Genomic DNA, 132,609 nt, shown 5'->3' with positions numbered 1-132,609 from the left:
ATCGCCAAGTTACCATAATCCGAAGATTAACCAAAACTTCTTTTCTTAAAACTAAATGTCGAACCGTGTTAAAAGTTAGTTAAATATTTATTTGTTTAGAGATGAAATATTCATAAAATAATTAATTGATAATGATTATATTATGAATTATTATGCATTAGTCTTGTTATATATATATAAATTTTCTTTTTCCTTCCTAGCTGATGAGCTGTCCAGAGACGAACGACAGAGTTGTAAATGTTCATCAGCTGTCTATGAAGTTGTGCTCGAAATTGCAGCAGCATGCAATCAGTATCGATGATAATTCAAGTCCTTTGGCAGAAACAGATTCTGGCACTTCACAAACAGATTCTGGCTCTCTAGAACTTGGTTCACACCAGCACTCCATAGAACTAAATAATATCACCGAGACACCAAAAAGATTAAAATGCAACAAAAATTTAACACCAAAATCTTTAAAAATAAGGCAGTTAAGTCATAAGCTGGCATATTTAAAACGAAAACATTCAGCAAAAAGGAAAGCAAACAAAGCTGGAGTCGAAAAGGCACTCCAGCTGATTAGCTCATTAGTTAGTTCTGTAGTTTTCACTTTTATAAAATCACAAATAAAAGCATCAAATGTGTCAAAATACGGACGAAGATGGTCACTGATGGATAAAAATTTGTGCCTTCAGATCTATCTTAGTAGTCCAAAATCATATAATACACTGAAGGCTTTTTTGCATTTGCCCAGCAAGCCTACATTATTGAAAGCTGTATCTGGTATAAAAATGGAACCTGGATTTTCAGTTGCTGTGCTCAATGCCATAAAATTAGTTGCTAGCAAACTGAAAATCCATGACAGGTATTGCATCTTATCCTTCGATGAAATCACTTTAAAGCAAAGCTTATCTTATGATAAGAAAAGTGATTACATTGTTGGATTTGAAAATTATGGTTCCTACACTGAACTAAAAATGTTTCCCGAATATGCAACTCATGGTCTTGTTTTTATGGTCCGTGGGCTGTGTAAAAAGTGGAAACAGGTCATTGGCTATTTTTTTTCTTCTCACACTACTCCAGGTTTTATGTTGTGTACTTTGGTCATGGAAGCCCTATCAAAATTATTTGATTGTGGTTTGATACCTGTGGCTGTTGTTTGTGATGGTGGTGCAAACAATGTAGTTTGTTACAAAAAATTTATGAAAGTCACAGAAGAAAGACCATATATTATATGTCAAGACAAAAAGGTATTCACACTTTTTGATGTGTCTCACCTTTTGAAGTGCTTGCGAAATAATTTTAGAAAGTATGATGTTAAATTTCAGGGTGGCAAAATTGCTAGTTGGAACCACATTGTATCTTTGTGGGAATTTGATCGTAAAATGCCTCACAGATGTGTTCCGAAATTAACAGACCGCCATGTAAATGTGGATTGCCTTAGTGCTATGAGTGTAAAATTAGCAGCTCAGGTCTTCAGTCATTCTGTGGCTTCAGGCCTGTGTTACCTTAGTGCACTAAATGGCTTACCCGCATCGGCTAGTCTTACAGCAGATTTCTGTTCAAACATAAATATTTTATTTGACAGTTTGAACAGTAGAACACTTAAGCACTCTAATCCTTTTCTTGCAGGAGTTACCAAGTCATCGATTCACTTAAAAACCTGGAAGGAAAAGATGGATTTCATCAAAGGCATTGAATTTCAAACAGAAAAAAAAATATCTTTCCCAAGTATATTTGGCTGGAAATTAACACTATCAGCAGTTCAGCAGTTAATTCCAGTTCTGTTGGAAGATGTACCATTTGTATTAATGTGTCGTTTCACCCAAGATGCCTTGGAAAATTTTTTCTCTGTTGTTAGACGTAGAGGTGGAAATAATGACCATCCAACTGCATATGATTTTCAACAGAGGATGAGAATACTAATGGCACAGAATATCATAAGCACAAGTAAGCTATCAAACTGTGAACCTGATAACGATACAGTTTTGATACCTACAGAGTTGCTGACAGTTATCGATAACACTGAGCCTGGAAATGGCAGTGATGTAAATGATATGGAAATTGACTTTGATGATCCCTTATTGGTAGCAAATGAAAATTCTGATACTAGTGCTTGTATTGCAAGTACATCATATGATGTATTTTCACAAAATTCAGCAGCTTATGTTGCTGGATATATTGCTGGAAGGGCATTGAAGCAATTTCCTTGCACTTTATGTAAGAATATTCTTCTTGTTGATAAATCTTTGGGTGAACACACTTACTTTTTGTATTTTAAAGAATTTGATGTAGTGAAAAATGGATTGTGTTACCCCTCACAACAGTTTACATTTACTGTTTGTGAGATGGGTGAAAAATTTGTAACTTTGTTTGATAAAATATGTAGCCAAAAAGATGTGAAATCCAAAATTATATCCCAACTGAAACTAATTGATCATGAATGGCTTACATGCCATTATCATGCAGTAAAAATGTGGGAATATATTGTCAGTTCATATGCTCAGCTTATGATATATTATAAGCTGAAAAGTATAAATAACAGCTTGAAAAACAGACGTAGAGGAAAGAAAAAATTATTAAATTACACTAAAAAGTCTTATTTGTATATATTATATGTATTATTTGTAAGAAAAATATATTAATGTAAAGAGTATGTGTGAGAAGTTTTTGATTTTGTATTTTTGCTATATTACTATTTGTTGGATTTTAATGTTTTTGTAATGTAATGTAATTTGTTGAATTTTACAAAAGTTCATGTAATTTAATTCTCTCTCTCTCTGTATATATATGAAATTTCTATTTATGTATATATATGAAATTTGGATTTATGTGTGTATCTTCAAATGTAACTTCAGTATCTAAATTGTCTGTAAGTACAGTGAAACCTCAGTTAACGAATATAGTTTGTTCCTAGAGGTCATCTGAAATCTTTGTAAACCAAACCTAATTCTCCTTTAGGAACTTCTGTAAAATATATTATTGATTCATTCCTTCGCCTCAGATGATTGCAGATTTTAAACTTTTGCATTGGTAACATTTGCACCAGTTTACAATTGAAAAACCAGTGCAAATCATTAAATCTAAACTAGAAAGAAACTAGTTCAGTAGTAGAGAAATATACATGTATTAAAAAGAGTTGGTGATATAATTACAAGATAATGAGAAATGAAAAGGGAAGAAATATTGTTATTAATCTTTAAAATGAAATAGAAATAAATCTTGCTGATAGAAAAAAGGGTTACTTTTCCATTATACTCCCGCAAACTTAACAAATATACTGAATTAATAGAAAATTACGAATTTAAAATAAACAAAAAAATATATATATATATGTAAGAATTGCATTATATATAATTTTTTAACATTATTTTACAAGGTTAATCGTCAGAAAAATTTAAAATATAAACATTTATGTAATTTTTCTGTAGCAGTGAAAATATAAGTACCTACATAATAAGGACGTTTGGCTAAATGAGTAAAAAAACTCAGTAAAATAAGGATTAAAAAAATAATGTGTTTTTGTTGTTAAATTTCAAAGAAAAAAAAAATTTGTGACACTGTTCAAAGCATGTTTTGTCTTTTTGGTACATGCATAGACTCACATTCCATGTTTCACACATGTATCTTCTATGAGGTTTCTTCCTTGTGCTACAAAGTATACACTGCCTGGATCTAAATTTCACTGGTATATGTCCAGTGTTATTTAGTTTCTTTTCATCAGATGACGTTTGTGGTTTTTTATGTTAATGGGGAGGGCTTGGTCTTTTTGGCTTTGGTACGGATCATTCGTTTCCCATTCATACTTATTTTATTCATATTTCATCCCAAAATATTCAGAAAATATTTTTAATTTAAATAAAACTTTAAGCGATTTCAATTTTTATTATAGCAAAGTATACTTACATTAAATTTAAACCACAGGAAATAATTTATAAAATCACAATACTAGCTTGGGGAGCAAGTGTGTTGAGGTCAGAGAAAACTCTCTGGTAAAAGATCAGTAATAAATCGATTTTCATTCAAAAATTTCGGAAAGAAGAAAAAAAAAATTCCAAAATTGGTGGTTTCAGGGCACGACCACCGCGCGTCAAAGGATTTAGGCATTATATAGAAACAGAAAAATCCTTAACTGTCAACTTCTTCAAAATCTCTGGTAATAATTTCTTCTAGATTGAATTCATTGTTTCATTAGTTATGTATTACAAGGCTTTGTCCATGAAAATTGAATAATAGAGAATATTAAAACTGCTCATTTTTGTTAGAAGTGACCTCAAAACATGTAGGAAATTCATTTATTGATAGCTTGTATGTTTGTCTTTCGAGACAGTTCTTTTTTTTGGTTAGGAAATTTGTTCATCGTGAAACATATTTGTAACCTGAGGTTCCACTATGCATTGAGCTGTGTTATGCTAATAAATTTTGACAATAACAATGTTTATTTTTTTTTTTTTAAATTTACATGTGAAAAAAATTTTGAATGCTGTATTTGCTAACATTGCATCCTGCTCTGTATTTTCTTCTCAAGTTTTTTTTTCAACGTATTTAGACATGTAATTTATAGCTATATACAAAGTATAGAGAGATAAAAAAGTGCATTATGTAACTTAAAAGAATACAGTAGACGCTGCTTATTGTGGTCATGGTTAATGTTATTAATTGGATATTGTCATCGATGTGGTGAAGTCTCACTCATTTGTATATGAAAACTTGGAAAATACTTTGTTTATCGTGATCAACAATTCAGTTAATATTGTTTATTGTGATCAACAATTTAGTTAATATGTCCAGATTCATACAGAATGGATTTTTAAAATTTAACATTGCCAAATTAGATTAAAATAGATTTTAAAAAATTGTCAGGTGACACGGAAATGTTGCGAAGTGTGAGATTAGGTTTCCAAACACCTTGATTTCAACTTTAGTCATTTATTTAAAATCAGGTTTAAAAAAACAACAACTTTAGTTTGACGTATCCTATGAGGAACTCTATTGATTTTAAGAACAATCACACATAAGTCCTTTCTTTTTCAGAAGCCACTCCCCCCCCCCCAAAAAAAAAATCCTGAAAACACTGATGGCAAATAATGGTTGCATTTTTGCTTAATTTTACACTGGCAGTCTTCAAACAAAAGATGCATTTTTAATTTTAAGATTACGTGTACAGAAGCAGTAAAATAATATCCAGGAACATTATGAGCAGTTCACAAACACATTTTTGCATTTTCTAATTAAAATGCTGTGGAAATACTTGTGTTCTTGATATTTTTTAATTAAATTAGTTAAATTCCATTTTCATTCTGAAGTGCTTTTTTAAAATTAATGTTATTATTCTGCTAATATTATGAAAATAGATATGAAAAAACATGATCACATTAAGTGGCACCTACTATGCAGTGATTTGAAAGTAATATTTGTATGTCTTCTTTGAAAATGTAGTATTTTAATTATTGTTACACCGCTTCATGTGTTCTTTTAAAACTGCTAAATTAATCACTGAATAAATTATAAATAACCATTTGCTTATTACCTTATAAAGTTAGAATTATCTTAAGCAGTATTTCTCACAAATTCTAAAGCATGATGAACAGGAAAGTCTTTGAACTAATATAAAAATGTGCAGAGGTTTTCAGATAGTTTTTAAGTTACATTTTAGGATTGGTAAACAAAGAATAATCTTATCACATATCTTACTTCTTTTCCTTTCAATATGAAATACTTTGTGAAGTGCATAATAGGAAATTTATTGCTACAGTATCTCATTCTATACAAAAAGATTCCATTATTTGAGATTTTATAATAAAAATTTCCTTCTTTTACTAGTTATGCAAATCATTTGAAAATTATCTTAATACAAAATGCATACCAAGCCATTTTTTATGGATAATATATTAAGATATTGTTTTCCATGTAGATGCTTTTATTTGTGATTTGATGAATGGAAATGCATTATACTGCTCAGACCCCTCAGTTGATGATTTTTCTCATACTCTTACAAATGTGCAGTTTTAAGATTCCTGCATTCAGCACGTTAAAAGATATATTTATTGACATTTTTATGAAAATTTGCAGCATTGCTGTAAGCATTGAATAATGGTGCTTTAACATCATGCATTATTATCATTGGTATAGAATGATTTAGTTTGCTTTTCTTTTTGTAAAATATATTTTCTTTTCAAATTTGCCACCCCCTCCTTTTTTGGGGGGAAAGCAAACAATGAATTTAATATGGAAAATAATCCCAAAATTTTCACATTCTCTCAAAACTGTTTTTAGTAGCCATAAGTGACAAATTCAGATTGTTTCCAAAACAATATTGACTGAATCTAAAATTTTCAGTCAGATATTGAATGTTTCTTAAAGAACTAACATAGATTGTTTGTTATTATATAGAAGTTATTTTTTAACTATTATCTCTTAATCTCTAATATGTGGTCCTAAACATTGGGTATTACAGAGTTTATTATTTTATGAAAATTACTAATTTACAGAAATATGACCTGTGTGAGATCTAAGTATTTAAATTTCAGAATAATTTGATTTCTAAAAGATATATTATTGTTGTAGTTTCTGCCATTAAAGCTATGCTAAGAATGTATGTTAGTATACATTCTTAGCATAGCTTTAATGGTTTCTCTCCTTTTTTTGTCTTTGCTATTTTTTCTGTGTGATAAATCTAAAATTTTATATATCTCTAAAACAAAAATTTATGAATATTTTACCAAATTTTTTGTTTAAATAGTAGAAAAAAGAATTTCTAATAAAACACATAAATTACAATAAAATTTTAAAATGTATTATTCTTAAAAAACATGAAAATAATGTCATCTAATTATTGTTATACTGTGTTAATTGATATATCTTTAAAAGTTAGCTCAGAGAAAACTTATTTGAAACAAAAGAGGGAAAAAGATTTTATCAGCGATTGTATGAAAAATCATACATTTGCTTGTTATATATTATGTCATGGTGATTTGATAATTGTGTATCTTAGTATGAAATTTTGTGTAAATAAATTTTTTAATATCTTAATTTATATGTGTTGTCTTTATTTCTTTCAAGCTGAATAAGCAAAAATCTTTAATAAAATTGTATTGAAGAGTGCATCATTTATTTATTTTAAAATTGCTAACGGTTGATATGTATTTCAGACTATTAAATATATAGCCTTTGTGTGCTTTGCCATATCTCAGTAATTCTGTCATGTGCAATAACAAACGTTACATTTATTAAATTGCGTACATACGTACTACATGGCATTTAAAATTAAATCATATTTTAAAGCCGTAATTAAACGAAGTATTAAACTAATAGTAACCATTTATGAAATATTTAAGTATTAATATGAATAATTATGAAACGAAAAAAGTGGATGTAAAATAAAAAAATCATATACTGCAAAGCAAAATTTTCAAAAAAAAAAAAAAAAAAATAGTAAAAGCTAATTATCAAATAAAAGATTTACGCTTTCTGCTTCACGAGCGTTTAAAGTAAGATCGATTTTCCGCCTCGACTACACCCTGCGTGTTTGCTTCACCGCATACTGACTTGGATTCGAAATTTGCCTGAGGGCGAGCCAACTGGTTTACATTGTGTCTACGAGAGCTTGCCTTCTTTTCCCCTAGAGATTCTTTGGTGTGGTATTCATTCTTGCTCTTGACTGTTGCGGTGTGCGCTTCTAAAGTAAAGCACTTTTGCTCTGCTTATTTTTGTAGCTCTTATTTAATATTTTACAATATTCTTTTAGCTGTTATTTAAAATTTTACACTTTTCTTTTCAGGTTTGACAAGTAATTTTTTTTTTTCAGGTTTTCCTTTCAGATTTTGCAGTGTGCACTTCAAGTAAAGCATTTTTTCTCTGCTTATTTTTGTAGCTCTTATTTAATATTTTACAATATTCTTTTAGCTGTTATTTAAAATTTTACAATATTCTTTTCAGAATTTACGAGTTATTTTTTTCAGGTTTGATAAGTTAATTTTTTTTTCAGATTTTACAAGTTATTATTTTTTTCAAATTTACAAGTTATTTACTATATCTTTTGCTTATCTGTGAGCTAATTTAAGATTTTACAATATTCTTTTCAGGTTTTACAAGTAAATTTTTTCAGGTTTTCCTTTCAGATTTTGCAAGTTAATTTTCTGTTTATTATCCTGCTTAACTTGATTATTATTTCAGAAGTAATAAGGCATATATATTCAGCACTGTTTTTATCCTTAATTAATTACTGGGCGTTATTAAAGCATGATTTTTTACTTTTTGGGTAACAAACATTTCCATTAATTACCTTTTTTTCTATGTAAAAACTCTGGTTTGGGAATACTTACTTCGAGTACCAATTTTTATTTTTCATAGGTACAGAAGAAACTGAAAAGTACTTTTTTTTTTTTTTTTTTTCAAAACTGTTTCTTATGCTTGGTTGATTTTAAATACGGCATTATTGATATATATTTCCGTACAATAATTTTGGTTTTTTGTTATGAATATTATGTGCTAAGTTATACAGCTGCTATTTACAGCATATTTATATATACACACCATGATAATGACTCTGTGTATTGATGCAATTTAAAAATCATCTAAATATTACTGTTTTTTCAAGTGTTCCTATTTAGATTGCCATTTGTATTTTTCTGATAACTACAGAGTTCTTATGTTGTTAAACTAATAACACTAAGAATATTTTATATACTAATATGTCATCGATAAGTTCTAGGTTTTGTTGTGCTTCTTGTGACTGCTCATTTTCTGTTAAAAGTAATTTATATAGACACATAAGAAATTTTCATTCTGAACATAAGTTGGAAACTTATAATGAAAGAGATTGTACTCTGTGTAATGAAAGGTTTACTTCTATGAAAGAGTTGCATGACCACATAGATTCTGTCCATACAGATATAAGGTTAAATTTTCAGGAACTTATTTTTCATTCTAAATCTGAATTCAAAAATTGGAAAGAAGATGTTGAATGGAAAAAAATGAATGGAAATCTGAAAGTGCAATGTCAGAGCTATATGGTGGATGTGACAACACATCTGAACCTAGCTCCAGTAATTTTTGGCAAGTGACCAAAGATATATAACGTTTTGCATTATCATGTTCGAAAACAACAATACAACAATCTTATGATATGCCAATTCTGGCCACTTTTCTTGAATTGCATTATTGAGGTGTTAAATGCAGACATTTCAATTAACTGTTTGGTTTCTTGGTAAAAGTTCAGAGTGCAGAATTCCTTTATAATCCAACTAAACTGACAGCATAATCTTTTTCTGATAAATCTTGGCTTTTCATGCGGTCTGGGCTGGTTTATCCTGCTTATTCCATGACCTTTTTTAAATTAGCATTGTTAGAAACTATCCAATTTTTATCGTCAGTAACCAGCTGCTTCAGAAATGAATGAAATTTGCTGTCTTTCAGAAGCAAATAATAGGTGCTTCCACATATGGCACGTAACTTCTTGTATGTTTGTGATATGCTCTGCTTTTTTAAAAACAACAGAATAAAATATATCTGAAACATACGTTATGTTCTTCTATTTTAAAACTAGAATAAAAACAAAGCTACATAATTAATTGATACAATTTTCTTACCAATTAAAGGTGGAAGTCCAAACAACAAGAAAACAATACAGGTCAAGTGCTTTGAACATGCTGACAAAACAAAAGAATGAGCTAAAACCACCAATCAACAAACTCTACAATAACTAGTTGCCATCCCAATACCTATTGTCGCTTACTGAGATAATCTTAAGTATATAATTGTCACAGGAAGATTCACTAAAAGATGGTGATTTTATTAAAAAACAGTATTGCAATCATTTTTTTCTTCTGAGTATTTGACAACAAAATTTAAAATACATATTTTTCACTCGGAAGTTAATAAATACAGTTTGATATTTAAATTAAAAACATAATTTTCGAAACCACAGAAACAAGGCGCTGTATTTATTATAGTTCGGAATCCCGTCATTAATCACAAAATCTGTAAAAATTATCACATCTTTACACGTACAGAATATGTTAGATTATATCGATCTTACCTGAAGCTTGTATTGTGTCAAAGGATCGTCTACTGACTCAGTCATTGTCTACGTTAATAAATATTAATTAGTGCTTGCAACACACACACACAATAACAGTTCCTAACAAAAACAGCTTATTGAAGCATAGATAGACATCTATCATTTTAAAAAACAAATTCCAATAACATTCTGCTGCGGACAAACAGATAAATTAGACAGATGTATTGTTTTGCACCCAACATGTCTTTTTGCTCGCATGGGAAAAAACCAAGCCCAGTGCGAAAGACATTTGACTTTTTACTCGCCCAGACGGAGCTAGGACAAGGACAAAGTTGGCCTTGGGTAAAATTCATACATTGAACTGCGGTGCTTAACCACCAGGGTGCCTGGGCGCCATAGCCCTACCTAAGGCTCCTATACACCAGGCTGAATCAACTACAATCTCAAATCCCAACCAGATCCTTTTGATCTTTGCCGCCTGGTAAAGTCCACTTGAAACAGCGGGTGTGGAAGGTTGATCGTGGCGAGGGGAAACCGGCAGAGAGTGTGGTATTCATTTTTGCTCTTGACTGTTGCGGTGTGCGCTTCAAAAGTAAAGCACTTTTGCTCTGCTTATTTTTGTAGCTCTTATTTAATATTTTACAATATTCTTTTAGCTGTTATTTAAAATTTTACACTTTTCTTTTCAGAATTTACAAGTTATTTTTTTCAGGTTTGACAAGTTAATTTTTTTTTTTCAGGTTTTCCTTTCAGATTTTGCAGTGTGCACTTCAAGTAAAGCATTTTTTCTCTGCTTATTTTTGTAGCTCTTATTTAATATTTTACAATATTCTTTTAGCTGTTATTTAAAATTTTACAATATTCTTTTCAGAGTTTAAGAGTTATTTTTTTCAGGTTTGACAAGTTAATTTTTTTTTCAGGTTTTCCTTTCAGATTTTACAAGTTATTATTTTTTTTCAAATTTACAAGTTATTTACAATATCTTTTGCTTATCTGTGAGCTAATTTAAGATTTTACAATATTCTTTTCAGGTTTTACGAGTAATTTTTTTCAGGTTTTCCTTTCAGATTTTGCAAGTTAATTTTCTGTTTATTAACGTGCTTAACTTGATTATTATTTCAGAAGTAATAAGGCATATATATTCAGCACTGTTTTTATCCTTAATTAATTACTGGGCGTTATTAAAGTTTGATTTTTTACTTTTTGGGTAACAAACATTTCCATTAATTACCTTTTTTTCTATGTAAAAACTCTGGTTTGGGAATACTTACTTCGAGTACCAATTTTTATTTTTCATAGGTACAGAAGAAACTGAAAAGTACTTTTTTTTTTTTTCAAAACTGTTTCTTATGCTTGGTTGATTTTAAATACAGCATTATTGATATATATTTCCGTACAATAATTTTGGTTTTTTGTTATGAATATTATGCGCTAAGTTATACAGCTGCTATTTACAGCATATTTATATATACACACCATGATAATGACTCTGTGTATTGATGTAATTTAAAAATCATCTAAATATTACTGTTTTTTCAAGTGTTCCTATTTAGATTGCCATTTGTATTTTTCTGATAATTACAGACTTCTTATGTTGTTAAACTAATAACACCAAGAATATTTTATATACTAATATGTCATCGATAAGTTCTAGGTTTTGTTGTGCTTCTTGTGACTGCTCATTTTCTGTTAAAAGTAATTTATATAGACACATAAGAAATTTTCATTCTGAACATAAGTTGGAAACTTAGAATGAAAGAGATTGTACTCTGTGTAATGAAAGGTTTACTTCTATGAAAGAGTTGCATGACCACATAGATTCTGTCCATACAGATATAAGGTTAAATTTTCAGGAACTTATTTTTCATTCTAAATCTGAATTCGAAAATTGGAAAGAAGATGTTGAAAAAAGTAGTCAGTCCTTTTTTGCCAAACGAACGACTAAACGTTTGGCAGATGGGACAATTCGTAGTTATTTCTTATGTAATAGAAGTGGTTCATGTAAAATAAAAACTGACAGAATACGTCACATAAAATGTGGAGGTACAATTAAAATAGGGAAAACATGTCCTGCTGAAATAAAAGTGTCAGAGAAAGAGATCGGGGATATTTTTTAAATTAAAGTTAGTTACCAATCACTGCATGTTGGTCATAGGCATGAAGTTGGGAAATTGCCGCTCTCTTAAACTGAAAAATCTAAATTAGCAGGTATGATGCAGCAAGGTATTCCAAAAGAAAAGATTTTAATGTCCATTCAAAGTAGTTATTCACCAACAAAAAGAATTGGTGTTACTCACTTAAAAGATTTACAAAATATTTCTAGAGGTATTCAGGTAAATAATGAAATTGTTTTTGACACTAATGATGCAGTATCGGTGGACTTAAAAGTCCAGAAAATGAAAGCTGAATCTGGTTGTCCAATTTTGTTGTACAAGAAAGTCGGTGACGAACTGCCAGGTTTTCAAGGTGTATCAAGGGATGATTTCCTTTTAGGGGTTATGAATGGTGCCCAACTTAGGTTGCTGGAATTAAACAGCAGCTGTATTATGATAGACTCTACTCATGGTATGAATCAGTATGGATTTCAATTAACTTCTGTACTTGTCAATGATGATAATCATGAAGGTTTTCCTGTTGCTATTTTGTATTCATCAAAAATAACAGCACAAACTTTTATACCATTTTTTTCAGCTATTAAAGATAGAGTTCCTAATCTTAAACCTAAGGTTTTCATGTCAGACGATGCTCCGGCATTTTATAATGCATGGTGTCAAGTTTTTGGTTAAGTTGATAAGTGTCTTTTGTGTAGCTGGCATGTTCGCAGAGCATGGAATAAAAACTTATCTAAAATAAAAAACGGTGACTTAAGGTTAAAAATTGCAAATGAGTTAGTGCAAATAATGCACGAAATTGACATAGTGTCTTTCAAAAGAATTTCGGATATCTTTGTCACCAGCTGTTTGTCTAATGAAGAAACAAAAGCTTTTGGAGAATATTTCTACAAAAATTATATGTCTCAGCCTGAGAAATTGGCCTATTGCTATCGAATTGGATTAGGGGTTAATACAAATATGAAAGTTGAAAGGTGGCACAAGCAGCTTAAGTATGAACATGGTAACGCAAATGTGATAAAGAGACTAGATTATTCTTTATCTTTGGTGTTAAATGCTATTGCAAGGAAACTGATCAATCGTGCAATATCTTTAGAATGTCATAAATTGACAACTAGGGTCACAGAAATTCGTATGCGACACAGACAGAGTATGAGTATGCCTGAATATCAGATAATTGAAATCGAGCCTAAGAAACAGTGGTCAGTTTCGAAGGCTGTTATTTCAAGAGAAATTACATTTTATGATGTTCGGATTCATGATCCTTGTGCATGTAGCATAAGGTGTGATGACTGTAATATTTGTATTCATGCATTCTCCTGTACTTGTATTGATTATAGTATCCGTTTCAGTATTTGTAAGCATATTCATCACGTATGTCAAAACCAGGTAACTGAAGTTCAGAGATCTGGTGTGACAGAAAATGATGAGATTCATTCATATAATTTGGTAACTGATATGACTGAGAGGGATTCCAGGCATGCCGAAGAACGTTCGGCAATAGTTAATGAAATAACGAGTGAACAAAATGCTGAAAGTTGCAAAAGTATTAGACGGGAAACAATGAAATTGTTTGAGAATTTATCAAAGAATGTTGCAACTATTGAAGGTCTTAGAGCATTAAGGTGTGATGTGTTGTCGTTATATGCTAAATATCAGTCAAATTACTTTATTCCTGTATCCTCTACTAATAATCGAAATATAAACCCACAAAGGAGATTTTAGAAGATATGTGTGTTTTACGTTGAATAACTTCTGTATTTTATGTAATATGTATTACTTTTTCCTAGGTTATGACTATACAAATTTCTTTGTTTGATGTTGTATGTGTTACTTTCTCCTAGGCTATGAGTATATTATTATGGTATTTTTTTCTTGTTTGTAATATATAGAAATATAGCATATTTTCCAGTATAAAATTTCAGTTAACTTTTACTTAATAGTATGGGAAAGCAGATTTGTTTCATGCGTGATTCTTATAATACTTGAAAATGAATGAATTTTAATCTGTAAACATTTTTTTTTTTTTTTTTGTTTTTGTTTTTTCTTGTTAATATTGAAATATAGCTTTGTTTTTCTTTTAGATACACTTTTAGGCACATGTGTGATCATATCAGACGACATGCAGTAGAAAAAAGTATGCATAAATTTTCCCATAATATTATTCCATATTGCTTTATTTGAAGAACTGGGTCATTGTGCTGCTTCAGTGAACATTCATAAATATGCATTTGAAATTTGACTATTCAGTGCAGGAAGTGGAGTTATACTTTAAAAAATCATGTTCCTTAATTTCAAAAAAACTAGTAATTTTCATTGTCATACTACATGTTATATCTCTGTGTAAAGGGTAACGGACAAAATAAGTTATTATGTGTATCTGTTTTTTAAGCATAATAGTTTTGTTCATTTTAGTAGTACATGAATAAAAGATGGTATGTGTTACTTCAATTTATCTAAATTTTTCATTGTTATACTGCATGTTATTTCTCAGTGTAATGCTTGAATGAAAGATGGTATGTGCATTCCTTCATTTTAACAAAACTTCAAAAATAGTATTTTTCACCATGTTTAAAAAATAGTATTTTTCACCATGACATATAGTTTTTCCCCCTTGTTACGTTTTACATTGAGAAATACTGTTTGTTATTTCTCAATGTAAAACGTAACAAGGGGGAAAAACTGGTATGTGCATCTGGTTTTTAAGCATGGTAATTATTTCTTTAGTGATCCACATATAGAAGGTGTTTGGTCAAGTTAAAACAAATCTAATTTTACTAGACCTCTCCCCCCCCCAGGTGTAGAAAAGTTTCAAGTGCCGAAAGTTTTTTTGCAAAATTAATTCACTTCTGATAAACTTATTATCATTAATTTTTACACATTTTACTACTGTGTAATTAAACTGTATTTATGGCAAAAAATGTACTATAATTTTGCATCTGGTGAGTAATATCATATGCTTCTTCTAAGAATATTACTTTAACTTTTGCCATAATTTGTGTATTTAAGGTATACAGAACTGTTATTCTGATATACTTAAAAGTGTTTAACTCGATCAATTAATGGATCGAAGATATTTGTCATGTCGGTTCTAATTATTCTTCTAATAAAAGTATGTTAAAATGTAGTGAATCATAAGACTAAATGATTTTTATTGTTATGATTTGCCCAGGCTGAAGAACGTACTTTCCGCCCGGTGGAAATTGTCAGCAAACTGTCCTGAACAGGCTTTTTGTTGATAATGACTTCCAGGCTTATCAGTACCTCCTTTTGAGTGGAGGGTATGCAATTGTAGTACCCGATTTAAATTACATTGTAATTGTATTATGGTATTAATAAGTTATTGTAATTGCATTGTAATTATATTGTATTTGTGAACTCTAATTTCATTACTTTATGCGATTATGCTGTAAGTGCATAATCTAATTGCAATGATATAATCTAATCACAATTACGAATTAATTATAATTCCAGTTACACCTTAATTTGAGGCCATTTTAATATTTTTAAATTTTTGTGAAAAAAATTCCCATTAAGGTTCATTTGAAGGAAACTATGCACAAATACTAAAAAAGAAATGCTACATTTACATATTTTGTACAGTTACTTCAGCAAACATGTTGAGGCCACAAACAAGTTGGCACATTAATTGTGCCTAATCCGAAAAGCTTACATTTTTTATAACTTTGCATCAAGAAGGAAGCAGCAGTCTGGCTAGGCCAAAGCGTTTAACCTCCCACCACACGCGCTTGACAATTTTACACGAGCACGCGCACGTCGTATTTTTCACGAAAACTGTTACTATACCATTTTTGGCACGAAAAATGACAGAAATGAGTGAATGTTGGTAATAAATTTGTTAAAACATAATATATTAACTTTATTATTGTAAACTACAAATGATGTCACATTTAAATGATAGTAAATTATTTTTAAATGCTTATATTAGTCAGGTGGAAAAGAAATGATGTATTTTATTATAGAAATTTAAAACTTTATTATTTAATAACTATATTTTAAAATCCAAGTTAGTTTTAATGTTCATCTGTCCTGTTGATTTATCATCGAATCGAAGATAACTTGTCAGAAATTAAAATCTCTTGTTGCTCATCACAGCTCTCGTTATTTCAATTCCAGTGCCATCACTTGAGAACACTTCTTTCGCATCTGCATGGTGTCCTTTTTTGGACTTCTGATTGTTTGTATACTTCTGATTTTGCCACTTAGAAGATATATCTTTACTAACATAGAATATATCATCATCCTTCCATTTTTCTATATCATTATTACTATCATCATCTGAAATATAATGTTCAGATTTACTCCTGATATTATTTATCTCGATATTTTCCTCACACAGATCACTATTATTCTGGCATCCAAAGGTTTCCTAGTCTTCTTTTTCTTCATCAAATAATTCTTAAATAATGCGAGCAAAATCAGCTGGTTGCACATATTTTGTTGCCATGAAAAACTGATATAAAAATTATAGAGTCAAATTTATACAAATTTAAATAATACACATCAATTATTAGAACAAAATGACAAAATATTTGAGAAAAAAATACTTTCCGAATTTTGACCTACGACCATGCGCGTGTCGAAACTTTTACGAAGAAGCTGCCACGTAACGCAAAACCCCAGTTAAAAAAAAAAAAAAAAAAAAAAAAAAAAAAAAAACTCATATAACTTCCTGTTGGCACATTACATGATGTGGGGAAGGGTTGAGAGGAGGAATAGAAATGGCATTCAGACGTCTCAGCTGTGATATGCGAGAAGTGTGCATTAAAAACCGAATTTGTCGTAAAATTTGCGCACAGCGCGCGTGTTGGAAGGTTAAAGCAAGTGCGTTATGTTCAGGTTGACATCTTAATTCAAACTGTGTATGACTGAATTAGTTTTGGTTCTCAATGCATTTTGATTGGATAGTTAATACTTCTGTAAAATTATTATCAGCTGCAGAGTTTTAGTTCCATTTACATCACCAGAATTATGTATGTCAAATGACGTATATTTTTCTCGAAATGACGCAGTGCAAATACAGGTTACTATTTTTATAATACAGAAGGGAATTAATTTTTGCTGCTAATTTAATCTTTTACATATTCTTGATTTTTCTTACATACATATACGCTACTAACATTGTAACAAGTACTTTCTTGTCACAATGCTGCTCAAACTGTAGCATTTTCTGATAGAATGCGTGTGTTGCCTAAAACCGAATGTAATCACCATTTTCAGAATAATTTCCTATAACAATAAATTGTAACTTTTAAAGCATTAATCTAATTAGTTGATTTTATTGAAGATAAAATTTGCTGATATTGAAAAGCTAAAATATGTTTTGAATTATAATGAATGCTGCGAGACTTTGGCAGACCTAATAGCTCTAGTAAAATTCAGGATCATGGTTATTTAAAGGAAAGCGATATAGGAATTGAATACCAGTGTGAAAAGAGAATGCTTTCATGATGAAACATGGGATACATGTAGATAAAGTGTTAATAGTATATAGTAGAAAACATTGAGGACTAATTTAAACACATCACACCTATATGTAAAAGTTCTTCACATTATCTGAATCAATATTAATTTAAGTCTAAAAAATAATGTAAAAAAAAAAATTGTTGTCTCAAAACTTATAGCATAATACCTCGATTAAAACGCTACTACTATTAAAAGATTTTAAAATTAGAATATCGAAAATAATTTTAAAAGTTAGAAATCCATAATGTTATTCCACCATTTAAATTAAATAACATCAACTGTGTCCACATCCTAAAATTAAATTTGCATTGCTATTTAGTTATTTTAACACATAAATCAACTCAAAACGAATGATATGTCTACAGTAGACAATTATAAGTAATAAAAAAGAAAAAGAGAGAGATGAGACTAGTCGGAGTAAAAATATTCACGTTGAATTAAAATGGAAAGAGTTTTAAAATAATACAGCAGTTCGGTTTAAATTATTTCATAGCAAGAAGAAATGCCTCATATGAGCATACAAAATGTCAGAATGGTAAAAGCATGCAGTATCATTTTTTTTATTATTTGAACACTTTTAAAGATTTGATTGATGAATTCACATCAGTCAAACACTTTATTACTTACTCACCTTTGTCTATCTATGTTTATACGTGTCTCACCAAAAGATTTAAAAAAAAAAAAAAAAACTGAAAAAAGTTGCTCATGATCCCACCAGAGAAATCAAAAATAGGCTTTACATCTAAAATCATCCTGCACACTTTCAAGAAACGTTTCAATTTTTATTCTGACATTTATTTTTTTACTTTGTTCAATCAATGTCTCGTAAATCATTCCAACATGTCAATATGCGGTTTCTTGGAAGCAGGAAACACAGCAGTGGTTGGGTGGATATGATTGCTGAATAATGAAAGTTTGTTCCCATGCTAACGGGTTGGCTTTCCGCATATGTAACATGAATACGAGCATGTTACTATTAGAAAGTTCTCCACAAGGCCAGTGGCACAGCAATGAGGGCGAGGGTTCTATCATGACCTGTGCATCTCTGGCAGAAGATATGCCAAATGGTCTCCAAGACAAACACGATTTTCTGGAAAATTTCAGTCTTTATTTTGATCGATTTCTAGGAAATATATTAAAAATTAATTTAATATTTCTATTATAATTAATTATTCCTTTCTTTCATCCCTACCTGACAAAATACATTATAAATAATGTTTTCGTAAATCGGTTAAACATCTCCTTTTACAAAACGTTCCTCGTTCTTTCTGAACGCTTTATTTTTCTAAAATAGTGATATGTTTTTATTTTCTAAACGAAATGCACATACAGCTGACACTTATTTTAAAACGATAATAAACAATGCACTATAATCTTTTATTATATTAGAAGCCCTTTGACCTTGAACAGCGGCGTAAATAAGGCTACACAAGGAATGCAGTCGCATAGGGGGCCCATGAATGTCCTGCTGAACTACATTTACATATTAAAACTTAAAACACGAATAAAAATCATGTATTCGATTAGTTTAGTATACCAAAAAGTTTTCTTAAAAGTGTGTGTGTGTATGTGATTATGGGAAAGCCTCTAGGGCTATCTGCCTAAAGGGAGGGATGCCTTCGTGGAAGACATTCTAAGGGAAAGTGGCTCGTATACACCTTACACATGGGGAAAACCACGAAAACGCCCATGCAGCCAGCCCGTTCCCGGGATTTGAACCTCGGACTGAACTACCTGTGTTCAGTGACTTTACCACTCTTTCTTCAAAGAAGGGGGTAAAACTTTACCATACATATTTTCTAAAAAACTTGTATGTTGGATTGGCGCAGATTTTATATAGAAATTCGAAATATACTTGCATGTAAAACCTACTGGATTTTATTTAAAAATCTCTGCAAATTTAAACTTTCTTCCTCCCCCTTTTTTTAAACACAGTAAATTTATTGGGGAGCGGGGGGGCCGGAAATCTTTTTGCACAGGGGACCGAGAGTTCTAGCTACGCCACTGACCTTGAACTATTATTAATTCGGCGGCCAAACTGTAAGGATAGATATTTTTATTATGCATTTTTTAACATCAAAATGGCGATTCAATTATTCGACAAATTGTTAAGAATTGAAGAGATAGACAATATTCAGATTTTATTGCTATACTAGCAAGCTGCGGACGAAACAAAATTTATAATTATGTTTCACATCTGTACCCTTATTCTTTTCAAGCAGCAATCAATTCGTAACTAATTTATTGTTGCCAAACCAGGAAAAAAAACTTTTGACACTTCAACAAGTTAACAAGCACGACGTCATGATTTAAATTTAATGAAATATAACAACTTTTTCTCAGTGTCAATAAAACAACTAATGTGGCAGTCAGTTATCCTAACCTGAAGCAAAAAAGGGCTAAAGTGCAGAATCGTCCACTTATTTGCTTGGCGCAAAATCGCCCACTTATTTGTTTGGCGCTTTTTACAAGAGCAAGAAGAATTGGATTTTTGTCAATTTTCTTTGACTTTTTAAGTGAAAATAGGTCGATGTGTACATGGGTAAAGTCAAGGGAGTACACAATGCCATTTTTCTGCAATTCTGGGACATATTTTTAATTGAAAATAGGTCGATGTGTACATGGATACAAAGTATGTGCAATTCTTAAAAACGCGGCAAGCAGTGGGCGATTCTGCACTTTCACCCAAAAAAGTTGCCAACAGCAGCTCTTTATTTAAAATCTCTTTCATCCGCCTCCCTCACTCCTTTCACCCTTCTCTTTCTCCCCCCACCCGATCTTTATCAGAAGTCGAGTAAAAAGATGTTTCTACATCTTGACACTCGAGAATAAAATACGATCTGTGTGTGTGTGTTTATTTAAAATGCTGACATTCACGAAACATTTTCGACATACAATGACGTCACATGCTATTAATGTGTTTTCTTCACCCACAGAATATGACTTTATATAATATTAATATATTTAATGTTTGGCAATGCTATTTTTAGTTCATATTTTGTAAAACTAACATTTTTTTTTATTATTATTATTAAAAGACTAATATCGAAAGCGAAGATTGGCATCATTTTTCGAAATATAAAATCTACAGCGCGCGAGACTGTTGCCACTCGAAAAAATGAATGCGAAAATTTGAGTTTTCGGAGATTGTAATTAATATTTCGGCTGATGAACGTTGTGCGATGATGAAAATGGTCCAAATGGCTTTCCACGAGTTTTTGGAATACAAGGGAACGAAACTCAACTCTCCGCCGTTCCGGAGGATATGATGTCACAAAAATACAAACAGACAGACGCGCACAAATTTCAATAAAATAGATTGTTTGGAATTTGCAATAAAATAGGTTCTCGGTTTTATATTTTACTTACTGTTGTGTTGTTCAAAGGTAATATCTTAATTAATGCACACAGAACCGATGAAAGCTTGATAAAATTTCTTTTACCAAAAGAAAGACCTTACAGATCTGGATCTTTCCACAAACATACTCGTACAGCTTTTCGCAGTATCATACAGTGCAATCAGTAGTTAAAATTTCAAACTACTAAGAAAGTTAACGCCATGCAAAGCGTATCGAAAAGGCGAAGCTCTGTCAAATGTCTAAATACTCCGAATTCAGCTCTAGACTAAAATCGAGAAAATGACGCTCTCTCTGTTCTCGACAGTTTTACGCCGGGCACTGAGAAATCTCTAGTACCTTCCACTTCTCAAAATTACTGGAAGGCATATAAAAGCTGGATACGGGTGCGTGATGACCACTACACCACAAAAGCATGCTAAGAGGGCGGTCTGTTCCCAGGTATCACTTGAAAGCCCATGTTGTTGTTACTTATGCTCAGTTGCCGTAACATCAACCCAAGCGCACGAAATACCTCGTGGCAAGGAACGGTCCGCCCCAAATTTTATGGAGAGCACACCGGGAGAACGGGTCCGAGGGTTTCCTACCCTCTCTCTTTCCACCAAACTACACGAGAGGACTTTCGGCTTGCCGCATAATTAGACTGCCGCCACGCCGCACCGACACTATACATTTACAAACTGCCATGCCTTCCAATCTCCGGGATTAGAACCCGGGACATTCGGCAGTCAGCGACGCTAACCACTAGACCATTTCTTTCATGTTGTACTTGAAAAATAAATACAGAAAAAAATTAAAATTGGATCCTAATTTATGGTTAAAACTAATCGAACTAAGACCAGACGTAACGAAATTGATCTGTCTCAAACAGGGCCAAATCTCACACTAAATTTTAGAATTAAAGTATTATAACTTAAATTTTGCTAATTAAAATGGCAACCAATTTTTAATCTAATATTTTTTGTGTGCATATTTAATACAAATATCCAATAGGTTGTGCAAATGGCAAATATAGATTAGATTTTTTTTAAATATTTCTATTGAGATATAGAAAAAAAAATCATTTCTTGATAATGCTTATTTTCAAAATATTTTGATTCTTAGAGCAGACGTATGAAAATAATTTAAATACTTCCGCCATAAGAACAGGACCTTAACAGTCTTGATCCGAAAGAAATATTGACCTTGGGTGAATAACTTAAAAGCACGCTAAATTATGTATTGCAAAGGGAAAATTATCATAAGCGACAAAATTATTTAAATCTGAATTAATTAACTCGCGTTATTTTCAGCCCAGATAAATATTTTATACACGTTTTGTAACAATTAAGTTTTGTTTAATCACGTTTTCATTCCCGATTAGTCCGAAAAGTGTAAAATCCCGATTAGCCCACATAATGTGGATTGCCTTGTATGAGTGAAAATACATATAAAGAAGCATCTATAATTATTTCGTAAAATTTATTGTGAAGAAAATTTTCGGTCTTAATTGCATTATTAATTATTGTGTTATTGCGTTATTAATAACAGTGTTTGAGAAAGAAGGTCCTTTCGATACACAGTCTCGCGCTCTGGAAACAAAAAGTTTTTTTTTTCCCTTAAATCCTTCTTAGAGTGTTACCACTGCTAGCTTTTAAATCGTTTAGTTTTTTTAATCAAAAATTCGTTGACGTGTTGCAAAATATGAAATCGATAACAAAACAAATTTCAAATTCAAATTAGGGCTTCCACATGCCCATATTCTACGGAAGATTACGTTATTGAAATTTTTATGGCTCTAGGTACCATTGTTTTATCACAATGCGAGAAACATACGTACCTTTATGCAGATTCTTCATTATTTAATTTCTTTAAATATAATACAGGGAAATAATATGTGGTGGCAACGATTTAAAAAGTGATACAGCCTTTTAAAGTTTTCGACGCAAAATTCCAAAACGAAATTAATAGTCCTTGTGAGCAAATAACTCCTTTGGACTAAAAAAAATAAATAAATAAAAGAACAGGGGCATGAACTTTCATCACAGACAGGAGATCAAATTTTTAAAGTTGTTTTGCAGATTATTTATTTTTTATTTAATTACTCATTTCGTGCTCCGTCGTTAGGTACTTCAAGGCAAGGAGGATTAATGCCCGTGAGGTACATTTTAAAGGAAACTGGCTAGTATCCACGTTACAGATGGGAAAACTACGAAAATAATCCGTAGCCAATACGTTCGAGGTGCTCGAATCTGGAACGAGTTACCAGTTTGCAGCGGTTTTTACAGCTGGGCCGCTCGCTGTATTTTCTCAACTTAAAACATAATTTGCAATGCTTTCTTAACGATTAAAAGCTGTATTTAATATGGTGTATTTAATTATGGCAAAGCACACGAGGGCTATCTGCCTAAGGGGAGGGATGCCTTCGTGGAGGACTTTCTAAGGGAAACTGGCTCGTATACACGTTACGCATGGGGAAAACCACGAAAACGCCCATGCAGCCAGCCCGTTCGCGGCATTTGAACCTCGGACCGAACTACCAGTGTTCAGCGAATTTCCTTTATTTGCATACACACACACACACACACACACAAAAAAAAAAAAAATACCTAATTTCAAATGATCTTTTGAGCAATCGGAAAAGTCACTAAACATTGGTAGTTCGACCCGAGTTTCTAATCCAAGAAATTCCCCCAGCTCTTTCTTTTTTTACACTGATTTACTGTGTAAAAATGCATCGTAAAAGTTTCAATTCATGAAGCAAAAGTATATTTTTAATTTATTCTTTAAAAATATTGGAAAAATTTTCACCTTTACCTTAGCATATCTTTTTACAAATCCCTTTAATAAGAAAAAATAACGAAAGAAATTAACTCATATTCGATGATTGATACCTCGGTCCAAATTTATTGTAACCTTTTCCAAAAGCATATAAGGTATTTCTCCCGCTTTCCTAGCGTGCCTTCGTGGTGTAGTGGTCAGCACACTGAGCCTGTATTTTAGAGCTCCGTGGTTCAATTCCCGGCGAAGGGTTTGCTTCATCTTGCCTGCTTCCAATTAATTCTAATGTCTCTACAGTGGCGCCCGGACTAAAAGGATTCTACACACCCAGGATTTCGCGATTGGGTCCCCTTAAAAACCCCAGTTGCCCTTTAAAAAGGGGAGTATATAAGGTATTTATCCCGCTTTCCTAACGTGCCTTCGTGGTGTAGTGCTCAGCACACTGAGCCGGTATTTCAGAGATCCGTGGTTCGATTCCCGGCAAAGGCGTTGCTTATTTTTCATCTTTCCTGCTTCAAAAAATTCCTAATGTCTCTACAAGCATAGAGTTTATATGGATATCAATAAATTACGGATTATTTCTCCATCTAGTTTTCTTAACATGTTTATTCCAGAATATTCTTTCCACACTGTAGCGCTTAACTTTATGAGTTTTCCATAATCATTCAATTTCTGTAGCTATGGTAACTTTGCATACCTTCTGATAAGGAGTTATATTTTTAACCACTGTATTTTAATTCTTGTTGACCATCAGTATATTATTCACTTGTTTCACAAGTGCAGATATTTATTTTCTACGCAAATCTACGTAAAATAGCAATAAAACTTCAGTTATGCGGTGCTCCTGATCGATTGCTTGTTTCAGACAGAATGAAATTAAGCTTAATGTTACTGTTAATTAGCTTGTTATTAATTTAATTGTACGTTTCTAATTAATTATATGTTCAGATATTTCCAAGTATATTACACAAACTTTTGCATCCCAATTTTTAGTTTTTGGTTAAAAAAATAAGCTTTTATTTACTGAGAGGCCTGATTAATTACATTAGTTTGCAGTACTGTTATCTTAATTCTTTCCTTCTAGATAAATTTTAGAAAAAACTTCTTAGCATAATAATTTAAATTTTTTTACAATTCATACGTCAGTGTTCCAAACGCATAGTAATGTTGTTATAATAGATTTCATGCTAAGCTTTTTTTTAATTTAACTGTTAATTTCTGCAAACATTTAGATGATTACTTTAATTAACCAAAAATATTTCTAGCACACTTTAACACACTTTCATTCGGAATAATCTTTTGCACGGCAGTGAACTATATTCAATTTTCCAGTCTAGTTCAAACATCTTGACTATTATTGATGCAATTTATAAAAAATATAATTGGTATGCTTTATAATTATTTAATTCATAATACTATTATAATACTCTTTGCTCTAATATTGTAGTTAAAGAAATGTTTGTAATGCTGATATGTATTTTACCAATACCTTTAATTTTCTTTGTTAGCTCTTTAATTTATTACTGTTATTCAAGTAATTAGCGTGCTTGTTAGATATTCTTTACTTGTTCTTCTGATTGTAGATATAAATTGTATTCCTTTATTTTTATTTTCCTCTTGGCTACAATTGGCTTTGAAAAGTTAAATTGTAACCCTGTAGGCAAAGGGAGGAAATAAATTTTGATTCGCGCAATTGGACTATAGCAGAACGGGGAGGATTTTCATTCGCCCAGTTGGTGTCCACTCCAAACATTTATGCAGATTCTTCAAAATTTAATTTCTTTAAATATAATACAGGGGATAATATATGGTTGCAATGATTTATAAACGAATTTAAAACGAAAATAAAATGTTAATTTAATTAATTACATTAAAACTAATTAAATCATACTCTTTAATTAATATGAATACATATATAAATAGAGCTTTATAAAAATACGGAAAACAAACAGTGATCCAGAATTGTTTGATAAACTCTGGTCTAATCTTCTGTAAATTCTAATTTTGATATAGAAGTTACTTTTGTGAAAGAAAAGCACAAATATAAAAACAGAACTGTTAAAATGTCAGGCCAAAATTTCATTTTTAAGACTGATTCTTTTATTGTTTCGTCCTATAAATCTTGACATTTTTAAAGCATCAACTTTGCATGCAACTGCAATTACAGCTGCATTAATTGTAATTGTAATAATTAATATTCCATTAATTAATAGTGCAAAATCTGTCTCAAAACAAAATTATTAATCATTGTATAATGAACATTAAAAAATGACCTGCTCCTTGCTGTCTTGATTTTGTGGAAAATCAGTATCTTTTTATCTACAATGGCCCCGCGGAAAAACTTCTGGCGCTCCCGAAAGAGTATTTAGTATATCTTTGAAATATCGGTTCGCAAAATAGTGCTGAAGTGTAATAAATAATTTAATACACATTTGAATACACACGTTGACCAAGCATTCTTTAAAATGCTTAACATTGCATCCCCATGGCAGAGATTGATATCATTTATAACAGTCATTGATGACCCTTTGTGTACAGCAGCGGCAAATTTAGTTAGAGAAATAAAGAAGTCTTTGAAGTCAAGAGCTTTGAAGCTTAATGGCCCATCCATAGTTGTCAGAAAAAGCGTTTTAAACAAAAAGCTTAGAAACTTTTCACAGCCTCCATTTCCGGGTTTCTTGGAAAACGAACAAATAAACAGGTCATGGTGAACATGGCTAATTCTGCGCTCCCTTTTATGGGACAGCAAAATTTCTTGGAACTACAGGTGCAGTTGTTTTCGAAATGTTTCAGTAAATAATTCCTAAGAACAGGAAAAAATAAGAATATACAATGGCACAAAATTTAAATTGTCACATATTTTAAGATTTGTTAAATGGTCTAATGAATATCATAAAAATTTGCTTTTTTGATTCAATGCATTTAAAGAATAAAACTTAATAATAAAATACGCATGTAAAAATCAAGAAGTAAAAAATGTAAGTACTATAAAAAATGATTTCGATGCTTAAACAAGATTCGAAATCTGTTTCATTGATCCAGCTTTGTTTTCAGTTCTCCGACCAAAGTCCATTCGCCTGTTCTTTCTTTTTTTTAAGTCTTTTCGAAGCCAATTGTAGCCAAGAGGAAAATAAAAATAAAGGAATACAATTTATATCTACAATCAGAAGAACAAGTAAAGAATATCTAACAAGCACGCTAATTACTTGAATAACAGTAATAAATTAAAGAGCTAACAAAGAAAATTAAAGGTATTGGTAAAATACATATCAGCATTACAAACATCTTTCATTAACTACGATATTAGAGCAAAGAGTATTATAATAGTATTATGAATTAAATAATTATAAAGCATACCAGTTATATTTTTTATAAATTGCATCAATAATAGTCAAGATGTCTGAACTAGACTGTAAAATTGAATATAGTTCACTGCCGTGCAAAAGATTATTCCGAATGAAAGTGTGTTAAAGTGTGCTAGAAATATTTTTGGTTAATTAAAGTAATCATCTAAATGTTTGCAGAAATTAACAGTTAAATTAAAAAAAAGCTTAGCATGAAATCTATTATAACAACATTACTATGCGTTTGGAACACTGACGTATGAATTGTAAAAAAATTTAAATTATTATGCTAAGAAGTTTTTTCTAAAATTTATCTAGAAGGAAAGAATTAAGATAACAGTACTGCAAACTAATGTAATTAATCAGGCCTCTCAGTAAATAAAAGCTTATTTTTTTAACCAAAAACTAAAAATTGGGATGCAAAAGTTTGTGTAAATACTTGGAAATATCTGAACATATAATTAATTAGAAACGTACAATTAAATTAATAACAAGCTAATTAACAGTAACATTAAGCTTAATTTCATTCTATCTGAAACAAGCAATCGATCAGGAGCACCGCATAACTGAAGTTTTATTGCTATTTTACGTAGATTTGCGTAGAAAATAAATATCTGCACTTGTGAAACAAGTGAATAATATACTGGTGGTCAACAGGAATTAAAATACAGTGGTTAAAAATATAACTCCTTGTCAGAAGGTATGCAAAGTTACCATAGCTACAGAAATTGAATGATTATGGAAAACTCATAAAGTTAAGCGCTACAGTGTGAAAAGAATATTCTGGAATAAACATGTTGAGAAAATTAGATGGAGAAATAATCCTTAATTTATTGATATCCATATAAACTCTATGCTTGTAGAGACATTAGGATTTTTTTGAAGCAGGAAAGATGAAAAATAAGCAACGCCTTTGCCGGGAATCGAACCACGGATCTCTGAAATACCGGCTCAGTGTGCGGAGCACTACACCACGAAGGCACGTTAGGAAAGCGGGATAAATACCTTATATACTCCCCTTTCTAAAGGGCGACTACGGTTTTTAAGGGGACCCAATCGCGAAATCCTGGGTGTGTAGAAACCTTTTAGTTCGGGCGCCACTGTAGAGACATTAGAATTAATTGGAAGCAGGCAAAATGAAGCAAACTCTTCTCCGGGAATCGAACCACGGAGCTCTAAAATACAGGCTCAGTGTGCTGACCACTACACCACGAAGGCACGCTGGGAAAGCGGGAGAAATACCTTATATGTTTTTGGAAAAGTTTACAATAAATTTGGACCGAGGTATCAATCATCGAATACGAGTTAATTTCTTTCGTTATTTTTTCTTATTAAAGGGATTTGTAAAAAGATATGCTAAGGTAAAGGTGAAAATTTTTCCAATATTTTTAAAGCATAAATTAAAAATATATTTTTGCTTCATGAATTGAAACTTTTACGATGCATTTTTACACAGTAAATAAGTATAGAAAAAGAAAGAGCTGGGGGAATTTCTTGAATTAGAAACTCGAGTCGAACTACCAATGTTTAGTGACTTTTCCGATTGATCAAAAGATCATTTGAAATTAGGTATGTTTTTTTTTTTTTTTTTTTTTTTTTTTTTTTTTTTTTTTTTTTGGTATGCAAGTAAAGGAAATGTGCTGAACACTGGTAGTTCGGTCCGAGGTTCAAATCCCGCGAGCGGGCTGGCTGCATGGGCGTTTTCGTGGTTTTCCCCATACGTAACGTGTATACGAGCCAGTTTCCCTTAGAAAGTCCTCCACGAAGGCATCCCTCCCCTTAGGCAGATAGACCTCGTGTGCTTTGCCATAATTAAATACACCTTTTAATCGTTAAGAAAGCATTGCAAATTATGTTTTAAGTTGGGAAAATACAGCGAGCAGCCCAGCTGTAAAAACCGCTGCAAACTGGTAACTCGTTCCAGATTTGAGCACCTCGAACGTATTGGGTACAGATTATTTTCGTAGATTTCCCATCTGTAACGTGGTTACTAGCCAGTTACCTTTAGAATGTACCTCACGGGCATTAATCCTTGCCGTGAAGTACCTAACGATGGAGCACGAAATGAGTAATTAAATAAAAAATAAATAATCTGCAAAACAACTTTAAAAATTTGATCTCCTGTCTGTGATGAAAGTTCATGCCCCTGTTCTTTTATTTATTTATTTTTATTAGTCCAAAGGAGTAATTTGCCCACAAGGACTATTAAATTCGTTTTGGGATTTTGCGTCGAAAATTTTGAAAGGCTGTATCACTTTTTAAATCGTTCCCACCACATATTATTTCACTGTATTATATTTAAAGAAATTAAATAATGAAGAATCTGTATAAAGGTACGTATGTTTCTCGCATTGTGATAAAACAACGGTACCTAGAGCCATAACAATTTCAATAACGTAATCTTCCGTAGAATATGGGCATGTGGACGTCCTAATTTGAATTTGAAATTTGTTTTGTTATTGATTTCATATTTTGCAACACTTCAACGAATTTTTGATTAAAAAAACTAAACGATTTAAAAGCTAGCAATGGTAACACTCTAAGAAGAATTTAAGGGAAAAAAAAAAAAACTTTTTGTTTCCAGAGCGCGAGACCGTGTATCGGAAGGACCTTCTTTCTCAAACACTGTTATTAATAACGTAATAACACAATAATTAATAATGCAATTAAGACCGAAAATTTTCTTCACAATAAATTTTATGAAATAATTATAGATGCTTCTTTATATGTATTTTCACTCATACAAGGCAATCCACATTATCTGGGCTAATCGGGATTTTACACTTTTCGGGCTAATTGGGAATGAAAACGTGATTAAACAAAAGTTAATTGTTATAAAACGTGTATAAAATATTTATCTGGGCAGACAATAACGCGAGTTAATTAATTCAGATTTAAATAATTTTGTCGCTTATGATAATTTCCCCTTTGCAATACATAATTTAGCGTGCTTTTAAGTTATTCACCCAAGGTCAATATTTCTTTTGGATGAAGACTTTTTCGTTCCTGTTCTTGTGGCGGAAGTATTTAAATTATTTTCATACGTCTGCTCTAAGAATCAAAATATTTTGAAAATAAGTACAATGCATAATCAAGAAATGATTTTTTTTCCTATATCTCAATAGAAATATTAAAAAAAAAATCTAATCTATATTTGCCATTTGCACAACCTATTGGATATTTGTATTAAATATGCACACAAAAAATATTAGATTAAAAATTGGTTGCCATTTTAATTAGCAAAATCTAAGTTATAATACTTTATGTGTGTGTGTGTAATTAGGGCAAAGCCTCGAGGGCTATCTGCCTAAGAGGAGGGATGCCTTCGGGGAAGGGAAACTGGCTCGTATACACGTTACACATGGGGAAAACCACGAAAACGCCCATGCAGCCAGCCCGTTCGCGGGATTCGAACCTCGGACCGAACTACCAGTGTTCAGCGACTTTACCGCTTGGTCGCTGGTGGGGCACTATAATACTTTAATTCTAAAATTTAGTGTGAGATTTGGCCCTGTTTGAGATAGATCAATTTCGTTACGTCTGGTCTTAGTTCGATTAGTTTTAACCATAAATTAGGATCCAATTTTAATTTTTTTCTGTATTTATTTTTCAAGTACAACATGGAAGAAATGGTCTAGTGGTTAGCGTCGCTTACTGCCGAATGTCCCGGGTTCTAATCCCAGAGATTGGAAGGCATGGTAGTTTGTAAATGTATAGTGTTGGTGCGGCATGGCAGCAGTCTAATTATGCGGCAAGCCGAAAGTCCTCTCGTGTAGTTTGGTGGAGAGGGAGAGGGTAGGAGACCCTTGGACCCGTTCCCCCGGTGTGCTCTCCATCAAAATTTGGGGCGGACCGTTCCTTGCCACGAGGTATTTCGTGCGCTTGGGTTGATGTTACGGCAACTGAGCATAAGTAATAACAACAGGAGTTAAGCATAAGTAACAACAACAGGAGCTTTCAAGTGATACCTGGGAACAGACCGCCCTCTTAGCATGCTTTTGTGGTGTAGTGGTCATCACGCAATTGTATCCAGCTCTTATATGCTTTCCAGTAATTTCGAGAAGTGGAAGGTACTAGAGATTTCTCAGTGACCGGCGTAAAACTATCGAGAACAGAGAGAGCATCATTTTCTCAATTTTAGTCTAAAGCTGAATTCGGAGTATTTAGACATTTGACAGAGCTTCGCCTTTTGGATACGCTTAGCATGGCGTTAACTTTCTTAGTAGTTTGAAATTTTAACTACTGATTGCGCTGTGTGATACTGAGAAAAGCTGTAGGAGTATGTTTGTGGAAAGTTCCAGAACTGTAAGGTCTTTCTTTTGGTAAAAGAAATTTTATCAAGCTTTCATCGGTTCTGTGCATTAATTAAGATATTACCTCTGAACAACAGAACAGTAAGTAAAATATAAAACCGAGAACCTATTTTATTGCAAATTCCAAACAATCTATTCTATTGAAATTTGTGTGCGTCTGTCTGTTTACAATCTCCGAAAACTCAAATTTTCGCATTCATTTTTTCGAGTGGCAGCAGTCTTGCGCGCTGTAGATTTTATATTTCAAAAAATGATGCCACTCTTCGCTTTCTATATTAGACTCTTTTAATAATAATAATAATAAAAATTGTTAGTTTTACAAAATATGAACTAAAAATAGCATTGCCAAACATTAAATGTATTAATATTATATAAAGTCATATTCTGTGGGTGAAGAAAGCACATTATTGCATGTGACCTGTCATTGTATGTCGAAAATGTTTCGTGAATGTCAGCATTTTAAATAAACACACACACAGATCGTATTTTATTCTCAAGTGTCAAGATGTAGAAACATCTTTTTACTACACTTCTGATAAAGATCGGGTGGGGGAGAAAGAGGAGGGTGAAAGAAGTGAGGGAGGCGGATGAAAGAGATTTTAAATAAAGAGCTGCTGTTGGCAACTTTTCTGGGTGAAAGTGCAGAATCGCCCACTACTTGCCGCGTTTTTAAGAATTGCACATACTTGGTATCCATGTACACATCGACCTATTTTCAATTAAAAATATGTCCCAGAATTGCAGAAAAATGGCATTGTGTACTCCCTTGACTTTACCCATGTACACATCGACCTATTTTCACTTAAAAAGTCAAAGAAAATTGACAAAAATCCAATTCTTCTTGCTCTTGTAAAAAGCGCCAAACAAATAAGTGGGCGATTTTGCGCCAAGCAAATAAGTGGACGATTCTGCACTTTAGCCCTTTTTTGCTTCAGGTTAGGATAACTGACTGCCACATTAGTTGTTTTATTGACACTGAGAAAAAGTTGTTATATTTCATTAAATTTAAATCATGACGTCGTGCTTGTTAACTTGTTGAAGTGTCAAAAGTTTTTTTTCCTGGTTTGGCAACAATAAATTAGTTACGAATTGATTGCTGCTTGAAAAGAATAAGGGTACAGATGTGAAACATAATTATAAATTTTGTTTCGTCCGCAGCTTGCTAGTATAGCAATAAAATCTGAATATTGTCTATCTCTTCAATTCTTAACAATTTGTCGAATAATTGAATCGCCATTTTGATGTTAAAAAATGCATAATAAAAATATCTATCCTTACAGTTTGGCCGCCGAATTAATAATAGTTCAATGTCAGTGGCGTAGCTAGAACTCTCGGTCCCCTGTGCAAAAAGATTTCCTGCCCCCCCCTCCCCAATAAATTTACTGTGTTTAAAAAAAGGGGGAGGAAGAAAGTTTAGATTTGCAGAGATTTTTAAATAAAATCCAGTAGGTTTTACATGCAAGTATATTTAAAATTTCTATATAAAATCTGCGCCAATCCAACATACAATTTTTTTAGAAAATATGTATGGTAAAGTTTTACCCCCCGTCTTTGAAGAAAGAGCGGTAAAGTCGCTGAACACTGGTAGTTCGGTCCGAGGTTCAAATTACGGGAACGGGCTGGCTGCATGGGCGTTTTTGTGGTTTTCCCCATGTGTAACGTGTATACGAGCCACTTTCCCTTAGAAAGTCTTCCACAAAGGCATCCCTCCCTTTAGGCAGATAGCCCTCGAAGCTTTCCCATAATCACATACACACACACACTTTAAGAAAACTTTTTGGTATACTAAACTACTCGAATACATGATTTTTATTCGTGTTTTAAGTTTAAATATGTAAATGTAGTTCAGCAGGACAGTCATGGGTCCCCTATGCGACTGCATTCTTTGCGTACCCTTATTTACGCCACTGTTCAAGGTCAAAGGGCTTCTAATATAATAAAAGACTATAGTGCATTGTTTGTTATCGTTTTAAAATAAGTGTCAGCTGTATGTGCATTTCATTTAGAAAATAAAAACATATCACTATTTTAGAAAAATAAAGCGTTCAGAAAGAACGAGGAACATTTTGTAAACGGAGATGTTTAACCGATTTACGAAAACATTATTTATAATGTATTTTGTCAGGTAGGGATGAAAGAAAGGAATAATTAATTATAATAGAAATATTAAATTAATTTTTAATATATTTCCTAGAAATCGATCAAAATAAAGACTGAAATTTTCCAGAAAATTGTGTTTGTCTTGGAGACCATTTGGCATATCTTCTGCTCGAGATGCACGGGTCATGATAGAACCCTCGCCCTCCTTGCTGTGCCACTGGCCTTGTGGAGAACTTTCTAAGGGTAACATGCTCGTATTCATGTTACATATGCGGAAAGCCAACCCGTTAGCATGGGAACAAACTTCCATTATTCAGCAATCATATTCACCCAACCACTGCTGTTTCCTGCTTGCAAGAAACCGCATATTGACATGTTGGAATGATTTACGAGACATTTGATTGAACAAAATAAAAAGATAAATGTCAGAATAAAAATTGAAACGTTTCTTGTAAGTGTGCAGGATGATTTTAGATGTAAAGCCTATTTTTGATTTCTCTGGTGGGATCATGAGCAACTTTCTTCAGTTTTTTTCTTTTTTTTTTTTTCTTTTGGTGAGATATTTATACGTGTACTTGGCAGTACACATATAAATATAGATAGACAAAGGTGAGTAAGTAATAAAGTATTTGACTGATGTGGATTCATCAATCAAATCTTTAAAAGTGTTCAAATAATAAAAAAAATGATACTGCATGCTTTTACCATTCTGACATTTTGTATGCTCATATGAGGCATTTCTTCTTGCTATGGAATAATTTAAACCGAACTGCTGTATTATTTTTAAACTCTTTCCATTTTAATTCAATGTGAATATTTTTACTCCGACTAGTCTCATCTCTCTCTTTTTCTTTTTTATTACTTATAATTGTCTACTGTAGACATATCATTCGTTTTGAGTTGATTTATGTGTTAAAATAACTAAATAGCAATGCAAATTTAATTTTAGGATGTGGACACAGTTGATGTTATTTAATTTAAATGGTGGAATAACATTATGGTTTTCTAACTTTTAAAATTATTTTCGATATTCTAATTTTAAAATCTTTTAATAGTAGTAGCGTTTTCATCGAGGTATTATGCTATAAGTTTTCAGACAATTTTTTTTTACATTATTTTTTAGACTTAAATTAATATTGATTCAGATAATGTGAAGAACATTACATATAGGTGTGATGTGTTTAAATCAGTCCTCAATGTTTTCTACTATATACTATTAACACTTTATCTACATGTATCCCATGTTTCATCATGAAAGCATTCTCTTTTCACACTGGTATTCAATTCCTATATCGCTTTCCTTTAAATAACCATGATCCTGAATTTTACTAGAGCTATTAGGTCTGCCAAAGTCTCGCAGCATTCATTATAATTCAAAACATATTTTAGCTTTTCAATATCAGCAAATTTTATCTTCAATAAAATCAACTAATTAGATTAATGCTTTAAAAGTTACAATTTATTGTTATAGGAAATTATTCTGAAAATGGTCATTAAATTTGGTTTTAGGCAACACACGCATTCTATCAGAAAATGCTACAGTTTGAGCAGCATTGTGACAAGAAAGTACTTGTTACAATGTTAGTAGCGTATATGTATGTAAGAAAAGTCAAGAATATGTAAAAGATTAAATTAGCAGCAAAAATTAATTCCCTTCTGTATTATAAAAATAGTAACCTGTATTTGCACTGCGTCATTTCGAGAAAAATATACGTCATTTGACATACATAATTCTGGTGATGTAAATGGAACTAAAACTCTGCAGCTGATAATAATTTTAGAGAAGTATTAACTATCCAATCAAAATGCATTGAGAACCAAAACTAATTCAGTCATACACAGTTTGAATTAAGATGTCAACCTGAACATAACACACTTGCTTTAACCTTCCAACACGCGCGCTGTGCGCAAATTTTACGACAAATTCGGTTTTTAATGCACACTCCTCGCATATCACAGCTGAGACGTCTGAATGCCATTTCTATTCCTCCTCTCAACCCTTCCCCACATCATGTAATGTGCCAACAGGAAGTTATATGAGTTTTTTTTTTTTTTTTTTAACTGGGGTTTTGCGTTACGTGGCAGCTTCTTCGTAAAAGTTTCGACACGCGCATGGTCGTAGGTCAAAATTCGGAAAGTATTTTTTTCTCAAATATTTTGTCATTTTGTTCTAATAATTGATGTGTATTATTTAAATTTGTATAAATTTGACTCTATAATTTTTATATCAGTTTTTCATGGCAACAAAATATGTGCAACCAGCTGATTTTGCTCGCATTATTTAAGAATTATTTGATGAAGAAAAAGAAGACTAGGAAACCTTTGGATGCCAGAATAATAGCGATCTGTGTGAGGAAAATATCGAGATAAATAATATCAGGAGTAAATCTGAACATTATATTTCAGATGATGATAGTAATAATGATATAGAAAAATGGAAGGATGATGATATATTCTATGTTAGTAAAGATAAATCTTCTAAGTGGCAAAATCAGAAGTATACAAACTGCTCAAAGACGAATATTGTGAGCATTAACCTGGCTTACAACACCATGCTAAGGATATAAAGGATGAAATAGGAACATTTTTGAAAATAGTTGATATAAATATGCTTGATGAAATTTTGGAATGTCAAATAAATATACAAGTTTACTAAAAGGTAAAATACTCAAGAGATAGAGACTGCACTGAGTGGAAATGATGGCCTACTTTGGATTGTTATATACCATAGGAATAAAAAAAGGACACCATGCAGATGCGAAAGAATTGTTCTCAAGTGATAGCACTGGAATTGAAATAACGAGAGCTGTGATGAGCAACAAGAGATTTTAATTTCTGACAAGTTATCTTCGATTCGATGATAAATCAACAGGACAGATGAACATTAAAACTAACTTGGATTTTAAAATATAGTTATTAAATAATAAAGTTTTAAATTTCTATAATAAAATACATCATTTCTTTTCCACCTGACTAATATAAGCATTTAAAAATAATTTACTATCATTTAAATGTGACATCATTTGTAGTTTACAATAATAAAGTTAATATATTATGTTTTAACAAATTTATTACCAACATTCACTCATTTCTGTCATTTTTCGTGCCAAAAATGGTATAGTAACAGTTTTCGTGAAAAATACGACGTGCGCGTGCTCGTGTAAAATTGTCAAGCGCGCGTGCTGGGAGGTTAAACGCTTTGGCCTAGCCAGACTGCTGCTTCCTTCTTGATGCAAAGTTATAAAAAATGTAAGCTTTTCGGATTAGGCACAATTAATGTGCCAACTTGTTTGTGGCCTCAACATGTTTGCTGAAGTAACTGTACAAAATATGTAAATGTAGCATTTCTTTTTTAGTATTTGTGCATAGTTTCCTTCAAATGAACCTTAATGGGAATTTTTTTCACAAAAATTTAAAAGTATTAAAATGGCCTCTAATTGAGGGGTAACTGGAATTATAATTAATTTGTAATTGTGATTAGATTATATCATTGCAATTAGATTATGCACTTACAGCATAATCGCATAAAGTAATGAAATTAGAGTTCACAAATACAATATAATTACAATGCAATTACAATAACTTATTAATACCATAATACAATTGCATACCCTCCACTCAAAAGGAGATACTGATAAGCCTGGAAGTCATTATCAACAAAAAGCCTGTTCAGGACAGTTTGCTGACAATTTCCACCGGGCGGAAAGTACGTTCTTCAGCCTGGGCAAATCATAACAATAAAAATCAATTAGTCTTATGATTCACTACATTTTAACATACTTTTATTAGAAGAATAATTAGAACCGACATGACAAATATCTTCGAAAAATAACTGTCAAATATCTGTGTCCATTAATTGATCGAGTTAAACACTTTTAAGTATATCAGAATAACAGTTCTGTATACCTTAAATACACAAATTATGGCAAAAGTTAAAGTAATATTCTTAGAAAAAGCATATGATATTACTCACCAGATGCAAAATTATAGTACATTTTTTGCCATAAATACAGGTTAATTACACAGTAGTAAAATGTATAAAAATTAATGATAATAAGTTTATCAGAAGTGAATTAATTTTGCAAAAAAACTTTCGGCACTTGAAACTTTTCTGCACCTGGGGGGGGGGAAGAGGTCTAGTAAAAGAAAAGTCTCTAAGACCTTCAATAGTTGCAACATTCTTTGATAAATTCTCAAACAATTTCATTGTTTCCCGTCTAATACTTTCGCAACTTTCAGCATTTTGTTCACTCGTTATTTCATTAACAATTGCCGAACGTTCTTCGGCATGCCTGGAATCCCTCTCAGTCACATCAGTTACCAAATTATATGAATGAAACTCATCATTTTCTGTCACACCAGATCTCTGAACTTCAGTTACCTGGTTTTGACATACGTGATAAATATGCTTACAAATACTGAAACGGATACTATAATCAATACAAGTACAGGAGAATGCATGAATACAAATATTACAGTCATCACACCTTATGCTACATGCACAAGGATCATGAATCCGAACATCATAAAATGTAATTTCTCTTGAAATAACAGCCTTCGAAACTGACCACTGTTTCTTAGGCTCGATTTCAATTACCTGATATTCAGGCATACTCATACTCTGTCTGTGTCGCTTACGAATTTCTGTGACCCTAGTTGTCAATTTATGACGTTCTAAAGATATTGCATGATTCATCAGTTTCCTTGCAATAGCATTTAACACCAAAGATAAAGAATAATCTAGTCTCTTTATCACCTTTGCGTTACCATGTTCATACTTAAGCTGCTTGTGCCACCTTTCAACTTTCATATTTGTATTAACCCCTAATCCAATTCGATAGCAATAGGCCAATTTCTCAGGCTGAGACATATAATTTTTGTAGAAATATTCTCCAAAAGCTTTTGTTTCTTCATTAGACAAACAAACTTCATTAGACAAATATCTTCGATCCATTAATTGATCGAGTTAAACACTTTTAAGTATATCAGAATAACAGTTCTGTATACCTTAAATACACAAATTATGGCAAAAGTTAAAGTAATATTCTTAGAAGAAGCATATGATATTACTCACCAGATGCAAAATTATAGTACATTTTTTGCCATAAATACAGTTTAATTACACAGTAGTAAAATGTGTAAAAATTAATGATAATAAGTTTATCAGAAGTGAATTAATTTTGCAAAAAAACTTTCGGCACTTGAAACTTTTCTACACCTGGGGGGGGGGAGAGGTCTAGTAAAATTAGATTTGTTTTAACTTGACCAAACACCTTCTATATGTGGATCACTAAAGAAATAATTACCATGCTTAAAAACCAGATGCACATACCAGTTTTTCCCCCTTGTTACGTTTTACATTGAGAAATAACAAACAGTATTTCTCAATGTAAAACGTAACAAGGGGGAAAAACTATATGTCATGGTGAAAAATACTATTTTTTAAACATGGTGAAAAATACTATTTTTGAAGTTTTGTTAAAATGAAGGAATGCACATACCATCTTTCATTCAAGCATTACACTGAGAAATAACATGCAGTATAACAATGAAAAATTTAGATAAATTGAAGTAACACATACCATCTTTTATTCATGTACTACTAAAATGAACAAAACTATTATGCTTAAAAAACAGATACACATAATAACTTATTTTGTCCGTTACCCTTTACACAGAGATATAACATGTAGTATGACAATGAAAATTACTAGTTTTTTTGAAATTAAGGAACATGATTTTTTAAAGTATAACTCCACTTCCTGCACTGAATAGTCAAATTTCAAATGCATATTTATGAATGTTCACTGAAGCAGCACAATGACCCAGTTCTTCAAATAAAGCAATATGGAATAATATTATGGGAAAATTTATGCATACTTTTTTCTACTGCATGTCGTCTGATATGATCACACATGTGCCTAAAAGTGTATCTAAAAGAAAAACAAAGCTATATTTCAATATTAACAAGAAAAAACAAAAACAAAAAAAAAAAAAAAAAAAAAATGTTTACAGATTAAAATTCATTCATTTTCAAGTATTATAAGAATCACGCATGAAACAAATCTGCTTTCCCATACTATTAAGTAAAAGTTAACTGAAATTTTATACTGGAAAATATGCTATATTTCTATATATTACAAACAAGAAAAAAATACCATAATAATATACTCATAGCCTAGGAGAAAGTAACACATACAACATCAAACAAAGAAATTTGTATAGTCATAACCTAGGAAAAAGTAATACATATTACATAAAATACAGAAGTTATTCAACGTAAAACACACATATCTTCTAAAATCTCCTTTGTGGGTTTATATTTCGATTATTAGTAGAGGATACAGGAATAAAGTAATTTGACTGATATTTAGCATATAACGACAACACATCACACCTTAATGCTCTAAGACCTTCAATAGTTGCAACATTCTTTGATAAATTCTCAAACAATTTCATTGTTTCCCGTCTAATACTTTTGCAACTTTCAGCATTTTGTTCACTCGTTATTTCATTAACTATTGCCGAACGTTCTTCGGCATGCCTGGAATCCCTCTCAGTCATATCAGTTACCAAATTATATGAATGAATCTCATCATTTTCTGTCACACCAGATCTCTGAACTTCAGTTACCTGGTTTTGACATACGTGATGAATATGCTTACAAATACTGAAACGGATACTATAATCAATACAAGTACAGGAGAATGCATGAATACAAATATTACAGTCATCACACCTTATGCTACATGCACAAGGATCATGAATCCGAACATCATAAAATGTAATTTCTCTTGAAATAACAGCCTTCGAAACTGACCACTGTTTCTTAGGCTCGATTTCAATTATCTGATATTCAGGCATACTCATACTCTGTCTGTGTCGCATACGAATTTCTGTGACCCTAGTTGTCAATTTATGACATTCTAAAGATATTGCACGATTGATCAGTTTCCTTGCAATAGCATTTAACACCAAAGATAAAGAATAATCTAGTCTCTTTATCACATTTGCGTTACCATGTTCATACTTAAGCTGCTTGTGCCACCTTTCAACTTTCATATTTGTATTAACCCCTAATCCAATTCGATAGCAATAGGCCAATTTCTCAGGCTGAGACATATAATTTTTGTAGAAATATTCTCCAAAAGCTTTTGTTTCTTCATTAGACAAACAGCTGGTGACAAAGATATCCGAAATTCTTTTGAAAGACACTATGTCAATTTCGTGCATTATTTGCACTAACTCATTTGCAATTTTTAACCTTAAGTCACCGTTTTTTATTTTAGATAAGTTTTTATTCCATGCTCTGCGAACATGCCAGCTACACAAAAGACACTTATCAACTTAACCAAAAACTTGACACCATGCATTATAAAATGCCGGAGCATCGTCTGACATGAAAACCTTAGGTTTAAGATTAGGAACTCTATCTTTAATAGCTGAAAAAAATGGTATAAAAGTTTGTGCTGTTATTTTTGATGAATACAAAATAGCAACAGGAAAACCTTCATGATTATCATCATTGACAAGTACAGAAGTTAATTGAAATCCATACTGATTCATACCATGAGTAGAGTCTATCATAATACAGCTGCTGTTTAATTCCAGCAACCTAAGTTGGGCACCATTCATAACCCCTAAAAGGAAATCATCCCTTGATACACCTTGAAAACCTGGCAGTTCGTCACCGACTTTCTTGTACAACAAAATTGGACAACCAGATTCAGCTTTCATTTTCTAGACTTTTAAGTCCACCGATACTGCATCATTAGTGTCAAAAACAATTTCATTATTTACCTGAATACCTCTAGAAATATTTTGTAAATCTTTTAAGTGAGTAACACCAATTCTTTTTGTTGGTGAATAACTACTTTGAATGGACATTAAAATCTTTTCTTTTGGAATACCTTGCTGCATCATACCTGCTAATTTAGATTTTTCAGTTTAAGAGAGCGGCAATTTCCCAACTTCATGCCTATGACCAACATGCAGTGATTGGTAACTAACTTTAATTTAAAAAATATCCCCGATCTCTTTCTCTGACACTTTTATTTCAGCAGGACATGTTTTCCCTATTTTAATTGTACCTCCACATTTTATGTGACGTATTCTGTCAGTTTTTATTTTACATGAACCACTTCTATTACATAAGAAATAACTACGAATTGTCCCATCTGCCAAACGTTTAGTCGTTCGTTTGGCAAAAAAGGACTGACTACTTTTTTCAACATCTTCTTTCCAATTTTCGAATTCAGATTTAGAATGAAAAATAAGTTCCTGAAAATTTAACCTTATATCTGTATGGACAGAATCTATGTGGTCATGCAACTCTTTCATAGAAGTAAACCTTTCATTACACAGAGTACAATCTCTTTCATTATAAGTTTCCAACTTATGTTCAGAATGAAAATTTCTTATGTGTCTATATAAATTACTTTTAACAGAAAATGAGCAGTCACAAGAAGCACAACAAAACCTAGAACTTATCGATGACATATTAGTATATAAAATATTCTTGGTGTTATTAGTTTAACAACATAAGAAGTCTGTAATTATCAGAAAAATACAAATGGCAATCTAAATAGGAACACTTGAAAAAACAGTAATATTTAGATGATTTTTAAATTGCATCAATACACAGAGTCATTATCATGGTGTGTATATATAAATATGCTGTAAATAGCAGCTGTATAACTTAGCACATAATATTCATAACAAAAAACCAAAATTATTGTACGGAAATATATATCAATAATGCCGTATTTAAAATCAACCAAGCATAAGAAACAGTTTTGAAAAAAAAAAAAAAAAAAAAGTACTTTTCAGTTTCTTCTGTACCTATGAAAAATAAAAATTGGTACTCGAAGTAAGTATTCCCAAACCAGAGTTTTTACATAGAAAAAAAGGTAATTAATGGAAATGTTTGTTACCCAAAAAGTAAAAAATCAAGCTTTAATAACGCCCAGTAATTAATTAAGGATAAAAACAGTGCTGAATATATATGCCTTATTACTTCTGAAATAATAATCAAGTTAAGCAGGATAATAAACAGAAAATTAACTTGCAAAATCTGAAAGGAAAACCTGAAAAAATTTACTTGTAAAACCTGAAAAGAATATTGTAAAATCTTAAATTAGCTCACAGATAAGCAAAAGATATAGTAAATAACTTGTAAATTTGAAAAAAATAATAACTTGTAAAATCTGAAAAAAAAATTAACTTATCAAACCTGAAAAAAATAACTCGTAAATTCTGAAAAGAATATTGTAAAATTTTAAATAACAGCTAAAAGAATATTGTAAAATATTAAATAAGAGCTACAAAAATAAGCAGAGCAAAAGTGCTTTACTTTTGAAGCGCACACCGCAACAGTCAAGAGCAAAAATGAATACCACACTCTCTGCCGGTTTCCCCTCGCCACGATCAACTTTCCACACCCGCTGTTTCAAGTGGACTTTACCAGGCGGCAAAGATCAAAAGGATCTGGTTGGGATTTGAGATTGTAGTTGATTCAGCCTGGTGTATAGGAGCCTTAGGTAGGGCTATGGCGCCCAGGCACCCTGGTGGTTAAGCACTGCAGTTCAATGTATGAATTTTACCCAAGGCCAACTTTGTCCTTGTCCTAGCTCCGTCTGGGCGAGTAAAAAGTCAAATGTCTTTCGCACTGGGCTTGGTTTTTTCCCATGCGAGCAAAAAGACATGTTGGGTGCAAAACAATACATCTGTCTAATTTATCTGTTTGTCCGCAGCAGAATGTTATTGGAATTTGTTTTTTAAAATGATAGATGTCTATCTATGCTTCAATAAGCTGTTTTTGTTAGGAACTGTTATTGTGTGTGTGTTGCAAGCACTAATTAATATTTATTAACGTAGACAATGACTGAGTCAGTAGACGATCCTTTGACACAATACAAGCTTCAGGTAAGATCGATATAATCTAACATATTCTGTACGTGTAAAGATGTGATAATTTTTACAGATTTTGTGATTAATGACGGGATTCCGAACTATAATAAATACAGCGCCTTGTTTCTGTGGTTTCGAAAATTATGTTTTTAATTTAAATATCAAACTGTATTTATTAACTTCCGAGTGAAAAATATGTATTTTAAATTTTGTTGTCAAATACTCAGAAGAAAAAAATGATTGCAATACTGTTTTTTAATAAAATCACCATCTTTTAGTGAATCTTCCTGTGACAATTATATACTTAAGATTATCTCAGTAAGCGACAATAGGTATTGGGATGGCAACTAGTTATTGTAGAGTTTGTTGATTGGTGGTTTTAGCTCATTCTTTTGTTTTGTCAGCATGTTCAAAGCACTTGACCTGTATTGTTTTCTTGTTGTTTGGACTTCCACCTTTAATTGGTAAGAAAATTGTATCAATTAATTATGTAGCTTTGTTTTTATTCTAGTTTTAAAATAGAAGAACATAACGTATGTTTCAGATATATTTTATTCTGTTGTTTTTAAAAAAGCAGAGCATATCACAAACATACAAGAAGTTACGTGCCATATGTGGAAGCACCTATTATTTGCTTCTGAAAGACAGCAAATTTCATTCATTTCTGAAGCAGCTGGTTACTGACGATAAAAATTGGATAGTTTCTAACAATGCTAATTTAAAAAAGGTCATGGAATAAGCAGGATAAACCAGCCCAGACCGCATGAAAAGCCAAGATTTATCAGAAAAAGATTATGCTGTCAGTTTAGTTGGATTATAAAGGAATTCTGCACTCTGAACTTTTACCAAGAAACCAAACAGTTAATTGAAATGTCTGCATTTAACACCTCAATAATGCAATTCAAGAAAAGTGGCCAGAATTGGCATATCATAAGATTGTTGTATTGTTGTTTTCGAACATGATAATGCAAAACGTTATATATCTTTGGTCACTTGCCAAAAATTACTGGAGCTAGGTTCAGATGTGTTGTCACATCCACCATATAGCTCTGACATTGCACTTTCAGATTTCCATTCATTTTTTTCCAATCAGAACTCCTTAACCCTCCGAGTGTTACGGGTTTAGCCCTAAAATTTCAAAGTTCCTCAAAATGTCATGAATAAGTGGTATTTTCTTGATTTTAATTGAAAAATGGCTCTCTCATTTTGTACCTTGATTCCTTTTCTTCCAATATGCATCAAAACCAAAATCAGATACATTAAAAACTAGCAGAAATTTTCATATATAATGAATATAGAAGGTATTCTTCTGTGTGGAATTTTTCGGCCGTAATGCTGAGAGGGTTAAAAGGTAAAATTTTATGATGCGAAATCTCGTTTAATTTATTTGCTGATGAAAGTTAGGAGTTTTATGAATATGGAATTTTGATACACTGCCTGGAAGATGGTAAAGGGTTATTGACAACAAAGGACAATATCTAATTTAATAAAGTAAAAGTTTTGAATTTTACTTATTTAAAATCCACAGTCACTTATTTGCCAACATAGTAGTTATCTTAAAGGTGGTTTATTAATTTTGGTGAAATCAGTTTTCTAAAAATTCAAAAATCCAACTTTCTGTATCATTCTGTGACCTATAGAGTTATACAGTCAAAAGTCGTTAATACGGACTCGTCGGGACTTCGGCGATTCCGGATTATAGATCATCAATTTAAATCTAGTAAGATGGCATGCAGAAATTATAAAATTAAAAATATGAAACCGTAATTTATGAAATAAAAGAACAATTATGATCTAAAGGGTATCAAAATTTACAAAAAAAACCTTAACATTTATTTGTTTACTTTATTAAACATTTCTTTCAATGTAAGTTGTTTAAGTTGCTTCGTTTTCGGTGATAATACTTTCTCTTTAATTCTATAAACAGACATAATTTCTTGTTCAGTTACAAAGTTCCGCTGTTCAAGTCCCGTAATTGCTGTGCCGAGAATACCGACTTACTTGTCAATCGAAATGTTTTCGTTTTCAATAACCTCTGGGTCACTTTCGGTTGATCTTTACATTATGGTAACTTGGCGTTTTTTTGGCGAAAATTTGGCGACCAACTCTCCTACAGCAACCCTCTATTTTTTTTCCCGCCGCCATTTTGTCTTCACGAAGTAAAGACATGTTTCTTTTCTTTTTATCTACTGAACACTTCTTCCAACAATCTACTAGCCGAATTACACTTATGCTAGAAATTTTATCTAACAAAACTGCTTAATCATGACAAATATTCACTGCAAAATTGGGAAAAAGTGCACAATACCATACTCCTTACGCGTTTTTCAAAATAACACATACACATAAACTATGTACACACCGACTTATTTTTACTTAAAAAAACATCCCAGAATTGCACAAAAATGGCATTGCGCACACTTTTCACTATATCCATGTACACTGCTTTTTTATCATAAATTACAAAAATTTCACGAAAATACATGACAATTTTCTCAATCTTTAAACCCGGTAAAAAGAACATATATGAAATTACCGGATCACGAAAAAGTATTTACCCTTTCCAAATATGAACATTTCCACATATAAAATAAATAAAATATCCAAAAACTTTTACCTCTGAATCATCTATTACATTATACACGTCACCAACGAATTCATACCGCAACCATTACAAATACTTAGTGTCAGATATTTAAATTATTTCCATGCACGTTTACTTCAACTAAAACGTATACCAAATTCCTACAAACATAAAATTCACAAAATAACTATCATTTAATTAAAATATAATTAAATTCAAAAACACTACTTAAAATATAAATGAGCACATACATTAAATTAATACATACATAAATACCCATTTCGAATTCACTTTAGTTACGGCCATGGGATCCAAAAATTCACGAACACTGTTTCACACAACACAGAATAAAGCCAAATACAAAATTTCCCGATTTTTTCCCTTTTCCGATTAAAGAACCGTAATTCGTCCATTAATATCGCATGACATATCCCATGATCTCTCATTTCCCTCACACAAAATAATGCGTAATCGGAACTGAGTACTGCTCACATTATTACCAAAGTCCCAGGTAACCTTTATCGCCTCTAAAATGTCGCCAAACTACCAGTTACCATATTGTAAAGATCAACCTCACTTTCTTCACTATCGGAAGCGAATTATAATGATGAGGAACTTGATTTAAATCATATCAAAGACGGAGTACATCGAGAAGAAATACTACACTTAGTAAGGAATTATAAGCCAAATAAAATAAAAAATCTGCCCTGAAGATAAGGATAGTGCTGACAGATCAACTTCCAATCCGCGGCGTGAAATTGATAAACAGATTTCGGATTTCAAAACATACTTTGGCTTTGTAGATACAAATTACATATTAGTAAATATATATCGGAAATTCTATTTGACATAATCAAAAGTTCAAGCTTACTTTTATGAAATTGCTCTAACAGTCTGGAAAAAATAATAAGCCGGATCCAATTCGAAGATTAAGGAACAACACAATCTGCAACATTAACTGGATTAGATAATTTTAGCTCAGCTTATACCTCCGTTACACATTAAACGCACATGCGCACAAACATATTAGCAGCCGTAAAGGTCTTACACGCTCTTGTAAATGCCTGTGCGCATGCGTGAACGCGACGCATGCGCAGAAAGTTTGTAGCTTTGAGGTCCGGATTATAGATCATTCCGGATTATGGGTGTCCGAATTAACGACTTTTGACTGTATTTAGTAAAAAACCAGGTTGATCTTTAGATTATGGTAACTTGGCGATTTTTTGGCGAAAATTTGGCGACCAACTCTGCTACAGCAACCCTCTACTTTTTTTTTTTGCCGCCATTTTGTCTTCACGAAGTAAAGACATATTTCTTTTCTTTTTATTTACTCAACACTTTTTCCAACAATCTACTAGCAGAATTACACTTATGCTAGAAATTTTATGTAACTTAATCATGACAGTTTGCGATTCTGCACTTTTTCCAAAAGTGCAGAATCGCAAACTCCTTGCACGTTTTTCAGAATAGCACATACACATAAACCATTTACACGTCGACTTATTTTTACTTAAAAAAAATCCCAGAATTGCACAAAAATGGCATTGCACACACTATTAACTTTATCCATCTACACTGCTATTTTCTCATAAATTACAAAAATTTGCACGAAAATGCAGGAAAATTTTCTTAATCTTTAAACTCGGTAAAAAGCACATATATGAAATTACCTGATCGCGAAAAAGTACATACCCTTTCCAAGGATAAATATTTCCATGTATAAAATAAATAAAATATCAAAAAGCTTTTACCTGTAAATTATCTATTATATTATAAATGTCACCAACGAATTTATACGCAAACATTAAAAATAGTTACAAATACCTAGTGTCAAATATTTAAATTATTTCCATACACGTTTACTTCAACTGAAACGTATACCAAATTCCTACAAACATAAAATTCACAAAACAACTATCATTTAATTAAAATATCACTAAACCATGTACACGTCGACTTATTTTTACTTGAAAAAAATCCCAGAATTGCACAAAAATGGCATTGTGCACACTCTTCACTATATCCATGTACACTGCTTTTTTGTCATAAATTAGAAAAATTTCACGAAAATGCATGAAAATTTTGTGAATCTTTAAATCCGGTAAAAAGAACATATATGAAATTACCTGATCGCGAAAAAGTATATACCCTTTCCAAGAATGAACATTTCCAAGTATCAAATAAATAAAATATCCAAAAACTTTTACCTCTAAATTATCTATTATATTATAAACGTCAGCAATGAATTTATACGCAAACATTAAAAATAGTTACAAATACTTAGTGTCAAATATTTAAATTATTTCCATACACGTTTACTTCAACTGAAACGTATACCAAATTCCTACAAACATAAAATTCACAAAATAACTATCATTTAATTAAAATATCACTAAACCATGTACACGTCGACTTATTTTTACTTAAAAAAACATCCCAGAATTGCACAAAAATGGCATCGCGCACACTCTTCACTGTATCCATGTACACTGCTTTTTTCTCATAAATTAGAAAAATTTCACGAAAATGCATGAAAATACTCAACGTATACTACTCAAACGTATTCCAAAATACTACAAACATATAACTCACAAAATCGAGATCATTAAATTCAAATATAATTAAATTAAAAAACACTACTTCAAATATAAATAAGCACATACATTAAATTAATAAAAATTAGATTACAATCCTAATTACTTTAAACTAAATCATTGATAATAACAATTTTCAAATAATACCATTTTAATTTATTTACTCCTTACATTTAGAACAATGCATAAAAATAATATCCTCAAATGATTAAAAATACTAACTTACCTACTCTTCTTCAGAATCTTCATTACGTGGCACGCACACTTCCTTACAAAAAGAGTTCCAATCGGCTGCAGTACTACTGCTAATTTCTAAATCCGAAATCCAGTAGTCAACTTATTATTAATTATTACGTATTAAAAATTTAGAATTCACTTTACATAGTGCCATGCAATTCGAAAATTAATCAACACTATTTCACACAACACACAATGAAGCTTAATACAAAATAATTTTTACAAATTTACCCCCTTTTCCGATTAAAGAACTGTAATTCGTCCATTAATGTCACATGACATATCTCATGATCTCTCATTTCCCTCACACAAAATAATGCGTAATCAGAACTGAGTACTTCTCACATTATTACCAAAATCCTAGGTAGTAACCTTTATCGCCTCCAAAATGTCGCCAAACTACCTGTTACCATATTCCAAAGATCAGCAAAAAACCATACTCATTATAAAAAATAAAATATGAAAACATTGCTGCATAGGATAAAAAAAAAACTATGATATTTTATTTCAACTTCTTAGATTTCATCCAAATTGTTTGGCTTTCTTTGACAATAGATTAAATATTAAATTAGAATAATACAAGGTTGAATTTTTTCATTTTAATGCTATCCACTGATATTCCTTTGTAATTTAGTAGTGTGCAACATTCTTTATTACAATTTATTCTGTATTAATTCTTTTGTTATGTTTACTATGCTTACTATGCCAAAAACAATTTCATACATGTAATTTGTAAGTTTTAAATACCGTAAATGTATTAATAGTATTCACATGTAGTTTAGGTTAATAATATAAGGTAAAAATATATTTTAGGGTATCCCTTGGTGATTTTATGGCACCATTCCTGTTTATGTCCAACACCCTCCCCAGTGAAATGGTGTCCCAAACATAGTTGAATATATATATATATATATGTAATCTCAATAAACTGCATTTTAAATCAAACAAGGAAATAACATAATGGAAATACGTGTTATCTAATGTAGGCACTAAAAAAAAAATCGACTTATATCATTTTAAAATTTCTGTTTCTTCAGTATGTATGATACACAGAATTCCTTAACAGCATCCAAAAACTATTTAAAATTATCTAAACTAGAATCTATATACTGCCGTCGCCACATAAATTTCCAAAAGTAAAAATGAAAAATATCCTCCAGGCTGTCTGTGGCATTTCTTTCAAAAATCCCTTTTTATTACACCGTACATACCTTCCTTCGTGTTGATCTGAGCTTTGGTTTCCAAATCCTTAAATCTTGCTGTGTAGTTTATCGAGAGGTGAACGAAGCCATTTAAATCTTCATTTACACACTAGTCAATCAATGTTTTCTTTCCCATTTATTAGAAATTGTACAGAAACTTCAGGTTAATCATACCAGCATCATTTTACGATGTAAAGCACAAAATAAGCAACATACTTCCTAACCAACATCCAACCCATAAATAAGCCCTTACAAGTATTTTTCCAACAGTCGAAAATCACCGCAATCATGCATTACAACTAATTATGTCATAATAAGGTTTCCATAACATTCAATTACTAATGTTACCATAAATGAAACAACAAATTGGTGATAAATGAAACAACTTTGCAATAATTCAAGGGGTTCCTTAAAATATAGACTGACCTAATCTAATAATCATTCAAATATCATTGGATTACAATTGTTTTTTATTTTTAATTTATTAAATAATATTAAGGACTGGCTACATGCCAATCTTAAAGGCTGGAATATTGTGTGAGTGGAATTAACAAATTTCAAGTTCCATTGGTCTGAAGCAGTTTGATGCTAATTATTAAATATAGTCACAATGAAGCTTTTTCATGTATGTAATTGCTGAGAGCATGTTACAGTTATAAGCTGTATCATTACTATGAGTTGTATCCTTACTACTTACATTGATATGTTATTGTATCAGTCATTCTGTGTACCAACCTAATTTTTAACTAATAGTTCAAGTGGCAAACAAATCTTTACATATTTTTAAAACACATTTACATTATTATGCTATATAGTTTCACAATACATATAAAACTAATTACTATTAATTAAAGAAATAATAGCTATTTCTAATAAATAAATACAGTAATAATGGGATAATATTAAGAACAATAATGTTGAGAAAATACGAGGTTGAATTATATTTTAAAAGGTACTCTTATCAGGAATGGATTCAGAAATGTATGCATGTATGTGCATATATGTGTGCATAAACATATGTACATACATCCATATTTATACCCATATATACATTCACACATACATATATTTCTGAATACGGTCCTGGTAACAGAAGAGTACCTTTTAAGCTTTACTGATTTTACAGTGTTATTAAGATACAGAGAACAGCACTGTGTATACCCAAATACTACATAAAATATTAAAAATAATATAAAATCAAAGCACATGTGGTTCAGTACACATTTAGTGATTTATACATTCAATAATATGCAAATATTTTAATACAATAGTCCATTATACAAATTACACGTATTTATGGGTCTCTGGCATATTAATTATGCATTGCAGAATTTGTTTACATATTTTACAGTGGTGCTAGGTTGCGTAGTATAACACTAGCACCGCACACACATATTACATTACTGTTAATTACTGTGATGTACATTCGTTCCAATAAACAATCTAGCAGATACATACATCAAATACAGCAATTATACATATCTTAAATATAGCAGTATATATATATATATATATATTATATTGTTTCATAAGAATAAATTGAATTTAATTAAAAAATTAAATTTAAATACATATTTAATTAAATATTCTTTGTACCATTGCTGCAAGGAATGAAATTTAAATTTAAACAAATTTAAATTCTTAACAAATACGTATAAAAGTAAAAAAGCAAATTTAAATTCTAAAAAAAAAAGCCAAAATAATTTAAAATAATTTTTAAAAAAATGTGCAAACATGTAAAAGATTTAATTCTCGAACTAATCTACAATATCATTTAAATTCAGAAGCATAAGCAAATCAAGTGCAATATCTATCCATGAAAATTTTAATTTTTAATTGAATTTTTAAAATTTTTTAATTGAATTTATTTTTATGGATAAATATTGCACTTGATTTGCTTATGCTTCTGAATTTAAATGATATTGTAGATTAGTTCAAGAATTAAATCTTTTACATGTTTGCACATTTTAAATTATTTTGGCTTTTTTTTTTTTAGAATTTAAACTTGCTTTTTTACTTTTATACGTATTTGTTAAGAATTTAAATTTGTTTAAATTTATATATATATTATATATATATATATCTTAAATAAAGCAGGTACAAAAAGAAACATAATAATATGCTAAAAATTAAAAACAAGATTTTATAAATTCATCGTATGCTATAGCTGCAGGATTAAAGTAAAATAAACTTAAAGCATGTAAAGTTAAATTGAAATCAAAGCAAAGCAATTCCTCAACAATATTAATAATTGCAACCTTATATAAAAGGTTTAACACAGTATCTTAGCAAATCAAAACTAAAATAAGAATTCATAGTAGAACAAACTCGAAAAACAAAAATGTGAAATGGAAAATATAAAAATTAATCTCCTTTTACTGAAAGTCCAATTCAGAACTCATCAGGGAAAATGAATTGGCTTCATAAAAGTTGATTAATATGTTTAGAAAACATATTTCGTTCTCCTGGTTCATTTGAGATCAAAAACCAAAAAAAGATTCATTAAATTTTCATTTAAGACATTAAAATTCATATAAAATCGAATCTCAAATGTACCAGAATTTTTCCTACATGCTTTCGAAACACTTGGGAGGGGGGAAAATATAAATAAAACATAACATTGTGCCAAATTGACTACTTTACATTATGCAAATTGACCATTCTTAAAAAAAAAAAAAAAAAAAAAAGGTCTAAAACCATTATATGCAAATCTAGAATTCAAAAGTAGTTACAAATAAAGAGCAAAACAAATAAACTTTAAATCATATTGTCATTTAAACAACACTAAAAAATGGGGTGGTCCCCGATTATGATAAACCATTAATACAAAGAAAAAAAAAAAAAAAACTTTTCATAGAGATTTCTATAAATAATAAAATCTAATTTGAGCCTTAAACAGCTAAAACCTGAGAACCTATTTGAAACAAAAACTCAGACTTACTGATTTCTTAAGATGACCATCTTAACGTAAACTTACTGAATTCTTAAGACGACCAAACTGTGTTCCTTGCAAAAGAAAGTAGAGAAGCAAAAATTTTGTAGTTCTTGGAAAAAGTATGCGATAAGTTTCAAAGTGTGCAATAGCAGAACTAAGTATTTTAGCATGTGTTCAAAATGTCCTATCCTGTTAAACTTTGTTTGCAGGGATGCTCAATATTGGGTGCAGTCTGTAAAAATTATTACCAACGAGGGCAGTGACTGTCAACTCCAAAATGGTGGCATAAGAAAATTCTAAAAGATGCTGTCCTCTGTAAAATCTTAAAATGCAAAAACAGAACTTGCTTAGAGTTGAGGAAAAGGGAAAATATAGGTTATAAAAGTTTTCATGTAATCGGGGTACAATATGTCTTTGAAACTAGAATCCCCATATTTTAATAAAAGCAAGATTTGACAGTTATTAAATTTGCAAAATAGTATAAATAATTAATGAAAAGAAAAAGCAACAAGATATTTGAACATATTTGCATTAATTTCTTATCATAGTCAGCCAACTATTACTTCCGGTTAAGGTTTAAGTAATAATTATCATATCGCTTTAGATGAGAAATTTAAAAAATAGTTAATACCAGCTTTCTTTAAAGATATAGAAATTTTGAATAGAGGTGTTTTATTCTCTAATAAAATTTTAATTTATTAGAATTATTTTAATAGATTTCTTCTTGTAAATGTTCAACATTGCTGCAAATATTTTTGATTCTAAGGGGTTTATGTATGGTATTAAGTATTACTCTTTTGGAGATGTTGGAGTGCCAATGAATGATTTTATAGTAGGGAAATCAAAATTTGTTCTTTTGTCATAAATTTTAATATCTTTAAAATTGATAATTTGCAAATCTAGGTAATTAATATCTCCTTGTTGAAAGTTAGTTGAGTTTCAAACGTAAAGGATAAATGTGATCATATTCTATTTTATTGAAGTTGTTGACTGCAATAATATCATCCATGTATCTGTAAATGTTAGAGTAATATGAATGCTATGCTTGAGATAACTGTGGTTGTAAATTAAATTCCTTGGTAAAAAAGTATAAATTACAAATTGCAGAAATTGTGCTAGTTCCCATCGGGATGCCATTAATTTGTTTAAAAAAAGCATTATTAGATGCAATTTAGTTATTAAAAAGATTTTTAAATATAGCTATCATTCTTCTTTGGAAATATAATAATTTGTGGGAATAAATCTGGTAGAGTTAGAAGACTGTCAAAGACTTCTTGTAAAGGAAGAGCCGTGTATAAATTCTCATAGCAGAATATATTTTAATCTTTAAAGTGCGAAGTACTTCTAGTTTCAGTTCATTATTACTTATTATCCAGTAGAAATTGTGTTTTGCATCTGTACATCTTTAATAAAGTAGAGAACTTTTTGAAGTATTATAGTAAAATGGTAGTCTATTTCTTACAAAAATTTAGGCGATGCATAAAGATTTTCTTTAAATATTATGCAGGGCAATAATATTTGGTGGCAAAAATTTGAAAAGTGATACATTTCATTAAAGTGATTCAATACGAAATGCCGTTCTGAGACTAATAGCCCTTCAGGGCTAATGCCCCTTTGGGCTAATAACATAATAAAATTAATGCAAATACAACTTACCAAATTGAATGATGCAGTTGAGTGAGTGAGTGAGTGAGTACACCGCTATGATGGCATCCGACCACGGACATGAACCAAACGGAATTATATACCATCACGGCGGGGAAGACTCCAGAGTAACAAGGTTGAATATTATATACTAATAACAGTTTTTACATATTGTTAACTGCAAGGCACTAAGCGTTATTCTGGTTATCTGCTTTAAGTTCTGAACTTTTGTAACATTATAATATTATCCACGGTTGTTTCTGCTTAGGCAGTGTCCTGAGATTTTCTATATTTTATCAAGGGCTATTCTGTTTTTGAGCGTGTTAGTCATCCACATTGCCCAGGCACAGTCCGCTGGTTTCTTCAAGTGCCAGGTTCTTATATGTACGCAATGGAAGTAATAATGGTCCGTGTTGCCTTCCTCTCCGCATTCGCAGAAAGGAGTATCCCTAAGTCTGAATCTGTTCAGGTATACTGGGAATGGTCCATGACCTGTCAAGAACTGTGTTAGGCTAGCACAGTGGGTCTTTATTTCCATGTTAACTTTTGGCAGTAAGCGAAATGTCCTTCGTCCTACCTCTGCCTCTGTCCATCTACTTTGCCAATTTTGTAACAGACTTGTCAAAGTTGTTCGCTTAATATGAGACCAAGGAAGTTTAGTTGGTCTTTCTAATATATCCGTGCAGTTGGCTGCCTGCTTTGCCGGTAGGTCAGCGGCTTCATTGCCTTGAATCCCTGTGTGAGTGGGAACCCATTTTAAAGTGGGTCTTTGCGAAATAGGCATTGTCAGAAGCTGTTTCTGAATTCTGTATACCAATGGACTCCGGCTGTTTTGACTTGTGATAGCCGCCAGACTTGATGCCGAATCACTGAGCCATCCCTGACTTTGTCTCTTCTGATTTCCTTTTATTTTGTTCCAATCAGAATTCCTTAAGTGGTAAAGTTTTTAATGACACTTATGATGTAAAATCTAATTTAATTCAATTTTTTGGTAACAAATGTCAGGAGTTTTATGAATGCGGAATTATGATGCACTGGCTGAAAGATAGCAAAAGATCATTGACAAAACTGGACTATACCTAATTTAATAAAATTATATTTTCAAGTATCAATTTTGAATTTTCTTTGTTTTTCAAAATTTGTAATAAATTATTTGCCAACTGAATTTGTCTTAAAGGTGGTTTACTGTATTTTTAAATATTAATCAAAAGAAGTATTCATATTTAACTAGTTTATTAAATGTTAAGCAATGGACGATAACTTGGACCTTCCTAGATACGTAGTGCATATGTCTTTGCCATAATTGCTTGTGAATAAATATTGTTATTTATTTAGAAAATTAAAATATGAGAGATGTGTGGCATTTTTGTGATTCCCATTTCTTTTTCTTACCCTCTTTTTTTTCCTCTTTAATAATTACAGTTAGCTACCGTGGAAGAAAGCCTCAAAACTGCTTCTGATGATAAAAGAGCTGATTTATTGGATCTCAGAGAAAAATTGACTGAAGTTATTATTTTATTACAAGGTAAAAAAAAAAAGTACACTTGGTGCTTCTTATAATGACTGCTTTTTAAGTCACTGTTCTATTGCAGCAGCTGTGGAAAAAGTCTCTAAAGGATGAGCATATTAAAGCCACTTCTGTCATAGTACCTCCTTGTTATAAGATCTTTTTTCTTCAGTATTCCAGTGTCCGCAAATACGTATAATGAGTATCAACTGTATTTGATGCAAATCTTTTATGATAATTTATAGTGTTTAAGATAATATATAGGTTTTAAATTCATATGTTTTATTGTTGTCGGTTGAATTAGTCATATGTTAAAAAAAAACATTTTAAGGTATTTTTATATTTGTTACATATTAATTTAGGTAGCCAAGCAGTTTCAACTGCTACTGAAATTGTAAGTGAAGTAAAACGGTCAGATTTGAAACCAGAAGATGAGGAGTTTCTTAGGTTTCAGGTAAGATTTTACATTTTAGTGCTTTACAGCTTTGTTAACCAGAATTTTTGATAGCTATTAATAAAATATTACCACATATATAATCTGGTATTTAATACCATAATGTGATTATAAAAATTAATAAATAAAAAAATGTGAAGGCTTTCAGATTTTATATTGCACCGAAAAGAGCATTTTTTTAATGTTTTGTGTGTTACCTTTATTTATTAAATATCAGGTTTTTCTTAGTTAAACCATAAAATTCAATTCAACAGCAATATCACAAAATCCTTTAAAAAGAACATATCTTTAAAATTTCCGATACACCGTTTCATGCGCTGAAAATAAAAATGTTTTTTTTTCCGTACAGTGTTCCCATTGTTCGCTTTGAAATTCTTAAGCTTCTGAATCAAAAATTCATTGAAGCGTTACAAAATATGAAATTGCTGATAAGAACTGTGTTAGGCTAGCACAGTGGGTCTTTATTTCCATGTTAACTTTTGGCAGTAAGCGAAATGTCCTTCGTCCTACCTCTGCCTCTGTCCATCTACTTTGCCAATTTTGTAGCAGACTTGTCAAAGTTGTTCGCTTAATATGAGACCAAGGAAGTTTAGTTGGTCTTTCTAATATATCCGTGCAGTTGGCTGCCTGCTTGTCCAGTAGGTCAGCGGCTTCATTCATTCCAAATTAGGGTTTCCACATGCCCACATTCTATGGAAGAGTATGTTATTCAAATTTAGATGGCCTAGGTACCGTCATTTTACACAGTGCGAGAAATATACATACATTCAAGCAGATTCTTCATTATTTAATTTCTTTAAATATAATATGAAGCTCTAATATTGGGTGGCAGCAATTTGAAAAGTGATTTGCCGTTTATGGTTTTCAACGCAAAATGCCAAAACGAAATTAATAGTCCTTCAGGGCAAATTGCTCGTTTGGACTAATAATAAAAATCTGAAAAGTTTCAGATCTTGCATTACGCCTAAAAGGGTATTTTTTTTATGTTTTGTGGGTTACCTTTATTTATTAAATATAATGTTCTTTGCACTTAAACCATAAAATTCAGTTCAACAGCAATATTGCAAAATAATTTTAAAATGAGCATATCTTTAGAATTTTCGAGACACAGTCTCGCACTGTGGAGACTAAGAATCTGGAGACTGAAGTAGCAGGTATATAAAAAATAGATTATTAAATTAGTATAAAAAGTTAGGTGTTTATAGAAAAGAATGAAGATTTTGTTGTATCAAGTACCGGGTGTCCACAAAGTCCCTAAACAACTTTAGAAGCTTCCTTAGAAATGGAACAACTTACACCTTTGGTACTGGTCACCATTTACATGCGAGGTTCAAAGTTTTTGTGGCAAATAACCTGAGTTACACAACCTCGATGTGAGACAAAATGACCTCTGTTTGATGGTCTTTCAGCTATAGGGAAATGTATTTAATCAATGTATCAAGACGAGCTCTGCTTGTTTTTGTTTGTTCATTGGAAAAAAATAGTCCTAAAATTTTGTCATGGAGCATATTATACCAAATGCTCTCTTTGAGACTGTTTCAACTTCCTCGTGATATGAAAATTTTTGGATCCTGTAATCTTTACGTTATGTGCACAGTAAACTAAATTGTTGGGGGGAGGGGAATTTTGATATATGTGGTGTGTAATAACATCACAAAAATTTACAGCACTACCTCTTACAGAACATTCAAAATAACAGGGTAAAGATAGGGACTTTGTGAATACCCTATATTATAGCTTCTAATTAAAGCCAGTTTTTATTAAAATTTTTTGTTAACATAAAAAGAGTTATTTGACTGCAGATATTATTGAAAGAAAAAGGAGTGTATTATCTGGTTAAAATAGTTTAAAAATTGTGTCATTTCCACTCGTCTTGAATTAGGTATGTATAGTGTCATTGTCCTTTTTAGAATTCTGAATGTGTGTATTAACTCATATGTATATTTGAAATCTTCAGAAATTTGAGCATTATGATCAACTGCAAAATTATTTTGTTATAGAAAATTATTTATATATTTTAACTATCTACTCTGATAATAATCTTTAGATGGAAATCAGTGAATTAGAAAAAGGATCTACTTCTAAAGGTGAGAAAACTGAACCAGATGTTGGAGGTGATGTGCACCATGAACTACACAAAGTTTTATCATCCATGGAAGGTAGTAAATGTCGAGCTCCTTTCATTCGCCAATGGGGTGAGAAAGCATATCATAATGCTATCATATTATCAACTGATTTGGAGGAACAGGACTTGGATGATTTGGCCAATGTTCAGGTAGTTGAAATTTCTATTCAGTATAAATGATACAACATTTTTATATTTAATTGTAATATTTGTGATATATAGAAATTTAATTTGAATAAAATAAGTACAGGGTGGCGCAGCGAAACGGGAAATTTTGAAATAACGTCATTTCCACCAATAAATTCATAAAACTAGTAATTTATTAACGAAAGTGCATGTATTCAGCATGCCATTTATGTTTTTACAATCAAAATGTCCAAAAGTGTCTGTTTACTTTTTAAAGATGACATCGGAAAGATGTGCTCCCATTTGGCGTTCGCACTCTAACAGCCTGTTATGAAAACTCTGGAATGTGCGGTGATTTCTTTTTCAATATTCTCCTTCAGTTCATGGATTGTTGCAGGACGTGTACGGTACACCTTGCCTTTAAGATATCCCCACAGGAAGAAGTCGCATACACTTATACTTAAACCACTAAGATCAGGGGATCTCGCAGGCCATTCAATGTCACTGTTACATTAAATAATGCATCTTCCAAATAATTGACGAACTGCTGCCTTCGATTGTCGAGCAGTGTGTGACGTGGCTCTGTCCTGCTGAAGATGCATGCTGTCGAACGGAGTGGTGAGGACTTCTTTCGATTGCAGCTCTAACAGCTTCAATGTTCTCTGGGGTACGTACCGTTGGAATGCCACCTGGAGGTTTCTTTTTCAAGGCAGATCCTATTTCTTCACCCACGTTGTAAACGCATGCGCAGATTGGACTTGTTCATGATGTCCAAGCAGGTAATGGTGTCAAAATATTCTCTGCGCGGCAGTCACACTATCCCCATTTTTATAAAACGCTCTCACAGCTACTGCACGTTATGCACCAGTCCAGTGATCCATGATTACTAAATGGCAATGCGCTCACAACAATTGTGCAAAGTTTTGAACAACTGCCGGCTCTACAGTGCTGCCAACTGTAACGTTCAAAATTTCACGTTTCCCTGCGCCACCCTGTACTTTAAAACGATAAATTATATACATGTTTTAAATAAATTTTTTATTAATATATAAAAATTATATAAATAATACATATTATATATAATTTTTATTTTTACGAAAGTAGCAAGACAACATGAATTAGAGAGACCTTAGTGGTCATGAATTTTGCACATTGAAAATGTATTTTTTAGCATTAGCTTTTAAACATTCCTCTTATAAAATTTTTATTTATACTATATATAATTTTAATTTTTTATTTAATTATAGTATTTAAATAATATATAAAAATTATATACATGAATGTTTTAAACACATGTTTTATTACAGTTTAATTATCAGTTGAAAATAACAACACATCTTTGATAAAAAAGCTTTTTTTTTTTTTTTTTTTTTTTTTTTTTTAAGATGCATATCATTTTGGTTCCTGAAATAAAAAACAGCATTAAATATTACATCATACAAACTTAATTATTGAACACATATAAGATATATTTGCATAGTGTTATAGATACTTTTAGGCTTTTTAAAACCAGAAAATAAGAAAATTTAACTGTGCATTTGCCAGTATGTGAACTACAAATCTTTCATTAGTAGCTGGAGGGGCTAATCACTTGTAGAGCATGTAGAGTCTGTCTATCATAAGAAAAGCTCTTGCCAGTTTGTCTGCAGCTGTTTGTTGGTGTCATAGGGGTGTTTTCAAGATTTATTTTTCAGTTTGCCATATTGGTGCATTTAAAGATGAACTGGTGATATTCACTTTTTGTTCTGGTTTCAAGTAAAAGGCTCATTGACCATTTGTCATCGACCCCCCCCCCCCCCCCCCGACATCCAATTTCCGAAAAGGAAAATTTGGCTGCGCAGATAAAGCTTTTGCAGCCAAAAAGCTATCTTTGGTTTTGCCACATGATATAGTTGCTGAATTTGTCGTACCTCTAGATGTACAATGTGTAAAAATATATCAAAATATGTTGTAGGGAAATAAATTAAAAATCTATGTTTATTTTTGAAGAAAAATTTTAATTCTTACATTTAAAAATCGTGCTAATATTTTGCATTTTTGTTTGTTTGCAAAACCATAGATGACATCTTAGAGGTCTATTTGATTGCCTCATTTCCTGTAATATAGTATATACACACTTCATAAATATAAAATAAATTTTTATAATTCTTCCCTCTAGCTACTTTACTGTGAGCATTCAAAGCAATTTCTTCAGTGTTTGAATGACTTTTTGCAGTGTTTTTATTTTATAGTTTTCTATTAATTTTTGCTTGTCTTTAATAATGACGTTCTGTTAATTTTCTTTATTACATAATTTTCTCTTAATTTATTGCTTTTGCTTTAATAATGACTAAAAATTTCATCATTAAATGGATATGGAATCATCTGAAAGTAAAAGTGTTATTTGTTATTAAACTGAATTTCAACATATAATTACATTGAATTTGCAAAGAGCTTGTTGTGATGTTGCTGTTGAAAATTCTAAGTTTAGAAAAAAGGTTTCACATGCCCTTTTTTCTTTCCGAGGTTCAAAATCTGGGGCGAGCTTAAGAGAGGCAGTACTTGAAGCCTTTTTTTTTTTGTAGAAAAAAATTTTATTTCTCATAATTGTTTTTATGTTGAACATGAAAACAAACTTAGCTACAAAAATTAAGCATATGAATACAAAATCACAGACGATACTATACGAATTACAGCTGACATCAGATAAATGTCTCATTTTTTTTAAACTGACATACTATTACCAATGTTAATAAACAGAAGTGTCTGTTCTTTTTGTTTGTGTGTGTGTGTTTTTTTTTTTTCCTGTTTGGAGGCCATTTTCAACAGTTGCTAAACCAAATAATAATTAGCAAAAAAAAAAAAAAAAAAAAAAAATTGCTGTAGTTTTTAAAGATTTTTTTTATATAAAAATTGCTTATTGTAACAGTAAAGCTGCTGTCCATATCAAAAATGTTTTCACCCTTTTTTTAAGTGATGATAGTGTAAGAAATGGGCTATTATTGTGTTCCAAGCTCATGTGTTTTGTTTTTACATAAATACTTTCAAGAAGTAAATATTATGGAAGTAGTAAAACAGTTTCTCATGTAGTGATATATGCAATTTCATATTTTAATTCTGTGTTAGTGAATCTTTTGGTAAAAGAAGATTTTTTTAAAATTATTACTTTTTATACTTATTTTATTATTTTTAAAAGACTATATTTTTTCCTGTCATTATACACTCACATAAATATGCATGAAAATGAAAGTAAGTGTTGAATACCTTGCTAAGATAAGAGGTAGTTAAATAATTCAGATTATTTTTGTTATTGAGTAAAATCCATGAAGATTATTATGAAATAATAAATTTATTTCAGGTGCATGGTAATTCTGTTTAAATTTTATAAGAGCCCATCACAAGAAAGAATAACAGTTATAAGAAAGGGGCTGTGATGATGAACTCTTTCTTGTGTTAACTAAAAACATACTGTTAAAAATGAATAATACGTTAAAAAAATTTAGTTTAATATTTGTATCTTTATATTTGCTAAAATAATTCTCTTTTTCCTTCATATTAATGATTTAGGTGAAAGTTATGTTTTGTAATCCACTGTGTGATGAAATGAAACCATGTCCTTATTTCTTAGATGGGCATTGCAAATTTGATCAAGAGAAATGCAGGTGAGTACAATTTAAATTTTTTTTCTCTATGTATTAGTTAATAGTATAAGGTATTTCTCCCACCTTCTTAGCATGCCTTTGTGGTGTAGTGGTCAGCATGCTCGGCGTATATTCGAGGGGTCCATGGTTCAAGAGTCGGTGAGGGCACTGCTCATTTTTCATATCTGCTGCTTCAAAATAACCTAACGTCTCTACAATAGAATTGAAGCATATCATAATATTTCTGTTATTCAAGTTAAAAAAAGACATTGTTCATAATTAATTCAAAAGCTTTGTAAGGGAAAAAAAGAACTGTTAACAAATCTGAAATTAAATTTAAAGACTGGACAATAGACTTACCCGAATAATGCATTGAAATTAGCTTAACTAGATTTTTAGACTTTTTAATTACTCCAATTTCTAATTACATAGCTAGAATATGTTTAGATTTTAATAAAAAATAAATAAATAATATTTAAGAAACCATGAATTATTTTGTAAAGCTTAAAATAAATACTTTGTTGGAGAAAGTGACAGAATCTAATATTGTTGATCTTTAAAAGCTTTCATGCTTAATCAAAATTAAATCATAAGTACAGTATTCAGTTCATGTACTGAAATTTTTTTGTGTAAGTATTTTTTAATTTGGCAAACTAATTTTAATACTTGTGTATTAACCAGGACTACCATTTTATCCCCAACAATCTGCTGGTGCCTTTTGATGAAGTATGTTTCAACATCAGGCATGAAACAGTTTTTCCCCCTTCAGTGTATTGTTTGGCATTTGCATTCAAAATTAAAATCAGATTATTATTATCTGGTGCTTGTTTTTGCCTGAATAAGAATTCTGCTAAATAAGAAGGCAAGTAATTCTTGAACTATTTTCCAGTCTTACTTTATTGGCTGTTGTTGACATTACATTTCCAGCATATATCTTCTGTCATGTCAAGTTAATGTGTAAAAAAATACAAAAAAAAAAAAAAAAAAAAAAAAAAAAAAAAAGGCCCTCTCCACCCTCCCTTAACATTCCCACAAAAAATGGGGGAAGGGAAAATTGATAAGAAATCTAATAATGAAATGCAAATATAATCTTTTTAGAAGAATTTAGAACAGCTTTAAGGGTTACTGAATGCTTGTAAGTGTCAATGTGAGGAGTGCTATTTTTGACAACATATCAGCTTTGTTCTACTGTTTCCAGTTTTGATTTTATGAAAAAACTGTGTGATTATAATGGAGCTGTTGTCTTTCTGTTTTTAAAATATGAGCTGGTGCAGTTACAACTTAAATAAGCTGACAGTTTATACGAATATTTTTCGCCTTTAATTCTTTAGTGACTTTTACCAAATTCTAAAAAAAATGTATTCTTGAGAAGATTTTTTTGAATTCTGGAAATAGAACCATAACTCTATCTTTGAATGCTTATTACCACTGCAATATTAAAGAAAATTGGGCTTTAAAGCTAACTTTTCCCCCTCCCTTGCTTTTCTGCATAACTAATATTTTGTGTTACGTGCATTGTAAGTTTAGATTTGTTAAAACATTTTGCATGTACTTTGTATTAATAGATTTTATTTACATTTGATATTTTAATAGAGATAATCATATAGAATTTTGTTAGATTTTGTTTGTTTTGTTTCTGCGACCTCAAGTTACATATGCTGTTACTATATTATTAAAAAATGATATTTTCAGTATCAAAATAATCAGATATAAAGCATGTTTCCTTTTAATGGAGAGATAACTTTTTATCATACTTATTTGTTAAGAGATAAATGTTTACAAATTTTTTTTTTTTTTTTTTTTTTTTTTTTTTTTTTAAACACTGAGCACTTTCAGGTTGTTTTGAAACTTAAAATGCTTTGATTCTTTCTTTGCAGGCCATAGTATAGTATTTGTTTATGGGTTTTATTTTTATTGATATGTCACAGTTTTTGGTATAAGATTCAGTCATAATTTGGCTATTAATTTCTTTACGAAGTAGCATGCCAAAGGACAGTTTCAGACATTAATATGTCACTGATATTAAAGCATTCTTATGATTATAGTAAATAAAAAAATATATTTTTTAATTATTATATACCTATTGCAGATATTCACATGGCTATGGTGTAAAATATTCAGAATTGGAAGAATATGTTTTGCCAGATTACAGGTAATTTTCAGTTGAAATCATCATACATTTAAAGAATTTTCAAGCCTAATTATTTAATCATAATGCTACCGATAGAAAGGAATTTGTGACTGAAATGTATCTATGTACACAGAATATTGCAATGATTCCTTATCTAAAATCCTATTCTGCCATCTCTCACTTAATAATTTAGTTTTGGATTATTATTATTTATTATTATAGGATTAATTGCTTTAAAAATTGTCCTAAAATCATTTTTATGCCTCTGAGGTAGACTGGTTCCTTGAAAAATTTTAAATAGTTTTGTCTTTGTTTATCATGAAATTTCTTTTGAGTAAGTCTATTTTAATATATTTAAGATTGCAAGTAACTTTATATAATAAAAATGTGCTTTTTTAAAATTAAAATATTATGAATTGTTTTTAAAATTAAATTAATTAAATAATCAGAAAATAGGGAAATTCACTTAAAGATTTCATTTGTTTGAGAATTTAAGCTATTAAATTTACAGAAACTTTGTGTGTGGTATGAAACATTTTATATGATTTCCTTGTATAATAGATTAAAAAAAAAGTACAGATAGAAATTGAAAATCTAACCTTTTTAGTCAGGTTATTGCATTATCAAGACAATGTTTCTCTATTTTTATTCTATATGAATGACAGTAATATATGTATATATATATATATATATATATATGTATAACCACCCTGTGTATATATATATATATATATATATATATATATATATATATATATATATATATATATATATATATATATATATATAGACAAAAAGTAAGACAATTAGAACCCAATTTCCTCAAAGACAGGGAAAAAAAAAAAAAGTGATATTCAATACCAATAAATTTTAAAATATCCTATAAATATACAAAATAAGAATTAGAGAAATGTAAAATTAAAACCTAAAAATTATAAATATCTGAAAAAATATTCCAATACATAAAAATAAATAGAGAGGAATTTAATTAAATGTGATGTGATGTTATTTAGAGGAGAATACCTTAGACCCAATTACAATCCCCTATCCACTTGAAGACCCAAGTATTTCTGTATTCAAAGTTAGTTGAACTATTCTAAAGTTTTGTAATTAATTATAACAATTCATCTGAAAATTTTGAAGTCCTTCTCAATGCAAGGAAAATTAAATGTCATATCATGTAAAAGAATAAAATTAGATTTTGTTTTTGTTAAATTCAAAATTGAAATAAAAATATCAAAAATAAACTGAGAACATTTAAAATGTACTTTGTGTTACTCTCTATATATGCACATGTATACAGGGTGGTTATAAGATAAATTTCCCTGTTGAAGGTGCCTGCAGCTAACATTAATGAACAGAGTGAAACCAAAATTCATATACAGACTGTGAAAGGCATGGGGTGAGGAATTCTGGGGAAAGAAATGAGAACCAGATGTTGCTTTGATAGACAAGAGATTTTGATGCCGCTGTCATGGCATTGCTTCTAGAAAATTTGCTAGGAATTTTGACAGCAGTGCCACTCATTCCTTTTAAAAACAGCAAATCCTGAGCTTGCTTTACTTGGCAAGCCATTTTACACTAGAGCAGAGTTTCTTAAACAGTGGGTTGTGGGACTGGCAGTGGGGGTCAACAAAAATTTTAGCAATATTGATATTTCTTTAACTTTAATAATTTTACAATTACCAAATATTTTTACATAATGTGTCTGAAAATAGGTAAAGATAAGGAAATACAGACAAATAAAAAAAATGAAAACATTTTGATACATGTTTTTTAATAGAAATGTCATTTTACTTTAAAAATTAAAGTTAGTGACATAAAACTGCAATATTATATTACCGTACAAGTGAAGAAACTGATAATTTCACTCATGCGTGTGTTGGATTTGCATAATGCTTAAGGGATCCCACAGAATTTTCGTAAATATTATAGGGTACACACGCCAAAAAAGTTGAAGAAACCCTGTATTAGAGAGTCCAATGCTGCAGTGACTCTTAGAGAATCTAGAAGGTTTCATAATGTGTATAAAGATCAAATGTCACCTATTGCACTGATAGCTATGATTAAAAAATTCAAGAAAACTAAACTGCTAGGAGTTTAGCAGAAGACATAAAGCAGTACCAGACAGTGCAGTAACAGAAGTTACCACTACATTGTTTGATGACAGAGGGACTAGCAGTGGTCCAAAGTCCTCGTGCAGGCATGCATTAAACCTATATGATTTATGCTGCTGTTAGGAAAATGCTGTATTTCTATCCATGTAAGATCAGTTGTCTGCAAAAACTAAAAATGGCAGATTCTGATAAGTGCCTGACTTTTGCACTAATGTAAGTTGAGAATTATTACTTAATGTTACCAAATTTGGGTGTCTGAATAGCTCACAGTGATTCATTAAGTGCCTCTGCATTTTGCAAAAGTAACCATGTAGGGTGGATTCATCATTAGAAAACTGAGCTTCTTGAAAGAAAACACAGATGGCTATTGCAAACATCCACACTGACAATTTAGGTGCAGCAGTAAAGGACATTGTACACCAGATGTAATATCTTGTACATAGCTCATTGAAAATGTTGCATATGATCCAGGGGATCCTAATGTTGATTAATAAAAAATAATTTTCTGTAACTTTCGTATTGTATGTCATTAATTTCTATATGTGCATTTTTTATTACTGAAACGTTGGGAGAGGGAATGCACTGAAGAGGGAAACAGTCAGTAATTGGCATTACTAGCTGATTATTGCATAAAACATCAGAGAAATTTTGGTACTTGCCTTCTGAAGTGACCTTGGCGAGAGAAAATGGTATTGCCTTAATTCGGGTTTACAGAAGTCCTAGTCATTGCCAAATGTTATAAATATCCATGAAAATGACACTGACTGAAGTAAATGATAAATCAGCAATTCATTTAACATCTGTATAAGGCAAGTTATTTAATATATGCATATATATATGAAGAATTTGATATCAATTTACAATTATTATAATATTGAATACAATTTTTGCCAGCAACTTATTTAAAAGATCACATAATTCAGTATTCTCTGTCATCATTTATTTAAAAGAACACGTAATTCAGCAGAACTAATTTTATGTATTTATTAATTATCATATTTAATGCATTTATCTAAGCAAAGTATTTAAAATAGCATGCTGGAAAATTTTATTAATTATTAAACGATCCAGGAATTTCTAGTCGTTGTTCTGTTTAACATAATCTTGTTAGCAATTTGTTTAAAAAAAATAGCATATATAAAGATTCTAAAAAATGCATTTTTTACACATTCTTTCTGGTGGCTATGGTTCAGCAGTTGTCGCAAAATAATTCCTCAGGCATCAATTATAGCTTGTTTTTTGATTCATGGAAAACTGAAAAAAGTAATCACAGTGAAAACTTTACAATGTAATACCACTATACTGACTGAATGCAAATCTGGAAAACCAGTCATATTGTTAACCCTTTGATGCAAGCGATATTATTTTTATAATTTTTTTAACTAAAAACTCTAGAAATTGAATATTATGATCCTAGAGACAAATAATATATGAATTTAAAAAAATCTACTATTGCCCATTGTTCTGTGGGTGGTGGTCGCACTGTGAAACCACCGCGCGTCTAGGACTTTGAAACTTACTGATGTAGTAGGGATAAAAAACTTACCATTTTCCGTTTGCGTTTCCAATAAATGACGAAATTTACAGATTTAAAAAAAAAATTATGTAAGAATTGCATTATATATAATTTTTTTACATTATTTTACAAATCGTCAGAAAAAACTAAAAAATAAACATTTATGTAATTTTTCTATAGCAGTGAAAATATAAGTACCTACATAATAAGGACATTTGGATAAATGGATTAAAAAACTCAATAAAATAAGGATACAAAAGAACTCGGTGTTTCTTTTTTTAATTTCAAAATTTTTTTTTTTTTTTGTGACACTGTTCAAAGCATGTTTCGTCTTTTTGGCACATGCATAGACACACACTGCACGTTTCGCACATACATCTTGTTCTATGAGGTTTCTTCCTCGTGCTACAAAATGTACACTGCCTGGATTTAAATTTCACTGGTATATGTCCAGTGTTATTATTAGTTTCTTTTCATCTGGCACATGAAATTTGTGGTTTTTTATGTTAATGGGGGGGGGGCTTGGTCGTTTTGGCTTTGTACGGATTGTTTGTTTCCCATTCATACTTATTTTATTCGTATTTCGTCCCAAAATATTCAGAAAATATTTTTTATTTAAATAAAACTTTTGCGCAATTTCTATTTTTAATTATAGCAAAGTGCCATTTACATTAAATTTAAACCACAGGAAATAATTTATAAAATTACAAGCCTAGCTTGGGGAGCAAGTGTGTTGATGTCAGAGAAAGGTATTTGGAAAAGAAAGACCTTTTTACTGAGCAGGTGCATGTATTGTTTAGTAATAAAATAACTCTGTGGTTTCAAAGCCCTTTATCTATATCCGGGTAAAAATAAAAATTCCTATTTGAAAAGCAAGCGAACGCCATTGAGAAGCAAACGCCAGTGGTTTCAAGGCGCGACCACCGACCCTCTAGAAGATTGTAAGCATTGTGACACAATGCTCTAGTGGCGCAGTAGTCGCGCCCTGAAACCACATGGCAAATGCCATACATATAGAGGTTTTTTTTTATATATGCAGTTTAATTACTGCAATTTTTTATTGCTTATGATAGAAATTATGATGTGCGATGAGTAACTTTTGAAATTTAAAGTTGTTTATATTAATAAAAGGAAGTTAATTTTGTCTCATCGAAAACGAATTTTAAAAGGCATCCGATCTGAAGTATTAATACCTAAAACATATATGATTCTACAGTCATTTTGTGTTATTTAGATGTAAAAGATCAGTAATCAATTCATTTTCATTCAAAAATTTCGGAAAATAGAGGAGGAAAAAAATTCGGAAAATGGTGGTTTCAGGGCGCGACCACCGCGCGTCAAAGGGTTAACCATTTGTTTCTCGCTTACACATAGATCGATAACCATCTGTTTCTCACCAGTGCAGAAGCATGCCAAATTAGCATTCTTGCCAAGGCTGCTACAGAAGACAATCATGTTGTGGAAACTGAATTTTCTAGTAAGTAATTCAGTGTATGCCAGTAAATCAGTGTAATATTCGTAAAAGTGTAGGGTATAATTTTCCCAAAATATTGCTAGAATTTCTAAATTATAATTTTCTTTTTTCTGTCTTCTACTTAATAGTAATGTACAACGAGATTCTAAATGTTTGGCAAAGTATAAGGATGGATTATGGTATACAGCTGTCATAGAAAATTGCTTAACTGATAATAAATATTTTGTGAAGTATGACAATAATGGAAGTACAGATACCCTTGCTGCTTATGACATACTTCCTTTAGGTAAGTTATCTAATTCAGTAATTAAATTGGCACTTAATTGTTTTTATGTTAATTCACTGTGTAAATTTTTATTTTTAAATAGATAACAGAGTGTAGTTAGTTAATGATGAATGCTAATTAACAGAATGTTAATAGTATTTTTTAAAGTATGTATTTAAAAATGTTTTAAGTTAAAGTGCTTGATATAAACTAAAAAATAAAATTCATTTTTTCAATTTTAACAACTTTTAAAATCAGATTTTGAAAATTTAGATTTTGTATTGTAGTGATGTAGTAACTTTTAATCTTGGATTAATATTGGTTTATTCTAAATCTATGCTTATTTCATTGGCCACTCTTCTTTAAGGTGTAAAACCTTTCTGCACCATTTGTTGGAACTATTTTGTTGAAATAGTCAAAATGAATAACATATGAGTAAAGCAACAATTCTAATATCATTCATCAAATGAAAAAGAAATTAAGTTTTTAAAAATGAGTTAGTCAAGTTATAAGATACATCTGATAATGGGGCTTTTCGCCAAAAAAGTTAACTAAACCCAGTGGATGGCTGCCCCATTATCGATAAAAAAGAGAAGAAAGAGCTATCTGCTTAAGCTTCATTGGAATTTTGATCAGAAGCACTCTGAAAGAACTCTTGATTATTTTAAAGATCTTGTACTTTTCCCGCCTTGTTATCATTTTCTTGAAAGGATTTTCAGACTAATTTTAAGTTCTCCTTTTACATAAAATCTCTATACTGCCATACATCTCATTTTGCAATATAAACCCAGGCCCATTGGTGTGACGTTCACTAGGGATAACTGTCATACCATTTGCAAGCTTTTGCAAATGGTATGATAGTTAACTTAGTGACAAGGATTTTAATATTCTGTTGAGTTTAAAATATATTTGTTGCTAATGTGCAGCATATTCTGATAAACAAGTAAATTGCAACTGTATGTAAGGAAGCAAAAATAAATAAAATATCACACATGTTTAGAATTCATAATTTTTATTTGCAACTTAATATTAATACTATAACTACTTCTATATATCTGTTATCAAATAATCATTTTACTACAAATTTTAAATCCATTTAATTACATGTTGAATTAATTATTTTTATAACCTGTGAAGGTTTTCTTGTTTATTCATTACAATATTATTTAATAAATATTTATTTAAATCATAGGTAATATTACAATATATTTTCTAAGCACATTTTGAGAGAAGGTTTGGTTTATTCTAAAAACATAATGATGATACTAAGCACATTGCCATTATTATAGATAGGTAATTTTTTTTTCATATTAACCTTAATAGCAGTCAGTATTGTTTGCATTTCTTTAGAAGTATTTTTCTAAAACCTTGTTGCAAAACGATGGCAAACATGAGCATTACTATAATTGATATTGAAAGAATAGGAGACTATGGATTGTACTTTGTTTGTATAGTTTGTAAGTTTAAAGCATTTATCTTCATTCCAGACTATTTATATGAAAAATTCTGTGATCTGATTTTTAATCAGTAATAAAATTTGTGCAATTAAGAATTTACTCAAAAAATATAATTAATGGCTTGAAATGTTATTTATTTTAAAAAATGAGTTAAGATTATTTGCATTCTTTAGAAATATATTTTTTCTAAAATTCAGTTTCAAAAGAATAGCAAAACGGAGTATTACTGCAAAAGATATTGAAAAACTGCAATACTCTTTGTTGGGTTTAAAAAGACATAAAGTTTAAACCATTTAACTTCATTCTGGACATTTTATGAAAAGTTCTGTTATATGATTTTTAATCATTAATGAAGGTTATGTTGTTAAGGAAGGAAATCTAATGACAAAAGATATATTAAAAATGATTCTGTAGAAGAATGCTGCTATATTTCATGTAAGGTGTGAATTAAGTTCTTCAATTGTTTAGGCTTAAATTTTCTATTTTCTAATTTTTATTACACATGTATGTATTTATTTGCATTAAATTAAATATTTCAATAAAATTTTCAGAGGGTTTAACCTTATCAGATGATGATGAAGGTAGTAGTAGTGATAGTTCTTGTGAAGAATCTCATTTGAAGTTTGAAGAAAAATCCGATTTACAGAATACTCCAACTGAAATAAATTACATGACAGAAATAGGCTCTTCTCCAATTGGTTTGTGGGAACAGCATACTAAGGCATGTTTTTGATTTCTTTATTTCTTCTATCATCTGTTTTTAAAAATTTGTTCTGTATTTTCTAATCTAATAAATATTTAATCACTGTTTAATAATTTTGTTACATGCACTGAATAACAAACAAACAAAATAAAACAAAAATCGATGCACCAAGAAGGAATAATTCGATTCCTGTGAAATTTCGTATACATAAATGTTTTGACCAAATATGCAAATGATTAAAATCTGCTGTCCAATGAATGAATAGTGTGATCTCCAGCGCATTGGAACTGCACATCCAGTAGATGTATATATTCTTGAACTGTTGTTAAAAATTTCTGTTGCATCGTAATTTAAGATACCTTTCAATGACTGAAAAAGTGCCTTGCTGCAGAATTCGAAAAATTCTTGGGAAGCCATTTCAACCATTCTCATCTTGGTACAACTTTAATCAGCTAAGATATTAATTTTCACACTCACTTTTCCAAGTGGCAACAGTCTCGCATGACGGAGATAAAAATGCTTTATTTTGAGAAGTTTTGTGACTACTTACTTTCAAATCATAGAGTTTGTTAAGAAAAAGTTTTAACATTAAACATCTTATTATTATATAAGGTCATATTCTGAAGCTGAAGAAAACACACAATTGCATGTGATATCATTGTACATTGAAAATTTTTTGTTAATGTTATCATTTTAAATAAATAGCTGCTGTTTGCAACTTTTTTGTTTCAGGTTAGGATCATTGACTCGCTATGCTGTTGCCATGCTAGTTCTTTTATTGATATTGAGAAAAAGTTGTTACATTGCATTAAATTTAAATCATGACATCATATGTATATCTGAAATGTCAAAAGTTTTTGTTTCCTGGTGTGACAACAACAAAAAATATTTATGAATTGGTTGCTGCTTGGAAAGAATGAACTGATTTAATTCATATTGAAATCTTTTTATACATTTTCTTTTCAGGTGTACATAGAACTTATAAATTTCACTTTCGCCACAGCCTACTCATCTTGGTGGGCTAGTATATATTTAAATTCAGTTATTCTATGAATGTTATTAAGGTAATTAAATTGGAGTAAAAAACAACAAAATGTATATAAATAATGGAAAAATTATGAAAAAAATTAACAAATGAATTTAAAAAATTATTTATGTACCTATTTTCCAGTTTTTTCAATATTTGTATGCTGTTATTTTGTACGTATGTTAATATGGATACAACACATATATAACAAAATATATAAGTTAACAATTTAAAATTCTTATTGTCAAATATCAGATTTATTCCGACAGATTTCAGCATTTTATTTAAATCCTATAATTGTATCCTCCAAGCATTTTTATCACTTTCATGTCAATATAAATTAGTTTATAATTTAATTTTATGTTCATTCTTTCTCTCCATATTTCTTTTTTAAGCCCAAATGAGTGTTAGTCCAGAAGGGCTATTAATTTTATTCTGGCATTTTGCATTGGTTCACTATGCAATCAATCATTTGTCTGAATCACTTTTCAAATTGTTGCCACCTGCACAACAATTGGCAAATTGTTGCCATTAGAGCGCTGCATTATATTTAAAGAAATTAAATAATGAAGAATCTGCATGAATGTATGTATGCTTCTCGCATATTGAAAAAACAACGGTACCTAGAGACATCAAATTTTGAATACTGTAGTCCTGCACTCGAATATAGGCATCTGGAAGCCCAAATTCGAATTTTGGAATTTGTCTTGTTATCTATTTCATATTTTGTAAAACTTAATTTTTTATTAACAAACTCAACGATTTCTAAGCATTCCATTAACATCGTGTGCATCTTCAAGTATGGATATTTTATTTGTGAGGTTTCTTTACATTTCTTACAGGTTTTGTGTTGGTTGCGTAGCAATGCAAAGACATTACAATGTCTAACAGTATTTTGTGTCAAACGACATTGAATGTCTGTTTCGCTTTTCATATCCTGTTTCGATTTCGCCATTAAAAAATGCCCCTTTGGTCGTAATATAAAATCTAAAAGCTTTCAGAATTAACCTCTCCCCAGATTAGAAGCCTGTCTTACTTCATCCTCTAAATGACTGTGTTTAATACAAAAGAACTTTGAATTTCTTTAATTCAATATATTGGTAAATTGAACAGTAGAAAAATTATTTTCTTTGTATTTCTGCCTTGATAAGTCATATTCATATATTATTCCTAATTCATGAAGGTCATACTGTGAGCTTCTTTTCCAGAACCCTTAAATGCAGAGTAATTTGTTCTGCTATAGCTCTCTAGGTCATTTAATCACCTTCATAAGTAGTCTTATTCATATTATGAATATTCAAAAGTGTGCTTTGAACAAATTATGCAATGCAAATATTTTTATTTGAACTGAAATGAAACTGAGATGTTTCACATTTTACAAGTTAGCAGCATGTTTTAAATTATTCAATATATTTTCCCTAAAAGATCAAAAGACTGTATCATTAATTAAATTGCTATAATATAGTTTACGTCAATAATTTCTCATCATGTTTTTGTTATTAAAAGATGAAAAATATATCATTAAGTATAAACAAAATATTTTAACTTTAAATGCCCAGACGATATAGTGCTGCCCAGACAGTATAGCAAAATATATAGACAGCATAACAAAATACATAAGTTAACAATTTTAAGTTCTTATTGTCAAATATCAGTTTTATTCCGACAGATTTCAACACTTTGTCCAAATCCTATAATTGTATCCTCCAATCGTTTTTATCACTTTCATGTCAATATAAATTAGTTTATAATTTAATTTTATGTTAATAGAATTATAATTTAATTTTATGTTAGAGAAGCCTGACTGCGATACCGAAGGGTCCGGGTTCGAATTCCAGAGAAGGCATGGATGTAAAATTGTCTATTCCTTCATAGGCGGTAATTTGCCTGCCTGTTAGGTGCCTCCCCAATAAAATGGCCACCACTTCTGTCCTTAGTATTGGCCTATGCTGTTATAGGCAAGTGCCCACCACTGGCAGAGGGGACTTTAAACGCTGCTTTCAAGATTTTGTCTTATTCTTCGTCATGATAATATGTTTAATGCCATTATCAATACATGATTAAAAAATGAATTTTATCATTTAAATGTCATTTTATATGTCAGCGACTGTGCATTGAAATAATTTTCATCAGAAACAGTATGGAATCCTAGATGACTTTTCAACTCAGTTTATTGAGAAAAGTATTAATTCAAATATTTGGTGCTTAGTTTTTCTTCCCTTCCCTGTTTCTTAAATCTTAAGTTTACTGTAAGCTGGCCATTCAGTGTATTATTGAAATATGAAGATTTTTTTATAATAGTAATAATAATTTCAAGATGTAAAAATTCTCTCTCTTGAAGTATTTATTGAAGTTCATCATTGATCTATTAATTAAAATCTGTGTCCTGTTTTTACAAGTATATTATTTTTTTTTAATATATTTTGCTAAGATAGTCTTTTATATATAGGGAATTGCCTCAAAACTAATGGCCAAAATGGGTTATGTTTGGGGGTAAGTATAATTTATGAAATCTAACTTCTCTTTTTCCCTTGAGTAATCTAAAATATGTTTTAAAAATTTTCTTCTTAAGCAACTTTATATTTTTAATTAACAGCTGTAATGCTTTTATCCGATTGTGAGATTCATTTTCTCTTTTTGTACATTATCATGTTATTTTAAGTACTATACTTCCTTATTTATGTATAATAATAATTATTATTGATGAGCTTAATATAATTTTAATGAAGAGAATATTATGAAAACAAAAAGTAAAATGGTTATACAAATTCAGCTTATAAATTCTGTGTAAATTCAGTTTGTTATGAGCAAATCCAAAATTTTCTGTCTATTTAGAAGATTTGATTTTATCATTGATATTTTCATATTTCAGCATTCTTTTAAAATGTAATTTTTACCTTTCTTTGCATTAGTTCAATTTTTGAATTTCTTTGAGTATACATTAAATAAAAATCAGACTGGAAATAATTATAAATAAATTTAAAATTTGGTATGAAGCGAGATTCGGCAGTAAATAAATTTAAAAGATAGAAAAAATCATGTTTCAGTGAATTTTTAAGTTATCTTAAACACAGTCTATGCAAAATAGCATCAAGTATAGGAGAGTTAAAAAATTAATATGAACATGTTTTAATTACAATTATGTTCACTAAGTAGCATTTGATTTACAATGCAAGATGAAGTTCATATTGTAGTAATGCTGAATATATCCAACAGTTGACAGAAGTGTTCACCAGGTGTTACTTGATTTACAACATGAGACAAATTCTTTATTATAAGAAGTGTTTAGTGTGTTGATTATCATTATCAAGCACAGCCTGAAGATGATGTTATTGATATCATGAAACAGCATTTCTGTAAGGATCATTGATGCATTGCTAATAACATTAAGTAATTTCAGGTACCTTCATAATCAGAAGTTACAAGATGTTCAGATCTGGAGACCTGGGCGGGCATTTTTACTAAAGTGATGATTTATTCCTTAGTTCTGCCCACCAGCGGCCGAGCGGTAAAGTCGCTGAACACTGGCAGTTTGGTCCGAGGTTCGAATCCCGCGATCGAGCTGGCTGCATGGGTGTTTTCATGGTTTCCCCCATGTGTAACGTGTATACGAGCCAGTTTCCCTTGGAAAGTCCTCCACGAAGGCATCCCTTCCCTTAGGCAGATAACCCTAGAGGCTTTGCCGTAATTGAATAGCCTAACCTATTCTTTAGTGATACCTTAGTAATCATAATTGTGTCAAAAGAAGCAGTTTAGGGTGTTGCTACATCTTGCATGAATGTCACAATATCCTAGGACGTGTCTTCCTTCACAAGCTAGGATAAATGTTCATAATAGGTCAGTGTAACATTGAACTGTTGGAGAGATAGTTCCAGGCTAAAACTCATTTTCTTCTCTCCCCTCCAAAAAAAAAGCTGTCACAAAAGATGAAATGAAATGGAACTAAGCTTTTACTTTTGTCTGATGCAGTGATATCCCAACTTAAACTAATGAGATTTCAGTTACTCATATTTAAACTGTGTATGCTTACAGAGCCATTGAAAATGAAATGGGCTTCATCCATCTGAAGGAAATTTGAGCTTGCTCTTCAGTTTTCTAAAAACTTCATAAAGCAAATATTTTCTGCTTTCTAAAATTGAGGGCAAAAAAAAATTCCTGAAGTTCATGAATTTCTGAAGGATATCTGCAGTTGTAATAACCATATATGGAATACCTATTCGGTGGAAATTTCTTAAGACCTTGCTTCTTCATGAACTTATGATGCCACTACAGAGTCCTGATTTTCTGCAACTGCAATATTAGTTGGAATATATATCACTGGGTTTTTGTACTATAGAATATTTCTCAAAAAAAAAAAAAAAAAAAAAAAAAAAAAAAAAATGTTGTCTCAGATTTCTTTTGATCATCTTATTCATATTCCTGAAGCTGCTCAGGATATGCTTTATAAACCTCAGCTGACAAAAGGATTGTAAAGCTGCAGCTTTGTTCTTTTATTAGTGTAATAAAATTTCATCTAAAGTGTTTTATCAGGTAAACATAGCATGCTGGCAATCATATTAGCATTTCTGATCCCTTGAAATTTGTTTTACAAGGTGTGTTCGAAAAGTTCGGGGATTGGTCTCATAATTAAAAAACCACGTTGGTTAGGATCTTGCACTCACGCAGACGCAGTGAGAGAAATGTCATCTAGAGCCGTCTAATGGCCATTTTACGACAGATAAGAGGAAGCACACGCTATGAGCAGTTTAACACAGTCAGTGTGAGAAAGATTGTCAGTGTGACATGGAGCAATGCATAAACATAAAGTTTTGCTTCAAGTTAGGCAAAATGGCAACGGAGACACATGACATGTTTCTGAAAGTTTACGATCAGGAAGCAGTGAGTAAAAAGTGTGTTTATAAGTGGTTTAAATGCTTTACAGATGGAAAGGAGGATGTCAAAGATGAGCCGCGGTCAGAGCGCCCTACAACAAGCACAACTCCAGACAATGTGGAACGAGTTCGACGGATGCTTGCGGCAGATCAACGACTATCTTTAAGAATGATAACTGGCGAATTGCAGATAAGGCTAGACAGTGTGAGCACATTGTGCACAAACATTTGCATAAACAAAAGATACTATGTGCCCGATTTGTACCGCACTCGCTGTCAGACGAGCAAAAGCAATACCGGATGGAAACCTCTGGAGATTTTATCGACATGTGTGACCGGAATCCGCAATTCTTGGAAACAATAATTATATAATTATAGGGGATGGTGCTATCAATACGATCCAGAGACCAAGCGGCAATCCATGGCATGGTGTTCAAAGTTATCACCCCCTCCCAAAAAAAGTCGTTTGACACAATCCAGGATCAAGACATTGTTGATCATCATTTTTGACAGTAAGGGTTTGATCCATCGTGAATTTGTACCTGCGGCTACAACTGTCAATGCGGAATACTACGAGGGGGTTTTGAAACGGCTGCTGCTACGCATATGCGGATTCGGCCACAGTACTGGAATGGACAGTGGAATCTGCTCCATGTCAATGCACGGCCGCACACTGCGATTCGTGTAACCCAATTCCTTGACAGGCACCAGGTTCCAGTTTTGGATCACCCTCCATATTCTCCAGATCTGGCTCCCGTGGACTTCTTCCTGTTTCCCCGCCTCAAAGGAGTTCTGAAAGGCCAATACTTTTCCGACATTACTGATATCCAATAACGTGTGACAACGGTGCTTCGAGCCATACCGAAAGAAGTGTTTGCAGACAGTTTCCAACAATTGTACACCCGATGTCAAAAGTGTATTGTTGCTAATGGCAAATACTTTGAAGGCCAGTAAAGCTATTTTGCTTGTTTCTCTTGCTTCCTTTTTTTATGGTAAAATTCACCGAACTTTTCGAACACACCTTGTATAACTGAAAGTACTAGATAATTTTTTAGGTAGAGCTGTCTGGTGGGTTTAAAGTTGTTACAAATTTTCTTAATTTACATAAAATAATAGTGTGAATTATAATGAAATGGGGAGATATGTCACGTTCAGATGATTTATTTGTTCTTAGTTGTTTTTTAAACTTTGAACTACATTTTTTATTTTTTAAGGGTAAATTTTAAGTAGAGTGATGAGATTTAGACTTTTGAATATTGTTATTATAACGGAATTAATATCTTTTACTTACTGTAAATTTATTAAAATTATTTCATCTAGAAAATGTACTAATGGGAAATAATCAGGCATTTCTCAAAATCTGTAGAGACTATATTCCAGAATCATTATAACTTCGAAAAAAATCATTGTCCTGTTGTACTTAGAGGCAGGCAATTTTCATAATGTTTGCTTTACAATTACTGCCACCTGTGGTAGACATATTAATAAATATTAAAACAGCTGCAATATCTGATAGTTAAGTATTTAGGGTTTTTTGTGATAATTAATAAATGCATTTTATTTGTAGTCAAGGGCTTGGAAAAAATTCAGATGGAAGAATTGATCCTGTGGAAGCTATAGTTTTACCTAAAGGTATTTATTCAAAGGCAAGATTATTTTATTTTGCTCCCATTTTATAGAATTTAAATTTGATACATTGTGAAATGTAAAAAAAAAATTGGGGTTAAAATTCTAGCTTGTGTTAAATTTAATGCCTATGAGTAAAAAAAAAATAAATAAATAAAAAATAAATAAATAAATAATATATATATATATATATATATATATATATATATATATAAAACTGAGAAATGGTTTTTGTCTTTTCATTTTCCTTTCCCAGTTATGTTATGTTGTGTGTATCAGAGCATTTATCCTGGCAACCATTTTGCAAGGTGTACAGTTTCAGTTTATCATTAACGTAACAAATATTTTTCCAGATTTCAGAGCTGTTACCATTCAGTGTGCACAAAATTTTTTATCTTTCAAATTAAAATTGAGCATTGTTTTATTAAATGTATAATGTAAAAACAAAATAAGTTCTTTACAATAATTTTTCATTTTTTAATAATGTCTGTAATTGATATAACTTATATTCCATCTAACTCATGTAATTTTTAATATAATTGATATTTTTATAAATATTTTTAATGTTATTGTAATTATTAAAAATATTTTTAACACTGTATATTATTTATAAAATGCTGACTGATAATGAATTTTTTTGTTTATGTTAAATTCCTTAGACATTTATTATACTGTACAATAATTATTGTAGGAAAATCATTAGACCATTGTGTTGCAATTAGGGAGAGTACAGGTCCAGTTTCTGTTGAAGATAAATTCAATGCAGAAAAAGTGAAAGAGCAACAAAGAGTGGAAAAAATGGAGAAGAATAATGCTCCAGAAGCTACAGTGTTTGATTTCCTTAATAAAAATATATTAGCAAAAAGTGGTAAATATTATTTTATTGCTTAGCTTAATGTAGATTTCATTAAAAAAATTTATTAGTTGATAAAAGTTTGAAACCATTCATATAAAAATGTTCTGAATTAAACTGAGTTTTGAAATAGTTGTTTTTGTTTTAATTTCTTACATGGAAAAGACCTGTTTTGGTAAATCTAAAATTTGGTCAATATTAAAACTAATTGGCATCAACATAAAATCTTTAACCTGTCATTTTGTAATATTGTAAAATCTGGATACAGCATTGTTTGATCTTCAGTAACTGCTTCCACAGAAGAATTAATTTTGCATCATCTTGTGGTAGCGTGAGACAGAGATCACTCATCTTGTATGGAAATGATTGAAATTGAAATGATTGTATGGAAGAAGTTGTGCTTTCCAGTTCTGTTTGAAAATATTAGACAGAGATTAAGACTATGTTAGAGTGATTGTGATCGAATGTTTGATTCATCCAAACTCATTCACAGTGCATAGTATGAAGTGCAAAATTAAGTTTCTAGCCACTGAGTAAATATAGGCATATTTTGGTGTTTCTGTATGAAACAGCTTACAGTTTACTTAAGTATAATGGGAATGCAGGTGCGCAGACTGTGTCCTAAAATTTTGCATTAGCATTTGTTGCCTTCAGTTACTCTTTCATTTACAGGAAGATTCTACCTCTAAGATTTTAACTACATACTATGCATTGTGCCCCTGCTGAATTCTGGTTTGGATATTAAATTCATCTCATTTCTGTGCTGTCCAGTATCTATGGCATGTTCCCAAGGGAGAACGGCGAAGCCACAAGATTAGCTGATGGCTTTTATGCAGGGATTATTGGGACAACATGTCAAGAGAAATTTGCAATATATTCATGAAATCAATGATAAAATGAGTTTTGATGCATATGCTGAAAAATTATAATCTATAGAAGGGTGAATATTTACAAAAATGTGTTGCATATAAATTCAATGGCTCCTAGTTTTATAGGAGTAATGTTGCCAGGCATGTGTTTGGGTAATTATCACTGTTTTTATCTTAATTTTTAGGGAAGTATTTTTCTTAAATTTTTATCTGTTTCCTTTCTTTTGTTTTCTAATTAGAAATTCTATCCTTTTTTATTATCAAAGTATCAACATTCTTCAGATTATAGTCAGCTTTACAGGTTGTTGAAATCTAGATCTTTTGCTGCAGATTGGCATAGAAGCTATTTTTGAGAATAAATATAAAAATGATACTACAGTACAAAGTCCGTAATCTGGAGGTCTATTATCCGGAATGATCTATAATCTGGACCTCAAAGCCACAAATTTACGCATGCGCGTAAAGAATGCGCATACATTACACATGCGATTAATGTATGCTTTACGCATGCGTGTGTTGAAAGAAATGTTTAATAAAGTAAACAAATAAATATTAAGCTTTTTTTTTTTTTTTTTTTTTTTTTTTTTTTGTAAAATTTGATACCCTTTAGACCATAATTGCTCTTTATTTCATAAATTACAGTTTCATATTTTTTATTGTATAATTTCTGCAAGACATCTTACCAGATTTAAATTGATGATCTATAATCTGTAAAAATCCCTAATCCGGAATCGCCGAAGTCCCGACGAGTCCAGATTACAGACTTTGTACTGTATCAGAACACCAAACAAATTCTTAACACATACTGATTAACACATACTGATTTTAAAATAAATTTAAAGTTGAGCCAATACATTTAAAAACATTTCCAAAAATAAATATAATAAAAGCATTTCTATGAACCAAAATTAATTCCATATTAGGATGATAGAAAAATTATGAAATTTTCAGGTTCTATAAAAAAGAAAGGAAAATCTCTCATGTTCTTTGGTATGTAGAGATCTTCAGTGTATATTTCCTTTCTTGATTTGTTAATTTTTTTAATGCATTTGTAAAGAATTGTTTTAGGGATTTCTTTTAAAAATGAATCATGATGATTTGGTTATCTTCAATTGTGAGGAGTCTTCTTAGGAATTCTTTATATTGGAGGAGAAAAATTATATATATAAATTTTACAACCACATGTAGGCAGCAATTTTTACATCTTTATGAACAGAATGTATCTTTTTTTGCCTTATTTCCTTTCCCCCCCCAAAAAAAAAGTATTAGGGAAGAAGGAAAAATATCAATTATCATCTATGAAACTCTTTTCTTTCAATTGAAGTATGTAAATTTGTATTTATGACATTTTTCATACTGAAATTTCATCTATGCAAATTTAATATATAAATTAAGCATTTAAACATGAAATTCAAATAAGATCTGAAATTATTTTTAGGTCCATTTTGCAAATAATTTTAAATAAGTTTTTTTAGTATAATTTTTTATTGGTGTTAGATAATGATACTAATCAATAATCATTCAATAACTTTCATAATTCATTATAAACTATACTGTACAGCAGGGATGTCAAACTCATAAGTACACTTGGGCCAAACAACAACAAGGTTTAACTTTAGGCGGGCTGTAAAAAAAAAAAAAAAAAAAAAAAAAAAAAATCAATATTCATAGAAACATAGATTTATTTCAAATAATACAATAATAAACATATATATATATATTTATATAGAAAAGAACAAGAAAAATTTAATGTTTACGTCCTGATACTTGACATCTCTTCTCTGCTATTATCTTTCTTATTTCGGGAGAAATTTTGTTTGTAGTTATAACTTTCAACGCTGACCCAAGGTGAGCATCATTAATACGGTTTCTAATAGGAGACTTATTACCTTTTATGACTAAAAATAACTGCTCGCACCGATAAGTGCTACTAAACATGGAAATAATTTCATATGCGAATTTTCAAGTATTTTCAAACCTGGCTGGTAAATATTTGTGAAATTCAGGCACGCCCACTTCAATGAATTTTGCTTTCAAATTTGAGTTGCATTGAATCTCGATCACCTCCATTTGCATATGGCTGGGTACTGAGTCAATGCTTATTGAGAAAATCGAAGGAAAAAAAAAATGTCTTTGAGGGAACTAACATCATTAAACCTCGTTTCAAATTCAGTTGTTAAATTTGCAATTTTTTCTGCGTATTTTTGATACGAACAAGTATCATCTTAACTTGATTTGTTCATGCTGCACGTCGGGAAGTGCGTCAAATCTTCATCTTTAAGTTGTTTTTCCCAAAGAACTAGTTGACATTTGAATGTTTTAATTATGTCAAACTAGAACTACAGCTACTATTGAAATGAGTTGTTTGTTCTCGGCTTTTATAAGCTTTATAATTAATTTCTCGAATATACTGGAAACATCTATAAATATCTGGATTTTTTTGGATGGCAACAGCAATTACGAGATATTTATTTATTAGGTATTAAATGCACGCGTTGTTCTATTTTTAACCTTCCAACGCAGCTGTCTTATCAAAAATCGTCTGCGTTGCTAAGGCAACATGAAGCAAATCTAATTACAATTCTAAATAAAAAAAATTAACTAAATAAATAACTATGAAATCCGTAACAATATGAATTAAGTAATAATTAATAATAAAGCAAAGTGCATGCACATGCATGCACCAATATATCGTACAAAACTATGATTGGAAAACTGAGACCATGAGTTCGGCCACATTCGGCTATCGGGGGATGCGTACAAGTTCTGAGTGCACGTGTCCCCCAAAAGTCGAAGGTAACTGAACGCAAGCTACTCACACGCATTCGTAATTTAAGTAGTGTGTGTGTCAGCTCGCTGTGAGTAATCTAACAACACTGAATAAATTATCGTTAATTACTTAGCAGTAAACATTTCATTTTTTTCTTTGTTGATATGTTATTTTATTATTATATATTATTATTTGCCGATATATTGGCTGGGTCGCAAAAATATTTGTTGTGGACTGCATGCGGCCAGGAGGCCGCGAGTTTGACATCCTTGCTGTACAGCATTATCTTTTCTTCTTAAATTTATGTTCTCATAAATTGTTCATATTAATGATTTGTGTGTTTTAATTTTATAATACTGTTGACCCAGTTCATGCATTGTTATTTCAGAAACTAAACATGACTTTACCAAAAAGAGGCCAAGTTCTGATGAATTCCGTGGAAATGAAAAGAAATCTCAAAACATTGACTTAAATTTTGAAGTAAGTTATCGTTTGTGAATTTTAAGAAAAGTTCTTAATTTCTGTGTTATATATTCCAATAAACAATAATTTAATTTTATTTACTTTATATATTTCATGTGTAATTTTTTTTAATATTTCATCTGTACATTCTACATTTATTTATTGAACTGTGAGAATGTGTTATTTTTTATAGAATAAAAGGCTTGTAAGGAAAAAATATTAGTGAAATACTGCATTTTTTGTAGTAGTTTATTTCTTCATGAGTTGTGACATTTATGTTATTGCACTCAGTAATCAAACAGTTTCATCCAATAATGATAAAATCATTGAAAATGTATAATAAAAATCATCCAATGTACTGATCTGATGTAATATGTGTATTGATCTCATTGAGTATTTAAAATTTTCTTCATTTGGAGCATTTACTCGAAGGAGGTACACAGAAATCATTCATTGTACTTTTTGGTAAGTGTTATGTCTTAACCATAGTTCTATAGAAAAAATACATATTGCACGTGCTGTTTTGGTTATATTGCACGCGCTGTTTGGCTGTTTTGGGGAGTTTTGTGTTCATATATCGATGTATACATGTCCACATGAGGAACAACATTTTTTGCCAGTTGAAGGCTTTTATCTTCCATTCATTGGCACCTTGTATAATGTCAATGGGCCATTTTGGCACATACAACGTCTGCATGTTTGCGTCTCATCTATCTGCCTCTACATTTTTGCTAGATATTTTCTGAGTGCTCTGTATGTATATATAATATGCATATATTTATATATATATATATCGGTAAAAGTAATTAAGAAAAATCTTAAATATAAACTCAATCTAAACCAAAGGGATAAGTGAACTTAGCAGCAACATTATATTAAATAATATTAAATACTAAAATTAAAACCTTCCGAAGTATTTGAAGAAAAAAAATGAGCCTAAACAGAGTACAACATCAGTCAACATTTTAAATGAGAGATTAACTTGAACAGTTTCGTACAGGAGGAGAAAAGGTGAAAAGGCATATATACGAAAAAGAGAGTTACATAATCACCACGTAAATAAGCATGAATGGCACGTGCATTAGAAGAGCTCTTAAGCTAAATGCTGTATATTTTATAATACAACAATCCCCTTTCGATATTTTACAGCTAAAAAATAAACATTGATCATTTACAGTCAATTCAATTAATCTATCTTATCTCTATCTGAGGCATTTTCTGTGTTAGCACATATTTGATATCCATTTCATTTCTCATATCACATGTGAAGTGATGTTTCATATCTATGTATTTAGTGTGTGAGTGGTAAATAATGTTTTCCATAAGCTTTTGTGCATCTTAATTATCACAATATATAATGGCTGGATATTCAGGATTAAAATTTAATTTTTTAAAAAAATGATGTAAATAAACTGTTTTTTTAGCACTCTCTGAAAGACTGATGTACTCTGCATCAGTACCTGATAATGCAATGGTTTGTTGCTTTTGTGATTCCCATGTTATTGCATTTGTGGCAAGCTTGATTAGGTAACCTGTATAGGATTTTCTAGTATTAACATCAGACACTCTATTGGCATCATTATGTCCAATAAGTACTTTTCCAATCTTTTGAAATTTTTAGTTCAATTATCTTAAGAATGTGCTTTGCAGCCAACCAGTGTAATATTATTAAAATGGCTCAGGTGACTGATGACATATGTAATGTCTGGCCTAGTGAACATGGCAAGGTACAGAAGCAAACCAATTAGATGATGATAATGTACGTTGTTCATTTCTTCCTTTTCGCTCTCAGAAGTCACATTTCTTTACTTAATTTTACACTAGGATCTAAAGAAATTGCTACTGGTTTTGCATCTTGCATATTAAACTGTTGTAGAATGTTATCAACATATTTCTCCTGAGGTAAACTGATAGAATTATTATTTACATCTTGGTTAAATTCTATTCCAAGAGAATAATGAAGTGTGCCTAAATCTTTAACATGAAATTCTTTAGAAAGATAATCTTTAAGTACATATAAATTGCAGCCATTTGTTGCTGTTATTAAGTCATCTGCATATAAAATTAAAATTAACTCACCTTGGGATGTTTTCATCTTGTAAACATACTTATCTGACTGTAATGTTTGTAATTCATAATTTTTTTGAGTTTTTTTGTCTAATTTTTCATACCATTGTCTTCCACTTTGTTTCAAACCATAAAGGGACTTTTGCAAAGCTTAAACATAGTCAAGATCATTTTGGTGTTCAAAACCTTTAGCTTGTTGCATGAAAATTTCTTCTTTAAATCTCCGTTAGCATAAGACATTACAAAATCGAGTTGATATAGAATAAGATCCCTTTCAGCATTGTATGTAATCACATTTCTTTTAGAGCTTGCTGTGGCTATTGGAGCATATTATTATTTTATATCCTTATCTTCTAACTAATTAATCAAGGTAAAACAAAACTGCTTACCTTGTTCCAATGAGTTCGGCTAGGGCCACTGGGTGCATTCTTCTCAGGGACTCTATCTGCAGATCTTGAGAGGGATAATCCAAAAATGATAAACTTTCTTAACACAAACATATTTAATAAAGATGCAAACGGTTACAGAATATTTACATAATGAAAAGGTTTAAATGTTCGCACGATGTAGCGTGCGACTTCTCAGTTCCGTGTTCTCGTGATCTCTAGGCGAGAGTTCATAGTTCGAGATGACGTCACTCAGCCATTGGATCTCAGCAAGAGTTGAGTTGCAATATCCTCTCGCCCGGAAGGACAATTGCTGTAATTGTCCTTATTACATTCCAGCTTCACTGGATATAGTAGTTTGTATTTGTCAGCGTGTACATTAAGAGTTGCTCTAAGAAGAAACGAACTAGATGTTGCTCCAAAAATTACCCTTGTCATACAAAGAGCTTTTGTTTTGGTTCCATTTAATTCACCATCGTTCCATAGAAACTTAACTGCGTTTCTAAATCAAACAACAAGCGAAAGCTTTGCTGGCTCCGATTGCCTGTGTTTATAATTTCAGCACGTGCTGTCAGAAGAAATGAGTTATTTGCTGTTGCGTAATCGGAAACAGGAGAGACTACTGCCCTTTGGACGGGACTCTTGTCTGACGCATTCGTTTCGTCAGAGTGTATCAATGTATGATGTTGCCGATCGCAAATACCACAAGTTAGTTTCAATTTGCACATCCTTGCTAAATGGTATCTTTTGAGACACACAAAACAAAAACCCCTTCGCTTTAACGTCAACCCTTGTATTGCAGTTTCTGCATCGGAAGTAAGAATTGACTTTAAATAGTTTTGGTGCCCAACGTGGGGCCACAGAGCAAAGGTTTCATTGAATTCGATTCCATGTTCTTGTGCAAATTCTCTGGCAGCTAATCAAACTTTTCTCTTTTGAACTTTTCCATCTGCATTATATTTCATTCCAGTGACATCCCGTTATCTTTTTGTTTTTTTACTAATCTCCATGCACCATTTTTAACAAGTACTTCATATTCATTTATGCCATTTCTTCAGCATATCCTTTAAATTCTAATGCCGGGTTTGTATCTTCCTCTTTAGCAATTTATCCTTTTTTATGTTTATATTGTGGTACTTCTTTTTTGGTATTTCTGAATTCATAGGCTTCTTCTTCTTCTTCTTCTTTTTTTTTTTTTTTTTTTTTGCCTACTTGGCCCCCTTTTAATCTGCATTTCAGGTATTTCTTTGGAATCAGAATCTTCATTATCGGATAACCCAGCAGATGCTTCTGCCATATTTGAGGGGTCTTCTATTATTTCATCTGGCGATATTTGCTTAGTATTCAAAGGTTCTTCCTTCTTTTTTATCAGGAATGTTTCCAAGAAATAAAATTTTAAGTCTTCAGCATAGTTGGTATAGTTTTCAAATTCATCAGTAAATCTAACATCTCAGCTTATAATGATTTTTCTGAAATTTTTATTCCACAGCCTGTATGCTTTCAATTTATATGAGTATCCTACAAAAATGTATTCTTCTTATCGAGGATCAAATTTCCTTTTAGGCCTTTTATAAATTAAAAATTTTTTGCTCCAAATATTTATTCAGTTGGCTTTATTCAAAAAATAACTCACAGGGTGTCTTATTTACTTCCTGGCTTTGATTTGGGCAATGATTACATGTATAAACAGACAATTTAAGGCTTCAGCCCAAAAGGATTGAAGAGATTACTTTGTAATAACAAACGTGTGGCCATTTCAGTTAAAGTACAATTCATGCATTCAGCTGTTGAATTCTGTTGGGGAGGTCATGGGTGACAAGAATTCTCATTTAATCCCATATTCTTGAAGATATTTATTAAACTATTTTCTCTGATTCGAGACCATTATCAATGTGAAGGATTTTTATTTTCTTGCCTAGATGAATGCAGCTTTGCGTTTAATGAATACATTTTTCACTTCTGCTTTAGTTTTAAGAAAACTAACTTTGACACAATGCAATTTATCATCTATGAAGGTAACAAAATAATGTGAAGCAGCATGGGATGGAACTGTCATTCTGAGTCCATGCAAATCTGAGTGAATCAAATTCAGTAATTCATCACTTCGAAATTTTAATTCTTTTCAAAAAGGTTGAATAGTTTGTTTACCTTGGTTGCAAACTTTGCAGTCTTTTAGATTTTTGGTATCATTAAAATTTTAATTTCTAATCATGTTATCAGACTCATTTAAATTACCTAATTTAAGATGCCACTTTACAAAATCTTTACCTGTGCTGTACTTTACCTGTGCTGTTGCAGCTGTTTCAGTGCTAAGATATATATAATGAAGATCACCATTACAAACAGCCTGCATTGATATAGATCCATTTGATTCTATTATTTTATCATGTTCTGTATAAATTATTGAGTGATTATTTGTGGTAATTTTAGATGTTGACAGCAAATTACATTTTAATTCCAGAGCACACAGCACATTTCTGAGTGAAAGATTAGTTGTCCTATTTCTGTTAGGTGCTGTTAGTTCCTGTAGTTTTTGCTGTTTTGTCAACTGCGAGCTTTATAGTTGAATTTGTTCGAGGATGAAATTCTGAAAATATTGTACATGTGAAATGTGCAACTACTATCTAAGCACCATGAGGAAGTCTGCTGAAAAACAAATCTGCTCTTCATAATTAGTAGCCATTGTAGAACCTTGATTTCCCTTATTGGATTGCACATATTTCCTATCAGCTATTTTGTTTCTGCATTCAGATGACTTATGCCTAATTTTCAAATCCATTTCAAGTTTCAATAATTTCTTTCAGCAGGAAAATTTTTGTTTGAATTTACCTTCCATTTTTTATTTTTCATTTGTTCTTCTTTTATTTTCAGTGTAGAACACATTTTATTAATTTTGAGATGTTTTCCCTTTTCATGCTTCACGTTCTTCTAGCATTTTGAGTTTTAAAGATTCGAAACTTTAAAATTGCTAAATTAATTCAATTAATTACTTTAAGTAATTCATCTCTTGATTCGATGGCGCATATAAAATTTTCAAAGTTTTCTGAAGCATTGTAGAGCAGAAGAATCAGTAATGAGTTATGTCAGTTTCCATTTATTTTAGCTTATCAACTATTTTGAAGAAATTGTTCAAATGTTCAGACATTGTTTCACATTCCACCTTTTTTCGGAACAAAAGCTGTTTTAAGATGGTAGCCTTCTTCGCAGATCACTTTGAATCATACACAGCTTTGAGTTAAGCACAGAGCGCCTGTGTTAGGAGAAGAGCTCTTAAGCTAAATGTCATATATTTTATGATGCAACAGTAGTATAAAAATGCAAAAGAAAAAGTTGAGAATCAGCAAAAACAAATTTAGAATGTAATAACTGGAAAATATATTAAATATTTTCACAATATGGAATATTAATAAATTCTGAATATGTAGTTGAAAAACACCAAATAATGAGGGGAAAATGGCAAAGAAATGTATATAATATAATAAAAATAAGTCAAATCAAATAAAATACAAAGAAAAGTTTATCTAGTTATGTTGATTAGCTGGTTAAGTCATTTAACTAGAAGAGGAAGAAAAATTTTAATTTCCTGGTACCATAATCCAAGTTGGAATGCAAGCATGATGCAAAATCTAATTATATAAAGACGGAGCAGTTATAAAAAGCAGTGGATCAAAGAGAAGCTTTTAATTAAAGGGATGTGAGCAAAATAAATTAAAAGTTAGAATTAAGATTGTGTATGATATTTAAAGCAAAAATTGGAATAATTAATAAATTGAAATTTCTTGTAGCAGTAAAATAAACAGGGGAAAAAAAAAAAAAAAAAAAAAAAAAAGAACAGGAAAACTAAAATCTGCTATCAAAAGTGACTACTTTGGGGCTTGAAGAGAGGTGATTGTATTAGTAACAGAAGTCAGCTACCAGAGTGTAAAAATGCAGATATACAGATTCACTAATTTTTTTATTTACACATTTGCATATTATCTCCCTGATAGTTTAATTAAGTGTTTAGAGGGTCTAATTAGTGTCAAGTTTTAAAATCTGTTTATTAATAAAATAATTTGAATTCTTTTTGCAGAATGGCAAGAAGTGTTTTAATTTCAGAATGCAAATCTTCAAAACAAATATTTTTAATTCTTTGTAGTTGGTTGATGATGATATTAGCAACTACTTTTTTTGAAATACTGAAATGCCAGTTAATTTAATAGAAGGAAAAGTAAAAAAATCATCTTTTATTAAAATGTTTAATTTTGGTGTGGTTGATAATATGTGTCAAGAAAACAAATTTGTTATTGATTATGGACTATTAATTTTAATGCAAGCTGGATAAAAGTTTTTTTTTTTTTTCCAATCAGGCCTTCATTATGAATAGATATTATGTCTGCATAACAGAAAGTGTAAATAAATTTTCCACTGTTTTTCATGCATTCAAGTTCTTTTTGTAAAGATAATAGATACTTGTGGAATAATTAATGCTATAGGTATCTAGTTAATTTCTTGAAAAATCTTCATTCATTGAACTGCATTGCTTTCAATTAGAAAGTATTTTGGTTGTTGATACAAATAATTTTAAAAAGTTCAGATAAGATAATATTTTATTAGTAGTAAGAAAGAAATTACATGAAAAAAAAAAATTAAACATCCTTACCAATTTTTACATCATTAATTTAAAAACATACTCATTTAAATTATAATTATTAACTATTCTTCAGTGATTGGTAGAATTTTTTTTAATGTGTGTCATATGTATAATAATTTTGGATCTTAAAGATTATAAAAATGTTTATTTCATAATGCAGTTACAATGAGCAACTTGAATGCGTCTCATGTGTGTGTGTGGGGGAAATTGTTTGTTATCTTAACTGCAAGCAGTGGAAGAATCTTTTATTGTTTCCAGTTAGAGGATATAATATCTAGTATTAAATAATGAAGAATTTATATGCATATAGTATGTATGCATGCATGTTTATTGCTTGGTTGAAAAGCATCAACACTTGCAGTGATTAGATTTTGAACACACATGGTCCTGCACACAAACATATGTATCTCAAAGTCGGAATTTTAAATTTCAATTGTTTATTTATTTATTTCATATTTTATGCAAATTTAGTGAATTTTTTATTAACAAACTGAACAATTTTAGAGTAATATGTTGCCATTGCTCAAGCTAAGAAATTTCCAACTTTGTGATGTAAGTGTGTTGCCACATTGAAAATAAAGTACTTTTATCTGCCACATGCCATCTTCCAGCCATTCAGCAAAGTGTAAGGTAGTTAACTTCAGATTTAAGCTGTCAGAAATTGCTTAGCCATTTAAGCAATTTAAAAGCAGTAAATGCAGTTCTAAGTAAATAATATTTTTATTTACTTTTAAACGTGATTGATTTAAATAAAAATACACTTGATTCATGATGTATCTAATTAAATATTTATGATTTTTTTAATGTATAAAAGTTTTTCTTAACACCACAGAGTTAATACAGAATCCTTTTTATATTTTTGTACACCTTTATATTCTTTAAAAGATAAATCTTTCTTTGCGTATTACATCGTAATTCAAGATTTTAGATGTAATTAATTTGCCTAGATGGCTATAGAAATAATCGATGTGTCTTATATATGGCTACAGAAATAATATATATGATAATTGCTACAGAATGACCATTGTGCCCCTTATAATCAAATTCTTCATTAAAACAAAGCAAAATAAAATGAAACACTTAATATTTGAGATAATATCATGACTGCCGTTAATGTATTAAAATAGACTAGCATACCAAAAATTAATAAAATGATAACCACATATTTAGTATAAAATATTTAAAAATTTGCCATGAATGGTAGTTTATTTGAAAATTTAATTAAATTTTATGTGCTCACTTTTTATATTTGATATGATTAAAATATCATTTGGGATGTTTGTTGTTTGTTTAAAAGCATTATTTTAGGTTCTTTTAATAACAGTTACTGAATTGTATGATTAAAATGGAGAACATTTTGATACTTAACGTTTAAATAAGCATATAATATTTTATTTTAGATGTATGCTGTTGGAGAAGATATCAAAAAGACAAAAAAAGAAATTGTTAGGTTGCAGCAGTCTTTGAATAGGAATGCTGAAAGGTATAATTTTAATACGAAATTTTAAAATGGTTATTTGTTTTTGTAAATTGATGACTAATATTATCTTTTCGTATAGTAACGAAATTATGTTTTCTTTATTTAAATATTAAGAACTTCAAATTTCAGATTATTCATATCTGAATTAAATTATGACAAAAGTATGTGTAAAAAAATGCTTTGTAATAATATTCCTAAAGTAACTTCATTAATTTAAAATAGTCCAAAAAGCTTACTTATTTTGGCATAGATTTTAGATAAAACTCTCTGGGTTTTGAGGGCTCTTATGCATAGTTGTCTCTTTTTCAAGAGCAAAAAAAGCGTTTTGTAAAAAGTGATACATTTCTACAGCATGTTTTTGCTTTTTTTATGGTTCCATAATGATATAAACTAAACAAGAACAACACCCCCCCCCCAAAAAAAAAGCCACTGAGAGCACATAACTGTTATGAGTCTAGAAGGTTATTTTGGGGAGAGTGATGTAGAGATTAGGTAAATAGGGACACTTGTGTTAAGATCAAGGGGCACAAATAGAATTTTACCAATGGAAAGAGAGCATAATACTGTTTAAGCTGATTTATTCAAATTTGCTAAAGGGAGGAGCATCTTTTCTAAAGATATGGATCTGGTGCTAAGGTTGTTTTGTACTTATTTACATACTTGTTTTCTTATTTCTTGTTTCTATTTCATGCCAATTTTCTCCCTCAAATGCATGATTTTGAAACCAAGCTTTAACTTCTGCAGTGTTGTTTTTATTTGTTTGAACAGTTATGTGACCTTAATAAGGTCTTAACTTCTGAGTCTCAGGTCCAAAAGAATATTCAGCAAATCTGAGAGGATATTTCAGCATTTTGTAAAACACTTGTGGGCTTGTCTTTATGTTATATCATCTGAGGTTTTTGCCCAGATGGTATTTACTTTTCTTCTTGGACAGCATGAGACTTGGGATACATTACACATAATTTTGAGGTGTCCATGCAGTCCACAGAACATCTTACACTCATTCTTCAAATATGTTTTAAAGGCTATATCAATGACTGGGAGAAAATGCTGTGTCAGTTACAACTAATTTCAAGTAATTTAATTCATGAGATAGCAACGACACTGAAAAACAAACTTTGACATTACAATATACACAAGAATAAATTTAAGCCATTTTGTGTTTAGCAGGGTGACATAATTTAACATGGGGAGGCAAACAAACATAAAATAGTTTATGGTAAACATTAGTGCTAAAATCATATTCATTGTGAGTAATTCAAATATCAAGGAAAGAAAGGAATTACCAGTCAGTCTCAAAAATGAAGTGGATAGCTGAATCATTCAAATTCATAATAGATAAATCTTCTTTATCACCATCAGAAAGTGCAAATATATCATCAACATAGTGGGCCCAGAATTAAAGATAGTTTTCAAATAATTTGACCTCACAGTAAATCATAAATGTCTGCAGGAGATTATTCATGGCTAGTCTTTCAGTGTGGTAAAGTAAGTATTTTGGAAAAGGAAGTGGGTCTGACTGAAGTTTTAGTGAGAGAAAGAAACTCCTGAATTTCAGTATGTGTAAAATCAAATTCTGTTTCAAAGATATTTTAATACAGTCTGGCTCAGAGATGTTTTCTATCTGGTTTCAAAGATATTTTAATATTTCCTCAATAGGAACATTAATAAACAGTAATTTACCTATTTGAGGAAACCATAAATGAGAGCTTGGGGAAAATAACCTAAAGTTTATTAACATCTTCAAAAGAATTCCCCCTCCATTCCATGTAAATATTGTTAGAAAGTAATGGGGAAAATCTAGAAACTAAATATTTGGCTAAAGTGTAGGATGATAAATGATAATTCGAAGTTAATGGGACAAAAAGAAATTTTCCATTTTTACAATCTTTGCAAAGAGCAGAAATTATAGCACAATTAGCAATAGGTGTGATGAGCAATTTTTTTTTAAAAACTGAGCTGGGAATATATGAGAGGACTGATAGCTTTTTAACTTTTGAGAGATCAAAAGCTAAAGGATCTTTAAGGGTGGAACAGTATTCTTCACATATTAGTTTCATGACTCCATCAATGTATAGGTGTTTGCTGATAAAAACGATCTGTTCATTCTTATCAGCTTTTAAATAATAATGCTTGGATTAAAATGGACTTCTCATAAGAGATTTTGTCCTTTTTAAGATTTGAAATTAACAATGTATTATTGAAATTAACCTCTTATTAAATTAGCCCAAAATAACCTCGGGCACAGCATTCCAAAATGTCAAGCCCGAACAATACTCGGGCTAATTTTTTTTAAGGTGCATTCTATTGTTATACCCAAATATATATCCTGAGAAGTTTATTTCGGCTTCAATTCAACAGATGGCAGGACTTTACTGAAGGTTTCAAAGCATAGAGGTTAAAGTTCAAAGTGCACAGTTTTTTTTTTTTTTTTTTTTTTTTTTTTTTTGACTGCAAGGCAAACTTTTATTTTTGGAATAAAAAAAAATTGACAATTTATGCTCCCAAATCATCAAAATCACTTGACAGTTAAAAGGTTAATGTGTGTAATTAAGTACAGGTTGCTCTTTTCTATTTTCTGAAATTTTGTGGAATGTAAAAACTTTTTTTAATTGGAGCAATGATTTGGAAATATGAAGGTTTACGTATTTGTGAAAAGTTTAAATATTGTTTTGGTACTTTCATCCAATCCTCTAAGAGATTAACAGTAAAGATACTAACTACAACATTAGCATTGATGGTTAAATTATTACACTGGGCAGAACTAGATGATTGGGATGCAAGCTTTTGGAATTTAGAGGCAAGAAATTTTATGGCCCTGACAAGCAGTTTTGTTTCTGGTCTAAGGTTTTTGATCAAAAGATGGACAATTAGAAGCTGAATTATCAATTTGAAAAGGAAGATGTTATAATTCATACTCGGTTTTAGATAAACATGTATGCAGATTTCTTATAATGTGCTGAAAAAGTGACAATTTGAATTTATGTATAATTTTGGAAACATGAACAGAATATTTATGATTGATTACATTTGACCTCTATAAATTTGGAAATGATAATCTCACATTTGCATTCAAGTAAAAATCGGAGATTGTTAAAATTTTTTTATACATTCCAGGTATAATTTACAAAACCAGCTTTTTTTTTTTCTGTTGGCATGTTAAAACAAGAGGGCCGTTCCCCCCCAAAAAAAAAAACAGGGTGGTGACCCTTTTACGTTAGCAAAATCACAAAATTGTAGAGGAAAAGAGTAAAGTGGTTATGATATGAAAATGACAAAAAGAAAAAAAAAATTGTTCAAATCAATAGAAATGGAAACTTTCCAACTTCCGAGATGAAAGAATCTAACATGAACATAAAATAACTATTCTTCCCCCCCCCAAAAAAGAAGAAATGCATGGAGGCAATAGAAAAAAACTAAGAAAATTTTTCTCAAATGCTGGTTGATAGCAAAATGTAGTCGTCCTTTTTTTTGGGGGGGGGGGCTACTGAAACAGAGTACTGTCTGATCGCCCCCAAAATTGACGGTTTTATTAAAAAACACAAGCATAAGGTTGTTTTCTTCTGTAATTTTAAATTTTACATTGGTGTATTTCTCTTCTATTTTATTAGTTTCATTAGTATTATGAAATAATCTTTTGGAGTATTATATATCTGTTATCTGTTGATTCTGTGATCCTTTGCAAAGGTACTTATCAAATGTAGTGAAATTTAAGTAAAAATAATTTTCAGTTATAGAATTTTGTTACTTATTTTCTATGTTACTATTAGGGTTTGTTCAGAACTGTATTTCAAGGAAGGAAGTTCGTACAAAATTTGGCTTTCAAAGCACTGTTAAAATTTCAAATTCTGGATAGTTTCATAGATGATCAGGATTGAATGAGTGTAGAATTGTCTCAATGTAAATAGATTTACAGTACTACTAATTGTCTCTGAAGTGTAAACATTATGGCAAATCAAATATTCAGGTGAAGAATATTTTGGTATGAAGAATCATAATTAGAGAATATTTCCATTCAGTCAACAGATCAAAAGATAAAAAAGAGGAGATATATGTGTCACAACTACATTCTTTAAGTTGTGTAAATCAGTCATCGATGATAGTTCTAGAAGAGCAAATTGCTGTAGGTGAAGTACAGGTATAGATTTTTCCAATAAGCCTTCTGTCTTTAAAGAAGGCTTATAAGAAAAATTTCAATTAATCATAGGCAAAGTATGGCAAGATTACATTCTGTAAAGAGCAAAGTAAAAATATGAAAATTCTTCTCTCAACTTTGTGCTCATAGATTAGATTTTATTTTAAAATAGGTTGGACATTCCCTTATGTTTTCTAATTAGTGAATATTATGTAGACTGAATTTTGACTGATAAAATCTCCTTTTTCTGGAAGTGCCTGTTTTAATAATTAATAAGGACTGAAGATATTATCAGTGACATTGAAGTAAAAGACGCTCCTACCAGCTGCTGAGTTCTAGAATTTCGAAAGTTGCAATGCTATATTTCTGAACTGTTACAGAATTTTGAAATTGTGGAATGAAATGCAAGATCTTCCTCAGTCAGGATTTTTATGGTCTCAGGAAATCTGTTTTTAAAATCTCATTAAGTTTTGATTTTCCTTCCTTGGTACTATTATATGATGCAAGAGGAGTAATCTTGATTATAAAATGGGAAAAACATAAAAATTGCATTAAATTTGAAGTACTGGGTACTTAGGTTCACCAGCATATAAAAATTGCATAGTGGCAGAAATAGCTGAATAAATTCTATGGACCATTAATAGTTATTTATTTTCTGTGTTTGCTTTGAAGACTGAAAGTTTGATATTCTCAATATTGATTGATTTTTCAAACAAGCATAACTTTCTAATTTCTAATCACTAACATTCTGTTTTTGATAGCTGAATAAAATAATACTATGTGTCATTGCAGTAGAATGAATATATTTCTTTGTTAAAAAAGTTTGTGGAAAAATACTTGTAAAGCAAATGCATTTTATAATGTAAAATTTATTAGGTACTAACTTTCAGAGTAACATTCATTATAAAACAGATGCTTGCTTCCCCCACTCCTGAGATTCACAAAAATTTTGGTAAAATGTTTTTTTGGTATGTGTCATAGATAGACCTTCCTATTGTCTTAGATGCCTTGAATTATCTGAAAATATTGATTCCTAAGAATCATTTTCATAAGACTGAATATGAGGTCAGAGGATGATAAATCTAGCAGATAAGATAGTGTGGCAGGACAGGGATTCAAGCATTTTTGCTCATAACCTTTTACTCAAAATACAGTGTCATGCCAACACTTAAACATGAATGTTTGCACTGTAACGTTTTCGCAGTTGAGGTCATTTCATATTATTCTTCTGGGAGAATATGTTGTCAGCGAAATCCAGTTAATGCATATGATTGGATATTTTTATGAATTATTTAAATAGAGGGTTATAGTTAATTCACATGTCACATCCTTTCAAAAAACTATAGATCTTTTCAAAAATATAACATACCAGTAAATCAAAATTTTGATCAATTGTGTAAGAATTATTTGTTTGTAAAAAAAAAAAAAAAAAAAAAAAAATTCTACTGTAGAAAATAGTGATAGTAATAATAATGGCATTAAAGTTATGCTCTTCACAAAATATACTATTTTTACTTATAAAACCACTTACTGTTTTGCCTGTGTGCAGTAGAGGCACTGTTTTCAGGTCTTTATTGATTTGCTTTATTTGATTTCAGGTCTTTATTTTATTGATCATAAGGGTGATCTCATGTCTTTGTTTGCTTTTACTATTTTCGCCCGTATCTTTTCTATTTTTAATATCAAATTGGTCTCACAGATGGCAGTTAGATGTCTACTATGTGATGGCTCACAAAGTCTATTTTGTTCTGTTCTGATTGGTTTAAAAGTGCGTGCTTGTTTCATGTGTTTTGCATGATTCAGTGAATTTTTATATTTCAGTGATTAGCTTTCCACATGTATTTTAGTATTGATTTGATAAATTTATTAATGTGCAAATACTCAATTTTTTCTAACCGTAAAATAATGGCCAATTCAAAATGTATGCAGCTAATTTCTTGTGATTAAAAATTTGGAATCCGAATTGTCTGTAAACGTCTGGGAATAGTGAAAGTTCTCTAGATGACTTCAATATATGGCAGGTAGTATAAAAAACACGGTGGTAAAAATACCAAATTGCAGCTTTGATTGACTATCTTCATTTGACTGACTGAAAGGCATGCAACAGTAGTTGCATGTAAGTAAAGGAAAGGTCTTCTTGGATAAAACTAGCAGGAAGACATTTTTAGAAGTGATTTTACCTACAGGGGAAAAAAGGGGGAAAAACAGAACAATAATAAAAGAATTAGAAAAGAGACTTAGCGTGTTTATCAGGACTGTGCCTTTCACCTTGCTTTAACATGTATCGTACAAAATCAGGTCTTTTTTTTTGGGGGGGGGGGAAGGTCTAAATAAATGCAGTTGTACTAATTGTAACCAAACATAATTGTAAAGTAATTGTATTTTTTCTATACTATACAACTATAAATGTAACTTCCATATTAGGCAGTCGTGTTGGAAGGAAAGGAAACTTCTAAAGAAAATATTATTATTTTATTTGCAGTAAAAAGTTGTTCTTAATGCTTAAAACTATTATAAATGTTAATTTTAATACCATTTTCTTACTCATAAATCTAAACTATACAAAAAATTCAGTAAAAAATGTGACAATTTTTTTGATTAGATTCAGAGAAAAAAATCAAACTGTTAAGAAGTTAATAAGCATTATGTATATATATATAAATATTTAAAAAGGAAATTTTTAATTTGTTTCAAATTTTGTTGCATACCATCACACATGTTTTGTTACTCTTGTACACTTTCCAATTTTAATCATTCAAACTTAATTATAAACAGTGATTATGAAACAGAGTAAAGAATGCTGATCCTATGTAATGAATTATTTACTTGTAATGAGAAATGCAGTAGCATATTTACTACCCAAAATATTTTTTCTGTTGACATTCTTGTCCTGCTTGTTTGTGTTAGGAGCATATATTAAATTACTGCATGAGAATTACATTTGTTGTAAACTGATAAATAAGTTGAGTGTTTCTGGATAATTTTTTAGTCACCCTTTAAAACAATCACTTATTAAATTTTCTTGGAAATATTTCAAGAAATTATGTTTCATTTTATTCAATTTCCAGTTGTAGAAGAATTCATCTTGAAATTCAACAATCCAACAACTATTATCTTTATATACCAATTTAACATTTTCTGATTTTCTGTTTCAAACAATTCTGTCTTTACTTGCTTCAATTATTTACTGCTCATAGGTTACTTGATTTTTTTTTTAAATATGCATTTCATAAGGTGTGTGTATTTTTATTTTCAGGAACGAAGCAGCTTGTGCACGAATGAAGCAGAAAATGATTGTACAGAGCAATCTCTTAAAAAAACTGGAAGCAAAAGAACAAAAAATAAGTGATGAAATAAACTTGAAAAAGAATCACAAGAAAATATCAATATTTTAGTTATTGAGATTCTGCACTTAGTATGTCTTTGTAAATATTAAATTAATTAAAAGATTTATCATACTACAGGCTTTTTATTTAAGAGAAGTAAAATTGTGAATTTTTTTAACTAAATATTGATTTAGGGGATATTGAAATAATAAATGGTATGAATGGTGATTAAAAATTATTCATCAGGTTCCCAAAGTTCTACCATTTCCAAGTTGTGAATTGCATATCTTTTTAAAAATAACAAAAATTATCGTAATTTTTTTAAAATTGGAATTAAACTTTTTTTAAACCCCCACCATGTAGCAGATACAGGGTGATCAGCGAATAAGCCCTGATTTCAAAATTAAATATCTCTACAACAAAAATTGTTAGAATTATGCTGTAAACTGTACATTTATTAGCAAAACTGTAAAAATGGTGTACAAAAGTTTAGAAAATTTAGTTACGAAAATCGTTAACAGATGGCATTCTGCACTGAAAACTCTCTCTGAAAGGAGTAAAAAAAATTAATTAAAAAATAAAGTGAAGCAGCCTTTGCAATCAAAATACAAATTTTTCAAAATGTTCACCATTCAAAACAGTGAGGTGGCATAAATGAAGAATGAAATTTGACATCACGTCTTGCAATGTCTCGACAGAAATGGAATCGCATGCAACACCAATCAACGATTCAAGCTCATCTAGAGTAGCAGAATTGTTTCGATAGACAGCGTCTTTCAATGCGCCCCACAGAAAGAAATCACATGGACTCAGATTGGGAGAATATGGAGGCCAAGCTATTCCTTTGTCAGTAAATTGAGGATAATCTAATGCAATTACTCTATTCCCAAAGTATTCATGAAGAAAGTGAAAAACTTTATTTGTTCGATGTGGTCGAGCCCCATCTTGCAGGAACCAGTCGATACCTGGTCGACCCTCCAACACTAGTTGAGTGCTGACAAATTGTTTCAAAATTGTAACGTAATGTTCAGTAGTTATCGTTTCTCGTACGAAAAAGGGTCCGATGACGCCTGTGGCGCATACCGCAGCCCATGCCATAACTTTAGGCGAATGCAGTGCTTTTTCGTCACACAATTGAGGATTTTCAGTACCCCCAAATCAGCAGTTTTGTTTATTAAGATTCCATTCAAATGAAAATGTGCCTCATCTGTGAACCAGATGCAGCTCCCATCAAATCTGTCATTGTCGCTCACTTTTAGAATCTGATTCGCAAAGTCAACCCTTTGTTGCACAGCTTTCATGGGTATGGCCTGATGACTTTGGATTTTGTATGGAAACAGCCGTAGGCTATTTTTAAATATTTTTTTGTGTGTTCGTGTACTTCAAACCTGTCTCTGATGCAATCCGTCGGATGCTTTTCCTAGGATTTTGCTGAACGAATCCAGAAGCTTTGGCTGCATTTTCAGGAGTGACTATAGTTTGCTTAGGCCCAACATTTCCCTTTCGATCATCAGCACGCTGCCAGTCCATTCGAATTTCGTGAAGAGCATGAGAATGGTTTTCGCATCGGGTTCAACTGGAACATTGAATCGGTTTTGTAAACTGCCACGTGTTGCCGTAGGACTGTGTTCTAATCAGTGAAATTCCAGAACCCAAATACACATTGTTCAATGGAATACTTTATTTCACTTTCTACGCTAGCCTCTTTTAACTAGCCAACAGTTGTACTTTTAACTTCGAAGCACATTTTAAAGGCTATTGATAGGTCATTGCTATTACAGCGCCATCTGTTAATGATTTTCATAACTAAATTTTATAAACTTTTGTACACCATTTTTACAGTTTTGCTAATAAACATACAGTTTACCACATAATTCTATCGATCTTTGTTGTAGAGATATTTAATTTTGAAATCAGGGCTTATTCGCTGATCACCCTGTATGAGTTCTGTTTTTAAAATGGTGAATTTACAGTAGAGAGTGTTTTGTATTTTAGAATATGCAGTGTTTGTCTATGATTTCTGTGCAATGTGCATTTCAATGGCAGTAACTGCTCAGTTCCACTAAACTGCCGGAGCATTCGGTCATGGTATCAGCAATTCAAAAATAATTTAGTAAAAATGTAAAAGCCTTAGATAGTTGAACATTTCTAAAGGAACAGTAAAGTTATATGGTGCATAGCCCCCCAAAAAAGTACTATCTGTTAGTATTTTGCAGCCAATCATTTAAGGGACAATAATTGCTACAGAAACCATAGTATTTACAATGTTGCAACATTTAAAACCAGATGATTATATCAAATGGTAATAATTTTGTAAGTACATGGAAGAAACATTGTAAACTGTTGGTTTTAATGCAGTCTAATAATCAGTAATGAAACAGTGTGGGTATTTATGCAGAATGGTAAACCATAACAATGTTCAGGTATGGAAAATTCTTATGCTCTTATTCAACAGAAATGGGATTTGCCAAACTAAATGCCTTCTACACATTTCACACATACAAGTGTATAGATCTCTCTCCTCCCGAGAACACTGTGTTAATGCTTATTGTATCTGTATAATATATCAATGTGTTGATACTGATGTTGTATATGTATGTTTCCTCAATTGGAAAGATGATTCCAAAACTTTCCTTTCCTAGTGAAGTAGAGCTTTGTTTCTTCTGTCAATAATATTTGAAAAGTGTTGTTAAAGGAAGGATTAATTGAAATTGGAAGTAGTAACTGCTTAGACTTTTTAAATTTAGAAATCAGTGTTGAATTAAAAACTGCTGGATTCTTCATTTATTAGATCATAAAATGAATAATATGCAAAATAATGTATTAATAAGACTTTCACTTTTAATAAACTTATAACTTTATAAATATTTAGAACTTTTATGAAAGATTAACTATCATACTAACTGGTTTGTCTTACATTTCGCATTAAATCGGAAAGCAGTTGGAGTTTGAGTTCATTGATGTAAAAATTTCTTCATGTAGAAGCTCCATTTGCTGCAGATAATTCAGCATAGCTTCTTGCGACTGGTTTAAACATTCTGAAAGAATGATATTTAGAAAGATCTAGAAAGAAATTAAATACAAATTGTAAAGGATTATAGGAAACTAAATCAACTGCATTATATCTCAGGAATGATGACTTGAACCATCTGATGACATTTATTTGTAGCTTAATAAATTAAAATATTAATAGTATAACTGATGAAATTTGGAGTAAACACATGCTAACAAAGCATATTCCTTGTTCATTAGACTACATAAATCTGAGAATATTACAAAAATCATCCAGAGAGAATATTACCAAAATCATCCAGAAAACAACCAGGAAAATTGCCTTTTTTTCATAGCAGTTTAATTATGAAGAAAAATGCTCTGATTTATTATGAATTTATTATCAGGGTTCATAGCGGTCCTTATAAGTGCTTATAAGTCCTTATATTTGAAAATAAAATATAAAGGCCCTTATAGGTGCTTACTTTTTCTTTAAAGCCCTTATTTTTTTGTTTTTAGTGCTTATTTTTTGCTTCTAGTGCTTTTTTTTAAAAATAAATGTGCTATTTCCCCCCGTACCAAAGCCGAAACTAAATAAACAATTTTTCTTCCTAATATGGAATGTCAGATGGTGAGTCATACTCCCGGAAATAGCTTTTCTCCCTTTCTCTGCATTAACATAACCTTTGGTGTGCACGAAGAGTACAGACAGGTGCCCGTCGTTCTATTGGTCAAAGAATTTCGAAAGCAGTAGAAAATGCTGCTACATTCGGCATTCTTTTCCTCCCACCCAACTACTACACACGCTTGAATTTCTATCAAGATCTTAAAAATTTGCGGTCAGTTCATATTCGTGTTTATTATGATAGTTATGCTTATATTATGAGCATATGTATGAATGTTTATAATAACATAGTTGCAGTAACTGCTAAAATATAGTAAACTTCCAAAAATGGTTGTGTTTTAACACAGATTAGCTTTCTAAGGAATAATATTCGGAATGGCTTAAATAAAAGGAAAGTAATTGAATTCTGGATTGAATAGGACTAAAAGTTCTGCGGTCTACCAGCCCAAGCGAAGAATGATTCTATTCCGGAAATTTAACGCCGTCTGTTGAAAATTAGAATGAAAAACACCCCAGTTATTTAGTTCTTTATTCTCCCAATAACGACAGTTGTTGATTCCGATTGCGTAATATCACGTAGGGAAGAATTACAGCGCACATATTGCGCAATAACGTTTGCGATATTTTACAGAGATAATTAATTTGATGTTCAGTCCGAGATTTGTTTATGAAAACTTAAAAGAGTTTTACTGTGCTTGCTAAGCAGAATATTTTTTAGTTCTGTTGGCTTATTTTTATATGATGCACATATTGAAATGTCAAAAGCATTTATTTTTATATTTTTATATGATGCACATATTGAAATGTCAAAAGCATATATTTAGCGGAAAAATCTAAAGAGCGGCTACAGCCCCCCGCTCCTTCAAGTTACCTCGTCTGTCCGAATATTCGCCAATTTCCAAGTATGCGGGTTAGTTAAGCTTTTACTGTTAAAGATGACTGCATGAAGCAAATTTCTGTCTTCTGATTTCGGAAATGTCCTCTTTTTTACTTAAATTACTTTGCTTGCAATATCTGTTAAGAGAAAACTGATATACAATGAAAATTTAGAAAATGTTCAGAATTTAGATTTAAATTATTTAAATATCAGTATGAGTGGGAAAATAAATTGTATTTATTATTAGGTTCCAAGCGAATACAATAAATATGCCTTATTATTATTTATTTTCTCTATTTTGAACTGAATTTTCATCATTAAATCTTGTATAGTATAGTTTAGTTCTTCATAGTTTTTTTTTCTCTCATTGTAAACTAGTTCTGTAAATTGAACTATTATTTAAAATTAAAAACAAAAACAAAAAAAAGTAATTATTTTCCATGGTTGAGGTAATCCTTATTCTGTCTTAATAAGTACTTCATTTCTCATATTTTAAATTACAAGTCTAATTTTTAAGGTTATGCAGTTGTGTATGATGTAATTAGACAGGTGCTTATTTTTTTTTTTAAATGTGCTTGAAAAGTGCTTATAGGTGCTTATTTTTTAAACTAAAATGTGGCTATGAACCCTGTATTATGCATAATAGTTATTTAAACTGCCACTTTTTCATAGCAGTTTAATTATGAATAAAGGAAAATGCTCTGATTTATTATATATGTAATGCAACTTCTTTATCTTAGACTGCATTATTAAACAATGCAAAACTGGAAATATTTAAATACAAATCTGTATTTTTAATTAGAAGCAGATATGGATTACTTTAAAAAGGAGCTCAACCATCATCTTTTGGATAAATAGGCCCATGCTAAAAGAAACTGGATCTTTATTGAAATTTAATATAACAGCTAAAGGTACCACTAAAAATCCTTTAACATTTAAGAATAATTTTATAAATTAAAAGTCCAAAATTAAAAGTAAATGTTTAAAAAAAATGTTGTGCATTTTCATTGATCTGGTAAAACTTAATAATAATAAAAAAAAAAAAAAAAAAAAAAAAAAAAACTCTTACAGGCTTGAAATTAATTATCACTATGTTTGAAAGTAAGTAAGTCAGAGAAAGGTTTAAATAAATCTTTTTATTTGAACAGAAGTTTGAACATGAGTGCACATTCTTGTGCTAACAAAATCATCCGTGATACAATTAAAAAGCAGTCAATTTCAATTTAAAATATAGAATAGTAGTCAGAGACTACACAATTAAATTTTATGTAAGCTGGCTCAGTAATTCTAATTGGTGTATCGAATTCAAATGTCAGCAGCAATGTACCCACAAAGCTGAATAACTACAGCTTATCAGAGCTGGCAGGAAATAAATGTAGCATGCATGTGTAGGACTGCCTGTCTCAAAACCTCAGTTTAAATATTAGTTAACTCATTTGTGTTCTGTCGAGGAAATGGAAATGAGAAGTTATAGTAAAGGCTGAAATTATAAATAACTAGTTAATTTAAATAATAACCTTATATAGTACTGTTAAATATTGCACTAAAATTATAACTTTCTAACTGAGCAAAAGACTAAAACCTTTTGACTGATCAGATTTACCCAGCTATGCAGTCCTAGCTGTATTATAGCATACCCAAAGTAAAGAGGAAATTTTTTTCAGAATTATCTTGTATCTTCACATTTAGAGTTTCCAAAATTGAAATTGGGATGTTTACTACAGCTGTCAAATTTTTCATAGTATCTGGAAGATTTACTGTGATGGTACATTCAGTTCTAGAGCTCATTTGTTATATATTTTATTTCTTAATTGTTACACATTCACAAAATAGCCATTATTAAAATAATCATGCACGTATCTGAGGGACAAAACTATGCAGATATCTGCAAAAAATTTGAATTCAGAACAAACTAAACACATGGACACAGTACATGATAGAAACACTTGTATTCTGCAGTATTAATGTTTACTCGTGTTTACATAATAATCTCATTAACAAATGCATGTTGATTCATTTTGGTTACTAAAATTAAGGGTGTATACAGAATATGAATGCAAGTGCTATAATTTACAGCACACGTGTTTACATACATTTAACCGCAGCATTAATTGAAAGGTGAATAAATATCTACTATTTTTAGTGCTATGCAATTCCGGTAAACATAAATAATGCATATATGTTTAGAGAACAATATAGTATCATAAAGAAATAACAGTGTTATAGTATTGTGAAATACTAATATTCTATTTTTATAATTGTCCTTTATTTTTATATTAATATTATAAGTATGGAAAATGAGAAATATAATTTATAAAAATCAGTAATATATATATGTATAATTGACTAAAATACATTAAAAATGTTTACATATTCCTTTTTTAATCTTTGATAAGCAGACATCATATATACACTTGTGTGCAAAATTAACAGAATTTGCAAATTATTTATATTTTTACAAAAAGTATTGAACCGAAGGTATTAACTATGTTGTCAAAGAATTATGCAAATATTCAGAGTTGAATACATGTACATGTCTGAGGAGCTGTGATTGTGAAGGGGATCTAAGCACATGAAGGGTTTCTTCAATTTATGAAAATATTCATCCTTCACAATGTTTGCCATGTTTCTCGCAAGAGTTGGCTAAATTTTATAAACTGTAATGTAAAATGAGTAGTCACAGATGTATGGATGATGGAATGAGATGGAGAATTGTTAGCAGATTGAACGCAAGCCAGTCACAACAACAGGTGGTTACAGGGCTCAATGTAATGCCCAGTGTCATCTGCAGTTTGTAGAAACAACTGGGTCCATATTTAGAAGACCTGTAGAAGGTTGACAATAACAAATGAGGATCTTCATTTGGTGCTTTCACTGTGAAGATGCAGGATTACTACAGATTTACAGCTCACATGTGAGCTGTATGCTGTCACAAGGACCCGAGTTTCACAATCTACAATTTCCCAAAGGCTTCATGAGAGACAGGGCTGTCTGCCAGAAAAGCAGCTGTTTGCATCCTGCTCATTGCAGTACTCACTACTCAAGCATATTTAGCACAGTGCAGACAACATGCATCTTGAAGCAGACTTCAATGGAGCACTTTGCTTTTTACAGATGAATCGAGATTCAGACTGGACCCTGATTCTCAGTGGACCTGTATCTGGGGAGAGCCCAGAACACAATACTGTCCCTCCCTGATCAGGGTAAAAGATCATTATGCTGGTGGAGGTACAATTGTTGGAGCAGGCATTATGTTGGACAGCCTCATACTCTTGCAAATGTTTGACAAAGGCTTCCTAACTGCTATGAGGTATAGAGAGATCTTAGAGCCCTATGTTCGACTTTTCAGGGGCACAGTCGATCCTGGTTCCTGTTAATGAATGATAATGTTCGATGACATAGGGACCAGCTGTCTGCCAATTGCCTGGAAAGTGAAGGTATGCGTTGTATGGATTAGCCAGTCAGATCTCCTGACCATAACTGCAATAGAGTGTGTTTTGGATGCTCTTGAGAGGGCTATTTTATCTTGCTGTCCCCCTTCAAGAACCATTCCAGGGTTGAAAACTGCCTTGCTGGAGTGGGATCAACTGCCTTGTGTCCAGTTGCCATTATGCTGCAAACCTATCTGGCTGTGAGGAGGGGGCTATACCCCATATTAGACTCATTTCCACTTTGATGCCAGAATGTGGATTTTGGACTTCTCTGAATTATAAGATTTACTGATCATCTTGTATACATAAAATGATCTTTGAATGGTACATATCTTTCTCTATTATAAATGTATATTCATACCAAGTTTAATTAAAATCTGTCCATTAGTTTTTTAAAAGTTTAACATAATGCACAATTTCTCATTTTACACACGACTGTATATCTTTATAAAAAAAGATAAAAAATGGGAAATTTAACTTTAAAAATAACTGATATTTATAATCATGTGTTTTTAAAAATTTATAAAAATACCCAACTAAGGCTTTTTTAAGTTCTCATTGTTCTTCTGCGAAATTTTACTAAGATCTTGGAATATTCTTTTTTGATCCATATTTTCCCAGAAGTCCCACATCACTTAGTATTTTCTTTTCGATTAGATCCATTTTTCTTGCTGTTAAATCTTTAGCTTTCTAAAAGCAAGAAAGATAACATAGTTTAAGAGGAATTAAAAAGTTGATATAATTTTAATAATATATTCAATATAATAATAATTAGTAGTGGTTTATGATGTATCTATTGGGATAACTGTAATTTGAAATGCCTTCTCTTATTATAATTAATAAAACTTATGATTGAATTTTTAAAATTCATATATCAAGTATGTAAACATAGAAAGCAGAAATTCAAAATTATTTGCTGTTGTTTTAGATATATTAAAAGTAAAAAAAAATTATTTCATAATGAGGTAATTCATTCATTTTCAAATAAAAATCGAATCACCCACAAAAAAAGTAATTGTTAATATGTAGGGATTGTCCAAAGTAATGGAAATGACTAAAAATGAAGAAGTGTATATGTAATATGATGTAGGAAATCCTTTGGCATCCAGCATTGCTCAAAGTGAATGCATATAAGTTCTAAAACATAATAAAAGAATTTTTATGTGATTTTTATCTCAAAATATTCCAATCCTTTGACAGAAATTGTGAAGGAAAATAAGAACTGTATCTTTTAGAAGAGAAAACAATGGTTCAGTGATACTTAAATATAGAGATAGCATAGGTCAGGAATGATATTAACTTGATATACTTCAGGCCATGGCTAAACTGTCTGACTTTGGTGAATGGAGGCATTATTTTGAAACCTGCAGTTAGCCATAACAATTCCGTGCCTTTGGTGGACTGGGCCACTTAAAATGCTTAGATTGTCACTATTATTTATTCTTCCTGCAAGATGATAATTGGTTCTTGCTGCAAACTATAGTATGATGCATCAAAGCATAATTAAGTCATCGTATTTTACTGTAGGAAAGAGAAAGCCCAGACGATCAGCTTATGCTGGTATTCTCCATATATAAACCTGTCCAAAGTAGGAAATATATGAAGCATCAAAAAACAGTACTGATTCCCATTAATCACATTCCGCATTTTATGTGTTGGTTCTGCTATAGTCTTCATTCTGCATTTATTTGTGAAACTAGAGATTTTGAGATAGGAACTTTGCCAGTTCCCTTTGTATTATGTATGTCAAGAGTGGGTTCTGTTGCTAATTTGCTAAGCACACCAATTACTGTTGTTGCAGTATGTTTTCTTTTTAATTTAACAAAATTCTCTTTGGCTCTGTCAGTAAATTTTTTCTTTCCACAACTATGTCTTATAAGCATTTCCTCTCTGAAATTCGCCACCTCTTTGAAACTCAGACAAGTCACTGATTTTCTTTTACCAGGAACAAAGTTTTACATACTTCAGTTGGAATTTTACATACTTCAGTTGGAATACTTATCCTTGAAAATATACTTGTATGTAAAACGATTATACAGAGAAGTGATAAAACTTCTGCAATTCACTGTGTAACGGACAGAAACAAAATAATTTTTTTTTGTGTGTAGTGCTACTATTATTTTGAGCAACTCCTGTTCATATATATTTTCCTACAGCAATTACCAACATGATGTAATACTTCTTTGGCTATATGAAGCAACTCCAATGATGGAACACAGAAAAAAACTTTATTTTTCACTCAAAAAAATAGCGACATACAAACAAGAAGAAAAAAGAATGCTCTAACATTTAAAAATAAATTACGTTCTTCGTGCGAGAGTCGCACGTGGCACTCGAGTCTGGTTTCAAAAATTGCCATTCATAAATACCTTAATGTTCAACTATTTAAATTATTTAAACTACAAGATTTTAATAATATGTAAAGCTGTTACAATGAGCACATAGGCATGCACACATTTCGAACCAGTAAGGAACAAACTTAAAGAAAGTAGCAGAATCTCTTAACCTAGTTACATAACTTGCTAAAATATAGTCATGAATCTTCTGAAATAAATGCCTCCTATCATCTGTATTGGATGGGTTTTTAGGAAGAGACTAAGGGGGCATTCTTTCCATTGTTAGAATGTAATGTGGTTATGGAGTGCTTATAAGTAATATTTCATTTGAGTATTTACCTCATTACACACAGCCGTATATAGAGCCTTAACTAGAGTTTTCAGCGCCCAGGTATAACTGAAAATTTCGGGCTTTCTCCTCTGTTGCGTGTTTGAAAACGTTACATTCTAAAATTTCGTAAAATCAATTTAGCACCCCCTGGACGGTGCCCCCAAGGACAGATATCCCCCTTGCCCCCATCTACGCCACTGCCAGTATCAGATAGTAGTTTAAAGTGAAAGTATCCATAAAAGTTAATGCGGCCTGTGATGGACGTAGAATAGTATAATTTTTCAGATGTGCAACGAAGACTTTGCAGAAATGATTTATGCTTGAATCAATTACATTTTTCAGGAAGAGAAAATGTAGCATATGCACGTTTAATTATGAAGGATTAGTCTGCATTCTCATCAGAGCGACCTTTCTTTCCCTGTAGGCAAACGCCTAATGAAAATCTGCACACTATTAGAAAAGTTATTGTATCAGAAGGGCAGTAATAACTGTTACCTGTGAAGGCATGTCCCTGCTTGAAAGGAATGGGAAGAGTTTCATGGAATGGGGTAAAAATATTCGATGCAGAGGAAAAGGATCCATTCCACAGAATGCTATATGATGAGATCGAAAAGCCACTATCTCACACTCAGTACGTGGTCCACGTTCTGTAGAAGAGCTCAAGCTTGTTTCTCAGAAATTGCTCAGTTGTCAAAGTTATGCAACGCAAATTTTACACTGGTCCAGACTGTACAGCGATTGATTGACACCTCAGGATTTCCAGTAAAGTTGTAATTTTGCCTTTCAGTTTTTGACATTCATTCTTGTTTTTTTTTTTTTTTTTTTTTTTTTTTTTTTTTTTTTTTTTGATGAGCTAAAATTACCGCTTGCTTTTCAGGCATTCTGCAATATCTGCACACTATAGGGATCTTCAAAAATGTAACTGTGTTGAGGGCATAGTTTTTGTTCAAATAGAACAACACCAGTATTGGTGGTCAGAAATTAAGTAGTTCTTTCATACATTCTTCACTGAGGGAAAGCATTACCTCAAGACCTTTTCAGATATGTGGGACCACGATCCTCCGACCTGAACCTGTATGACTTCTGATTTGTAGGATATTTGAAAAATTGCATCTACCAAGGACGTATCCAAGGTCAACATTTACAGCAAAGCGTTCAGTTTTTTCTGGAACTGCTACGAGCAACTAACTGGTGACCGTACTGTTTTACAGAATCAGAAAGTTTCTCTCTATCATAAATGCATGTTGTAATAATTACTAGTTGATCATGCTGCTTTTCGGACACAGAATGTCTCCGGTAGCGTAAAACGAGCAGCCAGTAAAGTTAATTTTTCATCTCATATTTGTTTCACCGGTTTCATATCTGTACAATCTGAAGCGACAGATTTTCACGTGGTAGCGAAAGTTATAACTAAATCAGTTTCTTGCGAAAATCTTTTCCCCCTTTGTCTTCTTAGCATATGTACGAAACTATGCGTATTGTAGTTAAACTAGTTTAGTCCTGTGCCCATTGTAGTTAGACTACTTGATTTGTACCCTGTACAGATGTATACACGCATATCAACATTTATCTCTATATAGTCCATGAAATATCCAATCAGTCTAATCCATTTTTGCAGGGAATGTTTAAAAGGCAAGCATTATTAGGATCATCCAATTAAAAGTGACGAAACGGTTTCTGATATCAAGACGTGTGAGTGAAAGAGTTGTGGTTTTTTTGGGGGGTGGGGGGTGGGAGATGGTATTTAATCCAGCAGAACAAAATATGTGATAGTCGGGTAGATCGAGAATTCTAATCTGCCTCGCTTTTTTCATCTCTCTGTGCATTAATTAATTTAATTAACGATCTAAACACCAATATATTGGTGTTCATAAAGTTGCATGGTTTGGTAACGTTAATAATACAGCGCTCCAAAATCTGTCTGTACGTGTCATCAAATTCTTAATGAAAATTATTAATAATAGTATCAAGTTAAATTATTTTCCAATTCCCTTATTACAGTGAATTATTTAATTCGATTATTACAGTCATCAAGAAGCCTGGTGAAAATCGAAATCTTACTATCAACTACCATCAATTAGCGTTTTACCAGCCATAGCTAAGTTATATGAAAAAATTATTATTACTGCAATGAATGACTTTATCACGAAAAACAATATTAATTTGAATTCTGTAAACGTTTCTCCACTGTTCAGCAAATTTCTAAAATTGCTGAAATTATTTATGAAAGCCTTCTTGAAAAAGAAACTATTGCAGATCTTTTCCTTGATATTGAAAAAGCACTTGACAAGGTATGGCATTATTTCCTTCTTGTTGAATTCATCTCCCATAATTTCCGGGCGAGTATATTCTCATTATCAATAGTTATTTAAATGATAGTTCCTTTACTGTTAAAATTCAAAATGAATACTCTAGAAAGAAACAAAGATAACTGCAGGTTATCAACAAAGAAAAGTTATCAAAAAATAACTGCAGGTTTACCATAAGGTACCATCCTTTCGCCATTGCTGTTTAATCAATTTATAAAGGACTCTATTATACTATCCTCTTACACAGATGATAGTGCAACCCTTACGAAATTAATCAGTGCAAATCACGCAAAGGAGAAAGAAACTACAAGACTTTATTGATTACATCTCTCCATGGTACAGAAACTGGAAGATTAAAATTAATGAACAAAAAAGTACAGTTATCTGTTTTAGGAAGTATCCTTTGCGCCATGACATCGGAAATATCACTATGAACAGCGAAATCATAACAGTGATTGAATCCTAAGTAAGTTAGGTAAAAACAGTGAAATACTTAGGTGTGTATTTAAAATCTCACCTTTCGTGAACATACTAATAAGACAAGAGGAAAAGTCCATAAATCGTATATGAGCATTCATCCCTATAATAATTGGAAGCAGGGCCTAATTTCTGAAATTAGAAGTGCCGGAGACGTATGGAAGACCGTCAGCAAAGAGGAAAAAAGTAAAGAAATAAATAAAAAAAAGTAAAGATATAATTCATTAAAAATTTTAAAATTAAATAGTTAATTATTACGAAATCAATTATTATTTAATTAATTTTAATAAATACGTAATAGTCGATTATTATTTAATTAAATAAAATTAATTATAATTGTTAAAATAGTTAAATAATTAAAGTATTTAAATAATTAGTAAATGAAATGAAAAGAGATAAATTAAAATTTAATAAGCGATTTGTAATATAATTGCAAAAAATAAAATTTTCGAGATCAAATTTCTACTAAAATTGTTATTCAGTTACATAAAAGAAGCGCCGGAGCCTTCGTGAGCTCCGGCTAGAATTATGATTTATCCTAAAAACTGAGAAGTACCGGAGCCGGGCTCCGGCGCAATTTAAGCTCTGACTGGAAGACATTCTAACCTTGCTATAAGCACCAAGTGAATACTTTATTTACAAATATTACGACCCATGCATGGGCGGCTACGGCTCGTTCTAACAGAAATATACTATTAAAATTCCAAAACAAAGTGCTAAGGACCATTCTTAATGTTCCATGGTTTGTTCACAAAGCTGTGGCTCATGAATATTTAAAAATTAAACCTTTAGATGTTGAAATTTTCAGTATTGTTCACAAACTTTATGAAGAGTGTGATGAGAATCCTCACGTTATTATCCGAAAAATTGATGACTATGACTACATGGTGGAGCAACCAATAAAACGGCCTCGCACCATTCATCCTAATTCTTGTTGGTGATTTATTATCATCTCGTACATATATATTAATTCTTTAACTATGTTATTTTTACTTCCTTATACGAAGTAAAGGAAGTATTATAATCTCGAAAATTTTCGGGTATCATATTTTAACGAAAAATCCATGTTGACCGCTATCGAATGCAATTAACGATGTTTTTGCGTGCCATCTGTACGTAAGGACAGAATAAAGGACTCTTACTCAAAACGAGTTCCAAAAAGGATTTAAAATAAATTCAGAACAGACTTTTTTGTGATTCAGAACAGACGTACATATGTATGTATTTCGCATAATTCAAAGACGAGTAGCTTCAGAACGTGCAACCCTTACGGATGATATATAGTGTACTGCTATAACATGTAGTTGTGGACCTCCCTTTTTGGTTGCAACCGGCAGCACCAAAGTATATATATATATATATATATATATACTCATTCTGTTTCTCGTCTCCGTGAGCTTGATGTTTATATATATATATATATTTAAACAAATTTAAATTCTAAACAAATACGTATAAAAGTAAAAAAGTAGAAAAGCAAATTTAAATTCTAAACAAATACGTATAAAAGTAAAAAAGTAGAAAAGCAAATTTAAATTCTAAAAAAAGGAAAAAAGCCAAAATAATTTAAAATAATTTAAAAATATGCAAACATGTAAAAGATTTAATTCTCGAACTAATCTACAATATCATTTAAATTCAGAAGCATAAGCAAATCAAGTGTAAAATCTATCCATGAAAATAAATATACTAATTTAATAAATTAAAATTAAATTAAACAATTAAAATGCATATGTGAATGATCGTAGAGTAGGCAGGAGACAGACTTATCAAGGGGAAGTTGCCTCCAAACCTAACTCTCCAATCATTCAATTCGTGTTTCGTCATTCATGCAGGCAAGGGTAAAAGTCAAAACCAAAAGTAATTCCAATAAAGTGGTACCCTTAGAAATTAACTTGCTTTAAATATTTAAAAAAAAAAAAAAAAAAAAAAAATTATGTAGTATCTAAGTATTTTCTAAATATGAAATTATATTTTTAAATATATATTTATTTTAAAAATTGTGAATTAGTTCTTTTTGTTACTTTTTGTTTCTTATTGGTTTATATGGATTATGTATAGTTCTTTTATAGTTTCTTTTTATTGATATGCATATTCGTGTAGGGTAAGTTTCTGTAGACAAGGATTTCTAAAATACATTGGTTTCTAAATTTTTTTTTATAAAAAATTAATTTTTAAAAAATTTAATTTTTTAAGAAAAAGTTTAATTCTTGACTTTACTTGCTTGTTTATCAAAAGACTTAATTAGTATTTTCCTTTTTGAACTTTAATTCTTAAATGTTAATACTTAAATGTTAATTTCTAAGGGTACCACTTTATTGGAATTACTTTTGGTTTTGACTTTTACCCTTGCCTGCATGAATGACGAAACACGAATTGAATGATTGGAGAGTTAGGTTTGGAGGCAACTTCCCCTTGATAAGTCTGTCTCCTGCCTACTCTACGATCATTCACATATGCATTTTTTTAATTGTTTAATTTAATTTTAATTTATTAAATTAGTATATTTATTTTCATGGATAGATTTTACACTTGATTTGCTTATGCTTCTGAATTTAAATGATATTGTAGATTAGTTCGAGAATTAAATCTTTTACATGTTTGCATATTTTAAAATTATTTTAAATTATTTTGGCTTTTTTCCTTTTTTTAGAATTTAAATTTGCTTTTCTACTTTTTTACTTTTATACGTATTTGTTTAGAATTTAAATTTGTTTAAATTTAATATTTTTGGTTAAATTTAATATTGGTTAAATTTAAGATATATATATATATACTTATATGTTGTATATAGTATACTTATATGTTAGTAAATGCATTTTTTGATTTAAAAGTGATTGAATTATGTTGTTCTTATCTTCCGGTTAAGGTTTTTTGCTTTTATTTAATCTGCATGCAATAGTTATAGAATTATCAACAATTTAAAAGTTGTTTAAGTGCGGTTAAGCCTAAATTTTTTACTATAGCAGCCGTATTTGTTTACATTTGAAACTTATCAGAATGGTGAGTTAAATCAGTTTTTGCATCTTCAATGTCTTTTTGCCAAGTGGAACCAAAAGTAAACTTTCAGTTTTGTGCTTCAAAAAACCTGCCTCTTGCACGTTGGCCGAATTGCCTTGAATGGTTTTTAGTGTATTTGACGTTTTATATTTTTCTATATTTTGGAATTTTTAATAAAGATATTTTGAGGTTTTACGTATTTTTACCTTGTTGCGAAGTGAGAACTAAATTAATTGAATGAGAAATATATCTCGAAGAAATAAATATAAATGAAATGCAGGAAAAAAATGCATAAAATTTGATATTCCGTACAAGGAATCATGTGGTATACGCATCAGAGTTTTTACTTTTCTCAAGCAGTTATTCTGTATTTTTCTTATTTTCATATGCTTCTTATTTTCTGTTTGCCTTTAGACAGCAGCATCTAATTCCTTCTGTTTCAGAGACTCTAGCTTTATAAGCATACGTTTTTTCAGTTTCTGGATATCATATCATGACTCATTTATGGCCCAAGGGACTATGAGATTTATGGCAGTAAAGGATTCCAACCGATCCGCATACGTCTTCAACAACCGACGATCAATAATCTACTACGTGATAGTCAATATATTTATACCTCTTTTTGATATATTCAGAAATTCCATGCTCGATATTTACTTGCAAAAGTTTAAATTTTTTACTTGTTTTCCATTTGTTATGACTTAATATTGCTAAACGTTATATCACGCTGTGGCATCCTGTCTTTGGAATCACATTTCAGATTTCAGAGCAATAAGGAATGCAGTAAGAAGGTGTTAAACCTAATAATTCGAAAGCGTATGCCTAACAATTCTTATTGTTAAGTACGGTAATAATTATATAAATTAAATTTAAGTATGCTTTTGTAAATATCACTTGCCTCTGGATTAAATGAATTACAAGAACTTTCGTTCTTCAAGAAATTAAAAATCGTCGTTACAACACCACCTCTTTTGCTGAAGGAATCCAAGACTGTAAAACTACCAGTTTAAGAAGCAACTAAAAAAAGTACTTGTTTTATTGATTAATGATTCGATTTTGAGTAAAACAGCCTTCACATTATGACATCTGCAGTTGGCTTTTTAAAGTATGTATTAAATATATTTCTCTGATTTTTTTGCGAAAAGATAGTGAATTTTTGCTTAAGCTTACTAAATCCCCCTGAAAAAATATTTGACCTTTTAAAATTTTTATTCCATTGAAGACGTATGCAAATCACAATTTAATGTTATAGATCCCACCTTTTATATTAACACTATAAATAAAATTCTCTGTCTTATCTTGAAATATATTGTAAGTAAAAGTTGTAGAGTTCCTCACTTTGGAATTCTAAGTTAATTTTGGAAGTGAAGAATCTAAGATAAGCGAATAATCGCTTGAGTTCTGTGACAAGAAACAACAAGATAGAAGGGTAACTAACCCTTTATTATTCCAATAAGATTTAACAAAACTCCGCCTGGGAGTGTACAAGCAAAGCCCGCACTTGGGCTTGAACTTAAAAGACTAAGAATTAAACTAAAACTAAGATTAACTAAAGAAGTATAGCCGAAGCTATCAAGGTTCAAATCGAGTTGGCCCCTTATTTGACTACGAAGCTTAGCAAGGGCCTGAGTACGGCCGAGCGTAATAACAGCTTTGAGAGGGAGAGTGGCCAAAAAGGCAGACAAGCATAAATCAGAAACTCTGATTCTCTCTGACTCAGTAAGTAACTTCGTGGTTTAAATACCGCCCCTCCTCATTAAATATTCCGCAAGATTCCAAAACTACATTCTGGCCGGAAGTAGTAAGTTGAAGTTAAGAATTTGACAGGAAAGGAACTTTAACTTAAAATTTAACTGTTAATAAATTAACATAATCCTTAGATAGTACATGTCTAGAATCAATGTTTAAAGAATAAACCTAACACTGTTCCTTTTTCGAGCATCATATAAAACTAAACTCAGTGGCGCAATAGTCCTAGAAGGCCACGTTCTGCAGTGCCCCGAAATCTGACCTTGAGCACGGGGTGCATCAACATTGGGCAAGAGGTCAGCTTCTCGCAGGACCCTCGGTTTTTAGTCCCCAAGCGAACTTTGTACTCATTTTATCTACCCCCTCAATTTAAGCATCATATATACGAATAAATACAGGGTGAATCAGAATTCATTATCAATATTTGGTGGGGAGGTAGGGAATAGAAAAAGAAGGAGATTTCACATAGGAATGCATGGGCGCATATGCTACGTAGTAGGACAAAATGACCCCAGTTCAATGATGGAAAGAACACATAAGAAGGAAGTAGTAAGGAAAAAAACATTTATTATTTTACATGTAACATTTCTTTGTATCGGTTTTACAGACTTATAAGAGGTGCTCGAACTGCTGACCATGTGCTAGAATGTATGACTCACGACTTTTAAACTTTGCTGTTGAATGCTTAATAATAAAGATAAAAAGAGAAAGAAATGCGTTAAACAGAAGTGAGTGCAGCAGCAGACTAGTAGACTGCGAGCTCGGCAAGAACGTAAAAAAACCTTAACAAATCGTTGTGGAAGATTGTAAATCTAAGCCCTTCCATTTTGTAAGCCATTTAGCTGAGCATATTTAAAAATAAATTGTCTACTTCCAAGGAATTTCTCAATTTTCACATTTCATCTCTTGTTTTATTAATTTATCACTATTTTTTCTCTTGATTACCTAAAGTAAAATACAACTTAAATTTTTTAAGGAAAGGTGTAACGAGGAAGACTACCAGATAAATTTCATTTTTGTTACTTATTTATTTTTTAATAGATGTCTATCCAGCCGAAAATATTTTACTACCTTTCTACTTCCTTGTACGAAGTAGAGAAAGTATTGTAATCGAAAAAAATTTCGTGTATCATATTTCAATCAAAATATCCAATTTCACTGCTCTCCAATCCATTTGAACAATGTTTTTGTTTGACATCTGTACATACGGACAGAATAAAGACACTTTTTCTAGAACGGATTGTAAAACGAATTCAGAAAAGATATTTTCGTGACGTCTATACGTATTTTGCATAACTCAAAAAAGAGTAGCCTCAAAACGTTGAAAATTTGCATGTGGGACTTATATAACATGTAGTTATGCACCTCCCTTTCTAGTTGCAATAGGCCGCACAAAACGTATATTATATACACACTCTGATAACCGGCTTGGTGATCTCAGTTTTTTTTACATTATTATTATTCTTATATGTTGGTAAATTCTGCATCTTTTGCTTTAAAAGTGATTGAATTATGTTGTTCTTATGTTTCAGTTAAGATTTTTATGCCTTTAGTTAATCTGGATGCAATAGTTGTAGAATTCTTAGCAATTTGAAAGTTGTTTAAGCCTTACTAATCTTAACGAGACTGCCATTTGTTTACATTTAAAACTAGAATTAAGTCAATTTGTGTACCAACTTCAGTGTCTTTTTGCCGAGTGGAACCAAAAGTAAACATTCAATTTTATGCACGGAAAAATTTGATTTTCTGCCCGCTTTCCGAATTGCTTGTTTTCCCGTAGAAACTCCAATTTTAATTGTAATTTTTTAAACTGTTTTTAACTGCATTTTTAAAAATATTTATATATATATATTTCTGTATTTTGCAATTTTTAATAAAGATGTTTTGAGTTTTTATGTATTTTGCTTTGCCGCGAAGTGAGAACTAAATTAATTGAATGAGAAATATATCTCTAATGAAATTCGAAGAAATAACTTTAAACGAAATGTAGCAAAAAATGTGTGTAATTTAATAGACCATATAAGAAAGTCATCTAATGTCCACATCAGATTTTTACTTCCTTGTAAAAAGGAAGTATTATTATCCCGAAACATTTCGGGTATCATATTTCAACGAAAATATCCATTTTGGCCGCTATCGAATGCAATTTAACGATGTTTTGTTTTTGCGTGACATCTGTACATAAAGACAAAATAAAGGACTCTTTTCCCCACAAAAAAATTATAAAACTGGTTTAAAATGAATTTTGAAGAGATTTTTTCGTTATGTATCTCGCATAACTCAAAAACGAGTAGCCTCAAAAACGTTGAAATTAAGTATATAGGACTGCACTGCTATAATATGTAGATGTGCACCTACCATTTTGGTTGCAATCGGCCGCACCAAAAGTATGTAAATAAATAAATATATATATATATATATCCTAAAATTTTTTTATTAAATATTTAATTATTTTATTAAATTAATTTTATTAAATATTTAATTCTTAAATGCTAATTTCTAAGGGTACCACTTTATTGGTATTTCTTTTTGGACATTCTTCACTTTTTACTTTTGGTTTTGATTTTTACCACCCTTGCCTGCATGAATGACGAAACACGAATTGAATGATTGGAGAGTAAGGTTTGGAGGCAACTTCCCCTTGATAAGTCTGTCTCCTGCCTGCTCAACAGTCATTCACTTATGCATTTTTATAAAAATTGTTTGGATTAATTTTAATTTGCTAAATTAGTGAATTTATTTTCATGGATTGGTTTTGCACTTGATTTGCTTATGGTTCTGAATTTAAATGATATTGTAGATTAGTTCGAGAATTAAATCTTTTAAATCACCAAAAGTATGTAATGTTACACATTTTTTTTTTCTTTCAATTTGCTTTTTTAATTTTGGCTTTAAATTTGCTTTTTTACTTTTATACGTGCTTGTTAAAATTTAAATTTAATTTGTTTAAATATATATCCTATCTGTTACTCGGCTCAGTGAGCTTAGTTTCTTTATTCTTATACGTTTGTAAATTGAGCATTTTTTACTTTAAAAATGATTGAATTATGTTTTTCTGGTAAAGATTTTTATGCCTTTAGTTAACCTGCATGCAATAATTGTGGATTATCAACAATTTAAAAGTTTTTTAAGTGTGGCTAAGCCTAATTTTTGATTGCCATGGCAGCCATGTTTGTTTACATTTGAAGCTTAGCAGAATAGTGGATTTGTTGCCAAATTAAAGAAACTAAACTTCGCTACAACAAAATAACGTCTTCTTTTATTATTGCGAATTAAATTATGCTTAATTCATTCTAGAATTATCATTTAAGTTATTAGCTTGTTTTTGCGTAGAAACTGTAATTTTAATTGTAAAAATTGTTTTTTTAGGTTTTTCTATATCTTTCAAATCTTAATGAAAATATTTTGAATTGTTATGTATTTTTGCCTTGCCGTGAAGTGAGAACTGAATTAATTAGAAGCGCATGCGCATTAGGTAAGCGGCCCTGAATCGTCTGCCAAAAACTGTTTCTTTTTTATTTGTTTAATTTCTTTTATACATCGTTTTAGATTTATTATAGTATTTGAATAGAACTTGTGCTAATTCTTCAGATGATAAAATTTTTGTGCACTCTGAGTTATGAAATGAATGAGATGTAATGTTGTTACGTGAACCTAGCATCGAAGTGACGCTATGGTAAATAAATACAGTAGACTTTAAAGAGTGTCTTTATTCTGTTGTGTTTTATGTGCTATCCACGAGGTAGATTTAATTCAAAATTCGTTAATTCTTAATTAACGAATTTTGAATTAAATCTACTTCGTTCTTTTGAATTAAATCTACTTCGTATAATAGCTTTCGCAAAAGCCGTACAACCTGCCAACGACCGCATGGGTAATACTGCGAAGTACTATTAGTTGCATGGCAGGTTTTATTCCCTGAGAATGAAATTTAATGACTTTGTGTATGTTTCCATAATTTATCATCATGTGATAACATTAACAATACGCTGTATACAATAGAAATGAATATCAGTTGATATTGAAACGGGAATACGTACTGTTTTTCCCGGGTACAAAGAATCTTTCCTACTTCTCATCGAACTTAAAGGACGAACTTTGTCAACCAACCCTAGACATCCTTTTTTGTAAAAAAACACGTCGTCGTGCTTATGGTCCCTATTAAAAGAAAAAAAAGAAAAAGTAGTTATAATCTTAAAAGTTAATTCTGGAAATTTAAGAATGCTAAAAATACTTATTTGAAAGCATTTTTGTCATATAGTTTTCTGTTGCAGTATCCCTCAAAATGATTAACGATATTTTGGAATTAAATACGAGCAGCTAACTAAATGTATGCGTATATATAATACGTATAAGTAGAAAAAGAAAATGCTAATTTATTTTAAATTTATTTTTGGGGTTACTGAAGTTATTGCTAATTGTCATCTGCTGAGTACCAGCTTGGAAATCAGCTTGAAAAAATGATATTCATATCAATGATAAACTTCATAATTAGCAGATATGGAGTTCAAAATATCTTCACATAAACTGCAACATCAAACGAATTCTTTCGCAATGCTCATTTTCTGGTCATTGTCTCGAGTGGAATTCTATGATTTGTCTTTCTTGGAAAATACCTTGAGAGTTGATTCTTATCGTAACGGGCGAAACACTTACTTTTCTTTGCTTACGGACAAAATTTTCTGTGTAGTTTATCATTCGCTTTGATCTTGTGAACTTCTGCTGACATAGATAGTAAATTTTTACTGTAAAGCGGGAATTAATCCAGATTTATTCAAATAAATTGTAACTGGAGATGAAACTTGGAGCTTTGCATATGATCCTGCGACAAAATGACAATTATCTATTTGATTTGCGTGGACGTTTACAAGGTTTGTATACATGAAGTTAAAAAAGTAGGAATATAGCTTTCCTGAAATTTCGATTCTGTATGAAATTAGCCTAAAATGTTGTAAAAATACTATGTATGAAAGTATTTTAATAATGTAAGCTTTTAATCATCTTTTATATTAATTTTAGAATTTTCTGTGCACCTTCAATATAAACTTATTAAACTGTGTATTTTAAGACTGGGTCATCTATAAATTTATCCTACAATGTTAGGTACTTCAAAAAGAAAAAAACAGACAATTTCAAAAATTGTTTTTCAGCAGAAATAATAAGGAACTTTAAATGATGTATTTTGATATGAAACACGTACTTCAAAACTTACTTATTAACTGCAAAACTTTCTTTTAAAAACTGATCATGATTTTCGTCATCTTCTTCAAGCAAAATTGCTGACAAGTCTTGAAAGAAGTCACTACGCTCTTTGGGATCCTCTAAACCGATGAATTCCTGTTGATAATTATTACTATGTTATATATTTTAAGCTTTAACATACATTTATTCCTTTATTTAGAGTAAAAAGTTTTATTTATTCATTTTATGATGAGTAGTTAATGGAAATTTTTGGAATTGAAATTATAATTCTTCTGGAACTTAATTTACGTATGTTAAATTAATAAGCTGAGGCAATATTACTTCCTCTTAAGAGTGTAGAGTTTTAAGGAATTATTGTAATGGGTTTATCATATCAATCACATCATCATCATCATCTGACCTCTTATCAGAACAAACTCACGAAATTCATCGTGGCAAGGAGTACACGATTACGCCTGTCGCTGGCAAGAGTCGTGGGCACCATAGAGATGACAATATAATTTTGAACAGTTCCATCCTAATTTTGAAGGAGAGCACCCCTGGGCATAGGTCCAGGGTCTTCCACCCTCCTTTCCCTACCACCAAATCACACGATAGGGCTTTCGGCTGGCCATATATTTAAAGTGCCCCATACCGTAAAGACACTGTACAGTTATAAATACCCAAGCCTTCTACAAGATTCGAACCCAGGTCCTTTGGTACGGTAATTAGAGTAATAATCCGTTTGGTGAGCTTCTCTTCCTCATTGGAGGGCTCCTAAATGAAACATATTTCGTCAGAACCAATGTCTGGCGCAGCTACGCGAGATATTTTACAGTTGAGATCAAAATATCTCGCTTAAACTTGTATCCTTCACAGCTTTCACTCAAAGAACTGGTTTTGACGTACGTCAGTCAGTCAGATAAACTGAAAGCTAAATTTCTGAGAATTGATTATATTGTAGATATATCAGTTTTAAGTGCACATTGGTGTCGTAACCGAAGGAGGGCTTCGAATATGCACCAATGGACTATTACGCTCTTGTGGCGCTGAATATTTGAAAGCTAGCTTTTACATTTTATTTCGCGTGAATTTTTATTCTTTCACCTAGGTAGTGATATTCTCATAAATAATTATAGTTGATCTAATTTTGCATTGGAAGTTTTCACAGGAAATCCACGATGGCTTAATTATTTTTTGAAGGAACCTTGGCGGGAAAAGATTATCGGCCATTTGGCTTTAAGCGCAGTAAAGGTCATGTGATACAAGAAAAAATATTACTGGAAGCTCACTGCTCTGTTTTAGAAGCTCCTCCTTCGGTTGCGATATCGATGTGCACTTAGGAATTATGCGATTCGGAGTTCGAATCCTGCCAGATGCATAGCTGATTTTTAGTGTTTCCTGCGCCAAGGAACTTAGTATAGCTTTATAGAGACCCAGTACTAAAATATTGTAGACGATAATTTCACCTTGTTTTTACCACATTCTCCTCATAAAGACAGATTTGTGTGTGGTCCTATTTTCTTTCCACTCTTCTCAGTCGTCTTTACGTGAGGAAAAATATAGGGACACATCCGTGTCTACATTCGTGGTATAACTGGTAGCACGTTCCATTAGCATCGAAAGATCCGTGGTTCGAATTTTGTTTAGAGAATAGTTGCTTCCTCACGTTTCTCATTCCTTAAAACCTAATAGCTCTACACAGTTACTTATCATTTCAAGCAGAACATATGTAGTGAAATTTTATGCAAATAATAGCCAGAACTATACGTATAGTACTTCCCTTGATTCTGAACATTTTTATACTCCACCTACGCTAAAAAAAAAAATCTTCTAAGTTGTAAAACGTTTTTCAAGAGAGAATAGGTCCCCTGATGGTGATGTACGGACTCTAAGTGAACCCAGTAGTGTCTACTCTTGGAGAACTTAATCATAAGCACATTTGCTATTCTGCATTTCGCATCCTATATTCCATGCTTAAATATAATTCTTCCCGCGATTTACTAAATTTTAGTTAATAAAAGTTCTTAAAATAAAAATTTTACTCTTCAAAGATACAGACGCTCACATTTGTTTTTTGTTTTCGGACACTTGTATATTTGAAATTTATTTACATAGATCTTGAACTAAATACTGAAACATAGATTTAAAATGTTTTCCTAATATATCATGTTTTCTGTATTTTAAGCCTTGCTTATTGTTAAATAAATATCATATCAAAATTTTTTTATAATAAAATAATTTTTTCCAATTAAGTAATTCACATAATAATTCGGACACTAGAAATTTTTTTGAAATGGTTTGGCAGATAATGTTCCTTGTTAATTTTTTTTCTTCTTGTAAATGAATATAAATCACAGGAATTATCGTCTGCATTTGGAAATATTTATGCTTAACAAAATACATAGTATACATCTCCATATCTGAAGTGTAAACGGCAAGACTCTACAAATTAAAAACCAAATCTGTTAAAAAATTAATAATTCATCCTTTAAAGACGATAAAATACTAAACATATCCAAAAAATCCTTGATATAAAGCATTTAATTGTCTTTGATGCAACGAAATGATAGAAATTGAGTAGACTTGCTGAAAACGCACTGCAGTCTGGGCCATATTCTAAAATAAATCAAAGAATCGCAGATTTATTCTACGAAAAAAGAAACCAGACCCAAAATTTAGTAAAGCAGAACGTTCAGTATATTTAAATGAACAGTTTTCAGTAAAAGTTAATCCTGAAGCTTTTAGAAAAGTCATTTAAGTCACATTAGATACAAAAGGCGATCAGGAAGAAAGAAAGCTTTCGTCAACCAGAAAAACAAGGAAAATATGCCTAACGTTCGCAAAATCTGTAGTAATCAAAGTTTTATCATATTTAAATAATGTTATATTTGGTAAAAAGTCAAAATTTAATGCCTTTGGATCCGACAGAAGAATTAATGCGTGACAAAATACGAATTATGAATTGAATTCGAAATTTCTGTTGTCTAATGTCATGCACTGGAGTAGAAGCATAATGGTTTGCTCTTGAAATAAGAAATTTAGTCGTTTTCGAAAATATTATGAAATAGTGTATATATACATATATATTCTTAACAGAATCTTGAAAGGATTTCTAAGAAAACTTGGAACATTCAAATTCTATCAAGTTGCGATCCTAAAATACAGCCCTAAATGTTCGTTTCTGGTTGCTTATTATACAAATGTTCTGAAATTACCAAAACTCCTTGATACCTTGATACAGAAGAAGTCACACAGGATTTCTACTGCTTAAGCGGTACTGTTCTGTAAGCTGAAGTAATTCCACAGTGAGTATGGTGATGCAAGTTTATGAAGGAATTCTAAGAGCAAAAAGGAAAGACACTTTATTTCTGCAGAAATCAAGTTCGTACTATGAGAAAGGAGACCACGAAACAGTTGATGGAGCTTGTCATCAAACTGAGCTAAAAAAATATAAAAAGTTAAAACTTCACAAAGCGGAGCATTCTAAAAATATTAACTGACACTAAGGAGTCAAGAAGTAGCAGAAAAAAACATCAAAGTCCAGATAAAAATTTACAAAACTGAGGCCGGAACGCACGACCTCCAGGTCACTGCTCTAATTAGCTGTGGTTACCTTATTCGTGCCTGCGCTAAAAGAAGTATTCGGGAAATGCAAAGGAGTTGCTTCAGATTAGAATAGACGAGTCCAGTTAATCCATACGCTATGCTTTCCTCATGGATTCTAAAGAGGGAAAGGAGCAATCTTAAAGCTTTTAATTATCTAGAATTTTGGTCGCGAGAAGCAGGACATCATTATCGGGGAAAAGACGTGTAAGCGAATCAGGGCGCATGCGCAGAGTTATCCTTTTGCATTGGAAAATTTTTGCGAGCTGAATCGAATTCTGGAGTAGGAAAAGGAAGTTTTTGATGTAAGGCACCGTCATTAAGATGTAATGCGACTGGAATCGAGACGTAACTACTGTCTTAAGCTCTATGAGCGAGACCGCAATTGAAGAACTTCGGAGCGAAGGAACGGGCGTTCCTCTGGGGTCGTGTTCGAGTCTCTGACATCGAAAACACTTAATAGGTGATTTTTTACTGCGGTACCTTTTAACACTGACCTCTAGTCTAGCAATTGATTGCAAGTGGAAAATCCGCTTTCCCAAATCTGTGCGAAAAATATAGGCAATAGCTCAGATTTGTGTAGATGCAGTTTGGAGGATTAAATTAGTAATGGGAAATTCTTTTTCACCAAGTTTGTTTGTAAATTAGTGTCCACGCTGAGTCTTTGGATTTTCAAGTCGTCCATCACTTTGTTACGCATATCGTCAGACATGAAGTGGAGCTTGATTTCATCACGTGATGGTAACATCAGTTTCGGCATTGCGGTGGCTGAAAGTTGTTTAACATGTTTTTATAGGAAATATCAAGGTGGATGCAGACGATGGGAGGCAGAAATTTAGAGGAATTTTGAAGCGGGAATTTAACTTTTGAGCAAGCAGGGGCAGGGAAAGTAGTCATCAGTATTTGTGAAGCTACAGTTCTTCCACACAATTCGGGGACGCGGGAAGTGGATAGGAGTCGGAAAAGTTTTCCTTTCCAATAGAGGTGGGTCATAACGACTTTCCGTCGTGAAGTTTGCTGAATCGTCGCTTTCATCCCAATATGAGGTAAATTCGCAGGAGGAATTTTGAACTCTGTTGAAGAAATCTGGCATTATATTACAGCAAACCATTTTGAATGACAACGTCTTGTCTCATTTCAGAAACATTTTAAAACGCAAACAATAACAAACCACGTTGAGCAAATTTTGACTGAAACGGAGGCCCAATGTCCGAGTCGAGAGACAATGAGAGATTAAGAAAAGATGAAAGATGTCCCAGAAAGACAGTTACCTGTTACTTTTACGTAAGGGGACGTCTTATTTAAACAATAACATGCCTTTCTTTTCTTTTCTCATCAATTTCCATTTATACTTCCCATTTTACATTGTAAGAGTACGTAGAATTAAATTCACTTTTTAATATAATTTACCTCTTTAATATCGTAATGACATTTTTTATTTTAGATTTAATGTTTTCCATTATTTCTGTGTTTGTGAGCTCGTGCATAAAGTACTATAGAAAATTTCAATTAAGCAATCATGTGAGGTCTAAGAAGGATTGATACATTTTACAGTAAATCCCGAGAGGTATATAGTTTTGGTTTATGAATATTTCTTTTGGTTGATGGTCTTTAGGAACGAATTAAATTCGTGAACCAAGCAACCATACAATCACCGATATAAGATGAAGTACACTGTGGAATCACATCATCCTGTTGGAGACTAAGTAGAAAATAATTGACAAAATAAACCATAATTTCGAAATTATTTCTTTTGCTAATGTTTGTGGTAGTATCCTGTCATTTTAAACATGAACAAATTATAATATAGGATGAAACAGGGACACGTAGTCTCCCATAACTCACATTTTTGTAACAAAAATAATTACAGTAAAATTATTTGTGTAGAAAATACATTTCTATTAGTTAGAAAAGAAATACTCCTTTTAAGACCATATTAAGGTTTTTCAAATAAAAGTGCTAAATTTTTAGTCTCTTAGCACTCGATTAATTCAGTAAAAATTTTATAAATATAATAAACAATTCCAACATACCAAGCTCTTTTGCTTTGCTACAAATTCAGCTGCGTTTGCAATACATGAAAATTTTTCTTGCAAAGTATTTCGTTTTTCTTTTTCTTCTTGAAGTAACATTTTATAATTCTCCTGATCCGCCAGAACTTCTTCTAGTTCTCTTGCATAATCTTTGGCTCGAAAATACTGGATAAAAGAATATTTTATTATTGCAATTATTTTTCTAAAAATTCTGAAATGTTTTGAGTACATATTTTAAATTAATTTTCTTAATTTGAAATAAACTTCTTATTTCAAGCTTATAAGACTGAAGCAGCATTAGTGTTTTGTTGAAATTTTATTAATATTCAGTTGGTGGTGTTATTTTTATATAAAGAACAAATCATGCATAGGGTAGACCTTCTTATTCTGAAACAGCAAGAAAGACCTTCGCACGGCACCTTCGCACCTTGTTTTTTATAACTTTGCTAGATCTATAATAATAGTCACCAATATATTATTATTAATAAAATTATGCAAAATTAAACTCCAGATAACGGTGGTTTATTTTGATATAAAGGACGAATCGTATATAGTGTAAATCAGCGGCTCTCACTTTTTTTGTCTCATACACCTCTTTCACTATTGCTAGAAGTTCCTTTCCAAGGAAAAGGTTTGCTGGGAATTCCTTCTCCAGCAAAACTTTTCAGGCGTTGGATGGAAGAAATAGGTGAATGGTCCTCCACCCTACAATTCGACAATGAAATGAGGAGAGAAATTAACTTACAGCACAAAGGCTATTGATATTTTTAAAGAAACTCTTCTCTCTATCAGTCCCTTCCCGCAAGTAATTGTAAATTTAAACCTACAAAAAAAAAAAAAAAAAAAAAAAATTATCATCTGCAATAATCCAGGAGAAAGGCAACCACACCATCAATGAACTTTGAAATTCGGCCCAAGGTCTAGCTATTGCATATACAGATGGTTCCTCAGACTCAGACCTCGATAAGGGTGGGGCTGGCATCTATTTCATTCATGCTAATGGTAAATCTGAATCCCATAAAATACCTGTTGGTAAAATTGTCTCAAATTATACCTACGAGCTCGTGGCCATCAAAAAGGCTTTAGATATCTACCATTCCAAGGCAATCCAGAACTCCAGTGACCTCTTATTATTCTCTAATTCTAAATCTGCGCTCCAAGCCATTCTAGGGGGCAACTCTGAACTTACCCAGGACATTACCATGCTCACGAACAAAACTATTGCAGCCCACAGGACCTGAATACTACAGATGATACCAGAGCATGTTGATATTTACAGAAATGATCAGGCTGATAGCCTCGCCAAAGACGCCCTAAATAGTTCTCAACTTTCCAACAGCTTAACCCGACGCAATAGCCAGCCGAAGACTTACCTCCCAATCAATAAAGAAGAATTCGATTCCTGCCCTAAATTGTAACCGTGTCATTTCCATTACCATAGCCAGACTGAGGACAAAACACTTGAAAGTTATGAAGATATCCTCTGATGGCCAACGAAATTATAATAGCTCTCCGCATTGTACTGATATCCAACTTTCTCCAAATCATCTCTTCGACAGCCCTGCTATTTGGGCCGAGCTCTGCAGTATAGATATAGCTCTCTCGCACCTATTCCTCTATTCTTCGAAAATTATTGATGTTGCTGCGGCTGTTCTGGATACTTTTGGTCCTATTTGACTCCTCTGCACTGACTTCTTGGACAAGTCAACAGAAGTTCTTTCCTCCTTCTAATTTCCCAATTTCGAAAAGTACATATACATTTATTTGGATTTCGTATATTTTGAAATGTATTTTTACAAAATTAAACTAAAAAAAGTTGTAGAAAATATTGATAAATATCAAAATTTGAATAAAAATAATTATTTATATTCATAAACTAAAACTAAATACTTAACAGCTAGATAAAAGCCTGACCGAATTCTCCCTGAAAGTATACATTTCCCCCCGGCTCAGAACACCTGGGGGTACATCTTTTTATTTTGAAACAGCAAAAGAGACTTCAGCGCTTGTAAGAATTATGTTAATTTTATTAACAGTTAAATTTTAAGTTAAAGCTCTTTTCCTGTCGATTCTTAACTTCAACTTACTTTCCGGCCAGAACGTAGTTTTAGAATCACGTCTGAATACATAATGAGGAAGACTATTTAACCGCGAAGTTCTTCGGTCTTAGCGAGAGAGTTACCAGGTATCCTGTCTGCACGCATCCGCCTTTTTAGGCTACTCTCTCGTAAGCTATTATTACGCTCAGCCGTACTTTAGGCCCTTGATAGCTTCGCAGTGAATTAGCGTTAAGTAGCCAACTCGGTTAGAATCTTGATAGCTTCGGCTATATCTTTTTAGTTTAGATTAGTTTTAGTTTAATTCTTAGCCTCTTAAGTTCAAGCCCAAGTGTCGGCTTTTACTGTGCTCTCCAAGACAGAGTTCTGTTAAATCTTATTTAAATAATAAAGTGTTATATACTCTTCCATCTTGTTGCTTCCTGTCACACGAACTCAAGCGATTATTCGCTTATCAGTTCTTAAAATTCTTCACGTTCAACTGTAACTTAGCATTTACAAAGTGAGGAACTCTACGCGCTGTTATCATTTTCAACTTTGTTTAAATATAAAATAATAATCATCAACATACTACTGTTTATAAAATTAAGCAAAATTAAACTTCAGATAGTGATAGTTTTAAATTAAAGGCCTTTAACACCAAATAACAAAAATAATTTTGTCTATTTTTGAAGTTAGTGTGGAAATACTTTCTTCGACTTGAACTTGACATCTTGAAGATATTACAGTTCGACTACGTCAAAGGCATTCTGCCAAATACGTAGAATCATCTAAAAGGGGTGTTAATTATGTGCCGCAGGATGAAGTGCTCACGTAAGAGTTCGCTGTTCTACAGAAAGAGGGACTTTACTATCGAAGGAGGTAAAAGTCCCCGTAATGCTGAGTAATCCTGTCGTCAATTATCTTTCACGTCTTTATTTCACGTTATCAGAAATAAACGCAAAGATTCGCATTGATGTGCAATGCTGGAAACCAAAAGTGTTGAAAAATTATTTTCATAACATAACGAATTTTATGTGAACAGTGCACA

At 31.1% G+C, this 132,609-nt stretch overlaps 1 protein-coding gene across 1 annotated transcript; it reads left to right on the top strand.

The window, feature by feature from the left end:
• The first annotated feature begins 43,036 nt into the window (after positions 1–43,036).
• LOC118187818 (zinc finger CCCH-type with G patch domain-containing protein) lies at positions 43,037–100,708 on the top strand. Its single transcript, XM_085820030.1, has 14 exons — positions 43,037–43,395; positions 55,999–56,101; positions 56,446–56,537; positions 58,585–58,812; positions 62,335–62,429; positions 64,498–64,560; positions 69,775–69,932; positions 71,920–72,089; positions 75,548–75,591; positions 79,537–79,601; positions 80,287–80,463; positions 84,476–84,567; positions 93,036–93,118; positions 100,507–100,708. The coding sequence occupies exons 1-14, from the start codon at positions 43,351–43,353 to the stop codon at positions 100,643–100,645; spliced, it is 1,554 nt and encodes a 517-aa protein (XP_085676156.1). The 5' UTR covers positions 43,037–43,350; the 3' UTR covers positions 100,646–100,708.
• The last annotated feature ends 31,901 nt before the right edge of the window (positions 100,709–132,609 follow it).

This window comes from Stegodyphus dumicola, chromosome 7 (assembly GCF_044657685.1).
Source record: "Stegodyphus dumicola isolate Sdum_Otavi_A_Nest chromosome 7, ASM4465768v1".
Taxonomy (NCBI): Eukaryota; Metazoa; Arthropoda; class Arachnida; order Araneae; family Eresidae; genus Stegodyphus; species Stegodyphus dumicola.
Note: the sequence above shows the minus strand (reverse complement) of the source record. Positions and strands in the feature narration are given on the sequence as shown.

Coding starts and splice junctions, on each gene's coding strand:
- LOC118187818 (XM_085820030.1), top strand. CDS start 43,351: ATGACTGAGTCAGTAGACGATCCTTTGACACAATACAAGCTTCAG. Junction 43,396..55,998: donor TGACACAATACAAGCTTCAG/GTAAGATCGATA, acceptor TAATAATTACAG/TTAGCTACCGTGGAAGAAAG. Junction 72,090..75,547: donor TGTGGGAACAGCATACTAAG/GCATGTTTTTGA, acceptor TTTTATATATAG/GGAATTGCCTCAAAACTAAT.